The 144179-nt window shown below is 35.7% G+C and overlaps 3 protein-coding genes across 5 annotated transcripts; 1 reads left to right on the forward strand and 2 right to left on the reverse strand.

The window, feature by feature from the left end:
* Positions 1-16741: 16741 nt before the first annotated feature.
* On the reverse strand, positions 16742-75932 carry LOC144346752 (short transient receptor potential channel 5-like). The gene is made up of 10 exons (XM_078007295.2): positions 75607-75932; positions 31680-31810; positions 29584-30075; positions 24210-24582; positions 23014-23156; positions 21924-22684; positions 20537-20735; positions 19834-20001; positions 19154-19195; positions 16742-17574 (listed from the first exon to the last, which is right to left on the reverse strand). The coding sequence occupies exons 1-10, from the start codon at positions 75794-75796 to the stop codon at positions 17188-17190; spliced, it is 2886 nt and encodes a 961-aa protein (XP_077863421.1). The 5' UTR covers positions 75797-75932; the 3' UTR covers positions 16742-17187.
* A 764-nt stretch (positions 75933-76696) lies between these two features.
* LOC102808252 (NIPA-like protein 2) lies at positions 76697-91871 on the reverse strand. Of its 2 annotated transcripts, none has more exons than XM_085492663.1 (12): positions 91702-91871; positions 86994-87062; positions 86391-86565; positions 84900-84959; positions 84136-84188; positions 83954-84025; positions 83668-83764; positions 82943-83078; positions 81680-81768; positions 81357-81420; positions 80861-80964; positions 76697-78325 (listed from the first exon to the last, which is right to left on the reverse strand). In XM_085492663.1, exons 1-12 carry the CDS (start codon positions 91726-91728, stop codon positions 78159-78161), a joined length of 1113 nt encoding a protein of 370 aa, XP_085348789.1. In that variant the 5' UTR covers positions 91729-91871; the 3' UTR covers positions 76697-78158. The 2 variants fall into 2 exon arrangements, with proteins under 2 accessions (XP_085348789.1, XP_085348788.1); XM_085492662.1 differs by lacking the exon at positions 76697-78325 and adding an exon at positions 79022-79881.
* A 5804-nt stretch (positions 91872-97675) lies between these two features.
* LOC100374717 (acyl-protein thioesterase 1-like) lies at positions 97676-134851 on the forward strand. 2 transcript variants are annotated; one of them, XM_002732417.3, is made up of 7 exons: positions 97676-98017; positions 122992-123023; positions 123956-124021; positions 131715-131833; positions 132296-132471; positions 133178-133342; positions 134310-134851. In XM_002732417.3, exons 1-7 carry the CDS (start codon positions 97955-97957, stop codon positions 134358-134360), a joined length of 672 nt encoding a protein of 223 aa, XP_002732463.1. In that variant the 5' UTR covers positions 97676-97954; the 3' UTR covers positions 134361-134851. The 2 variants fall into 2 exon arrangements, with proteins under 2 accessions (XP_002732463.1, XP_085348783.1); XM_085492657.1 differs by lacking the exon at positions 97676-98017 and adding an exon at positions 106237-106380.
* Positions 134852-144179: the final 9328 nt, after the last annotated feature.

Raw genomic sequence — 144179 nt, forward strand, 5'->3', positions numbered from 1 at the left:
TATATATATATATATATATATATATATATATATACTTTATCTATTTTTATAGAAGAACCTTCCCAAATAAAAAAAAATTCTAAAATTTAAAAATATAAGAGGTAGTCACTAAACCATGTACTTTCACACTCAAGCATGAGAATAGACATGTTGGTGAACTAGCCTTCACTGTGAGTGTTTTATTGTTTACACTCCAGTTTTTTTCAAAAATTAAAAAATTAAAAAAAAGAACTGCAGACCACACTTTTTTATATTTTTTAGTGGGCAAGCCATGTTTCCACATACAAAAATACACATAATATTTCTATTTAAAAAAATATTTTAGAAGCATATAACAATACAACGACTAGATTTGGTGTCACAGTTTGCTCCCAATTCATACTGGAATATTGCCAGCAATAATTAATAAAGCTTGTTCAGAAAACCATTTATTCCCGACATCATATTCAATCGCTAGTTTTCAGGATATTGTAGCAATTGTGTTAAATTTGTTTTTAGTATAAATTTTGTTAATTGCTGAACATATATAGATTCGCCTGTTCAGTTTATCTCTGTTGTAGTGTAGCTATCAGGGGCAAAATTCTTCTCTCGGGTTTCTCCACACTTGTCAGGGGGGAAACTCGTCTCGTCTCTATATCGTCCCCTTGAGGTACGGGATCGGGAAAGTCACTTTAACTTTACAGTCAAATAAGGCACACACAACGAAATACGTTTCAGCTCTCGTCTTAGTCGGTCAATCGAGCACTCTATAAGACACAGCACCCTGGGGAAAAAATCCCCAAGACTCGCAAGGCTGACCCAAGACTAGCCCAAGACTGGACTGCCTCAAGGCTCGCCCCTGGACTCTCTCGGACTCGACTCGACTAACCAGGACTGCCTTCTCTCTCTACTGCGTCTATCGTGGAGTATTCGCCAAGACCAACTCAAACTCGCTTTATTCATTTTCAAAACTCTGACCAATTACAATGCAGTAAAAAGACTCTAGGGCGTAACCTTCAATCATAACGCCAATCACACTAAGTACTGAATACGTCATATCTTTTGATTAATCGTTCACTACATTAATAACTACGGATGTCAGAATAGCGACGGTATCTTGTAATTAGTTCCAAACCGCTGAGCCAAGTTCCGTCCAAAACTTCAAATAGACCTAAACGATGACAGACATAACACAGCAATTCGCTAATAATCAGTTAATTAAGTCGGTCAACAGATACGCAAAAACAAATTCATGACACATCCCTTCACCCAAACTGAGATATGCCTCTTGGCATAACACGTTCATAAATCAAAGATACCGTCCTCTACTCATCGTCATACGGGTTAAATACAATACTAATAAAAGGAATAAATTAAAAAGAGTAAAACACACTAATTAAGTACAATGATTATAAAGTCTAAATACAATGGTTATAAAGTTTCAAATATCAACGGTTATAAAACAAAAACAAGGGAAAGGCTACCAATCGACTCACTTTTCTCAAAACGGTTCGCTAAGATAACCCGTCGCCTCACTTTCTCCGTTACTAAGGTTACAAACTCTATATCAAAAGGTCAAAAAAACTAAGGCGTGGCGGTGTAACCAAGCGATCAGCCAATCGCTGCAGTCGACAGCATGATCACGTGATTACCAGGGATGCGTCTCTCGGTTAAAGCATTGCAAAGCGGTAACTAATAAAGAATGAATGAAAAGCTATTAATCAAACTCCTGTCATATACGCTTATAAACTTCAACTGAACTTACGAGTCGTTAATCTAAGCACAAGTCATACGGCGTGGAAACAGAATGCAAAGATAAAGCTATCATAACACATTACTCCTCTGGCAATAAAGACGGGAAAAAGACTAAAACGATAGAAACTACTAAGTCACATATAATCCTGTCAATTATGAACAAAAGCTTGCGATATCAAACAATACGTATATAAGCGCACCAAACTCTTACCTCAAAAAGACATTAAAAAACGTTACAAAGGTGCTATCAACTCAAAAAAGCGTCAGAAGTATTCCGGAAACAACACATAAACAAAAACAACTCTTAAAACGTCGATATCTCTGTACTCGACAAATCTCAAAACTCTGAAAAAACTCATTGGGGCATTACTTTCCCCATCATAATCCGTACTCATAAACTCATTAAAACACTATAAACTTCACAAAACTCAAAACACTGTGTTGCAAATACTTGTCCACTGAAGCGCGCTTAAATCGTTATAAAGGACCTCGAACATCACTAAATATCATTTCAAAACAAAAATCTGGGCGCTTACATAACATAAAATTCGACATCACTAAAAGAAACGGTAAAAACGATAGGAAAAGCAAGCAATACATTACATTACTGAGCAATAGGGTTAGGAATGTGGAAAAGAGTTCAACGTCCTGAGTTACACAGTGTCAGTTACAGTGTCCAACGAGCGGTTCTCTAAGCAATACACAGATAGCTAAAGTCAAAGTCTATAAGCGTCTCGTCTCTTGTCGCGTTATTCTGGGTCGTTCTTTCATCTTCTTCTTGTCTTTAATGTCGCTCAATTCTTAATTATACAGTCCTATCCGGTACTCATCCTTCATAAGGGGTTCAGAGGTCTTCATCTCTTCAGCATCGTTCATCGGTGCCATACGGGTAAAGTCGTTAGTCGTCAAGCGCAGTTTCTGAGTCGTCTCTGCCATGGAGCCAGTTAGTTCGGTTCACAAGAAAGACACACCTTCGCCATTTCACTTCTCTTCACAGGATGTCAATGTGTGTTAAACACCTGCCCGGGTTCATCCAAAACGTATCAGGGGTAAATCCTTCTCTCGGGTTTCTCCACACTTGTCAGGGGGGAAACTTGTCTCGTCTCTATATCGTCCCCTTGAGGTACGGGATCGGGAAAGTCACTTTAACTTTATAGTCAAATAAGGCACACACAACGAAATACGTTTCAGCTCTCGTCTTAGTCGGTCAATCGAGCACTCTATAAGACACAGCACCCTGGGGAAAAATCCCCAAGACTCGCAAGGCTGACCCAAGACTAGCCCAAGACTGGACTGCCTCAAGGCTCGCCCCTGGACTCTCTCGGACTCGACTCGACTCTCCAGGACTGCCTTCTCTCTCTACTGCGTCTATCGTGGAGTATTCGCCAAGACCAACTCAAACTCTCTTTATTCATTTTCAAAACTCTGACCAATTACAATGCAGTAAAAAGACTCTAGGGCGTAACCTTCAATCATAACGCCAATCACACTAAGTACTGAATACGTCATATCTTTTGATTAATCGTTCACTACATTAATAACTACGGATGTCAGAATAGCGACGGTATCTTGTAATTAGTTCCAAACCGCTGAGCCAAGTTCCGTCCAAAACTTCAAATAGACCTAAACGATGACAGACATAACACAGCAATTCGCTAATAATCAGTTAATTAAGTCGGTCAACAGATACGCAAAAACAAATTCATGACATAGCCACCAGTATTTATTTTTAGAAATTTGCACATGTTTACGCTGACTCATTTCACTAGTGAGAGTATTTGCTGTATTTTATCTGTGATTCACTGATTTATGAATAGCTTTGTAATTATATGTCTTCAGAAATATTGTATTTGTCGTATTCTATGGGACTATACCGATATCTAGTGGTTTCTGATTTATAGACAATATTTTATTATTTGCTTTCCCAGTATTGGAGGACAGTCATTGTAAAGCACGCCGTTGGCACATGTTGATGTTAGTCCCTTCCATTGGAGGTGTTACGAAATTGTTTCGTTGACACATGGTTCTCTATGCTATTATACTCACCGTGTATACAGTATTATATTTTATTGTATACAGTATTGTATTTTCTTATGTGACTTTTACATGGTTGCGGTCCTACTAAAAAGTGTCTGGGAGTGTCCAGGAGATATATCTGTCCGCCCGGGGCTGCACTACGCATCGAAACAACTCCAATTGTGAATATTCGAATACGCTTGATCATAAAATATGATTTTTCGCAAGAATAATAAGCGATGTACCTTCAGTTGTCGTTTTATTAAACACGATTTGCGACCCACTTTTACCGACCGGTACGTTCAGTGAGCGGCCATCTTGAATGTTTGATGTCAAGCTGGGACGACACCATTTGCGTCGCGGGGGTCGACGGCAGCATTGGTAACATTTGATGTGAGGTTTTGAGGGAATAAATGTAAATTGCTAGTATATATTGGACTATAAAAATAAAACAAAATCATGTTTACAAGGGCGACAATTTTGATGGAAAATGCATAAAGAATGAGTATGGGTAATTTGATAGGTGACACATACATTGTATACATATAATAATAATACATTGTAATAATAATTTAATTCATTACGTCACAATGAAAGTTGACAGATCATTTTAAGCTGTTAGTGTTATGAATTGTATACATCTTTACAAATATTTGCTAAAAATAGAAAATTGAAGATAATGTGATAAAATGAACACATCTGATAGAGGTCCAGCTAAGGTACCTTTTTACCAAATATCAAAGCATTCGGGTTTTGAAGTAAATGTCGAAAATAGCAATTTTGACTAAAAATTACAACAAATATTTGCTGAAAATAGAGAATTTGAGATATGGCCATGAAATGAACAAATCTGATAGAGGTCCAACCAAAAGTACCTATAAACCAAATATCAAAGCATTGGGTTACCGGTTTTGAAAAAGTTGAAAATACAATTGTTGATGGACGGACGACGACTGAGAATCACCAATATGAATAGCTCTGCTCTGTCATTTTCGATGACAGCAGAACTAAAACATAGTGTAATAATGTACAGCTTGCCCTTATGGATATAATCTATGCACAATTAAATATAGATACCATACAGTCAGTTCGCCAGTGCCTCATTTACATATAGTTACCATATTTTTTTACTTTGGACTGTGTGTCATTTGGAAGTCAGTCGTTGGATGTACTAGTTGTTCCTATACATCAAGATCGATAGCATGTTTGTAAAATATGTATTACAAACTTACTTCTGCCTAATACTTTTATTAGAATCCTTGGATTGTTTGTGTGGTCGTAACTATAGTTGTATGACTGTACTGATTTGTCCAAAGTCTGTGCATGCATTCTGAAAATTCTTAACCACGAGTGTTTCACAATTTTTTACTTGTATTGGACAATAGCATGATGAATAATATATATTAAAAAACTTCTGGGCGAATGTTGATATATGCCCGAGGATCAGAATATATCTTAACTGCATTCTAACATATACCGTCTCTCAATCTAAAAACGTGTATATTGCAGACATTGACCTTATTATAATAAATGGTGGGAGATTCAGGAGCTGTTGTTATATATATAATTTTGCTTGGTTTCAACCTTATTGATGCATCTCTAATAGTAATTTTAGGGGTCCAACAATTTAAAATATATATATATGTTCTATTTTTATAGAAGAACCTTCCCAAATAAATAAAATTCTAAAATTTAAAAATGTAAGAGGTAGTCACTAAACCATGTACTTTCACACTCAAGCACAAGAATAGACATGTTGGTGAACTAGCCTTGCACTGTGAGTGTTTTATTGTTTACACTAACGTTTTTTTCACAAATAAAGAAATTAAAAAAAAAAGAACTGCAGACCACACTTCTTTCTATTTTTTAGTGGGCAAGCCATGTTTCCACATACAAAAATACACATAATATTTCTATTTAACAATACAACGACTAGATTTGGTGTCACAGTTTGCTCCCAATTCATACTGGAATATTGCCAGCAATAATTAATAAAGCTTGTTCAGAAAACCATTTATTCCCGACATCATATTCAATGGCTAGTTCTCAGGATCTACAACAGTAAATAATTAAACAGAAATCATTTTGATGCGTGGTTTTTAGACGACACTGCCATATCGCACAGATATTCAACACCACCATATCGAATTTGGATTTGGACCATACCATTTCAAGCTGCAGGGTGTCTAAACAATGACTCAACAAACAATAAACACATCTTCCACCCACCACACAAATTCTAGCCACAATTGTACAACCAAGAAAGCAACAAATATCAGGCCGCGGCTGCATCTTGAAAACAACGAGATACCGCATTACAACCAGTCACTACAAACATGAAATCCTCCACCCCTCCCAGTACACCCTACAGCATTAATGGTTCCTATACTCATTTGCATCTATGTACAACAAGCTTAGCCAATAGATGCAGGCGAGATCACATATGCCCATATCTGTTAGCCGTGCAAGAAGGATGTCACGGTCGATCGTGTCAAAGGCAGCAGACAGGTCTAGGAGGACAAGGATAACATATTGTCCTGCATCAATACACATTGATATGTCATTGTGGACCTTGATGAGTGCTGTCTCAGTGCTGTGAAATTTCCTGTATGCAGACTGGAGAGGTTCCAGAAGAGAGTTCTTAGCAAGGTAGTCATTTAGTCTCCTGGCGACGACTTTTTCCAGAACTTTTGAAAGGAAAGGGAGGTTAGAGATAGGTCGGTAATTATTGAGTATTTGCTGATCAAGTGTTTTCTTTGTAAGCAGTGGTATGACAACTGCAAACTTCAGATTAGCTGGTACGAGTCCTTGTTGGAAAGATAGGTTGATGAGACACATGACCCAGGGTATGATCTGTGATTGAACTTTCTTGAATAAATATGTGGGAATTGGGTCGAGGCAACATGATTTAGATGGTGATTCCTTAATGATTTTCTTGAGTTCCTGTGTAGTAGTAGGCTGGAAACTTGAAAGTTGTTCAGATGTACATGTAGCATTTGAAGTATAAATGACTCGATTATTATCACCCTGTCCGTCTAAATCCAAACCATGCCGAATATTGGTGATTTTGTTTGTGAAAAATTCACTAAATGATTCTGTGAGTTGATGGAGTGAAGAATGAGTTGGCAGTGGTGATGTTTTATCAGTGGTTAGATTAGATGATAACTGAAATAGTGCTTTTTGATTGTGAGCGTTCACTTCAATTATATCTGAATAGTACTTAGATTTAGCATTCTGAATGAGCTTGTGAACTTTACTACAATGGGTACGGTAAATTTGCTTGTGAATTTCCAGTTTCGTAGTGCGCCACTTCCTTTCATGAAATCTGCGTGTTTTCTTAGCTACCATTATGTCCGTTGTATACCAATCTGCATTAGGGCGCACAGTGATAAGTTGTTTACGTTGCGGTGCATGTTTATTTAGTAGTTTCCTTAGGCACGAGTTGTAATGAAAAACAGCCAGGTTCACATCTGCTGAAGGTTGGCTGGGGATTAGAGCATCCTTAATGTCACATTCAAAATCTTCCACAACAATATCTGCAATGCGACGATATTTAATTTCCTTTTGAACTAATGGAGGTTTAGGTAGTAAGACTTGTATATAGATTGGAAAATGATCTGAAATATAAACAGTGTCAACAGTGACATTGAGGATCAGGTCAGGATTTGTCTTTGACTTAGCAGAAGCGCAACAACGACGGGTTTGAGCTCGGCTTGGAGACTAAAAAGTAGCGGTAATCTAGTGAGTCCGATGAACGGCGCCATTATCTAAAGTAAACAACACAGTTTTATAAATAAAATATTGAGGGTGACCTACACTAAATACAGACCGTCTCTACAGTGAATGAACTAGAAATGCTAATTCATTTCTGATTGATTATGTGTTCGTAAATTTTAAAATATGTTAAATAATTCCTTTTTATAGTACGTGAAGTGGGTAGTATTGACAAGAAGCGACCTCAGTGGTGAGTGTCTGTCATTCTTTCTTTTCATACCATTCTATATATCAGTGGCTTGAATGATAATGCCGATTGTTTGCCTGTATCATGTATCGTATATGTAGGTCAACGTCTTCACATTAACAAATACGTGTTCTGATACAACTGTATGTTTTAATGGAGCACTTGACATCACTGATTTAACATGTTAACATACAGTCAGTGTATACAGTCAAAATGTACAGGACTCAACAAACTATTCGAAACAACGCACACACCTCTAATGAGAAAGCTACCATGTTTTGATAAAACTCTTTCTGCCAAAATGTACCAATTCGCCAAAGTCCATGACAAGGTAAAGGCGGTAATCAAAGCAACGGGTTGGGGCTGAATAAATACAACAACTAATGTCCACGTATTTCACATAATCATAAACGAAAGTTCACATCATAGACTTTGGCAACTCATAGAGGGCAGCATAAACAAACATTGTATATATATATATATATATATATATATATATATATATATATATATATATATATATATATATATACAGTGATATATTATATTATACACAGAGTTGATTTGACAGGATTGTCACGAATGGAAAACGCAATAGCGTTCTAATCAAATTTAAAAGAATTAGACGCCCGTCCTCGGCCTTCCTCATGATTGGTCTATGTGTACACAATTATTGGAATCGCCACAATATTAACGAGGAAAACAAGTTTTAAATGATTAAAAAAATCGCACACAATAAACAACTTCAGAAACACAGGAATGTATAATAAATTACGTACTATTCTACTTCAGATCATGACGTCATTATACGGACATGATTTATACATGCACTGTTACTACTGTTGATATATATAACACAGAGAGAGAGACCAAATCGTACTGAACACGATTTACACGTTTTGTTTTTTTTTTGTTTCTCTCTCATGAAAGTCTATACATTTTTAGAAAAAATTCTAGCACGCTACTCTAAAACGTGACAGTGTCAGTAGTGATTTTTATGTTTAAAGTGTTAAACTTAATTAACTGCTTCATAATATATTGCGCGTATGTAAGGCTAGGGGCCATGATAGCTAATACGTGACTTCGTTTCCAGATCTTGTCATGATGACTTTCCCAATACTTTGGTTATTGATAGCGGATTGCTGAATGTGTATACACTCAATTAAAACAATCATTGTATTAATCCTTCGGTAGTTAAACATTGTGTTTTTTTTTGGTAATTTAACCAGGGTTAAAGTTTACAAGAATCAGAGTTATTATCATGCCCACGAGGTAATTTATGGAAGATTCGTGGAAAATATATCAACTGATAAGCAATTGGATACGCCATGTGAAGTAGAAAGTATATCAATACTAGTGCCGATAGTACAGTGCGAGAAATGCCAAGTATACGGTACATGTGAGCACAGTAATTCCACTCTATTCACAAATGACTCTCCATTGCAGTCACGTATTGCTTTAGTATTTCTGGAAACCGCGTACTATGATTAACTGCGTTGCGCTCGATGTTGAAACACTCCACAAGCATGGACCCTTCTTCACTGTTTGTCTGCGTGTGTAATTTTCAACCTTTTATAATTTCACGATGTATGTCACGTGACAATGGCTAAGAATCACGATGTAGCTTATTGCATCTCACCAGATAAGCATTTTCTCATGCCAACGTTATGAAAGTATATATCAGCAAAAAAGCAACCTTACAGTAACGTACGCTTATCTAAATAAGATATAGAGTTTGCAACAAGTTTCACGAAACACTCGCAATAATCAATCAAGCTTTTGTTCACAATACAAACCGGTAGACCAGGCGGATATTATTAAAAAAATACTGTTACGTATTCAAAGCGTCGAATCCTTACTTAATTGCGCATTATTGAATTATAAGTACCAGACAAGTGATTCGATTTATACAGCAGCCTTGCCACCGGAACCCATAGAAATGTAGAGGTGAACCATGTTTTCATTTCGTTGCGACATGGACTCGTTCTTTGAAGCGCTTGATAAATATTCAGTTGCGTACGTGTTTGTATACTCAATAAGCACGGTAAGTGATAGCAGTGATTGCAAAATCTATTTTACACGCCAAGGGAGTTCTTATATTTAAAATAGATTGATCGCGGCAATATACTTTTTGCATAACCCCCCCCCCCCCAAAGTTCACAAATCCAGGTATTTTCTTGTGTATTGTTGCCCTATAGCACATATACTAGTATACATGTTTTTCAACTTTAATGACAATACTTTTCTGAAGAGAATAATTTGACAAATAGTGAATTTTCACTACACAAAATAAAAGGTTGTATGACCTTTGACATATTCAAAAACGTATACAATTATATCGGGATACAAGAAGCATCACGAGTAGTATAGCGCGCCCCCATCTTCAGTATCATCTACAATTCCCACGATGGCTTTTAATTGTCTATATACATCCGTTTTTTCGGCCGTCTCATGCATCGTACATCCAATCTGTCACTGTTCCTCTTGTTTGTTTTCGCAGTGCGGACAAATCTGATCATCTATCATATGTTTTCTATAGATCAATAGATCAATCATGTGTGTGTATAATCTTTGCTTGTGATTACAGACGTCCGAATTACGGTCTGTAATATAGTCTGAAACCGATTGTTTCATTTGTATTAACTGTGCCATAAAACGTAAACCTTACCTGAATGCACAGTGTTTTATAACAATCCTCCATTTTATTTCTCCCAGTTGTAAAAAGACATTATTTTAAATGACATCAAAATGCTTCCACATCAATGGTACGGGTTCATTTAAAGAGCCTGATCGCAGATTAAAGGCAAATCGCTGAAATTGCTTGCTTGATGAGGCAGCACGCTAACCGAATACCATGGTAACCCCTTTAGTGACGTTGCCAATGTGTTCATTGCATAACACAGTATCGCGAGACTTACGACTATGCGAGACTTTTAGTTAGACGCACTACACATTATCAGTATTTTGATTGCTGACACTACGTAACCTTTTCTGAGTGGGAGTCTTGGGAAAAAGAACTAGTGATTACTTAACCTTTTATCTAGTTAATATGTTGCAATCTTAAATACAGATATTAATAATCACAATTCTCATGTTGAATTTCTATGATGTTTTTTTTTTCAAAATAGGTCATTAAAGAAATGTAATTCAAGGACGGTAAACCAAGTAAAGCCCATTCTGTACGTCGAATTAGACAATTGCGTTTTACTGTACAATGCATAGTATGTTAAACAACATATAAAACGGCATTTTAAAGAACGATTGTTAACAATCGGTTCGTCATCCTTTCTCGTTTCTAATGAATTCCAGTTATGTATATTAATGAAAGAAGATCGATAATGGTTTTATCTCCATTACATATGCTTACAATTATAAAGAAATAAGACACCTTCCCTAAGAATCGCGAGAGGTGGTCTGAAGGAGGAGGCAAAGGTCAAGTTAATTCCGCCTTCAACAAATAATTCTCAGTGACATTGACTCAGCATGCAGGACCACACCTTCCTTACGACTTCAATCTCACGAAATAACAACCACAAAACAAAAACATTCGAACATGCTGCTTCAAAAATTGCAGTGGAGAATTATGGCCAGTAACACCATTGTAGTATTATGTAACCACGCCCACTATAACACTATTGGTGATTGGCTATTCGTTCTGTCAATCAATTGTTTGGTGTGTAAGGTCGTTTGAAGTGTTGGTAACATTTTGATATTCAGTCGTCATTCAATAATTTGTATGTTATTGAGATATTGTAATATGTATTAGATAACAAACGACTACACAACAAAACAAAACAAAACAAAAGTCATCTATTTGAACGACATCGGCTTCACTTGTATGCGTCTTTTTGACGTCACAGAGGCGCTTCAACACTAGAGGTCGCTATTTACACAGTATTGAATGTGACACACGTTCCTAATTAGCCTTCAGCATACGAACGAGTATATCCTCAAATCCTACTAAAATGCTGAGGATTACGAGGTTTAGGTTAAAGGTCGAAGCATGTAAAACAGACATGCCTCGTCTTGACCTTTCGAAGGTACGAAACTGTTGCGGCGTTTCCCGCGACAGTATTTCAACGGCAGACGGTAAAATGACAATTTGTTGCATGACCGACATGACTTCAAATGTTACATCATACCCAAAATTACGAACATCAACTCTGACAGAAATTAAAGTATTATCCAACTCGAGGGAAATCAAATTTAATTTCTTAATTTGATGATGCATGCCAAATACTAAAATATCTGTTTTCTCAGGATTTAGTTGTAGTTTATTGCAGTACATCAAATCTTTCAATTCATTGCTCGAAACACTCTTCTATCTACTAGTTATGTTATGATCTAAACTACCCAAGACCCTCCTCCAAATACCAATACCAGCTGAATCAACAATTTTCAATTCAGATAAATAGTACCTCAATATACCGGTACTTTAATAATAATGCGCACACTACTCAGTAGATGCAAAAGGTGAATAGACCTTAGAAATAAATGGCCGCCGAGATCTCGCTGAAGGCGAGTATGCCACGATACTTTTTTTCTGTCTCTTAAATACTTCATTGTTTTCCTTCATCGCGTTTCTTGTTCCCCTGGCCTATATGTAACCATTGTAATTGGAACAGTGGATGAAATGACGGGGTGAATGCAACACTTTTTGAGGGATAAAATCAAGTCACGTGCCAATCTCGCTCTCAACGAGATTTTACATTACTAATTACTTTCAGCAGATAGTGAATATAAGTTATTAATTTATGTCTTTGCATATAGCACTCATCTGACACGCACACATGCATATGTGCATCCACTAACAAACACTGGGCTTTGAATTCTAAAGTTTCGCAGTATATATTAGACTTAGAACTCGACGCATGATAATTGTCACCACTATAAATCAACTTTGATATAACGACAATGATAATCTATGGCGTTAACGATACGCTAACTAATCACATCAATTTAACAAAAGGAAACATACGTATGTACGTGATTTATTAACGTGGCTTTGTTAAAGTACCGTATACATTTGATAACATAAACAAAACATAATATTTTTTTTTAATTTGACAAGTAATACACAAAATTAATACATATTCAAATTATGTAACAAAGACGCACACTCTAGCGTCGTTTGATTTCCAAAAAACAAAGTTTTAAATAACTAACTTATTTTTTTTCGATCTTTTTCTTTTGCTGTTCACATGTTTCATCACTATGTCTGCAGAATAGAACTATGGGTCTCATCACAGCGAGAAATTTGAACACGTTCTCTGTAACTACGTATATACAACGTAAACATGCGCCATTAATTCGAATTCATTTGGCGTCACGTCGCTCGAGGAAATTGTCTTTGAACACATTTAATTCCAATTTCATGCAGTGCGATATTGAAGCGAGGCTCGACGTGGCCCACCTGCCTGATTCAGTGCCGAATTATGCAAAAACTGAAAACCTATTTTGTACAGCATGGTGTCTAGACAGCGTGATTTCCTTAGTTGCGTAGAAGTTACTATGGCAATATCGTTAAATGTATTATTGGTTTATTTCCTGTCTCTTGGCGAGTGCATTGAAGAATGTCTCTTGAGATATCAAACACTTAGAATAAGTACAATCTACTCAGCTGCTAATGAAGGCAAGTAGGAACATGAACAAATCTATGCCGATAGTAATATTATATTATGACGGTTTGTGAAACAGTAGCTTTCATCTCTGTATAATAGCACTTCGTTCGTAATCAATAGGTGCTCTCGCCGTCAATTCCGCTTAACTGTGTAACATATAGTCAAACAAAAAGAAAACTCGTTGTACCAGCGATCCATCTTCGGATATTGAATCTCTAAAACTGACACGTTGTCGTGAAATGCAATCTTATTTCCACCAATGTGCTATAAATAAAACGGTAATGACAGTCCATCGTCAAACATTATTAATTATTATTATTAATAAATCTTTATTACAGGATATAAAGTGAAAGAGATCATATATCCCGTATTTGAAAAAGCAATTATTGAAATCATAAAAAAAATGAAATATACATTCAATACACTGGAGTAGATGTGGCGTTTACGGCACAGAGCGTAAAACATGGGACAAGAATGCGTGTCTGATGATAAAAGCACTACAACGATCCTCTTGCCACTTTTAGTAAGGCTAGTATAAAGTGATAAAAACATGTTGCTGGATAAACAATATTACTAGCACTTCAGTCCCCAGGCCGGCCCAGGAATAAACGAAACACATTATTATACTCAACGGAGATCATTACTACATTTACGCGTGTGTTAATGCCTACTCTAAGTACTAAGTAATCGGAATTCAATGAAAATCGTGTGTTATATCCGGGACTTGTCTTCAATTAGCGTTATAATGTACACAAACCACACACTATATGTAATTTGCTGTATAGAATGCGGCAGTTAAACCATTAACCAATATTACTAGTTCACAAAACTCCATCAAATATTGTCTCAAGTGTTCTAATGTATTTCATTAGATGTTGTCCAAGACGAACGTTCTAAATTTGGTTCAATTCTATCATGTACTGTAGTAAAATTATTTAAACGATTGCTTTGACACATAACGTACTCGTAGGTAGTACAACTCCGCCAGATTTATTTGAAGATAATTGCTTTAATCATTCACGTAATGGTCGTATTGGCAGCTGTCCAGTTTTTTAAATGACTGGGCTCATGATCGACAACACGACAAATACGGAATATATATTGACCAGGTGATTTAAACTATGTATTTGTTATCACTAGACATTTTAAGAAACCAGATCACGTGTTGTTTCATGTTGTTCATAAAACTGTTTACGACCTCTTTTTAGCAAACGTAAATAGTGTGCGTAAATTATTTTCTATCCGCCGTCTCAAGGTCGACTGAGAATAAGTGATCAGAGAAGAAAGGCTCTGCAGTTTGTTGGAGTTAAGATACGTAGGACGGGGCAAACTACCATGAACATATGGAAAATGATAATTGATATGCTCTTTTACTCAGACAAACCGTTAATGACGCTGGCATATCTAAACCTAAATTGACGTGCAGACAAAATCATTTTATACAAAAACAATTGCATGATCTTTCAAATTAATTCGTGACTAAATTACTTTATTGAACGTTATAACAAGTAATGGTCGAAAACATGTATTTTTTGTTTACATAACTTTGGCTAAATTGATCCACGAACTTTCGACCTCAGGAGAGCGCGTGTCTGTGTGTCGTTTATTGTACGCTGTAAATGCGCGCATCTAGTTCCGGTTTAATTGTATGTAGGTGCAAAGTCCCTATATAGAGGGTCTGTGGTATGTGTTACATTCACTGACATTGGTGACATTACACATTGCCCATGGTTCTCCACCACCCAATAAACTAAAGTATACCATCGTTGGCGGAAAGTTCACCATTGTTTAGTTATAAACTTCTTAGTTTATCTACATTTCCAAGTGAAATTTGACGTACGTACTCATGTCCTGGGACCACTTAACGTTCGATGCGTTGTGTCATTGACGTAGCTGGCGTGAATCTTGATATATACAATAGGGGTTAATTTCCATTGCATACAAATTTACACGGAAGACAGGAGCTTTCATGTCAGTTGCAATACAAATAATATCACTAAGATAGTGAATATATGAAAAATGGATCAAATGTAAGTGCGATGTAGTCGTATTTATATAACCAGTCTAAGAATAAAGAACTTAGAAATCTTTATCTGAACTTGATTGATTTATATCATTGTTATACTAGTATCTAACTCATTTTTTCAAATTATAATCGAATTAATCATCACACAAACCAGCGGATTGTATGTTATCCCAAAATAAGTCCATAATCTGCATTGGTCCATCAATAAGGCTTTAAACGACTATGATGTATTCTTCGACCGTCGTTAAAAGCTTCTATTAAGTAAATTGAATTCAACCCTCGGCATTTCTTTGAAAATTAATTACGCGTACTCATGGGAATGCACAGCGTAATTATACGAATGTATACATTCATGGGTGATATTAACACAATATATTGCATAATTGAATAGAATAGTATTGCGCAGACCATGTACCAATTGTAGAAACATAAAATGCAATTCTTATAAGCATACACATTAATGCTCATGTTGTCCCGTAAATAATCTTTTCTATCGGGGTGTTTGTACAGACCTTATTTGTACATGACCGTCGTGATCTCTCGTTGTCCCATTGCCCTCTATAACTATGGTATTAGGATTTGTGGGTGCGAAGGCCGCAGAGAATAGAGCACTATTTTCACAAACAAGTATCGTGGCTTTTTAGCTTTTCAAGTACATTTACATGGTGAATTACGTGGTGAATCAATCATTGAAATCGTGCGTGTTTTATTCGCCTGGGCCATGTACACATATCAGTCTTTGTCTTTCGGGTTCTTCCCTCCATTCTACCTGTAACAATTTAAATGAGACATTTAATCTGTAATTTTTTTTCATCTGTTTGATGTTTGTTTTTTCGGTTCCTGCTTTTCAGAGAACTTCTTCTTTGTAGGTTTACTCTAACCAAGAAATGGTAGCATTCTTCAGTCTGTAAAATCCCATCTCTGCAGCCTCAACTTTTTTCACATGTCAGGGCGGAGCTCACATATCACTTTAGAAATCCTCTTTTAGTTTCCATTGTTACCTTTCTGTTTTTTCAGTATTTTTTCTAGTTTCCCAAATACCGCCATGGTCATGCCAATTCTTCTGTTGATTTCTGTATAAGATTCACCGTCTGTTGTTATCAAAGCTCCAAGAAAATTATATTTGACTACTTGTTTGATTGTTTTAAGATCGACAGAAAACTTACATTCCGGGGTCAATTTTAAAATTAACAATTATTGGTTGTCTATTTGATTACAATTGACCCCAATGACAACCCTGTTACCATGATACCATCACCATAATATAGTGCATATGGCGCTAGTAACTGGGATAATAGGATAACTTGGAAGTATGTATACGCATTCCGGAGACCATTTCTATTTAATCCCATACAATTCTAGAACGTATAGAAAGTAAGAAGATAAGTTGTACAAATGTCTTTATTGGTTCCCCGTGGCTACAATATCTGTCACAATTATGACTCGTCCTTTTCTTTCTTTTTATGAATACTTGGCAGCATGTACATTTATCGACGCAGAGGGCGCACACGAAATGTGAACAGAATATGATAATATAATATAAAAATGTCAAATATCAGATTGTCTTCAACAAGTCAGAACAGACGCTTTGATAACAATTGGTGGTATTTAGAGCAAAGCATTATTACGTATAAGGAGTAGTTATTATTTAATTGTACGTGTATATACACATAAATATACAGTCTTTATTTCAAGACGATGGCATTCTGGCGTCTGAAAACATATCCGATTAATATCATTTCATTTATATAATTTAGCATTTTATCGTAATTAGTATTATATTGCATTTCTTTCGTAAATAGCGAGTTTCCCTGATTACAAATGACATGCTACAGTCGTCTCGTGTCTTCTAATCTGTCAAGATCTTCATCCATGTATTTCATTTCTTCTTCCAAATTCGCTAGGTTTCGGAAAATCTGTGGCCTGACCGGAAGAATTGTCGTCTCGGCTTCTTCGATTGCTCCCTCCAGTGCACGCATGACGTCGTTTCCTATCTGTTTCTCAGACTCCACGCTAGCCGAGTCGTCCACTGTATGCTGTATGTGTTTCATGCGACTGTCCATATTGCCCAGGGTTTCAAACATATCGTATTTGAATCCGGAGACGTCTTGCTTCAGTTGTATTATCCATGGGTCAGGTATAGTGGCGCTGTCGTCCTCCCCTGAAGCTCTTCTCATGCTGAAAATATAGCGCTGAACCAACTGATGCACCACGTCCTACAGGTGTGAAAAAATAACATGAAGAATTATGTGAAAACAATGTTGTGGGTGAAGATATAATAAAAAGATAAAATGGCACGACGACTACTTATAAAATGTGAAAGAACTGAAAACAGTGTGAATAAAATACATTGTTTCTAGCCATGACATAAATAAAATATATGAATAATCCAAATCCCATCACCGCAATCCCTACTTTCCGGATTTCAAATGATTGACACTTTAATGAATATGCTCTATCGTGGCGAATCATCAGAGGTAATTTGTACATGGTAGACCGTGTCCTTACATACTGCTGTGCATTTCAGTGTTGATTTGTCCCTGAAAACACAAAGCAGCACATGGTTTGACTCCACACCTTACGTCACTGTTAATGTGGAGAAGGAGGCAGCGCGGTTTCACGGATGTTTGGATATGAAAAATAAACTTCCTTTCTGTCCGTTCACATCAAAATTTGAAGTCGTCACTTGATCAAATATCTGCTTTGAATTCATATTTTAAATGTAAAGGCGTGTTACCATGGTTACGTTGCTCTCACAATCTGCGTATTGAAAGGGAGGACATGAACATGTCTAACTTGATCAAAGATGTTGTAAATATCGTATTCAACGCAATATTGAAGACGAATATAATTTTGGGTTTATTTAACTATATCCGTACCAGCAATTCAAAATTCTTATTTTGTGGTTTAGCAATAATCCCCCACCCCGCAAAAAAGGAATACAATTTGGTGTTATGTTAAGCATTGTGTTTTCTCTTTGTGTCAATGGTGTTTGTCCGTGTTGTGATAAACAAATAACAACAAATAATATAGCTGCAAGCAATGATCGGTTTGGAACAACAGACTATTGGACCCGCGTTTGGAGTATGTCACTGGTTGCTAGGAACATACCCGCCAATAACTTTTCAAGAAAATAAATGTATAATCAAAGTATAAATTGTATTGGTCAGAAACTTATGACTATATATCATTTTGAACTGGTTGATACGAATTAAAATGTCAAAATATCTTATCATTGCTTATGTACATGCAGTATTGGTTTATTACACTGATACGTTAGATAATATGAGGTTATTACGAGGATACCTCAAAGTATGCACGAAGACAGTACAGCGGAAGTCGACGCGACGGCGAATCAGTGAACAGAATCAGCGAACTTCTTTGTGTGGAGTCATGTCAACCCCTGGTGGCAACCATGTTTGTTTTTATTATTAAGAAGACGCTTAATACGCGCGTAATCATTCCACATTTGAAATTCACATTTCCTTATATGGTATGATGAAAATACCCCGTAAAATACCGCAAAATTACGGCACGCTGTAACTTATGGCGTTACGGTGACAGATATATAATAATATTAAATATCAACCTCCAACAAGTCTGGTATGGAAATCAATCGTGTACGTATCCTAGTACATATATACACATGTCGAAGGGAATTGGTGATACGGCTCCGATTGTGTCATACGATGACGCATCCTACGTATTGCACAGACTCCACTGATTAACTAATATAACATGATTACAATTATAAATGAATGATAATAATGATCGTCTTGTTGATTACTTGCTTACCTTATATTCCTTGTCTTTCTTCTCTATCATAGTTTGTTTCTTCTGGGAACGAGAAAAAAATACCGAACTTGTCATTAATAAAGAAAGTTTAACAACCAAAAGATCAATGTGTTTTATATGGAAGTCATCTGATTATGGGATTATGGTACAGATGCGTGTTGTTTGCACTAGAATTTACTTCATGGAAGATTATTTGTTAAGTCTGGGCTTAATGACCAATGATTTTTTTTCAAAGTGTTATACTAACTACAGTCTGACGGCAAATGTGAGTTAAATTTGGTGGTTGATTGTCCCTCTACGTTCAATCGAAAAATAACCCACGAAAAACAATATATTACAATATTTTAGATTATGATGCAGGTGATTCTGACTTGCCCAACGCGAAGATTTCATGTATGTGGCATTTTTCCAATATGAACTCACTGGCATGTTTAACCTTTGCCACTTTCAGAAATGTGTGACCTCTACCGACTTTCTCTCATGTGTGATCTTACCGACACCTTGACATGTGTGATGATGTATCTCCCTGACGTGTGTGAACAAAAGTGACGTTTACCATCACCTTGACATATGTGATCTTTACTATCTACCTGATGTGTGTTTGCATTATTTGCTATCTCGCTGGCATGTGATTATTTGACTGTGACTGAATGCCTATTTGAGTAATCTGCTTGTTGTACCTTTTTACGTTCTCTTCCACCACAAAGTTTACTGCCAGGTGCGAACATGGTTTTCACGCAATGTAATGTGGGAAACAGGCTGAATGGTGGAGGCAGCGTTGAATTTTCTTCGTAGAAACTCATCCAGAGACGGGAGCGAGAGTATTTCCACTGGATATCGGCGTCTTCCTGCAGAATAAACGAAATTCAGACACATTGTTATAATACCGTGGCGTATTCTGAAACGGTGCGCTCAGTCAAACCAGAATAGACGAACCAATATCTGTCTGACCCAGTTGCTCTATCCAATACGCAAACCCGCCATGATTTTCCCTAGAAAATTAAAATGAACGTGTTTCCGCAGGTAATTTTCTCGCGAACGTTCTACGCGTAAGAATATTAATACAAATGTCTTCGACGAGCTGAACGACACTGACAAATAGTGCATAATTTTATCTTGAACATTACCTAATGATCTTAGTCGAAAATAGCCGCCAAGTTCTCGTTGAGAGTGAGAGAGTCACGTATTCATACTTTCAAATTTATAGTGTTCTATTCTCTATCGCCACCGTCCGTCACCAGGGAAACACTGAACGCGATGGTGGAGAGAATTCACCAGTATTTAATGGCCAAAATACAAATCCTATGTCTGTCTCGCTTTATGCGAGATCTCGGCGGATACGAGATCTGGTCGGACATTCACATCTAAGGTTTATTTACTTGCCTCAATACGCGTATACGTGTTACTCATCATGGCTATGAGTATATTTAACAGTACTACTATTGCCAAGATGTGATATGCAGCGTACAATAGTCTACCAATGGCTTCTGTGAACCAATGGTCCAATCCGTAAACATCGAGGCTGGCCAAATCAGACATTCCGAACAAGGTCCAAAACAGTGTGCTCAGTGCGTCTGTGATACTGAAAAAAATAGAATATGTTTGTTTGTTTTTTGACATACATGAAAATAATTTATTAGGAATGGATAAAAAGGGTCTTACAAAAAGAAATTTAAAAAATATAATCTAAAAAAAAAATATTCTAAAATTATAAAACAATTCAAAAACAATTATAAATAAAAAAATAAAGACAATTTGCAACCAATGGTGAATACAGAATATAGAATGAACACAAAATGTAACCTAATACACTGATAGTTGTTGCTGTTTTGTTCCATAGCTGTTGTTTAAGAAGACAGCTAAGGCTGGTGCTAGAGTATGGTTTGCCATAATCAGTATGAATTTATTCTGACTGTTTTCTTTATCGAAATTTGGAACTTTATTTTGTGCAGTCAAGAATAATTAGTATCTATGATGACTGTAAGCTGGACATTTCATTACAAAAAGTTGCTCATCCTCAATTATATGCAAATATAACAAGTTCTTTTATCCAGTGGCACATTATTATGTCTTCTCAATTTTAATGTCATGGTTGCTTGTCCTGAATTTTGCAATTAACCTTCTAAGACCATGGTTCTGCACATTAATTAAGTAATTTTCAATTTTCAAATCTTGTTTAAAAAGTCTGTATGTTCTTAGTTTATTTTAGCCAAGGTTTGTTTTCTATTATCATTATGCATGTCTAAAATCCATTGATTCTCAAATGATTTGTTTATTTGTTTATGAATAAAGTCAATTTTTTCTTAGTTGTTATTATGTACTCATGACAAATTAGAACAAACTAGTGAAAGAAGTAGTAAATGTCGCCTATATTATTTTGTTTCGCTTTACAGTAGAACACGGGAGCCAACGTGAGTATGTATAATCCTACGATCGACATAAGGAGGAGACATAAATAGGAAATAATATTCATCCTCAACAGAAACGCTATCAAAGGAGCGCACCCGTCGCTCTCGTGAGATCCATTTATCCACTACGCTCAATACCAAGCTTGAATGATGAATTATGAGATACCTCGTTAAAAAACTGTTTATTGTCTCACATTTTACTGATTCAATGGACTGTTTTACAGCATACGTATCGGCGCATGGCTATATATACAAAGTTCTCCATACTGTAAACAACGGGCTAATAAATAAACACGTGACAAACACAGGTACACTGCATTCACCGTGCCCTGGTTTGAAGTAGAAACTACAGTGGTGCTCACCTGCCGTAAGGTTGCCAACACACTTGTTGAAACTCATCCGCCTCGCATATTGATCTGATCTTTTTAGCATAATGGAAGTAGAGCTGATTGAGTCCCACAGAAAAAGCAAACCAGACCAGACAAAAAATGACGAAGAACTTTGAAATGTCAATCATCATTCGTCCCAGCGATATTTGCATCGGTCCTATTTGAAGATGGACCACCGTCATTCGAATGAGTCGTAGGAAACTTAACACTTTAGCTATAGCAAATAATCCATCCGCGACCAGAATTGGGTGTGTAGTCGGGAGGAAATGCAATGACAAATTGTAACCCAACATGTTACGATTACCGCCAAGTGACGATCCGCCTCCTAACTGTTGGTTCGATATCCTCGTTACTGCGCGCCGAACTCTACTGTGAGTACTTTCAACAGGTGTCCTCTCATTGAAATCCTTTGCCTGCAATACCTTCAGTAAGTTCATCTCAATCTCATTCATTCGCAATTCGACTACGTCCGTTATGTTATCCCGGGTAATGTCTTGATAAAGCAGAATTCGTGCCACAGCCTCGTCCAAGTATTTCTTTATATCGTTACTCAATGTTGTATTTGCATGCCCTCTGCTGGTAATATTCCCCTGATCGAGGTTGTGTCCAGTCTGATGTATTCCATATGCCAGGTCAATGTCGTTGTGCAATGTGCTCGTGTTTAAATGAACTTCACTCACAATGTGGTTCGATGTGTTGTCGCCGTTTATATGCCCGGTCGTGTTTGACAAATCCTGGAAGAAAAGTGAAGAACAAATAGGTATAACAATGCAAAAAAATAGCATCTTCTTTTTATATAATATTTAAAATATTGCGCATGGTTTATTGTAGTCAAAACTGACTTCTCGGCAAGTGCAGAAACCAAGTTAAACAGCAAAACTAATAGATACAAATCTACACAAGAACCATCAATGTTGTCGGTAGAGACGTTCCCTCAACCAATCGGCGCAGGCGATAATTGATTACTAAAACTAGAAGACTGAAAAGTGGAGCTGTAATCACATTTCACATCAGAAAGTGTCGCCGTTTCTCTGTTAGTCAAGAGAAAAATTCACCAGCTTACCTTGAAAATTGATGTGACGTGCAACGCTAACCACATCCAAAATAAAGACAGCGTGAAATAGTCTATCATTTTCCAACTGACGTTGTCCTTGACAACGCGTGCCCCTTTAGCCCAAAGCTCTTTGAACTCAATAACTGTTGTACCTGAAATGAACATAATGATGATGTCAGTTACAATTGCTATCTTGTTTACGTCGCATCATTGGTCTATGATTACCGATTTTCCGTGCAGAGTAAACGGAGAGGATTTTCGAAAAAAAGGTTATGCTGCCCTTTAACAAATGAAAATATGTTCAACATGCTCAGAGATTTTTTCTTGAGAAGGAAACATATCTGAAAGTACTTTAATTTCGAAACTAATTTGTTAGCGCACGAATGAACAGACGTGTCTCTAGCGGTAAATTATTGTATTCCATAAACAAGACATTTGTAAAATATTTACTCCGAAGACCCCTCTCCTGGTCCAATTTTACATACGTATCTGTATAATATATAATTATATATATATATATATATATATATATATATATATATATATATATATATATATATATATATATATATATATATATATATATATATATATATATATATATAATATTCGTAAGTCAACATAAACTTAATTTATATGAAGTACATGTCACTACCGTTGGGAGTTCATAGGCATGGTTAGATCGACGTAGCTACTTTGCAATTTATTTGTACAATAAGAAAACAGAGAAAGATTGCTGGCTAACATTCATTCTTAAGAGCACTACGTCGTCGCACCAGCAATCTAGTGACCTCGCAATCTTACGATCACTATTTAATACGTGTGAGAGACATGTTTCTAGTATGTATATTTTCATTAGTATATTTCAATTTGCGGGTCTGAGAATTTAAAGCATTAATTCAGTGCACTTTCTATACATGTTTCAATTATGATAATTCTGTACTTAGATTTTTACTGGATATTGTGTTAGAGACAAGAGGAAACTCAACAAAATTTAAACAGATTGACAATGTTTTATATCTAAAATCACAATAATGAAAAAAATGGGTCTGTATAGTCGAGAAACATGAAATAGACATGCTTTAAGCATAATATATTTATTATCATCTAATTTAGTAAGAAATAAGTGGCAGCTTGTTATACCTATTTTATGTACTACCCTGGATCACCTCGCCCCCGGTTTTATGAAGACGTGTAAAACTTACTCAAAATGTAACACGTGATCAAAATCCCAGATGCACTCGTGTGTATATTGTTGAGATCCCATTCGTCATGTTGATCCGTGGCTTTAATATCAGTCCCGGACAGGAAGTGTATATCCATGGACTGGATGGCGAGAAGAAACAGGAACACGATGGACGAAGCCGTGTGGCATACAAACCGGATGTAGGGAACTCGCAGCAGCTGAGAGATTCGCGCATGAGGTGAGATGACGTAACAAACGGCCAGGAGTGGGAAACACACACCAATGACGAGAGATAATAACAACGCCCTCACGTAATTGTGCTTTCGCCAGGCCGGTAGTCCGTGGTACCATCGCTCGATTAGACGTTGCTGACAGTGAGGATGGGAAATGAACTAAAATAGAGTAGAAATAGGTACACACATTAGCATTTACGAAGAATTCTTGTATCACGATATCAACGATTGGACCACCAAATACATTGTTTAATTTTGTTATACTGATGAAAAACTGTGTTTTTATTACTGAATCAAGTTAGTGTTTTATAACAATTCATCCTAAGAAACAGCATCGCTTTTCACGTGTGACAAATATTGAGGGACGTCGGTATGCTATTAACCACGATGTGATATCGACCCTCGTTCTGTCCACTTGCACCGCCTAAATGGCGGCGTCAATATCAATACCATTTTATCCGGTGGTGAATAACAAAAATCCAAGCTGTGAAGTTGACGTCCGTTCGTGCAAAAAGAAATGCGTTCTTGAGTCCAATTATTATTGGTAATGATATTTTGTTGAGTAGCTGGGTTGTAACCAGCGTACTTTTTTTATATTCCAAATTCATACGGATCGTGACGATTGCTAAACTTTTATATTATATACAAGTTTAGTATTCAGCAATAAAGCTTTTTACAGACAACTTAACACACACTGGCGCCATACATGTGTGGGCCTTACATTGAATTGCACTTAACAAATTGTTCTCCGAGACTGTCGGCATTAAAAAGTGAGTTATTCCATAACCAGTAATTAATAGAAACACAGGGTGGCAAATATATCAAATATATAGCTGTGAATCTTTCGTAATACAGTAAAGGTAATCTTAATTAATACGTGTGGGTTAGGATGGTAAATGCTCTTTGAGCATGCGATGCTAGCAATTGACATCGAATGTGACACGACAAAATACAGCGTTGAATTAATATTAGATCCCTGAAACGAACATCAGCATTATAATTCAGATTCCCGTTCCCAATATTTGTGTGTGAAAGTATGTGATTGATATAATGTGGCGCATTATGGGTAATCGCGAACATCTCATTTGCCTCGTATGTCCCCCTCATTATGTTATCTCATAGTCGTTGATAACAATCCATCACTGTAGAAATGACCGCATATAATTGAAGTACAAGAAACCAAATTGAATGATTTAGCATGCTAGTTAAAGTTTGCATAAATCATCCGATGAAGACGGCATGTGTAAAAGAAGATTGATTGCGTATACAGAACTTTTCATTTGTAGAAGTACGTGTAGAATTGATGTTCGTGTCAGGGATCTATTATTAATTAAACGTTGTTGTACTGTATTTATTCGTGTCAAACTCGATGTTGATTGCCTACATCGCATGTGTGTGGAGCATTTCCCGTTCTAACCCACACGTATTTATTGCACAGGGTAACAGTTGCTTAGTTTTATATTCTGCCATGTTTGTGCCTTGCTAACGTATTTTGACAATATTAATCACCAAATCAAACAATAACTGATACTGAAAGCAATCATGTGGTCTTGCCATTACTTTGATCCACCAAATGTGAATTTACTTATTAGGTGAGATTGCATTTCACGTATCATACGATGAATGTCAGAAATGATAACATTCAAAAACTAGATAACACTAGAAGAGCGACGACGTCCACCAAGCAGTCCATCTTCCCGCATTTGAAACTTACACCTTAACTTAAGATTAATAACCCTACATTAATTCTATTTATTGTATTCCTTGACAACGTAAACATACATGGCTTAGCATTTGGAATTTAGTGGATAAATCTTCCAATCAATAATTCCAGACTAATGCCAATGCTAACTAACAGACTAATGCATGACATTTCTACGTTTATTTATTTATTTATTTATTTATTTATTTATTTATTTATTTATTTATTTATTTATTTATTTATTTATTTATTTATTTATTTATTTATTTATTTATTTATTTATTTATTTATTTATTTATTTATTTATTTATTTATTTATTTATTTATTTATTTATTTATTTGTGTGTGTGTGTGTGTGTGTGTGTTTGTTTGTTTGTTTGTTTGTTTGTTTGTTTATTTATTTATTTATTTATTTATTTGTCTTCGCAAAAATGAAACCCAACCCCACCACCTAACAGTCAAACCAAAAAGGGAGTATTTTTTTTTTTCATATCAAATCTCGTCTTGTATATATGCTTCGACTTAAATTGCACCCATATTCTTACCTTCAATGTCATAATTAGAAAAAAAATTCTAGGAATACATGTAATCATATTATCAATTGATTTTGGTGTGTTGCCTTGTTTTGCTACTCAAGTAAATATTATCAAGAAATTTTAAACTAAATATATCACTGTATTATGAGATTAATGCATCCAAATATGTCAACTTATCCATGACATATCCATGACTGCTACTTTAATATAACCACTAAAACAATAATTTAAATATCTGTTTGATTAATAAAACAACGATTTTCGATTAAAAAAACAGCGATTTTCCGAAAAAAAAATTACTCGCTCTGTTCAAATGTACCCCGTGTGACAAGCAGTTGACTGTACACATTGTAAACCAGTTCTAACAAGTCTGTACATTGTTTACGCAACTGTATTGAATATATCGCTAGAACAGTGCATTGCAGTCACGTACATACAAACTCAGTTCGAATGTCTAGGTGTACATTTGACAATATTGCAACAATAAATACACAATTAACAGTGTGCACGCGTACCTCTGTATTGTAGCAATAATTACAGGTACAGACGTTAGAGCAATTCCAACATCTGCTTTTACTCTCTGCTTGATCACGTTAGCATGGTATTCGAATCAGTAATTATTACTCAGAGCAGTGCACGTTTTACGTATTATTCCATCCAAGCTAACGACTCCAAGGTTACTCATTTGAGGGGACAGAAGTCTGATAGTACTTGATAGAGTTTCTTTCAAAATCATACTCTATGTTAGATAGCTTTCAATTCAGATGTAGTACAAATAATATGAACAATTTATAATATATTCAGGAAGTGTATTTACGTGGTTATTGTCATAATACATTTATATATATGACTATATCAACGCATTCGAAAATTGACCCAAGTCGCAATGTGAATTATTCTATCAATGTATTAACACATCTTAAATTTTCAATGAACAGCGTTCCAGCTCACTGCCTTCGCATATTAATGTGAAGCATGTCAAAAGCAAGAGGCGTATGGGGATTGCGCCACCACAGTTGTGATAGAGAAATGTTCAGGCAGTCAGATTGCTCTTTCCATACAAATACGTAAATCATATTTCGATTTATATGTTTGTTAGAAGGTAAAGGTAAAGTAATGAAAAACCTTTTGTTGAAAGTTTTTCTTTTGTTTATTTATGGATAGGTGACCTCGCTGCGCTGACTGCTTTGAGGACTAAAAATTACAGTAAAAATTACAACGAGGCTTGTCAACCTCGGTTGAATTTTTATGTTTAATACGAACCAATGCAACGGACTACGGTACTAGACGCAGAATGTCAGGGTTGTTTCTCCTGTCTAGGATGATGGTACTTCCATTTAGTACAGACAACCAAAATCTGCCTGAAATTATACCCCTTTTCAAGTGCAGAAACTTAAAATTATACCCTATATACATACTGTTCCCCCCCCCCCACTCAGGATCCATAGGGGGCCGCATGCGCGTTCCCATTTTCTCGGGAAAGGGGGTACTTTTTGAGGATCTGTCTCGGGAACATTTTCCCGAGAAAATCGTAGAAAAGGGGGTATTTTTTGCTTGTTTTCCCGAGATTCTCAAAATAGGGGGTGTATTTCAAAACACTTCCCGAGATATACAAAAAAGGGGGGGTTAAAAGGAGTTCTAGACTGAAAAGTTCCCTAGATAGGGGGTGAAATTCATCGGAAAAGCCCGTGAAATGGGGGTTAAATTTTCTTCTTTTCCCTAGATAGGGGGGGTCAAACAAATGAGGGAACAAGCATAGCCCCCCCCCCCCCAATATAGGGAGTGGGGCGGGACTGTTTCCAAGTTGAGGTACCATGAATTTATGAGATTCCTTTATATACACTTTATTTATATATTTTAAAATATTCGACCATAAACACGGTACACGTGTATACTCGTAAAAAAACTAAATAAATAACGTTTTTACTTCAGCTTGCGAACCATATTTTTTTCAGGGGTGGTGTAAATAGAAACGATAAAAAGAGGCGACAGACATAATTAGACGCCAAATCTTCACGCTGAAACTTTACTTAAACTGTACTCAACGAAACTGATTAGTCGATAAATTTGCTATCATGTCAAATCAGATAAGATCTGCGAACTTACATGATTAAATTTGCCGCACAAGTTCGTTGAGAGAGAAATGAACGTATACGATACCGTGCCAGAGAACGATGTGTATTACCATGTTGGTTCAAAAGAACGAGCGTGATGTGTGAACGTACGTGGCACGTGTATATTACGTGAAGGTGGCGTGACGTACACATGGCGTAGACATGGCGTGGACATGGCATACTCATGGGGTCGCGAGGCGCGTACAGGCCGTTATCTGAGTTTAGTTGCCCAAATTAAATACTGGCACCGTTTGAATAAACTACTAAACTAAATATATTGAAATGTGCACTAAAGAATCAATCAAAATACATTTAAATTTAATTAAACATGTCTGCGGTAAATCTGGAACACTGTGAGCTCATCTGTAAAAATTGCCGTGATAAAATAACTACACAAGTGAAAATGAGATTAATAAACATTGTGTCACAGAGAAAGTAAAACGGGAATATAACATGGGTACCAAAAGCCGAAAAAATAAGCTTAGAACACACAAATTATACACGTTAAAGTTTTGATTTGAAAATTATTCAGATACCGTAAATAAAAATAGGAAAAAATATTATGTAGATTTAGTTTTAGTGATCACAACCTAGAAGCATTATTCATAAAAATTAGGTTAAATAGATTGGCAATTTCTAAATACCTGAAAGCTATATTTATAGAAAAGAACCACAACATGAGAGAACGATATCATCTTGTTTTTGCGGCAGATGCTGGATCTGTGATATACATTAATTATATCTGTTCGTATTTCCACGAAATTCGACGCGCTGCATGATAGTCACCTTCCTTGAAAAGAGGTCTTACCTTTTTCTGTGAGTATCTAATAGCCTTCTTTACTTTCAATGGTTCTGTGAAGTCCCCTCCCACTGCCCACTCCTCCGGGCTGTGATTCAATACGATTATTTGCTCCTGTGTGTTTCTCACGTGGCCAAGCAAATCAGCCGCGTACTGGGCGCACTGATTCGACAATTGTTCGTACTGAAAGCGGAACTCGTAATCTCGAACACTCAACTTTTGAAGTTTGTAACTCAGCTGAAACGCCGTCTCTATGGGGTCTTCACTGGTGAGTGATATGTATGCCTGACTGGCCAGCGCCCGGTAGACGTTTATCGTACCGACTGAATGTTCTAAGGTAAACTCTTCGGTTTGGAAGTTGTACAGTTCTGGTAGTTCTATCCGAGCCCCAAGGTCCAGTAATAATTTTAAAATGTCGTATTTATTATGATGAGCAGCCAGGACAACAGGAGTTATGTCAGCATGAAAGTCGCCGTTGAGGGCGCGACAGTACAGACCTTCCTATAAGAAGATGGTACATACAATTAGCAAATCGTGCAAATGCCAAACAGATTATCAGTTAGTTAAAACATCTCAGCAACAAGTAAAACACAGTTTAATGATTGTTAACAGTCCCTTGATGTTAGATGTAGACATGCTTTATTATATAGTGGATTAATGTAGCTGGGTTCTCGACAAGATTTGTATACAAATTGTATACTTCAGAGGCAAATGGACGCCGAGATCTCTTTGAGAGCGAGAGAAGCTCGAAACTGTTTTTTGTCCCCCAAATTTTGTTTAATTGTCTTACTTCATCGCATACACTGCTCCATATACTATGGTTATATCGATTAGTGAAACAGTTAGTTGACTTGAAAGAATGAAACAGCTGAGGGCAAAAAACAAATAAGTGGCTTTCTCGCCCTCTACGAGATCTTGGCAGCCATTTACATATGCAAGTTATTTTCGTATAACTTTAATTCTAACCTCAATTAATCGATGTACAATATTGCCCATGCCTACGTGATCGAGGCATCGTTGAGGTGTCACAGACTCTCTCGCCGAGGACCAGTATTCATACAGTTTTAGTGTGGTGCCGTTGGTGCATTTATTGATATACAAGATTATATGTGTAATTGCAAGTGCATATTAATATGAGGTTATTACAAGGATACCTCAAAGTATGCAAAAAGACAGTACGGCTGGAGTATAGACCGGCGTACTATCTGAGTGTATACTTTAAGGTATTCTCGTAATAAACCTATTATTATACATCTTTTCTTTCCAAGGATACACCATGGGAATGGCGAAATCGAATCAGCGAACTTCTTTGTGTGGAGTCCGGTCAAGCCATGTTTGTTTTTATCATTTGATGACGCTTATGCGCTTAATAATTCCATATTTATAATTCGCATTTCCTAATATGGTAGGATGAAAATACCCCGAAAATAACACCCGCCCGTAAAATTACGGCACGCTGTAACTTATGGCATTACGGTGACAGATGTATAATAATTGAATTTATGAATCCTCACTATCAGGATTAGAGGTTTCTTTTACTCCATAATACGATACACGATATTTTAAAAATCTAATCACAGGTAAATTCATTTCAAAAAATATAATACAATTTTATTACAAATAATTAGTATAATAAATTACGTAATTTATTTGCATGTAATAGAATATAGTACATTAATTATTTATATACAATGTTGATCGCTGTTATAAATATAACACAACTAAATCGTATATAAATAATTATCAGCACAAAAAAACATTACATACATTCAATGTTGACGCTCTAACAGCAAATGCCATAATATCGCTTATATACGTAATAAAAACAATATTTACGAATAACGTATTTCAATATTAAATTCATACAAAATTGCGCGTTTGTTAATTATTTTTTATATACTTTTGTCCATATCACCAATTCATAGATTATATTATATTATATTATATGGGAATCAATAATAGTGCATAAATCGTGTACAGATAATTTGCATATCAATTATATAAGAAAACACCATATATCAATAAATGTATGAACGGCACCCCATGGATTTATCAGCTAAGTGACCCATTCCTTAAACCTATCCATTATCATTTTCTCCACTTACCGGTGTCTGATGTCTTTTCTGTAGACAGTTACATATAGCTTTCACCGCTGGAGTAAACTGCATATCAACTGCTCGCAATAAGGCATCGCCGAGGGATATCGACCTATGATTCAACAACAACTCTAAGATATCTGCCATAGAAAATACAGAAGCGCAAATTAATTAGAATGGTGTCTGTATGGAAAACCCGGGGATGCGGCATAATTACATTTCAGGACGAAATACAACATGTAATCAGAGTTATTTAAAAATAGGGAATGTACATACAAGTGAATATTATTCATGAAATCCAGACGTAGCAGACGATAACAAGGAAATGAATTGGGCCCAAAAATTGGCTTTCTCGCCTGCTCTAAATGAACCACAAAATTTATTTCTTGGTTATAATTAAGTTTATGTGTACTTTAGAAGAAGAAAAATGTATTACAGCAAAATTAAAACCAAAAAATGAAAAATATTATCAAGGTGAAAATATTATATTTCCCAAAAATCAAACTGGCACATTTGCCCGTCTTTGTAATCTAGCAAATGACATTAAAATGTGCCGTATCGGTTTTTTTTACATAATACAATAAATACATGTATGAAAATTGTAATACTGCTGTTGATATTTTTTTTTAAATTTAACATTATTATTTCGTGTTAGTTGACCTGTTGTACTAGAATGGCAAAATTCAATAAATTAGGTACCCTATTAACTTTTATTATTTTTATTTAGCATTCGTAAATCTTGGGGTTATTATTTATAATGTCGTCTGACAATACTTGGTGTCGTCGGCAAATAATACATGTTGTTAATTAGGTGTCGTTAGGCAATACTTGCTGTCGTTTGACAATATTATGTCGTCTGAAAGTACAATTTCGTCTAAAAATACTGTCCTTTGTCTGTGTGTCGTATGACAGCGTGCCTATACACTCATACAATTAGGGTAATCACCAAAAGACTTTTTTTTTTCATTTTCATTTTCATTTCTAAATTTAAATCGAATATGTATAAATCATCGTCACCAGTTATAAATTCTTAAGATTATATGATGTTATTTTCTTAAACCAGAAATGCAGGTAAATGGTGATAATATGGCGTCAAATTAATCAACAACGTCGAACAGTAGTCAAGTAATAAAGCGACCCAAATGTTGGTAATGGGTATCTCCATTTATGTTATATGTACCGTTCGCCTCACACCGATTACGTGGTTTACACCAATATGCAGACAAACATTCCATCATTATCAAGATTTATTTTACAGAATCTTATACACGGAACGGACGTGGTATTACTGGATGAATCACAATTAACATCAGTGTGTACACGTGGATTACATTATTCATACATCATTATGGTGCATATGTTTCATATTGTCATACATCAAGACTACGACGTGGTGTCACGTATACCACGTGCATTTCAATCTTGGTTGAATTGTTAAATTGCAATTTGGAAATATGCATTTTTTTCTATTTCATAAATCATACTTGCTTATTCCAGTTTCTGGTCATCCAGGAAAATACTACCAACACAGTTCTGAGTATTGTTACGCGACGATAAGCAAAACCCTCATTTATATTCGAATCTCAACTTTCGCTAGCGCTTGCATATTAAGTGCGCGAGTATTCGTTGATACAACAAGACCGACCGACGCCGTAACCCGTGTGGCATGCCTTGGGTCCGCTGGTGATAGAAACCCAACAGGCAGTTTTTAGCTTACTTTTTAGTGTTTTTTTTTTTTACTTTTTCACTTCATGTTCCAATATACATGAAGATATAACACATTAGAAATGAAACATATTGAAATCGACATACACAATATAGTTAAGTGGCACAATGCAGTCAAAACACAGTGCACTAATTGGTTAAGAGGAAGCTGTCATTCAGTCAAGGACTCATTGGACGCAAATACGTATACTCTTAATTGTGTTATTCTGTCCAATATGTACAAGCTAAAATAAAGGTAACTTTACTTTTAATCACATGATCTATCCACACTATTCCAGAGCTTGAATTTAATAGTATGATCATTATTTTTAAACAAAGAAAGCTTTGTATTTCGCATTTCACCAAGAGCGGCACTGACTGTTATGTAGTCCTGTATGTATGTTACGTAGTCCCATCTCCGTGTTACACAGTCCCGTATTTATGGTATGTAGTCTATGTATGCATCTCTATGTATGCAGTCCTATGCATCTATATGTATGCGGTATGCAGTCTCATTTTTATGTTATGCAGTCTCGTATATATGCTATGCAGTCCCGTATTTACGTTATGTAGTCACATGTTTATGTTATGCAGTGCCATTTTTATGTTATGTTGTCTTATTCTTATAATATGCAGTCTCGTATTTATGTTATGAATCGCAGTCTCGTATTATAAATGTTATGCAGTTCTGTATTTGTACCGGTAATATGCAGTCACGTATTAATGCTATGCAGTCTCATCTCAATGTTATGCAGTCCCATCTTTATGTTATGTATTCCTTTCTTTATGTTATAGAGCATCATTTGTATGCCATGTGGCGTACGCCTCACCGATTGTGTTATAATGCGCGTACGTCTTACAGGTCTGTAGGTAGCCACTGTGGTGTGCTGCTTTCAATCTTAATGTGTGGTCGTGTGGTGATAGACGTAAAGTACTACCGCAATGTAGTTTACGCCATTATTTTTTTTTATTTCGCTGGGTTGTGTAAATGGTACGGTTTTTGAAATGGTGCATATTTTAATAAAACTTTACTACAAAGATTCCAGGACGAAAGGGTCGAGAGATCGTATCAAGTATCAGGTATGCAGAACTAATCACAGCGGCTAATGGCGCCACGTAAAGTTTCGACTCGGGATATTTTGTGCAATTTGTGTATGGGATCAAAAACAACACGGATCAAAAGATATCGCGTGTTGTGGAACAAATACTGCAGGATATTGTCGTCACTAAAACAATAGAATATCATGAATACCTCATATTCATATCTCTACTCATATTGGAGTTGCACATTTGCACTACAGTAACGACGTTGTTCAGACCAAAAGGAAAGCTGCTGCAAAGCGTATAAAGACGGGATTGCATAACATAAAAACAGGATTGCATAACATAAATATATGACTACATAACATAAATACTGGGCTGTGTATCATAAAGACGGTACAACATAACATAAAGATTGGGTATGCAGTCTCATTTTTATTTTATGTAACATAACAACGGAACAGCATATCATAATGATTGGGCTGAATAACATCAAGACGGCTCTGCATACCAAAAGACAAAACATCACAGAAGACAGTTATGGTGTTACATAATCATGACAGTGGGAATAACATCTGAATCTATAAAATAGTATCTGTGCAGATGTGGAATGAGAATGATGAGTAAGTCTTGAGTCTAGAAACAAGTAACTGTCTAGATGTGGTATGGGAATGATGAGTAAGTCTTGAGTCTAGAAACAAGTAACTGTCTAGATGTGGTATGAGAATGATGAGTAAGTCTTGAGTCTAGAAACAAGTATCTGTCTAGATGTGGTATGGGAATGATGAGTAAGTCTTGAGTCTAGAAACAAGTAACTGTCTAGATGAGGTATGGGAATGATGAGTAAGTCTTGAGTCTAGAAACAAGTAACTGTCTAGATGTGGTATGGGAATGATGAGTAAGTCTTGAGTCTAGAAACAAGTAACTGTCTAGATGAGGTATGGGAATGATGAGTAAGTCTTGAGTCTAGAAACAAGTAACTGTCTAGATGAGATATGGGAATGATGAGTAAGTCTTGAGTCTAGAAACAAGTAACTGTCTAGATGAGGTATGGGAATGATGAGTAAGTCTTGAGTCTAGAAACAAGTAACTGTCTAGATGTGGTATGGGAATGATGAGTAAGTCTTGAGTCTAGAAACAAGTAACTGTGTAGATGTGGTATGGGAATGATGAGTAAGTCTTGAGTCTAGAAACAAGTAACTGTCTAGATGTGGTATGGGAATGATGAGTAAGTCTTGAGTCTAGAAACAAGTAACTGTCTAGATGTGGTATGGGAATGATGAGTAAGTCTTGATTCTAGAAACAAGTAAATGTCTAGATGTGGTATGGGAATGATGAGTAAGTCTTGAGTCCAGAAACAAGTAACTGTCTAGATGTGGTATGGGAATGATGAGTAAGTCTTGAGTCTAGAAACAAGTAACTGTCTAGATGTGGTATGGGAATGATGAGTAAGTCTTGAGTCTAGAAACAAGTAACTGTCTAGATGTGGTATGGGAATGATGAGTAAGTCTTGAGTCTAGAAACAAGTATCTGTCTAGATGTGGTATGGGAATGATGAGTAAGTCTTGAGTCCAGAAACAAGTAACTGTCTAGATGTGGTATGGGAATGATGAGTAAGTCTTGAGTCTAGAAACAAGTAACTGTCTAGATGTGGTATGGGAATGATGAGTAAGTCTTGAGTCTAGAAACAAGTAACTGTCTAGATGTGGTATGGGAATGATGAGTAAGTCTTGAGTCTAGAAACAAGTAACTGTCTAGATGTGGTATGGGAATGATGAGTAAGTCTTGAGTCTAGAAACAAGTAACTGTCTAGATGTGGTATGGGAATGATGAGTAAGTCTTGAGTCTAGAAACAAGTAACTGTCTAGATGTGGTATGGGAATGATGAGTAAGTCTTGAGTCTAGAAACAAGTAACTGTCTAGATGTGGTATGGGAATGATGAGTAAGTCTTGAGTCTAGAAACAAGTAACTGTCTAGATGTGGTATGGGAATGATGAGTAAGTCTTGAGTCTAGAAACAAGTAACTGTGTAGATGTGGTATGAGAATGATGAGTAAGTCTTGAGTCTAGAAACAAGTAACTGTCTAGATGTGGTATGGGAATGATGAGTAATTCTTGAGTCTAGAAACAAGTAACTGTCTAGATGTGGTATGGGAATGATGAGTAAGTCTTGAGTCTAGAAACAAGTAACTGTGTAGATGTGGTATGGGAATGATGAGTAAGTCTTGAGTCTAGAAACAAGTATCTGTCTAGATGTGGTATGGGAATGATGAGTAAGTCTTGAGTCCAGAAACAAGTAACTGTCTAGATGTGGTATGGGAATGATGAGTAAGTCTTGAGTCTAGAAACAAGTAACTGTCTAGATGTGGTATGGGAATGATGAGTAAGTCTTGAGTCTAGAAACAAGTAACTGTCTAGATGTGGTATGGGAATGATGAGTAAGTCTTGAGTCTAGAAACAAGTAACTGTGTAGATGTGGTATGGGAATGATGAGTAAGTCTTGAGTCTAGAAACAAGTAACTGTCTAGATGTGGTATGGGAATGATGAGTAATTCTTGAGTCTAGAAACAAGTAACTGTCTAGATGTGGTATGGGAATGATGAGTAAGTCTTGAGTCTAGAAACAAGTAACTGTCTAGATGTGGTATGGGAATGATGAGTAATTCTTGAGTCTAGAAACAAGTAACTGTCTAGATGAGGTATGGGAATGATGAGTAAGTCTTGAGTCTAGAAACAAGTAACTGTCTAGATGTGGTATGGGAATGATGAGTAAGTCTTGAGTCTAGAAACAAGTAACTGTCTAGATGTGGTATGGGAATGGTGAGTAAGTCTTGAGTCTAGAAACAAGTAACTGTCTAGATGTGGTATGGGAATGATGAGTAAGTCTTGAGTCTAGAAACAAGTAACTGTCTAGATGTGGTATGGGAATGATGAGTAAGTCTTGAGTCTAGAAACAAGTAACTGTCTAGATGTGGTATGGGAATGATGAGTAAGTCTTGAGTCTAGAAACAAGTAACTGTGTAGATGTGGTATGGGAATGATGAGTAAGTCTTGAGTCTAGAAACAAGTAACTGTCTAGATGTGGTATGGGAATGATGAGTAAGTCTTGAGTCTAGAAACAAGTAACTGTCTAGATGTGGTATGGGAATGATGAGTAAGTCTTGAGTCTAGAAACAAGTAACTGTCTAGATGTGGTATGGGAATGATGAGTAAGTCTTGAGTCTAGAAACAAGTAACTGTCTAGATGTGGTATGGGAATGATGAGTAAGTCTTGAGTCTAGAAACAAGTAACTGTCTAGATGTGGTATGGGAATGATGAGTAAGTCTTGAGTCTAGAAACAAGTAACTGTCTAGATGTGGTATGAGAATGATGAGTAAGTCTTGAGTCTAGAAACAAGTAACTGTCTAGATGTGGTATGGGAATGATGAGTAAGTCTTGAGTCTAGAAACAAGTAACTGTCTAGATGTGGTATGGGAATGATGAGTAAGTCTTGAGTCTAGAAACAAGTAACTGTCTAGATGTGGTAAGGGAATGATGAGTAAGTCTTGAGTCTAGAAACAAGTAACTGTCTAGATGTGGTATGGGAATGATGAGTAAGTCTTGAGTCTAGAAACAAGTAACTGTGTAGATGAGGTATGGGAATGATGAGTAAGTCTTGAGTCTAGAAACAAGTAACTGTCTAGATGTGGTATGGGAATGATGAGTAAGTCTTGAGTCTAGAAACAAGTAACTGTCTAGATGTGGTATGGGAATGATGAGTAAGTCTTGAGTCTAGAAACAAGTAACTGTCTAGATGTGGTATGGGAATGATGAGTAAGTCTTGAGTCTAGAAACAAGTAACTGTCTAGATGTGGTAAGGGAATGATGAGTAAGTCTTGAGTCTAGAAACAAGTAACTGTCTAGATGTGGTATGGGAATGATGAGTAAGTCTTGAGTCTAGAAACAAGTAACTGTCTAGATGAGGTATGGGAATGATGAGTAAGTCTTGAGTCTAGAAACAAGTAACTGTGTAGATGTGGTAAGGGAATGATGAGTAAGTCTTGAGTCTAGAAACAAGTAACTGTCTAGATGTGGTATGGGAATGATGAGTAAGTCTTGAGTCTAGAAACAAGTAACTGTCTAGATGTGGTATGGGAATGATGAGTAAGTCTTGAGTCTAGAAACAAGTAACTGTCTAGATGTGGTATGGGAATGATGAGTAAGTCTTGAGTCTAGAAACAAGTAACTGTCTAGATGTGGTAAGGGAATGATGAGTAAGTCTTGAGTCTAGAAACAAGTAACTGTGTAGATGTGGTATGGGAATGATGAGTAAGCCTTGAGTCTAGAAACAAGTAACTGTCTAGATGTGGTATGAGAATGATGAGTAAGTCTTGAGTCTAGAAACAAGTATCTGTCTAGATGTGGTATGGGAATGATGAGTAAGTCTTGAGTCTAGAAACAAGTAACTGTCTAGATGTGGTATGGGAATGATGAGTAAGTCTTGAGTCTAGAAACAAGTAACTGTGTAGATGTGGTATGGGAATGATGAGTAAGTCTTGAGTCTAGAAACAAGTAACTGTCTAGATGAGGTATGGGAATGATGAGTAAGTCTTGAGTCTAGAAACAAGTAACTGTGTAGATGTGGTATGGGAATGATGAGTAAGTCTTGAGTCTAGAAACAAGTAACTGTCTAGATGTGGTATGGGAATGATGAGTAAGTCTTGAGTCTAGAAACAAGTAACTGTCTAGATGTGGTATGAGAATGATGAGTAAGTCTTGAGTCTAGAAACAAGTAACTGTCTAGATGTGGTATGGGAATGATGAGTAAGTCTTGAGTCTAGAAACAAGTAACTGTGTAGATGTGGTATGGGAATGATGAGTAAGTCTTGAGTCTAGAAACAAGTAAATGTCTAGATGTGGTATGGGAATGATGAGTAAGTCTTGAGTCTAGAAACAAGTAACTGTGTAGATGTGGTATGGGAATGATGAGTAAGTCTTGAGTCTAGAAACAAGTAACTGTCTAGATGTGGTATGGGAATGATGAGTAAGACTTGAGTCTAGAAACAAGTAACTGTGTAGATGTGGTATGGGAATGATGAGTAAGTCTTGAGTCTAGAAACAAGTAACTGTCTAGATGTGGTATGGGAATGATGAGTAAGTCTTGAGTCTAGAAACAAGTAACTGTCTAGATGTGGTATGGGAATGATGAGTAAGTCTTGAGTCTAGAAACAAGTAACTGTGTAGATGTGGTATGGGAATGATGAGTAAGTCTTGAGTCTAGAAACAAGTAACTGTGTAGATGTGGTATGGGAATGATGAGTAAGTCTTGAGTCTAGAAACAAGTAACTGTCTAGATGTGGTATGGGAATGATGAGTAAGTCTTGAGTCTAGAAACAAGTAACTGTGTAGATGTGGTATGGGAATGATGAGTAAGTCTTGAGTCTAGAAACAAGTAACTGTGTAGATGTGGTATGAGAATGATGAGTAAGTCTTGAGTCTAGAAACAAGTAACTGTGTAGATGTGGTATGGGAATGATGAGTAAGTCTTGAGTCTAGAAACAAGTAACTGTCTAGATGTGGTATGGGAATGATGAGTAAGTCTTGAGTCTAGAAACAAGTAACTGTCTAGATGTGGTATGGGAATGATGAGTAAGTCTTGAGTCTAGAAACAAGTAACTGTCTAGATGTGGTATGGGAATGATGAGTAAGTCTTGAGTCTAGCAACAAGTAACTGTCTAGATGTGGTATGGGAATGATGAGTAATTCTTGAGTCTAGAAACAAGTAACTGTCTAGATGTGGTATGGGAATGATGAGTAAGTCTTGAGTCTAGAAACAAGTAACTGTCTAGATGTGGTATGGGAATGATGAGTAAGTCTTGAGTCTAGAAACAAGTATCTGTCTAGATGTGGTATGGGAATGATGAGTAAGTCTTGAGTCTAGAAACAAGTAACTGTCTAGATGTGGTATGGGAATGATGAGTAAGTCTTGAGTCTAGCAACAAGTAACTGTCTAGATGTGGTATGGGAATGATGAGTAATTCTTGAGTCTAGAAACAAGTAACTGTCTAGATGTGGTATGGGAATGATGAGTAAGTCTTGAGTCTAGAAACAAGTAACTGTGTAGATGTGGTATGGGAATGATGAGTAAGTCTTGAGTCTAGAAACAAGTAACTGTCTAGATGTGGTATGGGAATGATGAGTAAGTCTTGAGTCTAGAAACAAGTAACTGTGTAGATGTGGTAAGGGAATGATGAGTAAGTCTTGAGTCTAGAAACAAGTAACTGTCTAGATGTGGTATGAGAATGATGAGTAAGTCTTGAGTCTAGAAACAAGTAACTGTCTAGATGTGGTATGGGAATGATGAGTAAGTCTTGAGTCTAGAAACAAGTAACTGTGTAGATGTGGTATGGGAATGATGAGTAAGTCTTGAGTCTAGAAACAAGTAACTGTGTAGATGTGGTATGAGAATGATGAGTAAGTCTTGAGTCTAGAAACAAGTAACTGTCTAGATGTGGTATGGGAATGATGAGTAATTCTTGAGTCTAGAAACAAGTAACTGTCTAGATGTGGTAAGGGAATGATGAGTAAGTCTTGAGTCTAGAAACTAGAAACTGTGTAGACGTTGTATGGAAATGATGAGTAATTCTGCAGTCTAAGACCTAGTAACTGTTTAGGTAAAGACAATTACATATTTCGTACATTCCGATAATATGTTATCATCGGACTGACATTGGCCCAAGTCACTGAACAATGGATTGATTTATGTGCTTATGAATATTATCTTTTAAATATAATTTCCATGGCGATCGCAAATTATGTAGCAAAATTTCCCGGTAAACTGAGCACAAGTGTGTAGCTTATTGTATAAATAAATTATCTGTATCTGTTAATTTCCAAATGGTGATCGAACGCAAGCATCAAATCAATGTTGTCAATTTATATTACATCACCCTTACACTAGAACTAAAAGTTGATACAAAGTGTAGATGGGAACTGCATCCAGTTCTCTATTTTTATTCAAGTGTAATTGAAGTTCTAATAGGCGTACAAATTCTTATTTCCTTGAAAGTGTGGAGGATCGCAGATATCACCTCCCTTGAGGTTGTTGCTAAGCGACTACTCTGTTAACATTTACGTTAGGCTTTGGAAGCCTCGTTAACACTAGGCGGTACTTGTGGGTCTACGTGGTTAGCGGTTAAAAGGACATTTTTTAACTGAGTGGCGGACAGATGTGTTCAAGACAAAGTGGACCATTTTTACTTTGCACGAGTAGGCGCTGAAAATCATACTGACAAATGAATCACGTGATGTATTGGGCTGCAACATCTCTGTTATACCACGGTCTTCTAGTAACCGTGGTTATACCTGGTAATTACTCTGCATTCAACAAATGCGCGTTATTAACACGGACATTGGAAATGCAATTAACCAAGTCACTTACTGATAATGCGTTTGTTACGTAATACCTCGATTTGCATTACAATGTTAGCGTTGCATCGAAATTGAACAGGGGTCTGATGAAATATATAATTACATCTGTTAAAATACAAACAATGGCATTGCCGTGTATTCGAATGTTTCACATCTTTTTTGATTGCGTTCATGTATAAATAACGTACACTCCAAAGGTGATTTCCAATTGATTTGACATGTATTCAGCGCATACATTGCCCAAAAGCAAAACGATATACATTAGGACTGAAATAAGACGTTAATCGACTATGACATAACATTGTTGCCACTGACGTACGTGCGGTTGTGATCGTTACTGCGAGAGGTTAAAGTGCCGGAAATTAATCATACAACAGCATATAATAGGCCAAATGCAGTCTCTAGGTTGTTGTGAGGTACTGATTTCCTATGTCGTTATTTATCCAATTCAATTACTCTGGACTGAAACAAACAATGATATTTCATACATGTAATTAATTGGACAGAGTGTTGACAGAAGCTGAATCGTCACTGATAATGACAGATGAGAAAAAGGCCAAACACGGTATTTGCACAATAAAGAGAATATCATCTAATACTTGAGACATATCGCTATTATCTTCACGTCAAAACAAATTTAACTTGAGTGTCACATTCCGTAAGTATACACTAAATACGAACTAAACGTGTACACACCGCAAGTATTAGTGTCTCCATGACTTAATACAATGCCAAAGACCCCCATTTGAATTAACCGCTGCCCATCGAGCTTTCTAGGATACTACACCCCTCGCTCATTTCAAATTACCAACTTGTCTCTGAGGTGTGTCGTTTTTAAAGAGTTTTCCAACAGCTTAACTATAATTATTGTGTTTCATCCCGTTACTCTCATCTACCAAGCTGAAAATCGAATTTTTACAAAGATACTTTGCGACAACTTGAAGAGATCGTAGACGCAATTGGCCAGTGATATCTCGAGAACGAGAGAACGTGTTTGACCCCCCCTCCTTAAATAGTGTTCCGTTCTCTTCCGTCAGTGCGTCCACTGTCCCACTGACTCATGCACTATTTGGAACAGTGCACGCGATGACAGGGTAGAATGGACACACTATTTGAGGGGCCAAAATAAGTCTCGTGACTCTCTCGCTCTCAGCGAGATATCGGTTGCCATGTGTGTCTAAGGTATATTGCAATAGAAATAGCTACATGTATGAAACTAAAAAAAATTCTTCGGTACAGAGCTGGATAACACCAGGCTTAGATTTGTTTGTGGAAATAACAATCAGAAAAAAAATCGGCTTTTCAGGTGCAATTTATATCAATTTAAAAATTACAACAGTAGTTTAACTAAGCGGACATACGACGATTAGTACACAAAGTTGAATTATAATATTAAAAAGTGACCAGACGCCGCAACAAATTAATCTAGCAGATGTTCAAGAACTCTAGTATACTTTGCTGAATTAGATTGCGAGAAAAAATGGAACGGGGTCCCACATAAGAAAAACTTTGATGTCTGAAACTGCAGAAAATATTTTACAGTGATTTTATACAATTTCTCAATACATTAATTGGCTTACAAAAAAAAACGTGTAACTCTAGTTAAATAGCATGTACCTCATTAAATATGAATACAAAATAGAGATATTGCTCACAACAACACGTCACATATATGACTAAACATCTATGACTGAAAAGACAATAATAATGGTTATGCTATAGTCTATTTGTGTTTGTTCATTGAGAATAAATACATTGTTTTATCTTACATCTATATGCCTTATGTGTTTCAATTGTTTGCATCACCGAGTACGTCTTCACAATTCGCGCAGATATTTTTACTTTAAATCTAATAACCATGACGCAAAATACATTCACAATACATATCACATTGAGTGTACAATAGTACAAACGGCGAATATATGCATAAACCAACCAGCTACGTAATTCCATTCAAAGTTACATTATATGAAATGTGTTCATGCAATATATATTATGTACAACGTAGGAAGAACTGTTGCCATGGTATTAGGAATTACTACTATATGTAATCACAAAAGTAGCTAGGGGGCCCTACATGTCAGTACGTGCCCTTGTATAGCTGTGTTAATGTTGTGATGTGTGAATACACAACGTGTCTGACTGCATGGCATTTAAATCGTATTGGGTCATTCAATATGCCCATAAAACAGTCTGCAAAATTGTATTTTGAATATTGCATGATACAGGGAAAAACTAATACATAAATCCGGCAGTTATTTTGTAAAATATACATTATACACAATAGGGACACATTACACTTCGAATTAACACGTGCTGATTATTTTATTTTTTGTATGGCTTGAGGTAAAAATAATTTAAAATATAGATGCAAATAATTCACATTCACATTCAGATATACTGATGATGTACTTTTCATAAAAAGAATTGTGATTTTTGTGATTATCTTCCAATGATTCAAAGAAGCCATAGAACAACTGTTGCTTCTTCTTCTTCTCCATACCTGGTTATTTACCTTGTATTTGATTTTAATGGTCAGCATTGTACAAGATTTTCAATTTTACCATGATCGATTTTCTACATCTGTACAACACTATCCCCAACCTACGGTGTACATATTTATCAGTTTATTCGTGGTACAAGGGCGTGTAGCGCAGACTGGTGTAGAGTTTATACAAAAAGACAGTGTCATCTTTTTTTCTAATCCAACTGATTAAATTGAGAGCCTTTTGGGGAACAACTTGCCCTTCAATTTAAAAAAAAAACGGTTTGGCAAAAATAATGTGCTTGTAAGTAAATATGATAACTATGTTACACGGAAAATCTGAGCAATCAATGTCACTTGTATGATGTACATTATGAGTTTCTAACATGCACTATTTGATTATTACTCGGAATGATATATGCGGGTGTCGCGTCCGAATCCGTGGAAGCCATGTATGTTCACTTCATTTCCTGGCTGCATGCGTTGATGAATGTATCTTCCCTCCATTGATCGACCATGTACTTTCGTTTGCTTGTCAGTGTTTTTCATCTTTCATGAAATTAAAAAAACTGTTTATATAATATGAACTTGAATATCAATAGGGGTGATGTTCTGCTACTGTATGTGCCACGGCTCTCCCATATAGCAAAATACACGTGCCTATCACTACAAAATAAGTAGGATCTTCCAAATAAGGCTAATATTGGATAAAACGCATGACAAGCTAGGTAAGCAAAAACATCATCAATGCAATTACCGGAACAATAGAGGATACATAAGGTATATGGTTAGTTTTGCTTAGTATGATAATTTATTCCTCAGGGCTATTGTACTTTATTTTCTCAATGACGTCAAATATCTGCTGAGTAATAAGACTTTGAAAGAATACGTATATTATTCTATTATATTATTATTATATATTATTGACAATATTCACAATACAATTGACCTTCTAAGATACTGGGAATAAAGACACATTAGACATTACCCCCTAGATCTTTAAAACATCGCTTTCATAAATGGCCGATAGACATGTGCAAATATTGTATTATCGGTACGGTATGACATTACTTATTCAACGTCATAGATAATTTACTTTGATATATTGAGACATAGATGACCAGCTGATACAATGTAATGAAAGGAAACGCGAGATTTGTCTGTTTAGTATTGACGTATTTCCTATTTCAAAATGCCTCAACTTATTACACAACCAAAAACGTCCTTGGCATATAATATAAATATTAAGATTAATGGAGATGTTATGTTTCGGTGCTGGGTCATATATCAATAGGTTCAGCATCTCTGTACCAGCAATGTTATTATAAAATTGACTGATTCGTTATTAGTCTTATAATTCGGTCTCCGTGCGTCCATGCGTCTGTGCGTCCGTGCGTCCGTGCATCCGTCCTGAATCATATCTCAGAATCCATTGGACCGATTCCGTTCATTCTTTGCATGTGCCTAGTACATACATGTACTTTATACATGTTAGGATGCATGTCCATGACAATTTGTTTCAAAATCTGGTCAAGGATGGCCGATTGACAGCCATCTGACTTTTTGGCCTTACTACTATATTTCCACAATTCATGTACCATTTTCATTCGTATTTGGCACATACATCATACATATCAGTGTGTTTTATAATCAGATCAAAAATGGCCGAATAACGGCTGTTTTTATTTTGGCCATATTACTACGACACGAAACACGTGTTTTGATGTAAATAAACAATCTTTTGTATACTATACGCCACTTGGAACTCAAGTTCCAAGGACATGCTCGCGACAACCCCTCCGCGTTAATATGACGAGCATAAAGAGAACTTAACGGGGACTGTGTCATTTTCAATGACTTGTTTTATATAAGACGATACACATACAAAAAATAGTGTTCCTAGTAAAAAACTGTTATAGAACTGTTTTTATTGAACACATACAGAAAAGAGTGGCCTGTTTCCCCGTAATGTGATTGTAAAGTGTATGTGTAATTACGTCTTGGTAGATCACGGTTCTATCGCTGTGATCGTTAATGGTGAGTAGTCTACCGGGCAAAGGAAATACTCAAAACTAGAAATCGACTCTAAATGTCACAAGGGTGAAACGAGGGGCTAAAAATCAAAACAGTTCTAGCTTAACAAACTACCAGTAGCTATTTAATATTTCCATTAAAACATAAGCCATTATTATAGATCGTAATCATTGCCATTAGTGGACACGCAAAGACATAACAGCATAGTGTCCCTAGTAAAAAAAAACTTATGTAACTGACAGTTTCACGTAGCTTCATTAAACTTCAGTAGCTTATATCAACTTTTCAGTCCTCATTTTTTTAATACATTTACGTATTTGATTGCGAGTGCGAATACGACCTACTAGGAACGAAGCTGCCAATTCAATTGATTGGAGGCATTTAAAGCGATTCCGTTTCAAACAAAAAAACAAGCAGAAAGCAGTTCAATCTGTTCAAATTACGTAATATCCGAGTAATACTTCACGGGAATTCGATTATAATTCAAACAATACAGGCTTGCAACAAGCAAAACCGCGGGATACACGTTTTGTTTGTACAATTAACGACGTGTTTCAGTCATTAGAATATGAGGTTATTATGAGGATACGAATAAAATACAGCGGCAGTATCGACCGACACGCAGCGGAGGTGGATGCGACGGCGTACTGTCTGAGTGCATACTTTGAGGTATCCTCGTAATAACCTTGTTATTATACATTTTTTCCTTCCAAGGATACATCATGGGAATGCCGAAATCCAAACAGTTTAGAACAGAATCAGCGAACTTTTTTGTGTGGAGTCCGGTCAAACCCTATTGCGGCCATGTTTGTTTTTATTATTAGATGACGCTTACGCGCGTAATCATTCCATATTTGGAATTCGCATTTCCTTATATGGTAGGATGAAAATACCCCGTAAAATACCGCAAAATTATGGCACGCTGTAACTTACGGTGACAGATGTATAATAATAAAATGTATAACAATTTGAGTCTACTACTTTCACATCGACACACCTATACTCGTTGAACAAAATTTTATGAATTTATAGTTTGTTTTTTATGTTTTTCAAATTGTTTTAAATGTTTTTGAAAGTAAACATTCGTTTGAATACAATGCACAATATGAATTGTGGGCGTGTTTATTGACATTTTATTAATTATCCCTCCAAAAAAAACATTTGAATCCAAACAAATTAACGTCATTGTCAAAAGAAGTTCTTTGGTTTTCGACATTGTGAAATTCATTTGGGGACTTGATAACAATCAATTTTGACAAGTGAATTCAGAAATATATTTAGAATATTTTATAACAATCAAAGATAAAAAAATGTGTTATTTTTTCGATTCTTGTTGCATTTTATTTGTCTTGAATTATGTCTGAAGCAGCTAAATATATATGTTGTGTGTACAACAACTCATGTATGAACAATAACTTTAATAAATATGATTTTATTTGGTAAAAATACTGTATTTTCCTCCATAAAAATTACATAATTTCACGATGTCGAAAGCGTAAAGTCTTTATCGTTGTGTTCATTGGCCATGAATGCATGTGTGTTTCCCGACCAGTTTACGGTCGTTAAGTAAATACTATCGGCAGTATTTACATACAGTGTTCATACATATATACGATTCATAGCGTCCGTTTGCGAAACATTTCAAGTGTTAGCAATGTCTACAAATATTTGATGCAATGTCTGCAAGTCCCACGATATCAAGTTACAAATCTCGGCAGTACGATATGGCCAACACTGACGATTATGGAATACAAATGCAAACATAATTCATCCGCCAAGGCTTTGTGATTGGTCCAGACTATTACACTTAACCGTAATTCATGTTAACTATTATACCTTAAAAACATTTTTGAGTTCAAAATGAAACAATATATACCGAAGTGAATAAGAATCTTTCGCTTTGTCGAAGGAAATTATTGAATCAGTTGATTGGTATGAATTTTTTTACAACCGGAAAATAAATGTCTTTGAGTGATTTGAATTGTTTCAGCTCCTGGGAGAGCGGAATAATTTCACGAATCATTCGCTTGACAATTTCAGAGCAACGGGATGTATTTTCTTGCAAATATAAATAATAACTAGATACTTAAATAATGAGTACTGATAGATGAGATACACCAGCAGTGTGTCTTGAATGTTGAAATAACGCTCATTGTCTTATTTTCACTTAGAGGGGCAGATTTTTGCTGGGAATCGATTGGCAACAAAAGACAATATTTTGCCTTCTATCATCGTGTTTCCTCTACACGCATTCACAAAAACCCGCCGTGATTGTTGCTAATTTGATTGTTGACAGTTGATGTTCAAGTGACTGTTACTGTTTGCTAGGAACCATCATTGCAATGTACCATATTCTGCTTCATTTTCATCTACATACATTCTGATCGGATTTCACCGGTCCGCTTCGATTACAACAACTTGCTACACCCGTTCAAATTAAATAAATATGATATATCTCGTGTTTATCTGCACATATGTACAAATATACCACTAGCGAAAAACGAAAGGAAGGTTATCAATATAGCAATTCCCGCTCACTGTTAAATCCCGCGTAAAACGTGAAATCGAACAAGATAAACAAAGGTCACATCGTCGTAGTGGCGCCAGCGTCGCGTGGGATTTGCCAAATCACGCTTAATAATGAGCTATACTCATTTGATGATGAAAATTTTGATGAAGTACGTGTATCTCACGGCAATATTTTCCTCTGAGCGATCGGCACTTTGACATTGAGCTAACAAAGTTCAAAATCATTCGATTTCTGTGGCAGGCGTTCGATTCGCGCATTTCGCGCTATGCGGTCGAGAATGGCGTCTGTTGGAACTACATACACAAACAAACGTACACATATTTACTTGCACCTAACTCATAAGGAATTGAACTTTGCCCAGGGACATGTGTAAAATTTTAGTGTCAGTATCTCGTCGCGTAAAACAAAGATCTCTTGAAGGTTATCACAAGATAAGCGAGTGAACAAGCATACTATTATGAATGTCTCGACGTTCAACAGACAATAATATGACACACGCAGACTAACACACAATGAGGCTATCTAACTGCGTTCCGGTAAGCGACTATCCAGTCATTTGCGCTCCCTGAATTATGCCGGGCTTTTACATTAATGTTACTCGGCATGGCGGGGGAAGTGTGGTGCTGTGCGCTCCTGAATAAGACAGCCGGCGAAGGACGAAGTAGGGGCTTGTTTTGTCCTTGACTTCAGAAAGAGATCTATAATTATTAACATAATTTTTATTATTTATGTTCATCTTCCAGCTCGGGCTACTGAACAGGAATTACATGGGGAGAGAGTGTGACAGTTGTGTTGACTGTCCCAGCAAATTTCCTAGCTTGAGGGGCTGTGTTACAAATGACTGCCAAGTCATAGTTGATTTCGTAGACCTTAAAACGAATTTTGAAAACCATACGAGAGAAGATAGATAAGCTTAGTACACACTTCCTGTTATTACACTAGGGTTAACAGTTAGATTAGATTGTTCACGACATATACCGTTGAAAAGCTTACGCACTTCCTGTGATTATTTTTTTTTTCTTCAGTATATATCACTGCGCGCATTTTTTAGGGTTCAGCGCTAACGATTTAGTATATGTCACCAATGGTTAAATATCAAATTGAACGGATATTACAATAGCATGAATGCAATATAACTGCAATTACTTCTTAAACCGGTTCCCATTACCTTACTTGATACTGTTTTTCTACAGGCTGTGTCGTGTTGAATTAATTCCACCTACCGTAGAACACGCACAGAATAGAAAGGCCGTTGTCTGGCCTTGTACACAAAACCAGTCTTTCATTATTTCTCGCTGTGTACACTTTCATTCACACGGGATACACAAAATGTAAACGCTATTGGAGACAGTTTCTTTGCCTGGCTAAATTTTCTAATTCGTGAATTAGGTTCTCGCGATTTCAAATGTATAATGTTCCGTGATTTTCGATCTAATATGTGCCTTGGTTACCTGTGGGCTTTTTTTACCATGACTGACTTTAGTCGCATTTTTAGAATTATGTGTGGCGTTTTTCGTTCTTTTGATTTCAGTTTTTTTTCCGATTTGCTAGATCTTAAATGGATAGTTTTGAGGTTAAACTAACTTGACGAAAAATGAACCATGGTTCCCTTTACAAAAATTGTCATATTAATATGCAGAGTAATAATTCCATTTTAATGAATTTGATTGTGAGTGATACTTTTTTATAACTCTCATATCTGGCAACTTAGGCGTAATCATAATATGTAAGTCATTGTTTGTGTATATTTTATTTTATATTGAAAACGACGACGTGCAAACTGATTATATATATATACATATCGTCCTTTCCCGTGGATTTCGTTGAAAAGTTGGCGGAGGTTCATTAATCAAATCTCACAGCATAAGTGGCATTTAAATCGGCATTATCGATTTAATAGGTTGGACAACTTGGGTGTGTATGTATCCAATTATCCTTAGATATGACCATTATAAGCTAAACACTCCAACGGAATTACTGATCTAAAAGACAAGACAATGTTGTATTACCCCCAAATAGCTAAATAAAATAATAAGAATGACATCCGCCAATAGACTTTGAGAATTTTGAACCACATGATTTGTTTTCGCCCTTTCAATCGGGTTACATTATCTTCTACCACAACGTCCTCTGTTATCCCGATCTAACCGTGATATTTAGCGCAGTGCACCCAATGGCACACTATAGTAGGGGATAAAGCAATTCACGTGGCTTTTTCGCCCTCAATGGGACATTGGTGATCATTTGCATTTAAGGTCTATTGTAATGAAAATAATTAGCATAGTATTACTTTCAACAAGGGAATATTTAATTTATATTCTCTAATATAACGTAATCCACAAACCTAAGTTTGATCAATAATCACCATGATAAAAAAATAATATTATTATATCTGTAGTCAAATCTTACATGAAGTTTATCGCTATATCCGATGCTAGTGGCATCGCAACTATAAGGATAAATATCGTTGAAACGTCGAGCAGATTAGGTAACTGAATATCAAACTCCATTGAAATTCAAGTATAAAGTCCGATTAGAAACACAATTGATTTCAGTTGAGCATGTTCATCTGATGTTATGTGTGTAATCTTGCAGGTTTTTTTTTCCGTAATTACTTTATACATTATTAGTATCTGTGTATGTCCATGATATAATATAATATGAGGTCATTACGAGGATACTAAAAAGTATGCACGAAAACATTGCAGTGAGAGTATCGACCGACGCGCAGCGGGGGTCGATGCGACCTTTCGATATCATACCTTTCGATATCCTCGTAATAACCTTTTTATTATACATCTTTTTCTCCCAAGGATACATCATGGGAATGCCGAATCCAAAAAGTTTAGAACAGATTTAGCGAACTTTTTTGTGTGGAGTATGGTCGAACCTTGGGGGCTGTCATGTTTGTTTTTATTATTAGAGGACGTTGTAGTGCAAGAAATATACATGGGCTTCGCTGCATACAACCGATTCATTATATTAGCCATGGTTACGAATAACCATAAATCGACAGTGTCTGCTACCATTTGACTTATTTGACGTCACAGATACCAAGGTTACCACAAATCTTGGCAAGCAGTGTTGCATAAGACGTATTTATCACTTACGGAAAGTGCGGCATTATATCGGTCATTACAACATTTACAATTACTGAATGCGTGAGGTAAGACAAATAATCAAGTCACGCATTCTAAAAGTTTGTTTTTCCTCGACAATGTTCTAACTGATCTCCCAATCCAGTGAATCTATCTCGGAGTGCCCGGTCCTATATACCCTGGGATTGATAGAATGTATTGTGAGATACATCTACAGATTACTACGTCATTGATCAGATCAAAACATCATACATAATCCCTGTATGGGATCACGGCTTGTATAATTAATCCCGGTGTGGAGTTATAACGCACCACACATTGGTGAAAATATGTTTACGAGCGCAAAGTTGAATAATTTATTCATAACATAAATAGCATAAATATAGTGTTTCTCAAATATAGTGTTGCTTCATAGATTGTCGATAATTTCTCGTCTGTGTGTGTGGTGGCTTTTTGATATCAGTAATACTGTTGCTAATAATACGACTCAAAGTCTTGTGCAATAAGGGGGGTACTTGATTTGACTGGTATCAGTGCATGACAAACAGTCGCGCGTCAGTCTCATTGACAACAACAGTTTTGGTCGAAACAAATGCTCGTATTTATGCTTTTGCAACTAATTTCATTGTTTTTTTGAATGTATATGATTAACTGTTATAATTTTCTCAAGATGCGTTTATGCACATGTTGAACCTGAAGCGTTGGCAATGTTTTGAATTATAAAGGTGTGAAACTGGTATGATATGTGACAAAGCTCATATTTGAGAATATTAACGCCGTGCACTGCGAAAAAGTCACAAAACCTAACGCAGGAATGTGAGGGAACTGGTTACTGTACGTCTCAGGTTGTTCTCATGACCTTGTGTGTCCAATGAAATGCGACTGCGTACTGTCTGAGTGCATACCTTTCGATATCTTCGTAATAACCTTATTATTATACATCTTTCCCTCCCAAGGATACATCATGGGAATGCCAAAATCCAAAAAGTTTAGAACTGATTTAGCGAACTTCTTTGTGTGGAGTCCGGTCAAACCCTGGGGCAGTCATGTAATCGCTCCATATTTGGAATCTCCTAATATGGTAGGATGAAAGTACCCAGTGCAATACCGTAAAATTACAGCACCCTATAACTTATGGCGTTACAGTGACAGATGTATAATAATATACATTAAGTTTAAATTTGACTGCCCAAGGCGTGTATGATATGACTCCATGGACCCGTTCACACACGACAGAAGCATTCAGTCTTGGAAACCATTTAGATAGTCAGAATACCCAAAACTGGGTCACCAGCGTTAAAAACATTTTCAATCTACTTGATGTAGAAGCCAACGATGACAATATTATAAACACAGTGTCTGACAAATTAAAAAGTATGTACACTGAACTTTCTAAAAATGAAATGCATGATGACAATAAAGGAAAAAATCATCAAAACAAACTCCGTACATACCGGCTACTAAGAACTGATAATATTTTTGAAAAATATTTAGAAGTTGTTAAAAAAAAAACCATCACATAGAGCTGCAATGACAAAATTAAAAATCAGTGCGCACGTTTTACAGATAGAAAAAGGAAGACACAGCAACATTTGTAAAACTAATGAAGTAGAGGATGAAATGCACTTTCTTCTAAACTGTAAATTATACATAAATGAAAGAAACGATATATATTCAACGAATTAAAAATACAGCCTAAAAACAATACCAATAGAGAGAAATTAGAAACTCTTCTAAATAACAAAGATGAAAAACTGATTCTCAAAATATCAAAATACATTCACAAATGCTTTCTTATGAAAAAAGACAATATACAGAGATTGCCAGCTGCCCTGAAAATATAATGCATTCTTACATTTATATGTAAACTATTTATTAATTTATTATTTATTATTTACTTTGTTATAGACTTTTCTTAACAGTTATTTTTTTCCCGTTATACATTTATTTATTGTTGTTGTATTTTTTGTATTTTGAATATATATTTTCTGTATCTTTTTAATCTTTATTGTATGTTAGTCCAGATTTCAATGGAGATAGATTGACAATAAAGTTATTACATTGCACGACTGAGATCCGGTTCCGGAATAGTGAAAATGTGTTATTTTAATGCATTTAATGCACGATGGCTGTCATTTGGCCATCTTGAACCGATTCATAACACAGATACATATGTGCATATATCCGATATAATGTATGATGTAAATGTGATCAATCCAAGCATGTCTGATATACTGCTAGATACAGTCGGGCGCGCGCATGAAAGCCAATCCATAAGTCATTGTTTTCGAACACCGTTTGGAACTAAAATGTATGATCAGCGGTAACTTTATCATTATTACTCGGAGCACAAACTGTGCCCAGCGTCTAATTTGAATGCCGAAACAATTTCAATTATATATCTCAAGGGTTTCTTCACAATTGTTAATCTATTTGCGGTGTTGGTTATTTAGTCGCACACACGTCATATCCGTGAGAAATTGAAAAATTCATAAATGAACAACAAGTGCTTTCAACGATTCGAATGACTGCATAAATGCTGTGATCAATGTGCGGGCAATGTCAGATCTGGGTCGTTATTGATTACTAATAAAACAACTATTCCCCTCTAGTTTTGATCAGCACTCTTTGTACGTACTTGTGCGTGACGCTGTGTTGCTGTTCTGGGAAATGTCGATGATATTTTCCACTATATAACGGGCATTTTGTGTTGATTATATAAGGCATTTTTGTGTTTACATTGTCAAGTTGTATAATATAATTAGCAAACAATTGTGTTAATTATTCAAGCGGCAAAGAAAACTTGTTTTGAAAAATAGTTTTTAAATACAATAAAATGCTTATATGAATAGATGTATGAGTAAAAATGTAAAATTCCGTCTTATTGCTGCGCATATGCAACGCCGCACATCTACAAGGACATGTGCCGATTTGTGTCGGTTGGCTAATCACTCGGCATATCTGTCTTGGTTTGCGCATGTCACAAATTCACACTTGTGCGTTACTTGCGGTACTTCTTTCAGCGTATGTGGAAAGGGTCATTTTAAACGTCCCTACTGGTGTTATGGGGTAGAAAAGATTCTTTGTATTAATGCAATTTTGTGTAGGAATGACATAAATCCCTTCAACTTGATCGACTGAATCGAACTAAGGCAGCCACACTATCACGCGGTGTTATCTGTTCAGCCAATCACGTAGAAAGTAATTACTGAATGTACGAAATACATACAAAACCTGAGTGAGATTGTATGATCTGTGATTTAAAATTAATAACATCCATGACCAAAAGTAAGTAATAAAAATACGTTGTAACTGTGAATGTATTTGGGTTTTTTTAAACACAAAAGAAAACCTTGAAAGGAGGAACGAAACTAGTCGTCCAAGATGGTAAGGGAAAGTTGTGCTTCGAATGTTCAGTTGTTCACAATTCTTAAAGTCTTAATCAATATTTGTCGTTAATTTATTTAAGCGTATCTAGTGTTGAGGTTTCCCTGAATGAATATATTAAGAATGATATGTTAACCAATAATTTAGCTGAACATGTTAAAAAAGATTATTATTATTATACATCTGCCACCGCCATAAGTTACAGCATGCCGTGGTATTTTACGGCGTATTTTCATCCTACCATATAAGAAACTGCGAATACCAAATATGGAATCATTACGCGCGTAAGCGTCTTCTAATAATAAAAGCAAACACGGCTGCCACCAAGGTTTGACCGGGCTCAACACAAAGACGTTCGCTGATTCTGCTCTAAATATTTTGGATTTCGACTTTACCATGATGTATGATCCATGGAAGGAAAAAATGCTGCGCGTCGGTCGATACTGCCGCTGTGCTGTCTTCGTGTATACTTTGAGGTATCCTCGTAATAACCTCATATTATTGAGAAATATTGTGTTATATAAAGATGGCAAATTATGCTTATCACACGGTTAAATTTTTTGGGGCAAACGTTATGATAGAAATAGAGTTTAGGAACTCATACTTATCAAGAATTTTTTATAAACGCTATTCATGTTTATGACATAATAATTTAACGTGTATTCCTATGAAAATTGTTTCATAAATAAAACGGTTTGCTTTTCTTCAGGCATTTAAAAAAAATACTAAATCGTACTAGAAAAAAATCAGTGCAAATCAGTAAATGCGTAACACTTTTTCACTTCTAGGTCGAACGCCTGCGAACCACCCTAAATAATAATTACCTGTACATAACAATTCGTTCGTGATAAATGCGTCCTAGACTGTTGTTCAATTATTTCTGAATTACCACTTTGTTGTGAATGACATCCCTTGACATGAGACACTGAGTGATTCGTGCCAAACTCTCGCAATAATGAATTACCCAGCAGGTCTATTTCAATGGCATGCTCTTTCAAATTTTTAGTTTTAGACGACAGTCGATTAATCATTTTGTCTACTTCACACAACTGCTAATAGAAATAAAATATTATAAACTAGGAAACATGCACAAGTAATCCCAATCGAAGAACGCGAATCAATACATAACAACTAAACACACCAGTTATACGCGTGCTATATATATGTGTGTGTGTGTGTGTGTGTGTGTGTGTGTGTGTGTGTGTGTGTGTGTGTGTGTGTGTGTGTGTGTGTGTGTGTGTGTGTGTGTCATCATAAAATCGTTGCAAGAAATATACATGGGCATCGCTGCATACAACCACGTGATGCGAGTCATTATATTAGCCATGGTTACGAATACCATAAATCGGCAGTGTTTGCTACCATTTGACTTATTTGACGTCACAGATACCAAGGTTACCATAAATCTTGGCAAACAGTGTTACATAAGACCTATTTATCACTTACGTAAAGTGCGGCATTATATCGATCATTACAACATTTACAATTACTGAATGCGTGAGGTAAGACAAATAAACATGTCACGAGTTTGTTTTTTTCGAAAATGTTGTAACTGATCTTCCGTCAATCTTGAAAGTCTATCTCGGAGTGTCTAGTGACTATATGATGCTAGTGGGATTGATAGAGTGTATAACGAGCTAAGATTGTTACGTTATTGGTCATACATAATCCCTCTATGGGATCACGGCTTGTATTAGTAATCCCGATGTAGAGTCACACATTGATGGCAACATGTTTACGAGCGCGAAGTTTATCCACAACATGCTATTCTTTATTTGTTGTAACTACGTTCATTGGTTTGTTGAGTGTATGTACTCCCAAGATGTGTTTAGGCGCATGGTGACTGCGACACGTTGGAACTTAGCAATGATTTGAATGTGAAAGTGTGAAAGAACTGTCACTGTACGTCTCGGTTTTTTTTGTGTTTTTTCCACGTTTTTGAACAATTATGGCGATAACGCCGCTCAGTTTTGTATCCACGATAGAGCTTTTGCCAGCGTCCATTTCGCTCTGAAGCATTGATCAGAATTAGGTTCGTGCGCACGTACTGCCAAGCGTTGTCTTATTTATGTTTATCTCACCACGCAATGTCAATTATAATCAAATATTACCAAAACTTAATAAATTTGATGTAGCAATTCCGATGTAAACACACTGGAATAAGTTGTCAATCGGGTACGAATTTGTCATCTCAAGTAAAAATGATAGACTTTAACATTTTGTATTGCGAGCGATCTCGATCAACATTTTTGGCATCACAAAAAAGACAGTTTACACTCGAGTCTTCATTTCAAGATTAATGAATTGATATAAAACATAAAAAAAAAAAACATTTTTGCCATATTCATGGCTTTCAAATATATTGTGCTTATAAAAAGTGATTTTTCACGAAACGGGAGTAAATTATAGCATATGTCAAAAAGTCGTTCATGCTTGCTTTACATGCTCCCACGAGAATGAGATTATAGATTGTATCTTAAATTGTAATCGTTAACAAAACACCCATAAAACACAATATGCACGTACATTTATTGCTGGCTCTTCCAAATGATCAAACAAAGAGTTGTCCGAAGCGTTATAATATATATATTCAATCATTAAAGTGAGACACTGAAAGTGTAAAGTTGTTTTTTCTATGGTTTAGAAGTATCATAAGTGTAAAGAGTAAATGCTCTATTAGTTTTGTTTTTACTCAATAGACACCACGTGATAAATTGAGCTGAGGCTTGTAATAGAATAAGGTCTATCAGGAATTGCTTATTTTCGGGTTACGCCAATATAAACACATCGAACTATAAAGTCTAATCTTTAAAGCACATGTGATAAACATTCTGAATAACTTGAGCTGCAAAAAGAAATTCTAACAACAGCGATTAAATATAAAGTTTTATTTGTTGAAACAGACATCACCCGTAATTACAACAAAATTCTGAGTTGATACAATTCAGTGGGAAGGTTGTATTGAAATAAATTATAAACTGTATACGTGTTTTTAAGAACAGGGTCAGACTCCAAGCTACATTTAAGGAACAACTCATTCATACAGCTCTATGAATTGATTGCGGAAATCAATCAGTATTAACTCCAACGCCAAAGTTGATGCAACACGTTTCGAATGTATGTATGATTTCGTTTCTGGTTTTGATCAATTTAGATATCGTATCAAAGTGCATACAATTCTTGATCGAGGTTGATCAAACATCTGGAAAAAATCGTGCCAGTTTATTTGGCGAAAGGCGACAAAAGTTACAAAAGGCTTCAACTTATTTGTTATCTTTAGGGGATAGTAGAAATCATCGGAAATTTATTGGGGACTATTCCTTTTGTTCGGCCTGAATAACGACCTTTCTTTAACGGAAGCAATAATTTCACGGGTTTTCTTTTCCCGGCGAATTCGCTAGACTATAAGTGTAGACAAATCAGTGAATTAACACAGTAATGAATGGGACTTAGATAAAGATAGACGATATTGGCTGGTATTCCATACATGTGTTTTAGGCATGTAGGTGGATATGGAGATTCCTTAACTCGATTCGTCCTAGAAATATCACTTAAATGTTGTAGAACATTACTTTTTACTTGTTTTAGAACATTAATTTTATTTAACTTTTATCGGAGTGATACATGGAGGATGTCAACTCTAGTGTGGCGTGTTCACTTTTTCAAAACATCTGGCTTCAGTTCGCCCACTCGAATATTTGTCTACTTAATAAAAATGTGGATTTGTAATTTTGGTGCAATGAAATGGGATTGAGCTTTGATTTCGTTGCCTTTTCAACCTCAACCAAAAAGCTGCATCGCTGCAATGTCGTATGACTGCGTCGAACTAATCAGCGAGGTTCTAGCATATCAACAGTAATAATTCCATACTGAATTGCGAGTACTATTGGATAAACACGATTAGCTTTCTGGGAAGTTTCATAGTCACCGCCAACGTATGATGCAAACAGACGTACGGTATTATTGCATAACAATATTTGTTTTACAGTAAAGTAGTGCACATGCGCTTATTACGTGCAAATAGCACTCTTGTCCTCTCAAGGCGCAATTTTACTCTGAGTATATATTCTCACATACACGTCTCGATAATTAAACCATAATCCGTAAAATACGGTCATTATTGTGTTCGTTTCCCGCGGGGATGTTAAGAAGAGGAAATTACGACTGAACATAAATTCCCAGCCCTGGACGGATCAATAACTCGATATAGTGTGAATTATTGCAAGGTCGTTTTCGAAGCCGTGGTGAGACAGACGACAACATGTAGTAGAACACCTAGATACACAGTGTATGCAAAAGTCTCGCGAGACTAGGCAAACTCATCAACGAATTATGTCACCCGTAATGTTGTACTCGTAACTTTTAATGCCGCCAGTGAGTACGCACTAGCTCTCCGATTTTATTATTATTATTTATTATTGTTATTATTTTATGTATTCTACGCTTGACTAGTTATTTCAATAATTGTAAGATTGTGTCTGTAACCATAATTATGTACCAGTGGTACTTTTTTTATCAAGGCGGTGCCAACATTCGACCCTTAAATCCATATACAATCCTGTTTATGTTGATAGTGTTTTTTTTAAATAACCATGGTACAGGTATACATTGTGAACGACATCGACCGTATTCCATGTCTGCCACGTGTATACCCCATTCCTTAATAAATCAAATGTTTAATAAAACTGATAGCGATGATTTACAGTGCAATAAACACAACTATATTTTGTGATAAAATCCATAATATTAATAGTAATACAGAGGACAGACTAACGACCCCAGTCCTTTGTTGCAATAGGCTGCGTGTTACGGGCACAGTTTAATTGCCAGTATCAAGCTAAATTTACATATGCAGTATTGTAGCACTCGTAGTTATTATACAAACTTTAGAAACACAATGTACACAGTTTGACGTTGGAAATATGTATCGATATCTCACACTATTATTTTAATGGGCTAATGTGAATACTCTTGATTATATTTGAGTGTGTATACATAAATTCATTAGATATTTATATTGATACAATATTCGGGACGATTTATGGTCAAATTAAAGAGTTGTCTTTACACCAAACATAACGGTATTCGTAAGGTGAGTTAGACGGGTGGAATAAAGGTTCCCTTGCACTTCGAAATAGCTGTAAGTATGGGTTGAAATGCCATTATTGCATTTAACAAATACTGCTATATTTTGTTTTTGACTTGAAAACAACGCTTTTATGGAAAGTCTTGCCCTGAAAACTATATCTGGATATCACCGCGATGATGTTTGCTCGTTACTGTTCCCGCCATATTGCTCCTAACGCCAAAATAGCAACATGGCCAGATACGGTTATTGTCTGGTTTGCAATGCGCGCTTCGAGATCGAACCATATTTGAAGCAGTGAAGTAAAGCAGATGTGGTTCTGTCTTTTGAGTAGTCAGTATCAACAGATGATGGAAATTAGTCAATAGGTTGGAGATTATGTTGGCATTGCATAGTGCTTTAAATTAATTAAAATAAAACGGCTAACACAACGGGACGTCGTGGAGTTGTTTTGGGTCTCGCTCTAACAACATTTCTCTGTCCCGTGGTGTTTCCTATACTACTAAGTATACTAAGGATTTGGAAGAAACACATTGAAAGGTAATTGCATCATTTATTTATGTTCAACGTGTCCTTCACTATATTACTAGTAGTTTGACCTATCCTGTTGAGGTTGGTTTGAACCAACTTGTTCAAATCACGTAACAATCTCCAGACGCGTATACCAAATCCGTCAGCAACTTAGCTGGAAATGTTGTTTTAGTTTTGGGAACAATATATAGCACTGTCTTCAAAATACGTCCACAGGATTCACCGGATAAATCGTGAAAGTATCCCCTTTCCTTCCCCCCACAAACGTCAGACCAAGGACATGTCGTTCTGTCATAGAACATCTCAAATATTACTAAAACTAAGAACTTTCAATTATTATGAAAAATATAAATGCAAGACACAATTAGGAATACATTTTAAAATATATTCAGAGAAATAAGTAACATCAATTTAAAAATAAACTGAAAATACGAGGGGAAAAACTGGAGAAATCTCCATGGAAATATATAGAGCAATTGCGTTGTAATTTTATCCTGAAGATTCGGTATTTTCAATGATATTAGACACCAAAGTAGAAAATGTAAAGATGAGATGGCAATTTAGAATGAAAACACGTACATTGTTGTATATACAATGTGACCTTTGACCTGAAACAGCGCAATGCATCTAGTTTTGAAAACCTATGTTGATTAATGTATTGCCCTTCATCCATATTTACACTATATTCGTGTCTACAGATTCTTGGCTATTTCGGTGCCATTTTTACCTATATTTATTACTTAGTTTTATTTATTGAGTTGAGGGTACTCGCCAAGTCTACTATTGTTTCATTAGTCTTACCGTAAGCTACACGGTAACTGCCAATATTAACTCAGTTGTCGTCAACGGCTCACTAGGTTGAGGGTCCTTTATCTGAGCACGAATCTACTAATGTTACGTTACATTTACGCTAAACAAGCACCAACACGACAACGGCCCAAATTCACTGAGTTTGTGGCTCAATCCCTTCGTTTCAGCAGTACTAATATAAACGATATAGTAGGTACCGGGAATGAATGTTAACATACTAGTATTCGATTATGGGTCAATTACATGTACGCACCGCCGCGTATCTGTCGTTCTACCACCAAAAGTAACCGAGGTCGCGAAACAGTCGATTGGCATCAACATTAATCCATACAGCATGCAGCCTATGCAGGAGGAAAGTCACAGCTAATGTCGGTAATGAACAGCCCAGATGAGCGAACAAGTAAATTGGCGGCAGTACGTCAACAATTTAAATTTTCCCATCATTATTCTCCCGAAATCTATTCTAGATCATTGTCGGCGCATTTTTTATTATTTGGCAGTGAGTAGGATTGCGTGCAACGAATGGCTGACATGGAGTGATCAATAAAACGTGTGTATATACGTACAATACATATTCGTATCGCGTTTCGCTCGTGAATTATGTTTTTGCAGATAATTAACTTAGTTAATCGGTACGTATCAATGTGTTTAATAATCACAGAATAAACCGTAAACGAGTTTACTTTCAACTGGTCTCAGTATCACCGAACGATGAGAGAAACTATCCATGCTTGAACTCTACGAGTAGTTGATGTTTTCGCTTCGCGTTGTTCGATGGAGACAGTTGGCGAGATATGTCAATTAGTCGATCTGTAGTTTCTAAATACTACAGTGACGCAATATGTGTAATGTGGTCGTGATTGGCTATGATGTTACAGCGGATTCTTGGAGAATGATGTAATAACTACAGGAATGTGTTATGTTATAGGTACATTATACAGTATTGCACTCACTAATATCTATAGAAAAATCGCTTAACTGCCAGTGAAAACAACTTTCATTTTTTTTCAAGAAACTAGTATAAAATACTGTCAATTATGGCCTAAGCTATGCTGACATAAATGATAAAGTAATCTAGTATATAATATATAGATATATGAGGTTTTCCTAAAGTGCGGTTCTAACTTAATTTCAGCTCAGCGGTCGCGTGTGTAAGCAGAATGTTTTTTTATATGGTTCGGTCAAAAAGTCGTCACTTGTTATTCGGTTACTCTTGATACCGTGGGCGCGACCACTACGTCTCCTCTTGCATTGTGACACAGTGGGACAAAGAATCCAACTGTTTAAGGAGTGTGTTGTCCACACGAACTGAACTCACCGGAACCAAATTACGCAAAAACAATAACACCTGGTTGATGTTAGGCATTTGACGCATTGTTGAAAATATGATTTTTTATGATTCGCCTCAAAGAATAAGACGTCATTTAGCGATATTTATGTTGCTAAAATGTCAATAACCTGAGGAGAATGTCAAAACAAACGGTTGTAACAATTTCATTGTTAGGTGAAATTCGTTAAATTGTCTTTTAAAATTATTACCTGTTGTCACGGACTCAAATCCAGCGTGAATTACAATATATGCAAATAACGTCCATGGTGTTATGGCTGGTACGAGTAAGTCCTGTGGCTGACAACAGAATTTACTGAGAATATCGCCGATTGTCTAGCGTTCAATTACTTGTGAATCGTATTAAATACGGAAGCTACTCAATTACAGTGACAGTCCTGGATGTAGTTTGCAGTGTACGGGTGTAATAATAAACTATGGCTATCAGACATCACACGCCAGAACGTGTAACTGTAATAGGAATCGATTTGTTATCCCATGCTCCCAATTAATTGAGGCTATCAGTCAATAGCTGCCGTGATGCGAGATACGAGACTTGCGTTAAAAAGTCAGTACTGATAAGCAATAAAACCGCCGCTCCGCGACGTTTCCAATATGGGTCTCGTTTGAAATTTTTAACGCTTGGAAATAAATTGTATGTTTACATGACTGGGGCGCTTCAAGTCCGAGAATTTTTTTAATATGTAGGGTATGTTGTATCGTAAAATATAAGCATAGTTTTTGCACCAAGCATAGAAGTGTTCGTTAAATGAAATAACGTAACTGCTAGTGTACGTGCGTCTCGTATTTACCTATAAACGTTTTATTGACACGAGTGGAATCCAGATCGCATTAGATTTTATTTTTTGGAGATTAGTTTAGGTCAACAAATGCCGAACAGTTAAAGTCGCAGTGTTATATAATACGTGTGTGATACTTCTGGAGACGGTCATTTTTTGATTTTGTTAAAAATATGGCCCATTCTTTGCGCCGGTTTATTTATTGGTAAAGACATGACGAAAATGATAAGAATTATTGTTAATTAAGCACCACAAACGTTTTTCCTAACGAATGTTTTGCATTAGTGGTATTCAACCAAACCATTGCCGTCTATGGGAAAACAATTGCAAATGGATGCCTCGATCTCGTTGTGAGCGAGAAAATACGAGACTTGCAATTGTGTGTTTTTTTCTCAAATAGTGTTCTATTCTCTCCCGTTATCACACACACACTGCTTCAAAAATTATGGTTACATGGAACAGAATAAAACTTAAGTGGCAAAAATCGAGTACCGTCAAGATGACTCGCTCGCTTTCCTATATTTGAGTACTGGGCCTATTAATGTATTAATAATCACCTTTATTAGTACTAAACTGAGATATGTGTATTTTTTGGATTATCAATTTCTCGTTGAGGCACATGTCCCCGTCGAATAAATGCTCCACCCCGGTTCAATAAATGCCCCACCGCGATCGAATTAATTCCCCATCACACATATAGGGCATATAGACGAGAAACAAACTGAATGTCCATGCCGCGATTAATTATAATAGGTGGAAGTCTGTCACATTGAAGTGGGCAAAGTGGTTATGAGTAAGGCACACACAAAAAAGACTGTTCTTTGAAAAAAAAATGAGAGAGATTCTATTCACTGTGGTTAAATGGATTGCTTTTGGGATATTCACGCTGGATTGTCATAGCAACGCATCATGCGAACGACTGCCTCTAATGCAGTATCGTGACTCTTCTGCGTATTTACTTTAAACACAATAGGCGGTGTGACACCAGCTGGATAAAGCGACTGACGACAAATCGTAAGGAGAGCCCAACTTCAAATAGGTAGTTTTCTAATTGGGGTTTAATGACGAAAAGTGCCAGCGGACACAGATCAATCTATTCAGTGAATTTATTTTTTGTTCAACTTGAAATCGCAGCAACAAGATACGTATGATAATATAGTTCATATCATTAAGGGATAAGTCAACGATACAATGGTTTCAGCTTATGTTGACTTCCTTAGCCTTTTATTCAATGATGATTCGTTCCACAATGTTTGCTTTTGGAAAGAGCAAACAATTAATTCCTACAACTCCATGGAATGATTGTACTTTGTAGTGTTTTAGTGTGATGTCAGAATAACCAAATCTTAGTTAACTGTTTTTTTTTGAAATAGCGGACTGACACATTTAAAAAGTGCATGTGCTGCTTCGAACTAATTCACATGCACGATATAATACGGCAACATTATTTATATTTAAATTCTTGTATAGACAAACGCGTCGAGCCTTCCCCGAAAGTGCAGTCCAATCTATCAACGTAAACATATTTATGTCTACATTTAAAATGCGTTATCATCCGGGTCATTTGACGGACCAATAGGCTTTGATATTCGCTTCCTTTTTGAACGTTTCTATTTTATTTTTTTATTTTTATTTTTTGTATTCGTGGTATGTTTTATTTTATTTGAATGTAACCATGCTTGATTATAATATTTTGCAATATTTCCAGATCACTCGACTGTCTCGTAATACATGTTAACTGTGTTTTTGTTCTTTGGGGCGTTGCTATTCTGTGAGGATTGTTTATAGCACTATTGTGTTAATGTTGACTAGGTTGCCGTACTGTATTTCCGCGTTTCTGACGCGAGCGTAACGAACGCAACGCAGACACAAACGTACGTTACGTCACCAAAAATAGTACCGGCGTTAGATAAGGCATATTTATTCTTATAATAAACTCAACATTTGAAATTAGTCTAGTTTAAATCCAGACTAAACGAGTGGGTTGTCCAGAAAGACGCCATTCGGCGAAGTGCCCGTGCATAAATTATATCCTGCGTTATAGCATAGAGGTAAACCTCCATGGTTATAGTGCTTTTTATGAAGGTAGGAATTTGTTTGAAATAAAATATCAAAAATATTTTATCATGAATTCAAAAAAAATTAGACCAATCAAAACACGTTTGGAGAAGCATGCAATAGATCGGCCAGTCTGAGTGGGTCACAACTTCTACAAAAAATTAACATCTTTGTGAAATATATTTTTATTGCGCTCGCCTACAATGCGTATGAACTATTTTCGGTGTTACAGTAGTGCGGGCCATTGAACTTAACAGGCATCGAAACACAGTTATCCAGTTAAAGTTTGCTAATAACGAATGTATATAGGCTAATATCTATTAATTTTATAACTTTCTGGAAAAAACGCATTTTAATAATAACATATACGTAACTAGTCACGTAGGACAATATGACACTATGACACTGACCGTTGAATGCGGTATTATATACGACAGTGATGCTTAATAACGGAATCCTATTGGAATACAATTGCGAACTTGCGCTCACAAATGCCAGGAAATCTTCCCTAAAACTGCGGTTCAACAAATCAATCGGTTTTTAACATTGTTTTAATAAAAACCTAATTCAGTCGGCCAGTTTTACATTCTGATTTTTCCGAATAACTTAACAGTGACAACTGATATATGGAGCAAGAAACAAAAGTGGTTTACAACATTCATTCATTCATTCGTTCTTTCGTTCGTTTTGTCGTTCTTTCATTCATTCATTCGTTCATTCATTTATTCATTCATTCATTAATTCGTTCTTTCGTTCGTTTTATCGTTCTTTCATCCATCCATTCATTCATTCATTCTTTCGTTCGTTCGTTTTTTCGTTCGTTCGTTCATTCATTCATTCGTTCATTCAATCAATCAATCATTCATACATTTGTTTGTTTGTTTTGTTTTTGTTTTTCAATGCGAACAGCATAAGTTATGAAATGTAAAACATTAACACTTGAACTTGGAACATGCACCAAACTCGCCTTTCTATAAATCTATGTAGATTAAGTGCTACACATGTGACGTGCACCGGGGACTTCAGATGAGCAAACAGATAAAAGATATAATTCTTAAAGTACATCATGGGATAACGATGAGAGCCGTTCCTTTGATCTTTATCTTCCCGGTGTCCATACGAGTTACTTTGATGGCACAAGTGATAGAAACTGGATAAGGTGTTCTGTTTTATCTTCGCGAAGAATGACGCACGTTCACGGTATGACCCCGGTGTTTATATAAAAGTAACTTGGCATCGGCCTGACGTTTGTGGGGTATGTAAGTTATTCCCGTGAGTGATGCGGTGTTTTCTGTGCCCGTATTTTCACGTGCAAAGCTAGGGCAAATACATAATGAATACATGTATTGCTTATTTGCATATCGGTAGTGGAAATACCGATTATATTTTCAGAGGTACAACAATGTAAACTGTAGTATATGTGTTACAATATGCTACATAAGTTCTTTTTTCCAAGCTGTGATAACAAATTAATTCATGTGACTCGATGTATGCAGCGTAAAATAACAAATACGATACGATCTCTATCTCCCAGCCACATTGTGTGTAAATGTATAAGCATTGTATATAGTCGTGTTGTGTTTGTGTTGATAAACATTGATTTTTTCCCACAATCCAATGCGCTTTTCTAATGAAAATCACAAGTATGAGGTTTGACCTGGGTGCGACTTGCATTAATTACCGCCGGTCACTCCTTCGATACCTTCCAATCACCTAAAATACCTAATTAAAGCTGGGTATTGTGTCAGTTTTAACGGGTGGCTGGTAGCATAGTGGTTATCGCATCATGATCGGTAGCTATAGACTCAAGTTCTAGTCCTACCTTAGGCTGAACTTCAAAATGGTCGACCCCTACCCCTGGGTGAGTGTGCCACAGACTCAATAGGAAGGCCAATTCCACTGGCCGAGATAGAGATAGAGAGATGGCCACACAGCCCTGCCATGTAGTCCCAAACATGAATACGACTTCTGTGGCAAAATGCACTATGTGCCAGCACTAGCAATTTGCACAATCTGCACAAAAAAAGTCAGGAGAGACAACAGTGACAATCAATGTCCAGAACTGTCGCCTGGCACAAAAACATTTAAAAAAAACGTTTCAGTTTGAACTCGTTGATCTGTGCAGCAGTCAAAGTCGCCATCTTTGTTTATATGAGACCCATATATCTCGCGCATGCGTCACAGTCACCTATCCGCGTCGTGTTTGGCGCGATATCCTACGCGACGTGTCAAATACACGACGCCATGTCTGATTAAAAATTCAACCATGGAAACCAGTGTATATTAATATAATTTATGACCCTTGCTTCAGTAAAAATTGCTCTGTTGCTGGAACCGTTTGTTTCTCCCGTTATAATAAAAGTATAGCAACATGACCTATAATCCTGAATTCAGCTCGAATCTCCTTCTTAAGTTTATGAATTGATATATTAAATAACGGAGTGAAATCAAAATTTATCATTTAAAATTGTCGCGGGGTCATAGTTGGTTAAAACGAGTACGTCATTGTTTCAATTTGAACCCAAACTTGTTTTTAAGTAATCTATTTCCTACAATCGTTAATTAGAAACATAACCTGATTGACCGTCCACGTGTTTGCTGATAACAATGTCTAATTATCATTGAAACATCAAGTGACCAATCAGAATAGTTAAAGTGGAGGGATCGTCATCAGCGCACGCACGGGGATCGAGTCCGAAGCGACGATAAAAACGCACGTCCAAAACACAAAGGCTCGTGGGTAGACGCTTGTTTGTAAGAAACGTTACGCTATGACCATTTGCCGCTTACGCAGGTGACTTCCCTACTTTAAAACCGCAGGGTTAATAAGTGGATTCTATAACAATTGCTCATAGTTTCAATTGTTGATACTAGTCTAAAAACCAAGACGTTCTTTAAAGTTCATAGGTAACAAATTAGAACAGACAGAGAAATGTTATAATAAACAAAATGACAATTTAATTTAGTGTAAATGCTAATACTAATGCATCTTCGTTTGGTAGAACAGCAGCTATAAAAGTACTAGTTTGGGATATTCGCAAAGTAAATTAAGTTCTTTGTGCGCAATTCATAAGATATTTCAGGTAAATGTCGAGGAGCAGACAACTGAAGAGTAACCAATAATGTATGAACGCCTTCACCTCACTGGTAATGATGATTTGTACGCACGATGGAAGTAATTGATTGGAATGACATTCTAACTAGGTGTGTGTGTGTGTGTTGTGGAGTGAACTGAAAAGATTACGTTATATTGATGTAATCAGCAAGAGCGTTAACAGTTGACAGACTCTTGATTGGATGCGTATCTCGCCCGTACGTGTCATTAATTATGGTAATCCTTCTTACAACAGAAGATAAAGTTACATCTCGCGTGATTGAGTTGTTCGTGATTTTTAGCGACACATTAGATATATCCGAGTAAACTAAACGCAGTTCGATTTTCGTGTGTTTTACAAATGTTGCCCATATCCCAAAAGACCTATATTGAAACGACGCGGTGAGACAACTGAAAAAAAATAGCATGATTCAGTCAAAGAGATCGAGATCCTAGAATTCATGTATATGTTTAAAGGGCGGTGGTCGTCGCGCAGCACATCTTCGAATTTCATGTAAATAAACAATGTATTTTTTATGCGTTGTGTACGTCACTATGAGTCCCATATCGAACAGGACGCGGCACGACGACTGTCGCCCTTTAAAGTGCACTTATTCGTCGCGCTGCGCATGTGCGACATTTGTGTTGATAAACATTGATTTTCCCACAATCCAATGCGCTCATGTATATGTTTAAAGGGCGGTGGTCGTCGCGCAGCGCATCTTCGAATTTCATGTAAATAAACAATGTATTTTACACGTGTTGCATACGTCGCTATGTGTCATGACCACCGCCCATTAATAAAGCGCCATAGTAGTCTCGACGTGTTGTGTTCGATGTGACGTATACAACGTGTGTAAAATCGACATCGACGTTTACACGCAATTCTAATGCATAAGACCTCAACACAAGTAATTCAGCAATTAGCATATTATTTACATACATTGTTATGAAATATTTTTTTTGACAACTGACCTTCGTTAGATCATAGAAAAGGACGGCTCAGTGGCGATGGCACTGGTGGGTTAATGACCCATCACCACGATAAACCGGTTATTATGTTTGTTTTGATACACATCTTTAATTTTGACAGTGAAATAAAGGTATTCACCGAATGACTATGCAAATTTGCGTTGATCTCATTTTTAATTTCCGGTTCTAGAATTGAAACTCGAGGTGAATTGATCTTGACACCACATGATGAATGGACGCGTGGCTAAAATGATCACGGTGCCTGAATAGGCCCGTGGTGAAAATATAATTTGATGTTAAAGGGCGGTAGTCGTCATGCCACGCATGCGCGAGATTTATGGGTCTCATATAAACAAAGATGGCGACTGTGTTTGTTGCGCAGATCAACGAGTACAAACTAAGACGTTGCCAAGCTTTAATTATGCATTTTTAGGCGATTGGAAGGTATCGATGGAGTCACCGGCTGCAATTAGTAAAAGTCGCGCCCAAGTCAAACCTCTTACTTGTGATTTCCATAAAAAAAATCAATGTTTATCAACACAAATGTCGCACATGCGCAGCGCGACGACTACCGCCCTTTAAACTGTTCAAAATTTATTTTTAAATAATACAATGCTTGGTCTAATGTTTTGGAATATTGAAAAATTATATACATTCAAACGTATATGATTGCACGTTTATACCCATTTCTATCAACACGAAAAGCCTCAAAATATAATGGCTAAATCTAGGTTTTGTTATTTTCCTTTATTTATGACGGATGAGCATAAATTACGGCATATTGAATTATTTTGAACACCGTTTTTTGATTAAAAATATTTGTTATATTATTTATTCGTTGAGTGTGAACTAAACGGGCACAATTTCCCAGTGGCCTTGAATCTTAGTCGATTTCAAAAAATATATATTGAAAAACTCATGGCAGTGTGATGGGCGATGAAGTTTAGTAATATGGAACATTCTTGAAAAAAAAAGGTTTGTTTATTTTTATAAATAATTTTAAAAACCTGGTTTGATATATATGTGTCTGACTGTGTTGAAATCAATACAATAACAACCAGTCGATAATTTGCCCACACTCTCTGACTCCGTAATTGGAGTCTCGTTGGATACGCGTAATCACACAACTTATTTAAAGGTTAAGCTAGTTGATAGCAATTGTACAGAAACGATGTATTGGAAAACCGTCCACGTAAATCACAATAAGCTAATTATCAGACGAATTGTATGCAATTGACAAATGTTGGACGTTGCAGATATTTTATGAGCGAAACCCCAAATGATTACGCAATGTCTTGTAATACATGACCGCCTAGGATTAACTATAATACTAGAAAAAGAATATTATTTAATTAGTTTTATGGTCGCATTAATACTGATAATTCTGTATGATACAGGTCTACAATTAATTAGTAGTACACAGGGAAAATTGGTAATAAATAACCAGTGTATTAAGGGGGTTAGTGAAGATTAACCAGAGCGTTTCGGGGAGTTAGTAATAAATAACCATGTGCTGAGGGCTGTAATCAATAAACCAGTGTGCTGAGGGGCTAGTAATAATTAACCAGTGTGCTGAGGGGCTAGTAATAATTAACCAACTTGCTAAGGGGCTAGTAATAATTAACCAGTGTAGTGAGGGGCTAGTAACAATTAACCAATGTGCTGAGGGGCTAGTAATAATTAACCAGTGTGCTGAGGGACTAGTAATAATTAACCAGTGTGCTGAGGGGCTAGTAACAATTAACCAATGTGCTGAGGGGCTAGTAATAATTAACCAGTGTGCTGAGGGACTAGTAATAATTAACCAGTGTGCTGAGGGGCTAGTAATAATTAACCAACTTGCTAAGGGGCTAGTAATAATTAACCAGTGTAGTGAGGGGCTAGTAACAATTAACCAATGTGCTGAGGGGCTAGTAATAATTAACCAGTGTGCTGAGGGACTAGTAATAATTAACCAGTGTGCTGAGGGGCTCGTAATAATTAACCAGTGCACTGAGGGACTAGTAATAATTAACCAGTGTGCTGAGGGGCTCATAATAATTAACCAATGTGCTGAGGAGCTAGTGCTAATTAACCAACGTGCTGAGGGGCTAGTAATAATTAACCAGTGTGCTGAGGGGCTCGTAATAATAAACCAATGTGCTGAGGGGCTAGTAATAATTAACCAGTGTGTTGAAGGGCTAGTAATAACTAACCAGTGTACTGAGGGGCTAGTAATAATTAACCAACGTGCTGAGGGGCTAGTGATAATTAACCAACGTGCTGAGGGGCTAGTAATAATTAACCAGTGCACTGAGGGGCTAGTGATAATTAACCAACGTGCTGAGGGGCTAGTAATGATTAACCAGTGCACTGAGGGGCTAGTGATAATTAACCAACGTGCTGAGGGGCTAGTAATAATTAACCAACGTGCTGAGGGGCTAGTGATAATTAACCAACGTGCTGAGGGGCTAGTAATAATTAACCAGTGCACTGAGGGGCTAGTGATAATTAACCAACGTGCTGAGGGGCTAGTAATAATTAACCAACGTGCTGAGGGGCTAGTGATAATTAACCAACGTGCTGAGGGGCTAGTAATAATTAACCAGTGCACTGAGGCGCTAGTGATAATTAACCAACGTGCTGAGGGGCTAGTAATGATTAACCAGTGTGCTGAGGGGCTAGTAATAATTAACCAGTGTGTTGATGGGGTTAGTAATAATTAACCAGTGTGCTGAGGGACTTGTATTAATTAACCAGTGTGCTGAGGGATTAGTAATAATTAACCAGTGTGCTGAGGGGCTAGTAATAATTAACCAGTGTGCTGAGGGGCTAGTAATAATTAACCAACTTGCTAAGGGGCTAGTGATAATTAACCAACGTGCTGAGGGGCTAGTAATGATTAACCAGTGTGCTGAGGGGCTAGTAATAATTAACCAGTGTGTTGATGGGGTTAGTAATAATTAACCAGTGTGCTGAGGGACTTGTATTAATTAACCAATGTGCTGAGGGGCTAGTAACAATTAACCAGTGTGCTGAGGGGCTAGTAATAATTAACCAACTTGCTAAGGGGCTAGTAATAATTAACCAGTGTGTTGATGGGGTTAGTAATAATTAACCAGTGTGCTGAGGGACTTGTATTAATTAACCAATGTGCTGAGGGGCTAGTAATAATTAACCAGTGTGCTGAGGGGCTAGTAATAATTAACCAGTGCACTGAGGGGCTAGTGATAATTAACCAACGTGCTGAGGGGCTAGTAATGATTAACCAGTGTGCTGAGGGGCTAGTAATAATTAACCAGTGTGTTGATGGGGTTAATAATAATTAACCAGTGTGCTGAGGGACTTGTATTAATTAACCAATGTGCTGAGGGGCTAGTAATAATTAACCAGTGTGCTGAGGGGCTAGTAATAATTAACCAGTGTGTTGAGGGGCTAGTAATAATTAACCAGTGTGCTGAGGGGCTAGTAATAATTAACCAGTGTGCTGAAGGGCTAGTAATAATTAACCAGTGTCCTGAGAGGCTAGTAATAATTAACCAGTGTGTTGAGGAGCTAGTAATAATTAACCAATGTGTTGAGGAGCTAGTAATAATTAACCAGTGCACTGAAGAGCTAGTGATAATTAACCAGTGTGCTGAGGGGCTAGTAATAATTAACCAGTGTGTTGAGGAGCTAGTAATAATTAACCAATGTGTTGAGGAGCTAGTAATAATTAACCAGTGTGCTGAGGGGCTAGTAATAATTAACCAGTGTCCTGAGAGGCTAGTAATAATTAACCAGTGTGTTGAGGAGCTAGTAATAATTAACCAATGTGTCGAGGAGCTAGTAATAATTAACCAGTGCACTGAGGAGCTAGTGATAATTAACCAATGTGTTGAGGAGCTAGTAATAATTAACCAGTGTGCTGAGGGACTAGTAATAATTAACCAGTTTGCGGAGGGGCTAGTAATAATTAACCAGTGTGCTGAGGGGCTAGTAATAATTAACCAGTGTGCTGAGGGGCTAGTAATAATTAACCAGTGTGCTGAGGGGCTAGTAATAATTAACCAGTGTCCTGAGAGGCTAGTAATAATTAACCAGTGTGTTGAGGAGCTAGTAATAATTAACCAATGTGTCGAGGAGCTAGTAATAATTAACCAGTGCACTGAGGAGCTAGTGATAATTAACCAATGTGTTAAGGAGCTAGTAATAATTAACCAGTGTGTTGAGGAGCTAGTAATAATTAACCAATGTGTTGAGGAGCTAGTAATAATTAACCAGTGCACTGAGGAGCTAGTGATAATTAACCAATGTGTTGAGGAGCTAGTAATAATTAACCAGTGTGCCGAGGGGATTAGTGAAGATGTGTGAGTGCGTTGATGGGGCTAGTAATAATTAACCAGTGTGCTGAGGGGCTAGTAATAATTAACCAGTGTGCTGAGGGACTAGTAATAATTAACCAGTGTGCTGAGGGGCTAGTAATAATTAACCAGTGTGCTGAGGGGCTAGTAATAATTAACCAATGTGCTGAGGGGATTAGTGAAGATTAGTCAGTGCGTTGATGGGGCTAGTAATATTTAAACTTTGTTCTGAGCGGATGGGTAACGATTATTAGCCAGTGTTCTAAGGGGGTGTTACTAATAATTAACCAGTGTTTTCATAGGATTATTGCCGAGGAGGATTAGCGATATACTGGATAAAATTAATGTTGTTGTTGTTATATATACAAACTATAACTGAAAATTTAGCAATTAGATAACAGATAAAACTGTAAGCTCAGTACGTTTGTATGTGTGAGTTTGTCGCACTACTGCAGCAAATAATCTGTGACCGTGACTGAATGAAGAGTGGAAATTTTCTCGTTTGAAAACAGGACTAACTAATCGCCAGTGACAATGCATAACATCGATATTGACATGTGGGTCCCATGCGACATACACAACGCGTGTAAAATGCATAGCTTGTTTTCCCGAAATTGTGAGTCAGACGCGCACTGCTTGACAACGGCAGCTCTTTGAACTGCGTGCACAAGATATATATATAATGGTCAGGCAATTCCAACAGTTTCGAAAATATAAAATTGATAGGTCGTGTTTTACTTAACATGAATTTTGAAGGAGATTTAATATTTCCGACATTTAGTCTGACTACTTTTAATTTTGAGTGTTCAAATGCAGATACACAGATACAACGCGCGTCTGAATTAACACATGTTTATGGAGCATTTCAAAAATTTAAGAGTAAAACATTTAACCAATCGATATAGTTTTGACGAAGGTTGTTTTCAATCGCATGTGTGATTCCATTGATTAGTCCACTTTAGTCCACATGACTATTTATTCAATGGTTTCGCAATAAAAATAATGTAAAAAATAAAATTGTTAGCAACCAAATTTCAATGAAGTTATGTAATGTTGAATTATTTTTGCTTTTTTGTTTTCCTTTACAAATCAACTTTGACGTCGCGTGTATGCTAAGTTACATGAATATACACTTGCGTCAAGTTACAATTACCGCGGAAGTAGTGGCAGACGAATGGAGAATTACTACCAACTGAATCAATTAGCGCGCACTGACATATGTAATTCATTTTTGACAATAAACTTACCAATATTGCCGTTCTGTACAGCTATCACCAACGCTGTGCGTCCCTTCGCATCTTCACAGTTGACGTTGAAATAATCCGCGTGTTCCAGAGCCACAATCGCCGCCCTTTTCTCTCCCTTCTCGACGGCAGACAGGAATATTCTCTCCAGTTCCGGATCCTGGCGATGGATAAACGAGGTCTCCGAAGTCATTTTGTGTTTTCTCAGAAAATCTGTCTGGTGATCTTGCTGTTTAATTAAATAACGAATATACGAAGTGCGTACGTATCCCCCTTAGCGATCAATCTTAACCAAATCACAGCGTATACTTCGAACTACGCTACCACCTGCTGACAGCCACCCACGTGATTTGGACTCGACCATTCTGTATCTGGGTAATCAGCATACCCCCCCCCCCTCCACACACACACACACACACATACATACACAAGCTACTAGTATCCTACGGTAAAGTATGAGAGGACTTATTTATAGCTGGGGTAGTCTGAAAAATGCAGTAACACGAGTATCGCAAAAATGTGTCATTGTTTTGTTTTGTTTTTTGTCACTAGAACTACTGCAGACACCTCTTCTTCAGGACGACAGAAATTGCCAGCTTTGATACCAACCTCAATTATCAGACAGAATGGTGGTCCGTAGAATGGAAATCTAATTGAATGTTGAAAGTATATGACTGATACAAACCAACAGCATTCATGGTCGTCGGTGGTGAGCCACAGCGTCCTCGCCGACGGACACAACGGCAATTGGCTTTTCGGGATCTTTCGTTTATGTTATTTGCATGTGTTTGCATAATGCATTTCGAACTGAATTGGGCAGTTAAAGTGGAGGAATCGTCACCTGCGCATGCGTCAGATGTCCATAGCGTGTTTAGCGTGCGTTGTAATCGTCGCTTGGGACTCAATTCCCGCTTTAACTGTGTAACTTGAAACCGTTCTGCAGTTCACTTTTCAGATATGGACACAGTTTTCTCGCCAAATAAACTGTGATAAAAAATGCTATGGCAACAATAAACTACTAGTTACAAATAAGTCATCTGAAGATATAGGAATCATAAACACTCTACATACGCATTAATAAATTCAGACATAATTCAGTCTTGCATTACTATTTCTTTTTCTTAAAAAAAAAACTTTACAGTTCATGTTGGTTGCCATATTAGCTGACGATAGAGGGCGCAACAGGCACGTTTTTTTAGAGCTGCCATGCTGCATATTTAATATGTCCGAGATGTCCGAATTCCGTATAAATACTGATATAGTATAGTCTGAATAGAATTACTAATAAGGTTGCGTCGATTACAAATAATGTTCATAATGCATAATACCTGGGATATTAATGAATAAAAGAATCGAGCCTGCTATGATTTAAATAGAAGAAATTCACAGTCTTTTTTATATTGTATGGCTCACATATTATAATGTGACCTCCTATCTGGATACTTGATCAATGAGGGCGCAATACAGAAAGTTGGCCTGAATGACGCTAAAAGCTAAAATTCTAGTAGTCTCTCCAGCATATTCTTTGCTATCACCTTGCGAATTCACCTATTTACTAACTGTTTGCTGCAATGTACTAGTTAACTATCCTCGGGGGCGGACCTACGTCACAGAACGTTCTACGTTCAGGCGCGCTCCACTGAAACCAATCTCTCGGGCAGAGTTCTATTTCTACGAATATATTTTCGGTGAGTTAACCGCAAGGAACTCTGGGAAGGAGAATGCACTGAAACATGTACTACTATGGGCTCTGCGCGAGCTGCTGTAGAACCCCGGTCGAAGAGCAAGCCTGAGATCAGCTAAAGCCGCGAAAACAGCACAAACTCAACTTCGAAGTAATCCTGAGCTACCGATTGTTGATATGTTGCACATGTAGGGGTAATATTGTTACACTGTTCAGTAGAGTCTCAACAACCATCCCAAAGTACAGTTTTCTTGGAGTTTTCGGCCTTTGTTTTCACCGTGATGGTTGCAAGGCGGTGAAAATGCCCGGATGCACGCCCCCGAGAATCATCAATGCTACTACATACTTGTTTTCCAAATCGATTTTACAACATACTAGTACTGTGCATTAACTCATTGTTTTTTGTTTCTTCTCACTGCAGTCGTTGCTGGAACCACAGTCTTTCCACACCGTAGGGACTGTGCTACAACTTACTGATTACAAATGTTCTATGTAACATAGTCACGGGTGTTATCTACCCAAGCTGCAACACATGTCTTCTAAATCGTTGCTATAACATATTGTTCACTAAACATTGCTGTAAACACACTAGCCACTAAATTCATTCGGCAACACACAGTTTCCCAATCTTTGCTCGCATCAACGATGAAACTAACGACTTCTTCGTACGATTTTCTATTCAGGCTTTTCTGTGACGTTTCGATGTTTTTACGAGCAGCTTAGAGGGTCTATAATCTCGTTTTTATCATTTAGAGTGGGACTTTGCTATAGCTTACGCCCGAACCTGGACACAATCCACTGTGATGACGAAAGAGCCCGGCATTGTACTTGATTGACAATTGCCTAGCTCTTCGTTGATTCTAGGTCTAATTTAATACTGGCCAAGTACCGTTCTCGTTGTCACTGGATGACGCGCACTCAGCTTCGTTTCGTCCTCATCGTCCACAATAGTACTAACACTTCTCATGCTCCCCCTCTCTGACATTGCGTGTATATTGTCTGGTTGTACCTCCTTGGTCTCGATACGTTTAATTATTTCTATAGTGAAGATGAAAATATTTATAGTTATAATTAAGACAATCGGTCGTTCAATCAATCAAACTCACTCACTCACAAACTCCGAGTCAATCAATCAATTAATCAATCAATCAATCAGTCAGTCAATCAATCAATCAATCTATCAATCTATCTATCAATCAATAATGTTACATTAAACATACAGCAGAATGAATAACTAACTAACTAACTGAGTAACTAACCAAGTAACTAAATAAATAACTGAATAAATAAATAAATAAATAAATAAATAAATAAATAAATAAATATATAAATAAATAAATAAATAAATAAATAAATAAATAAATAAATAAATAAATAAATAAATAAATAAATAAATAAATATATAAATAAATAAATAAATAAATAAATAAATAGCCTTGCTAATATAGGTAAATGCGTGTGTGAATAGGTGAGTGAGTGAATGAATTTGTTGCTTAAATTATTTATTTATTTATTTGTTCATTAGTTCCTGTGCACATACTGCTATATATTGTATAAGTGTATTACTAGGAAATATGAACACACTGCATTGTGGGAGCGTTTGTGAGAGACACGCTGGTGTTCAAAGTAATGAACTGACAAGTTGTTTTTTAATAGTTTATCCCTGCACAAACCATATCAAACATAACTTTTGTCAACAGAGAAACATAGTCAAGGAAGAGGTGTACATTGTCGTAATATTGTCTTTCAGTTTTCTGCCAGTATGGGTGACACTGATATTATTATTATTTCGTTTTCAAGAACTTCCGGGGTGATACACTAGAACTAAATTAAATTGGTTCGATCCACAAATTTCTCGGAAGTTTATAATTTGGTACAAACAGTCCTGAAACAAAATTATTTAGTCCGACAGCCGAGAAACAAATATTTCTAAAAGGCCAAAGTATCAGTGGGCATATATAATACATGTGTCTTTTCTAAGAAATCCTATCAAGTGAAATGGATTATCTGGCTGCTTAATAATATATGACAGGGCATGTACATGGTAAGATGCGGAAACAAAGCAAGTATCCATACCATAAGAATATGCACGCACATACGTTGTTAATGTCAACTACTGAAATGCCATACCCACCCACCCTTATTGTCGTCTTGTGCCAAATATTTGTATATTTCATCATTCTCAACAAATTAAATTTATATCCACTTTATTTATTTACCCGTTTATTTGACATTTGTAACTTGAAATTAGTGGTTTCTAGCACTTTCTTTTGGTATGATATCACTCGCGTTTTCTTAAAGCGTTGCAGTCGTCACGCTGCGTCGCGTTCGACGTCGGTCCCATGTTAAGTATACAACGCGCGTCAAATTCATTGTTTGTTTACATGAAATTCGAACGCGCCTTGCGTGACGACTGTCGCGCTTTGAATGTGTATGCAAAGAGTAAAATATGTTATGTACTTTGTCCGATGAACCATAACTGCTGATTGTTTTGTCTTCCATGAGTGTCAGTAAAGGCAACAACAGATCGTCGCTTTTACCGCCGTTTGGTGCGTGTGGCTGTACTGAGCGGATATCAAGACAGGGCATCGAATCTGTTAGGAGAAAGTAGGCGAGCATCTCACGCTATCATTTAAAATGCAAAAACACGTTGCAGATAATACACGGATTCATGACTTATCAAAGAATTCTAACAAGCAGAGGAAACAACAAACGATGAAATGCAACATTGGGTTATTGCGAACCCGTGACGTTAAACCATGACTCAGTGCAAGCAATAGAAGTGAGGAACGTGCGTGCGTGGAATATTAAATTGGGTGGTATCATATGCAACAGTTTCATGCATTACAATTTGCGTTATTCTACGCATGCGTACTATTAAAGGATTATGATCATTATATAGGTGCATACATGCAAGGCAAATCACTAAACAATGAGATTTCCAAGTTTCCGTTTAGGAATATTGCATGAAAGGATTTCCGACAAGCATTCCATGTAATATATTTAGAGTGAATATAAGTGAGTTGAGAAAAATAGGCGACAGTGCATGAAAATGTGCAGTTGTTGTTAATATACATTGCATATTTAGATGAGTTTGTCATAAACTAAAACATTTGTTTGGTCACTGACATACAATGCTTTGAAATATGGGTTTTGAATTTCTGGTACGTACTATTAACTATTCAATTACATACAAATCATTAGATGTTCCGTCGGTATGTATTGTGATACCAAAATAACATGTTTAGTTTATGATAACTCACACTCAAAATTATGGACAAAAACTTTTAACCATTTGAGCGCCAACTAGTGTCACCTTTCATAAAATAAAAACGCATTTGTTTGTTTTTTGTTTTTTGTGTTTTTTTTCATGTTTTTTTCCATAAATATTGAACAAGATCTTCATGAATTTCAATAGAAGTTATATTCATTTGGTCCAACTTCGGTAAAGTATTTCAGAAAAAAAAACACATAAAAATAACAATTAAGACGCTCAACGGGTCAAAGCGAACGCGAAACTATGAGTGGTCACAGTACAGAGATGTGTAAACGTTTACGTGTGGCTTTACGAACCCTGAACGTTTGGATTGGTTACTGTACAAGACATTCTGTTTTTAGTGCCATGCTCCTCCCGGTTCGCCGATATGAAATATACAGCCACGAACGACAGGAAACAACTGAGAAATTAAAATGGCAAACAATTAAAATTTATACCGGCCTGCATATACCTGTGACGCAAATGGACGTCGAGATCTCGTAAAGAGTAAGATATCCTCGAGACTTATTTTTTTTGATCTTCAAATAGTGTTTCAATCTACGACAAATGTTCCATTAATCCAGGTAACTTTGGTATTTGGAACAGCGGGCGAGACGACGCGAGATCTTGTCATGTGGTTCTCACGCTCTCAACGAGATCTCAGCGGCCATAAACGTCTTCGGTCTATTTATACCAAAAATTGGTAATATAACTATATCGATGATTGATCTACACGGTTTTCCCAACGACAACATCATTAATCTTCAATTTTAAATTGAACAAATGGCAGACAATGTTTTTTTCCAGACTTACCCGAATAAAAACATAAATATATTCACCGAGGACAAACCAGTAAATTCGTGATAAAACAGAACACCTACAGATGAATGACAACGATTGATATTTAGAGTTAGCAAAGTGAAATTTTTACACTCTAACTTCGATTCACTCTTCTACCAGTAGCAAACCACCATGTGACCCGATAGATCATTGGCAAAAATCAATATAGTCTAGTTTCCTGCACAACGCAGATGCTGTAACGAAAACATGCAAGCGCCACCAGAGTTGACAAATTGTGTAAATCATCAACTCGTACTATTTTTTTTCCTGTTTAATAATTTAAAAAGTATTCTTACCTGATACTATGGCACTAATGGTAAATAATACGTAGTTGATCGGTACCACTACATTAGAATCGTGGTGCTGCATTGCTAAAGTTAAAAATCTACAATAGAAAACTTAAGTACATAAATTCACATTTAATTGGGTTATGTAATATTACAGAAATGAATGTGATTGGGAATATTATCAGTAGACACGTTGTTTCATATTCTCTTAAAGCGCGGTGGTCGTCGCGCTGCGCATGTGCGACATTTGTGTTGGTAAACATTGATTTCCCCATAATACAATGCGCTCTTCAAATGGAAATCACAAGTATGAGGTTTGACCTGAGCGCGACTTGCACTGAGTACCGCCGGTGACTCCTTTGATACCTTCCAATCACCTGAAAATACCTAATTAAAGCTTGGAAACGTCTCAGTTAGTACTCGTTGATCTGCACAACGGTCAAAGTTGCCATCTTTGTTTATATGAGACCCATATATCTCGCGCATGCGTGGAGCGACGACTGTCGCCCTTTAAATATGGGTAAAGTGTGCGCGTGCCACAAATGGCAGCTGTCGACCAGGCTCCGTGAGACCGAGAGAGTTACGAAACTTGATTTAAGTGAACAGTGGGCGTAAAAGTATACAATAAATTAGTCCCAAAAGACGTCACAGTAATAAGAAAGTTTACAATCTGATCAATGCACTTGAGATATTACTTCAGCGTCATAGCAGTTATAAATACGCCTGTAGCTACTTTAGTTTTTGTTGGCAATCCGCTCTCAGCTAGGGTTAATTTTGTTTAAAATATTCAGGCACGTCACACCTGCAGATAGGTGGGAAAAATGTATAAAAAAATATTCTGTCCTATTGTTGCTCATAAACCTGAATTTGTAGTCATGGCTTTGCGCAAAGTAAATGTACGAAATATCTGTTTCACTTTGAGTGTGTACCAAATAATACTGTTTTGCCTACTATTTTGAGTCACTGCTTCCACTGGGTCGACACTATGCATTACATCAAATTTCAGAATGACAAAACATTTCAAGTGTTCAAATATTCAAATCTATCAAGCATTCAACTTACTGAGTTCGGTCCATTCCACGATCTATTGAAAATAAGCCTCCAAGAGCCGTTGGTTTTTTGTTTGTTTTTTCTCCTTTTTTAGGACTGGGGGAGCAGTGTGAACCACCGGCAATAAGCGAAAAAATACGCACTTTCTTGTTATTGAAAAAAAGACTAAGTCTACGCAAAATGACGTCACCCAGTCTATATGTACACGTGCTAACCACTTACTTTATTTGCGAAACTGCTGTAACAACCATCAGTATGATAGCTATATAGAACACAGGCTCGCCTAGCTGTGAGTCTCCTTCAAACGTAACAGTCAGCATCCCACTCGCTGCCTTGGCCGTGATTACTGTAAATGATGCTGCGAACAAAAGTACAGTGTACAATAATATTTCATATATTTCTTTCGTTTTGCGGATTGAATTTGTGGAAACAATATGAAAAACGTTATTGCCTTGTATCATACATATATCACCTTCGAAACATTTAAAATATTAAATCAAAACACCTTTGCTGCAAATCGCGCCCTCTAGTGACGCATCTTTTTGATATGTAACCGTTCATCAATGAAGAATACGTTTTCTGTAGGTTTACTATATTCTAGATGAAGAACAAATATACAACCAAACACAGTGGGGGATTTGAATGACAGTGCATCACCTATGTACGTTATTTTGACGTCACAGAAGCGCCCACCGCTAGAGGGCGCAATTTACAGGAACTTTGGTTAACTGTCGCGCGTTGTTAAACGACGAAGCGAATTGATGCACTTTTTGGAAGGAAGAAAGCAATACTTCACAACAATGGGGCATGTTAATTGTGCGCATGATCTGTGAATTACAGGTACGTTCTCTCTATACAAACCATATCATGTTTTGAAAGCGGTTAAGCGGTACTGACGAATGCAGATGACTGCAGTGTACAATGCAAAAGACAGAACAGGGACTTACCAAGTGACGAACACACTAATAGTATAATTACGACGTGTAGCTGGTCGTATACAAATATTGCAATAAGTAAACCTATTATAAGTAAAATTTCTAGAACCTGAAAAATAAAAAATAAAAACATAAGACTCACATAATGTGTTGCGTTGCGCTGCTTTACAATGCATTGCATTACATTATAGTTTAATACGATGACAAATACCAAGCCTACAATGCTCCAGCAGGATTCATAATCATGTGACGTCTTATTTTTGCAATCAATCAATGTGAGGAAAAAAGTTGATCTTACTGCATAGACAATGAATTCCCAGTTCTTGAGAAGCTCTATAATCATCCTGGCATTAAGAGCAACCTCTGACCCCTATGAAAAAAATAGAATCGACCAATATTAGTAACGTTTCACTTAGGTTGTCAGTGTTGTGTTTGCTCTATATTTAAAGTTGTTGCTTAGCAAAATTGAAATTAACTTACTGATGATGAAAACGAAATGATGAGAAAGGCTCCGGCAATCGCTATAAGGATACCTACAAATACAAATATTTTATCGTAAGACAAGTCGTTTTTATGCTACGAAAAAGTGAAGACCTTGAACGTACTTTATGTACAACGTCATTTTTGTTCGATTACCTAACGCTTTTAGGTTCATGTGCTGCAAGTTACAGAGCACATACCTAAGCGGCCGTCCCTTAGCTAAACTCTCCGTTTTTACGCAATCTGGGAAGTTCGAATTACTAAACGAAGTACAGGACGGCGAAGCTGAAATAACCAAGAACCAACACATACCAAAAATTATATCTGAAAAGTGAATATTTGTGGTGTATTTTAAGTCAAACCGGACCGGGAATTTGTTACTACTCTAAATATCCAAACATATTTTAGGATAAGGTAGTAACTATAAGAAGTTAATGACACATATATAGCCGATGAACTGAAGCATAACTGCCCTTCCTCATATAGAGTAGATGATGTCTATAATCGCGTGACTTCGACAAATTTACGAATGATAGAGGTTATACTTGTAATGGCTGGAGTTACGCCAACCCTACTGCCTCGATGCCGCCAAAAGTGGATATATGTTTATGTAGCGTGTTATTTTATTGCTCGGCTCAGGAAAAATAGCGGAATACACAAAAACAGAGAAGCGCAGTACGTCGTACGTGTTGAGGCAGAATGCGAGTGTTCACCGTGACGTAGCGAGTGTTTATATTGTTATAATAACGAAACAATACACTTACCAAACAGGTCCTGTGCTCGTACACGTTCTTTTAAAAATAAAGTGGCTATAACAGCGTTCGCTGGAGAAAAAACATCAATATAATACAATATTAAGTACAGATGTACTAGTCACCCATAATGCATTTCGCTATATTGAAGAATGTCGCTTCCGGTTCTGGTTCCGGGTACAAACAATGTGTCCAATATGCATCTATGTAAATCACTGATTCGACAGTTTCAAATTAAAAAAAAACGGATAAAAAACATATAATGCCAGACTTAACAAAAGCTTGCACACAGTCTCTTGTTAAAACTAAACAAGAGACTTGTGTGCAATTCTAATATGATGACAGAATATTGTTGAAAATAGAAACGTGCGAAGTTACGTGCCATGATTATAGGTCTCACATGTTGTTTTTCTTGAACTAATTTCAAAAAAGTTATTGCCATGACACAGTTACCATATATCGTGCAATAGTAAACAAACCTGAAATCAATCGGCAATTTTGAATCGGAATTTAACTTATGTAGAACTTCTGGTTGGTTTTGAACATGGACTGGAATAGTGGAAATCTCGATGTTGATGATTAATTTAACTTTAATTTGAATTTGAATTGAATTTGGTTGTTAACATGTGCATGATCTAGAAGCATGTGTGAGTTTGAATGGTCAAGATATGTCACAGATATAGCTCTAGAAAATCATCCATTAAAACGAAATGGCCGCCGTTAGCCATATTGAATCCGGTCTAGTAAACAATGTCCGCCGTAAACGCTGTAGGCATTCCCATAACAACATTACCTATGATGGTCGTTATACCGAGAGGCGCCACCGTGGAGGCAGGAGCATACCCATGCCCATAATAACCTTACCTATGGTGGTCGTTATACCAAGAGGCGCCATCGTAGAGGCAGGAGCACATCCATACCCATAATAACCTTACCTATGATGGTCGTTATACCGAGAGACGCAACCGTGGAGGCAGTAGCACACCCATACCCATAATAACATTAGCTATGCTGGTCGTTATACCGAGAGACGCCACCGTGGAGGATGGAGCACACCCATACCCATAATAACCTTACATATGACGGTCGTTATACCGAGAGGCGCCACCGTGGAGGCAGGAGCACATCCATACCCATAATAACCTTACCTATGATGGTCGTTATACCAAGGGGCGCCATCGTAGAGGCAGGAGCATACCCATGCCCATAATAACCTTACCTATGATGGTCGTTATACCAAGGGGCGCCATCGTAGAGGCAGGAGCATACCCATGCCCATAATAACCTTACCTATGATGGTCGTTATACCAAGGGGCGCCATCGTAGAGGCAGGAGCATACCCATGCCCATAATAACCTTACCTATGATGGTCGTTATACCAAGGGGTGCCATCGTAGAGGCAGGAGCACATCCATACCCATAATAACCTTACCTATGATGGTCGTTATACCGAGAGGCGCCACCGTGGAAGTAGGAGCACACCCATACCCATAATAATCTTACCTATGATGGTCGTTATACCGAGAGGCGCCACCGTGGAGGCTGGAGCATAGCCATAAGCCATGAAGTTTCCAATCTCGCCCACTCCCATCAGTATGATAGCAAACCACCATATTTTTTTTCTGAGGTATTTCTCTGGCGCGAGGCCTTGTTTCAGAATCTTCATATGTACAAATTTCTAAGCAATAATAACCAAAGTACTATGAGGTCAGGGGTCAAAGTTTTCTGAGATGTTTCGTTATTCAACAATAATTATGATCAAATGTTTAATGTCCCTATTGTGCAATACTAGGCGATGTTGTTGTGTGATATCATCTGTTGTGTTATAATCGATGTTATTGTTGTGTGATACCAGACTCTGTGGGACAATAAACGATATTGTAAAATAATAAACGATATTGTTGTATAATATCAGATGTGTAATATCATAGATATTGTACGACATACTAGTATACAATATTGTGGCGTAATAATGTCATTTGAGATATTATGCAAAAATGCCGATGTAATAACTAATGAATAGTGTCGTGTGATAACAGATATTCTGTTATGTGATTGGTTGATGCAGTCAGGTGTTAGAGCGGATATTGTCATTCTTATACGTACCTGTAAATTAAGTGAGCAGCTGATCACGAAATTACCAAAGATTGCAAGGGCACAACCAATACCTATAAGCTATAATTAAAAAAAAAATAACCATGAATATAAAGATGAAACTATAATCCAATATTCGGTTATTCGGTTTCTTTCAAAAAAGTGAAAAAAACATTAAAATATCGGAGATACCAGAATTTGTTTCAATGGAAATGGTGGTTTTGCAATTCCATCATAACGGTAAACATTTTGGCGGCCGTTTTGAAATAGAAAATGGGCATATTGAAAAGAATAATAAGTCTACCGAGTTACTCCCAATTGTGAAGAAATGCTTGTCCTTCATTTTTTTCTTGATATCACAGAGATACAAATTATATATTAATAGAACCTCGGCATACATAAACCCTCAAATAAAAAAAAATATTATTGTCAAGAAAATTTACGGGCCACCTAACTAATTTCTGAGAAAATATTGGTTAAAATACTGCATTGACGGCCATTTTGTTTTGAAACCATTGGTTGCTATGATAGTGAATACACCTTTCCATTTATCACCTATTTGCGTGGTGAAATTATTTATTTATCATGGTAGATGTTGTTGTCTTAAATTATCTGTTGGACGCTGTCCTAAAAATATAATATTTGTATAGCATAGTACTGTACGTGCGACTAGTAAGTTTTAACATGTTTAAACCTTTCAGCGGCAAAGTCAACTTTTGTCAACATTCACATATTTCAAAGCGCGGTGGTCGTCGCGTAGCGCGTGTTCGAATTTCATGTAAGTAAACAAAGTATTTGTATGCGTTGTGTACGTCACTGTGAGTCCCATATCGAACAGGACGCGGCACGACGACTGTCACACTTTAAAGCGCTGTAGTCGTCGCGCTGCGCATGTGCGACATTTGTGTTGATAAACATTGATTTTCCCACAATCCAATGCGCTCTTCAAATGGAAATCACAAGTATGAGGCGGGTTTGACCTGGGCGTGACTTGCACTGATTACTGCCGGTGACTCCTTCGATACCTTCCAATAGTATGAAAATTACTTAATTAAAGCTTGTAAACGTCTTAGTTCGTACTCGTTGAACTGCGTAACAGTCAAAGTCGCCATCTTTGTTTATATGAGACCCATACATCTCGCACATGCGCAGCGAGACGACTACCGCCTTTTAAACCTACATCATGTTTTCATAATGTTTCCTACATTTTGATCAAGAGTTGTAATCAATAGACCATTTTCCGTTCACTGCGAGAATCACGCGTTATGCGTGAAATCGAACGTAAAAACAGGACAAACAAAGGTCATAGCGTCGTAGTCGCGTCAAACATTGCGTGGGATTCGACAAACGCGAAAGTATTTCGGGGACATTTCCATGCTTAATAATGTGCTGTCCACATTTGATGATAGGCAATTTCGATTAAGTAAGGGTATTCGGAAGCAATATTCCTCTGTCGAAGATCGGCCGGTCAATATAAGCTGCGAAATAAAGAAATTCTAGTTCAAAATCAAATCGTTCGATTTTTGCAGCAGACGTTCGACGCGCGTCTTTCATGCATCTCGCGAGATCTCGCAATTGTTCGGAAAATCACCTATTGGAAATTATGACCATTTGGTTCAAAAATATAAAATCACTATAATAAAATACATTAAGCAGGCAAAATTGTAACACTCAAATGATTAACGTCGTTTGCAGGCATGCGATCTATTACATAGGACACGAGAAAACAATTTATAACAATTTCAAAAGTGATTATTGATCTGAACACGTGATAAGAGTCCGTGTTAAGACATTGTTTCATGGCACTTTCTGTTTTCGACATTGTGAAAAAACTGAAAACAAAATGATATCGACAAGTGAATTCAGAAATATATTTAGAATATTCTATACCGGAATGTACTTCATATGCATACTAATAATAATTGTCTTAATTGCCGATTACGGGTGAATATTAAATAAAAAAACATAATTTGTCATATTCTCTATATTTTTTAATTTCATCTTGAATTATGACTGAAAAGAGCTAAATGAAATTACAAAATATGTAGCGTGTTTAACCGTAACAACTTATGCAATAAACAATAACTTTAATAGATTTGATTTTATTTGATAAAATTACTGTATTTTCCTTCATAAAAATAAACGAATTTCACAAAGTTGAAAACGTAAAGTCTGCATCGTAGTATTCATGAAATAAAAATTACCATTAATCAGATTTTCCTTGTAATTCACGACAACCATAAGTAACCATTTTATAACTACATATAATTTGTTTACTTTGTTATGTTACCGGGCGATTTTTAGATATATATTGATACTTTTTACCAGGGAAGGGTTTCAAGTTTGCCCATATGCTTCCGGTCACCACGTGCCCCGGATCTTAAAACTCGTCAACGGTGAGCGTTACAGTTTTTTAATGCGTGTTGTTTTTTATGACAGAATTTTAGAAAAAAAATTAAAGGCAATGCAGTTCACGTTATGTGATAAATCGGGAATTTAAATTTCAGAATAAAAATAAAATAGTTTTTTTTTTTAGAAAACCTATAATAATTTAGTCTTAATAATTTGAAAAGTCGGTCAAATGTTGGAATTATTGAAATAAGTATGTGGTATTGTGCATTGACAACACTTCCGTGGGTTTTCAAGGAAAGTAATCTATTCTATCATCTATTTAGCAATATAGTATTTGTTTAAGACTCAGTGGTAAGTGAATATATGCTAACTACTTTGACGGAGATCACGAATTCGACAACTCCGACGCCGAGGGGACAATCTTGTCAAAAATGTGATCAAAACAATTGGAACTTGAAAAAAAGGAATAGAAAAGTTTGCTATCTGAATATTTTGGTTCGCTAAAATAAACGCATAAACATACACGTACAAATTAGTAATAAATACATATTATGAAACATATAAATAATTTTATAAATGACTTTTTCAATCAAACTGAGTTTTCGACATTCGCTGACATATTATGTATAACGATTATACAATTGATTGCGATTTAATTTGACTAATTTAAATTTACTGCCCTGTGATACGGAATAGCAATGCTTGAATAATCATTTTCACTTTACATTTGTCAGCTTAACAGAATGAGCGTATATACAGTCTATGATTTCAGTAGACCAAATCCTTGCTAAAACGCGGATAAAACATGTAGAAATTCGCTGAAACGTTTTTCCTTTTGATTGGATGTTTGAAATTTCAAAGAAAAACTAGTTCTGAATTATGAACCTCAGTGTTACGTGTTTTGATATATTTTCAATTCAAAATATTAACCTGAGCCGGATTTAAAGCTGTAGTAAAAATTATCACAAAGTCATTATTCCCATGGAAACATGTTTAACTGCTCTTTGTCTTTTATTTCGATCAGTAGAATTTGTAGTGATTTAAATTTACGCATATCACGATTCACTAGTTAGCTGCGTTCGATCCTAAAAATAAAACTTCGTACTAGACGAATTTCAAATATAAAATCGTCTAGCATTTTGGTAAAAATTGGATTCCTGATTTAATAGCCAAACTTCGATTTTCTCCATTTGTAGAAAAATGTGCAGATCTGCTCCGTCGGTCACTTTCTATAGTGTTTTAAAATTAGTGGAAATACATTCTATGTAGACTGCATACTATGTTTATATAAATTCTAAACCTGTCTTTTTAAAGAGCCACTCGTAGAGGTTTTGCCATTCCACAAATAAAAAAATAAATCACGCGGTAGTTGTTTTCTATAGTAACAGTAAATATGGGATACTGCTATTGGGTAAAAGAATGTTAGTTAGCGAATCATGACTGTTAAGTCATTATAACCGGTCCACCTCCAAGTAAACAAGAAATCGTGTTATGGCGTCAGTTTTAATGCAGCTGAGAGTGAATGTTTCATTTATTTGATGCTAAATAAGCCTTAATTGGTTCTGTTTTGGCGAGGTTGTAAATATGTTCACCAGTCTTGTAGTTTTAAATTAAAGGGCGGCAATCTTCGTGCCGCGTCCTGTTCGATACGGGACTCATAGCGACGTATACAACGCATGTAAAATACATTGTTTATTTACATGAAATTCGAACACGCGCTGCGCGACGACCACCGCGTTTTAAGCTGCTTCGTTCTAAATTTATTTGCATCGAAACGAATATGACAAAAAAAAAAAAAAAAAAACACAACAATGACTAAAACAAGATACGTGACACCATTTTGTCGTGGCTGTAACATGCAGCGAACACTACGTCATATTTTAGTATATATTGAGTAGCACGTCTATATATAGTACGTATATGATATGTGCTAGTAGTACGTGCATTGGAGCTTTCAAATGAGGATGCGGACCAAAATAAACATTGAAATGGAATCTCTGGTTCATAATTTGATGTTTTGATCTGCAAAACAGCGATTTCACAGCGATGTATGTTTCGAATACAGCGGGTCGAATGTTTTTTTTGTGCGTACTTTACATAGGGGCATTTTAATAAATAGTTTGTTTATAGAGTGATTTTCTTAAAATCGGTGTTTTTTTTAACTTAGTTAATTGCTGGATTTCGAGTTGTAATCGTAATACCAGCAAGGAATGTATGTGATTGAATCATTCGTGGGATCATTCAGCACAATAATATTACATAAATGAAAGGCGTGTAGCGATATATTGACGGATTAAGCTAGCATATCTCCTACGCACTCTCGGGCACACATATCCGTCATCGGGTCGCTTACATTTTCTGCGCTTACCTCATTTTCTGTCAAATGAACCGTCATTCTGTCGTTCTTTCATAAAACGGCCGAAAAAAGCACGTTTCTGAGCTCATGTCCATATTGATTTCAAAATATCCATTCGCTGAAATGTGATTTCCCAGTGCAAACTTAAGCTTGGTGAATGAAAGGGAGAACGAACCAGCAGAAAATAACTCCTATCAGGGGTGAATAGAAACGTCATTCATAGGGGCGTATTGACCCCTTAGCTTATCAATAATAAACATGGCTGCAATAGGTCATACTAGTAGTTTAATTTGTTATATAGCAAACGTGCCTTATATTGGGGGGGGCAAGGGGGGTAGCTGGTACAGTTTTACGGGAAATAAAAGGGCTTTTTACAATTTACAAAGAAACAAAAGACGTTTTTACAGTTTACATTGAAAATTGAATTTTGCAGTGAATTGTGTCATCTAGTCGTTTTACAGTTTCGAAAATGTAATTTCCCTGGATTACTCTTTACGACTTTTTTTATTTCGATGTAAATTCTTGTACGTACCGAGACAAATGACACATTTTTAAAGTGTACGAAAAAAATATTTTTTCAATTTACGTTGTACGCACAAAAAAATATTACAATTACGTTGAACGAAAATAACCCTTGCCCCCCTCTATATTGTATTTCCTGTGTTGTCGGGGGAGGGCGAGCGCATTACGACTGATAATTGTCATACCATTACAACAAAACCCGGCAACAAACTTGAAGTCAACGATATTCTGAGTGACGCAGTGCCTATCCAGGATAAATGTAGTCTGCCACGCGTGTTTGAGTTTCCACGCCCGACTTCTACGCAATCCTCGCGTGACAGTTAGAGACATGTAACCGTATGCGGGTGGTTATTCATACAGGTGGTTGTCTGTTGTTGTTGTTGTTGTTGTTGTTAGACCGGTGTTTGAATGAGAAAGTGATGATAAAAATTAGTTTCTCCATCTACAGTGGGACAGTTACAAAGTGAAGTTTTAATTATGTTGTCGGTCGTCGTGGCACGATCAGAGATTTACTAGTACATTGTCACAGATGCGAGCAAAAGTGATTAGCGACTAATTTAAACAAAAGCCGTGATTTTATAAGATGTTTAGGGACGTCATTGTCGTCATATTCATTGTCTTCAACAGCCACCCGCGAACTTGATTAAATGGGGGTAGAAATTAAAAAAAAATCAACGTGGACCCATTAAATTAGTAGATGCGACATATCCTTATTCTTTATAATGTTTAAAGTCAGCAACAGGGAATGTAAGTCTTTTGGAATAACAATTGCTTTACCGCTTTTTTTTCTAGGAACTTTGAATTGTAGAAGAAAATACCGGGAAGTTAACGAATTGCCTAATTAGTGGGAAAGGCCATTGAAAGTCGCGGTGGATACTTCGTACAATGTTTATTTTTTCTGCAACTATTTTCTTACTATTAGATCGAATTATGTCACACGAAACCAAGGACATGCGACCTCGAACTAAAAGTTGCAAGTGTCAATGAGTGACGTCACCCAATAATTAATTTTAACTGATACCATAATCTTGTAATGCAGTTTTGAAATGTCGATTATCGTTATTTACAATTACACACATTTATGTAAGGTGAGAATATAGAACATTTGCACCATACTCACCGTAAAGGGCGCTAATCACGCGTCCATTGAGCGACAACATTGTGAACACGCCAACTTTAGAGTCATAAAAGAAAACTATCTAGTAGTATCCTCGGGGCAGACATCCTGGCATTTTCACCGCTTCGCAACCTTCGCGGTGAAAACAAAGGCCGAAAACTCGCAGAAAACGGTACTTAGGGATGGTTGTTGAGACTCCCCTGAACAGTGTAACAAGATTAACCCTACGTGTGTAACATATAGATTTGGTTGTTCAGGATTACTTCAAAGTTGAGTTTGTGTTGTTTTCTCGAATTTTCACCGGCTCGACCGGCGTTCCACAGCAGCGCGCACAGAGCCCATAGAAATGCATGTACAGTGGTGCGCGTCTTAGCAACGTGGAACGTCTTGTGACGTATCTCCGCCCCCGAGGATGCCTTAAATATCTCGGCTAAACTTTGCTTGTTTCTGGATGCAGTCTAGGGCCCTCTTGCATGATGTGCACAATTCTTTTGTTTTTAATGGAAATTGATTGGAAATGTGGACAACGTTGCATACTTTGTAAGATTGTTTTATATAATCCTCTTTGATAAATGAATCTTGATAATGCCTTAGGACGTCATGATTCACTATAAAATTAAAATGTTTCCCTGTAAGCATGCGATTCTTTGTAGAAATTCTAGGGCATAATCAAGTTTTGTATTTTCTGGCAGAATTGTTTATTACCTTTATTTTTTGAATAGATATTCAATGCAATTTTTCTGTAAAATGTGTTCACTTTCCTGAGTTCATTCATGTCGTGGTAATATGGTGTAAGTTGCGCTACTTCATTAACAATGAAAATGCTCACTGGTAAAGTCAGAAGATTCAATAGCATTTCCAAATAAAAACAATGCAATATTTCATGTGATTAATTTAATACATATTTTCCCATCAATATCAAAGAATAAATGATTCGGGATGTCGTTGCCATGGATAATCATCTTTCGACTTTGAATGGCTAATCTTCTCGGATCATTCAATTTTGATCTAGTTGTTTGAAGCTTTTTAAGTTTCACAAAGTTAATTCCTTTATTCATATCAATTTGTAAATGCCAACATATCTTTTGGAATAGATATGACTTTGTGCAGAATAGGTCATTTCCCGTTCACTGCGAGATCCCGCGTTGTGCGTGAAATCGAACGTAAAAAAGACAAGCAAAGGTCATAGCGTCGTAGTGGCGTCAAGACATCGCGTAGGATTCGACAAACGCGAAAGCATTTTGTATGTTTTTTTCACGCTTGATAATGAACTATACAGAATTGATGATGGTTGATTTTGATGAATTTATTGTATCTGAACGCCATATTCACCTTCTGAAAAATCGAAATTTGGACTTTGGACTATACTATAAAATGAAATACAAGTTCAAAATCAAATCGTTTGTTTTTTTACGCTAAACGTGTCACCTTTATTTATGACTCTTCAAAATAAAAGCTAGTTTCTTTTCTACAAAATATTATTGTTCAAGACATCGGGTAGATCGTGACACCATGGAAGATACCTATATTGCAAACGCCTTTTCCAGTGGAAATCCAGGGTTGTTTATGATAAATTTCCCAATCTATCAAATACACGCACGCGCATTAAATTAATAGTACGTACCTATATATCAATGCTCATGCGCACTGCGTAGTTTGCGAGCCGTAGTTCATTCTCTCAGAGATGATGGTTATTTCGTGGTAGACAAAAACAACTATTTTAGTTTATGGTGTGTATTTTAACATGCAATACGGTCTAAAATATATTAATTTATGATAATCCATGTCTACTACATGTTGATGCCCAAAGTGGATTATAATTTATCGTAATTTTAAAATGTCAGTCAGCAAAATATGGCAATCATTAATATGCATGTATAGTAATTGTTATTTTACAATGTACGTACTAAAACCATCAGCGCACATGCGTATTAAAAAGGTGCAATGAATAGTTGAATGAATATTTGCTATGTACTACAATAGTACTCGCCTCTAAATTTCATAATTAGGCTCGGCCCCAGTCTCGTGTCTCTGTACTATTTCACTCTGTTATTGTCCTGAAATTTAATAACGATATCGTTGAGGGCAGCATAACAAACACTAACAGCTACTCGCGGTCGTGGGACAGTCATATACTAGTAATACATCATAATATACAGTGTCATCGGCGGTATTACAAATTACGTGTTCTTATTTATATTTCATCTTTAATATTCAGGATTTAGCATATATATTATTATCCATATCTAAAAAGATATTCGACTGTCAGATTTCATAGTGCTTCAATTAACCAGGCGACACAATTTGGAATTTGAATGAGTGAAAAATATATGTAAGATTACGCCTCAAAATGGACCTCCCTCTGCACAGCTCCACCAGCGGCGGGGCCAAGTACAACTTTTGTTTTTCTTTGCTCTTTTTGCGAGAGTTCAAGTGGAAAGGCGTCGGTTGTAACTTGTCCTCAAGGCTAATTACCTTAAGCTATGTTGATGATAAAATTGAAAAAGAAAGTCTTAAACTTGGCAAAATGACGTGAATATTGATTTAGCTGGGCATTTCGTTGTGATCACGATGGAATGTGCTGCATCACAGTCTAACAAAACCATACAGCAAGCGGCTCACAACATATGCACACATGCAATATGAACGAACGCATGTAATATGTAATAATGTTGTTTGACACTGTATGTCGATGAATTAGTATGATTCATCGTAAAACTAAATCGTTGTTCAAACAAACCACTAAATCCATCCTGTGTTTGTGAAAAACTTCAAATAAAGACCTCCTGTTTATATTAAAGCGGAGGAGTCGTCACCTGCGCATGCGTTAGGTGGCCATAGCGTGTCATTGTTTACAAACAAGCTTCTACTCATAAGCCTTTGCGTTTTTAGCGTGTGTTGTTATCGTCGGTTGGAACTCAATTCCCGCGCGTGCGCAGGTGACGACCCTCTCGCTTTAACTACCTTCTGGCAGTCCCAATTCAGTTTAACTGTAACGTGATCATAGTATAAAGACCGCCTTTGCCAGTCAGATGAGTGACACCTTCTTTGTCATGTGTTGGTCCCATATAGCCAAATTGTTTGAGTAAAAACTGAAAGTTGACGCAAATTGTGTCTGTTGGCTTCAAAATTAGGGTTCATTTTCAGAAATATTGAAGAATATGGAAAAAAAGTGCGGAAACATTTGGGAGAAGGTCTGGTAGTGAAAAGGTGAAAACTCATTTGTACTGCAAGTATGTACATGTACATTTTATGGGGGAGGAAAGAATCTCCAACTCGATACTGAAAAATGTTATCGAAAATTTGGTTAGAAATAAATTTTGCCAAAAAATGTTGCTTAAACCTAATATAAGTTGGAGATTTGTTTTCCTACCAAATTAATTTAATCATTTTTACGTTCAAAAATAAATAAATGGCTACTATCAACTCATATCAATAATAAATAAACAATATATCGTGTGATATAAACACCTCATGTCCAAGCATTTGTTGTTGGCAAGTTGAAGAGTCAATATTCTTACTTGATACATTCAACTATTATTAAACTGCACAGGGGGTATTAAAAGGCGGCGGTCGTCGCGCTGTTCGATATGGGTCTCATAACCGTGTACAATCACTAATTCATTTGGCAAAATATATCTTTGAGTGCTTCAATTTAAGAAGTGACACTCATAAACAAAAATACCAGCTGCCTTATAATATTTATAATTGAAATATATATCATTAGGATACTTTTTCTGTTTTGTTTTTCTAAGCAGTCCTTTTTATTTATTTATTTTATCTTATTATGCTTTCATTTTGTCTTTAAACTCCCAAATATTTTGTCTTGCCATTTTATATGTATCTGAAACTTTATAGAATTTTACAAATTCAGACTCTGAACAGGATATGATTTCAATAAAGGCATTATTATTATTATTATTATTATTATTATTATTATTATTATTATTATTATTATTATTATTATTATTTTATCGCCATATTTATCCTTTGTATCATATTTAGATAAATATTTATAATGATTTATTGTATCTAGAATGGTGGAAAAAAATAATTTCTGCGGATTTTGGCATGCAGTATCAAACAATACAATACAGCTCATGATAGTTTATTCGATACTGGATACGTCTATCCCCCCCCCCCTAAATTTTCAATTCCTCATTTTTCTATTGGTAAAATGACGCATGAATTCCATAATACATAACTACTGAAGCTTTGTTGGATTTAGCCTGTGACCCTGATTCAAATCCATCAAAATAACGTGCCCAGTTCTCGATAATCTCGTGTATCGCGAGTTCACCTGTACTATTATCAATGCGCTTGCGCAGAACTATTAGTTGCCGGTCTCTTGATCCGTTTTGGTGTCATGTCACCTGCAAGAACGTGAAAGCTGAGTGAATCCCTATCAAAAATACTACGTGTATTCGGATCAGTCAATAGCTATTTTATTTACGTTGACCCGATAACATCACTAATTTGTGGTGACTTCTTTGACGAGGTTTGGACACATTTATTGGATAAATTGTAAAAAAAAAACCCAGCTGAGCTCGGAATTGTCTGTCTGAACTTGTAGGAATTCTGATAAGCGAGTAAAGCGGACAATTTTGGTTTTCTTGTTAACATTTTATGTGCGGGAACACCATGTCTAGTCCTGTTGTTATACCGGCAGCTTCCAAACACTCCGCCACGGTAAGTTACCATAACTTGTTTTGCAAAACGCCTACAGACAGTCTGTATAAAATGTCACAGTGTGAGACATCTAGAAGATACGGCGTCGGCGTCGATGTTGCTGTTCCTGGCGATAAACGCTCAGCATCCTTCAACCGCTCATCTTACATCGAGATGGACCGGTGTGGGGTGCAATCGATAAATTTATAGAATATTTGAAGCAGAACGGAAAATGTATTTAAATGTACCACTAACAAAAATTAGAAACAAAAATGAGCACATTAAATCATTCAAATATTGTTATGCTATGATTCACGTACATGCGAGTCATTCATATTTAAGGTTTTACGGAGAAAGAAGGATATGTTTTCAAGAAAACAGATATAAAATTATCTAAAAAAACATTTTTCATAGGATTCCATGTAAACAGATTATTCTATGGATATTTTATACGATATTCTAAATTGTCTAATTTTTCTCAACAGCCATATGTGACCCTTATAACTACATAGCACATTTTTTGACCATAGGACACCAAACAAAATTTTGGGATATGATGGAATGTTTCTGTTGTGGGAACCAATTATAAACTACTCAAAACACGTGCGTATTTTTGATACCAGTAAATGTATTTTCATCTCGGAGCACTGTAATAATCCATCCCTTCTTGCTGAATTTCAAGGATTCCTGTTTTTTCAATTGTAGCAAACTACCTTAATATCAATGTATCAGGAATGCTCACATTTTTGGTGAAAGTGCAAACTATCACATATTAATTAAATTTAAACAAATTTATGTTGAACATTTTGTTAATTATTTTTTTTGGGGGGGGGGGGGGGGGCAGTTCCTCACCCATAGCCTGAACCCTCACCCTAACTAACACCCCAGTCCACCAATGTAATTCAATATACCCCTCCAAAAGCTACAAATGACCCGATAAGAGCTATATAAAATTGAAATGGGCAGGGCAGAGTGTGGGTGGCACTTACCCTTTTTTGTATATCATTTGTTAAATTTGGACCCCAAAAATTAGCCAAAACAAAATTTGTGTGTTTTCGGTGACTGTCCAAAAAAATTAAAATTTTCATGTTTTATTCAGTAAATTACTGCTTTAAGGCACTCATGTGTGCATTGTCTCTGGGGTTGGGATTCTAGCTGATTTTATTTCCTGAACTTCATTTTTCATCCTTGTCGATATTATGTACGAAAATGTACAAAGGAAAATACACAGCAAAACACACTGAATGATCATAGTACTGTAAGCACACTAATTATTAACTGGTTTTTAATTTTGCTATTTTTTCTGATAAGTAAAATCCGCTATTAAAATTAAATTAAATTGAACATGTAAATATAACAATAGAACTTATTGTTTCCATGCCAAGTTTGTGAAATTCAAAACCCTGTGAAATTGCTCAAAATATCAAAATAGTAAACTTTTATGCTAGTAAAAATAAATTGTTTTACAGTATTAAACCTCATCGTTGATTCATGAAAGCCTCATCGTAAAGTTGTTTGTTTATTTATGTATCACTGAACATCCATTGGGATTGGATGGAAATAGATACCTTAGTAGAAAGTAATACAAACTACATAAAACAAAAATGCTGAAAAGAAATGGTTATAAATCACTACATTCTCAGAACTTACAGCATGGTTTTCACGCAACTTGATGTGCACATTTACTACATTACCGGTAATATCGCATTTACTGCATATTGTATTCTCATCACATATTCCGATCGTGTATTTTAGCACAGTTGATTGGGCATCGTATACACTGGTTCAGCTAAAGTTATATTATTTTTTATTAGATTATTTCTTTAAAAGAAAGGTCTCAATAGACATTGGTGACCTTGGAAGTCAGATGGTGATGTTTGTTATTTCACAGTTAAAGTTTAGATCACCTTTCATGGTGATTAAAATGTAGGACTTAAAAATGTGATGCAAGTAATTAAAAGGCAATACTAGAGTCAATGCCAAGCTACTTGCAAGACTGTACCTGATTGGCTATCCAACCATAACACCTAACAGATGGACCAATCAGAGAACAGCTTGTATGTTGATAGGTTTTTTTGATGTATCAAATTTAGCCAAGCATATATGTTTTGACTCAACTTAATTTTGAGGTATATGATGGATGTCATTTGTTTAGATAATAAAGACTTTCAGAAGGGGTTTTAAATTAAAATTTTTCAATGATGTCAACATTGCCGATGTGACTGTTTTTTTTCCATGATCCTTCCAATTGATGTGCTTCTTTGGAGATGTGCTTCTATTGGAGATGTGCTTCTAATAGAGCAAATACGGTACCTGTACATGTACAGCTGGAAAGTCTGCTAAGATAAGATAAAAATGGGATTACAATAAAATCTCTAATGCATTCAGCGGCTAACAGAACTAAATCAATTTGCTTAAGAGCATTTCTTCTATTTTGTATATTCATGTTTTCATTACCATTTTCACATTTTTTTTTTATGCCTGAGGCGAATTTTCTGGCGATAAACAAAAACTTGTAGCAGTCGGTAATCTTATTGTTGCTGTCACAAGAGCTTGGATGCATACCTCTGTTGCCCTCAAATCTGGAGACAATAAATTAGCATATTACAATGATGCAACATGAGTGTTTAAAAGTACTTATATATTGCTTTTATGTGTAACAATTGATGATCATATTTATGATATATGGTATGCGTACTTTGCATGCACATGTTCTCTCCAGGGTTTTGTGAGCAAGGGGCAATGAGAAACTACATTATTCAAACGTATAAATTTCCACAGAGGAATTAAAAATGTTTACACAACAAATAAAATACATGTAGCTGTCAAAGAATTTAAAAAAATAATGTACGTTAATTTATATGTAAATTATGCAATTAAAAACATACGAGAAATAATAATAATGAAGGGGATGCATTTGCTGATTCTTGTGATACGAAAGTATATAGCATTACGGTTACAATATTTCATGAAATGCAACGATTTTATGACTTTCCTAAGTTTATTTTGGTTTCTGCAGCACTTATTCTGCCAAGTTATAATTGCAAGTCAAGAGCTAATAACAAATAATTATAAATTAATTAATTAATTATTTATAAATTATTTAATGCTCCTCGTGTAGTATTTGTTACCACAAAGGGGCCACTGCACCATGTTAAGGGAGAAAACTGCACGCATGCATGAAGTACTGTATACCATGTTATTCCAGAAGAGAGCAAAAGTCGGTGAAAATCGTGAATTGCCATAGCAATTAAAGTTTCTTAGGTGTCCTTATTGTCAGCATCTTTCATGAAAATTGGTCTTTATGAATGCCATAAACTCATTAAATAAACAAAATTCGCAGCAATTGAAAAATTCAGAGGTTTACACTACAGATGGAGAACCTGAAAAGTCATACTGTTGATGCACTGTTGCCATGCAACCAATTTTCCACAAATTATTAAAAAGAAAGCACTGTCACTCATATGCACACTATTCTTCAGGGAGTTCAGTATGTATCAGTTACTTATTACTTGAATCCCATTGGAATATGGCAACAACTGTTGCTATTGAATGGTTGGATAACGTTGATTTGAAACCAATACGTGTTTCTGGTAAGACTGAGAAAAAAAATTATTGTTTCCAATAACCATAGCTACAAATACATGTTTTTGTGTTTTGTTTTTTTTCAAATTAGTCATGTTTCACTCATAATGGTAAATGCGTAGTCTAAAATAAAACCCTACAAAAAAAAAACTCAGCTGTCGTCTCGGTATTTTCTAAGCCCTGTTACTGGAAACTCTTTGTTGTCTTCACGAAGCCAACCTTGAAATACTTATCCGATGATTCAATGAAATATGTACATATAATAATAATAATAATAATTTTATTAATACATACACATTCCCCGGAGGCAGTGGTTAAAAATGTTTAAGAAAGAATAAAAGGTTAAAAAAAATAAAAATAATTTATAATGGAAAAATAAAAAAAATCTAAGCTAATACATAACAGAGAAAAAATATTAAGACTAAATTATTATACATGTACTACATGTATAAAAAGATAGAAAACAAAATGCAAAACTTAACTGTGAAAAAAAATTATCACTGGGGTTGCCGTCTTATTTCAAAACACTTGTTTAGGTACCTTGCTACAGGGAGTGTTAGACCACTGTTGTTTAGCAAGGCTATGAATTGTCTTTTGTGACAAACTTTTTAAAATTTTGGTTTTTGCTATTTCATATGATGGCAGCCATCACATCCCATAATATTTACTGATGCGGTTGCTTTGTATGCTGTAATTTTTCCGACAAATGTTTATGGTGCTTTCATTTTTCATGAATTTTTATTTATTTATTTTTTCCACTTTCCCCATTCACAATTTTTGGAAAAAATGAAAAAAAATTGTTTTTTTATGAAAGGTTGACAAAACTTGGCTTTGACATTTATTGATTAAAATGAACATGGAGGTACAAAAAAAAGATTGGAAAAAGATATTTCCTGAGAACAACTCAATTTTGTTTAGCCCCAAAGGCTACATTTATTAAATATTGAGAGTTGTTTAAATTATTAATATCATTGAATAAACTAAGAGATAAAATCTTGGTTATGGTATGCTGGAATTATTTAACACACGATCATACAATTTTATTATTCTATCATTATAGATCTACTCTCTCAAGTGTCAGACAGTTATTAATTGTAGTATAAGGTAGTAACCATGAAGATTTCCATGATTAAAGATATTTAATTAAATTTGTTTATATCTCATATGCTTCAGGATATAGGAGAGACTAGATCAATATATTGGATACTTTGTTTGCTTTAACCCAAGAATGCCATAATTTTCCCGCAAACACTTTTGTACAATAGTTTGTTGGTTTTTATGTATTTGTCTATAATTTCTTCATTAATTTTCAACCAAATAGAGATAATTCCTCGTCAGCTACAGATCATAATCAAAACTTTTGGAAAAAATAAATAAAAAATTAAAAAAATTATGCATGTTAATCTTTTGAGAGGTGGAAAATGTTGACTAACAGAATCTTTGGTTTACAATTTGGTATAATTTTCGAGAATATCACAAAAGTAAGTATGCACGTAGGCAGTACGGTGCATATAGTTTTGATACATGGTGGTGGTTGATGTGATCCTGTGCTGCCTGAGTGCATACTTTGCAGTATCCTTGGGATAACTTCATTATCATACATCCATTCTTGCATGTAGTCATAATTTAGTGAGAGATAACAGCTCCAAATGTCAGCAAAAACTATTCATATTGTTGCTGTGTCGGATGTAAATATTTAAGTGTTTGAATGTGACGTAAATATAACATATTCCAAATAAGAAAGACATTCAAATATGTCCATAACATTTTTAAACCCCATCTATGCACCGTTATACAGACAAATGAATTCTGTTTTTACTACCCAGGTATATACAAAGCAAGATTACATATTTGTATCCTGCCTTATTATCAGCATGAAGATTAGTTTGCCGCTTTTACCGCGATAGTATTTCTCATTACATGTGTATATATACCAATTATCATCAATTTATTATACCGTATAACTTTGTTTTTTGATGAATATCCTATTCTTTGCGAGTTCCGCGTGTCAATCATACTGATTTTTTTTCACAAGATGGCATCACAGTACACAATATACACTTTAAGGATTTCCACTTTATGTTCAATGGTTCGTATCTGCCTATTTAAAAAAAAATCGAAACCAAGCGAAGACGCATACTGTGAGTTTATTACACAGTTCTAAAAACATCCTGAGACAATTGCATTTACCATTTTTGTTTACATATTCACTAAAATTTGCATAGTATTTATAAAAATGTATGTTAATTGTCTTGCGATTTTGTAATCTTCTTACCTTTTGTGTGACTTCACATTTGATCATCGTTTTATGTTGCACATGTAGGGATAGTCGTATTACACTGTTCAGGAGAGTTTTAACAACTATCCCAAAGTACATTTTCTCAGAGTTTTCGGCCTTTGATTTCACTGCCATTATAATGCCAGGCTGTGAAAATACCCGGAAGTCCACCCATGAGAATACTGAAACAAAACCTGTTAAACAATAATAAGGATTAATTGGGCTTATGCAACTAAGGATTATTTGAGTTGAGTTTGTGCTGTTCCCGTAACTTAAATTAACTATTTTCACCTGCTCTTCGACCAGCGTTACACAGTAGCTCATTCAGAGCTCATAGAAATACATGGTGTAGTGGTGCACGTCTTAGCAACATAGAACGATCTGTGACGTAGCTCGCCTCCTAGAATACATATACATATACTTTCTACTCTATGTGTATGTAATATCTATGTTTATATAATATAGTACATCTCATAAAATGAGTCTGTGTGATGATGGGCTTGAGTTATACTGCCCTTAAAAACATACGACTATATATAAACATGTTGTTCGGTACTTCTTATACTGTATACCAAATTCGATTATTCGTAGAGTATAATACATACAACAGTGATCGATAGATGGAAAATCAAAAATACTAATATGTGCGTTATTGATTGTTATTGCATGTACAAATGTACATGTACATCTACCGGTATATACCAAAAGAACTGGTGATATGCATGTTTCATCAAATGAATACTCAGATGTGTACATACTGTCACTGCCATATTATTTTTAACATCAATAACAGCAACATTGCCAGCTAAATTGCTGACTAGTTTACTATGCATGTTTTGAGACTGTTATATGGTTAATTACTGTAAAAAGGGTTAATTATTCACTGGGTTTTAATTTTGCTTATTTCGCTGACTGGAAAATGCGCTAAATTAAAACCCAGTGAATATGTCAATTTTTGAATAGAACACATTATCTAAATGATAAAACCGTGAATTTAAAACCCACTGAATATGCCAGAAATGGTAAATCAGAGAAATTTAAACCCAGTGAAAAGTAATCATTTTATAGTAGTTCAAACCAGTTTTATGAAGGTGCGCTATTCGGCTAAACATGCTCATTCATGAGTGTTATGACACACACCAGATAAACTATTGACTGTACATGTACTGACATTTCATACAGTGTCAGTAAATTCAGTTTTATATCTCCGGTTGAGGTTGATTATTTGGTTTGACCCAAACAGGCACGCATAGCAAACCAGTCGGAAACTTAGTTGGCAATGTTGCTGTATTGGCCGGCGTTCGGAACAATGTGACGGTGATAGTGAGAACAGCATTTTCATGTCATCATAAATTTCATATATAGGTCAATGTATTCATCAACATTAAACAACAATATTGAAAATTACATGTCCTTGTATTGCATTTTTAATTGGATTTGAAGAGTCAATTGGAGGTTGGGCATTTGAATAGAAATCTCTTCCCTTGGCCTCACAAATGCAGAAAGTGTATAATGAGTATAATAAGTAGGAGATTATTTTTATTGTCAAATTTTATTTAATTAAAATTTCAAGTTTAATTAACAACATGTTTAATTTAATTTAATATTTTATAACATTTATAACAAATTTGGCATAAGTATTTTCATAGTTCAGTTTTGTTTTGAAAATATTTATTTGTATGTTTTCAGAAGTGTGTGGCTAAATTCTTTATAGCACCAAGTAGATAGTATTCTTGATCGCTGATCTTGGGTTGTACAATGAGCAACAAAGTGCAAAATTTGAGTGATGAAGCACTTTCAGATCATAACATTTATAAAAATGAAAATAACTGTTAAAGTAAGGCTCAGTTAGTCTGTGGTCGAGAATACTTGCAGTCAGTATATTGATACTGAAAACGATTGGCCAGTTTGTTTTTCTGGGGGTGGGGTGGGGGGTGTTAGGTAAAACAAATTTAGTAATTTTATTAATTTGCAATCCTGAATTTTGAATATAAATATTTAGACAAAATCAAGATTATATCCTTAAATTTAGAATATTGTGTATTTGAAGAAATATTTGGAATTAATGAAATCGCCAATATCAAAGGTCAACCAGAATGAATCAATCCTATTGGTGGAATTGTGTCACGTGATATCAGGCTATTGACAAATATCATTCCGTTAGCTAATGGAAGCATTATGTTTTGCGAAAATATAGAAACTAGAGATTTGAGAGCAGATGTGATGTACATGTAGTAGAATGATCATTTAACCACACAAATATTTATATCTTAATTATTTGACTTTTATTTTGAGCATCTATCGCTGAACGAAAATTTATTTTTTAGCTTTAATCCGCTTCCATCTGGCACCATGTTTAACTGTTGGTATATTTACATTGTACGCAGTACCATATTTTGATGTAGGAAGCCAAAATATGAGACAGATTACTGTATCTTTGATTTTGTTACTGTATTATAGCAAAGTGGTTCTTTCATGGGAAACCATAGTCATTGATTCTCTAGTTGAACACACAGCTACGGTGGGTATCATATTTTTTTCATTAATCATCTATTATGTCCAGGTTTTTTTGTTTTTTTTTGTGGCAGGTGACATATGAGTCGATGGGTGTTCTGTTGTTACAGATGGAATTATGTCTTTGGCAATAAAAATGTTAAATTATTCTCTGATTTGTGGCTGTCTTTAATACCGTAAAATCGCATTATAGTATTTACTCTTACACTATTACCGGTAGTAGCACCCATATGCTCATTAATAATATGCAAATGATAATGGTTTGTCTATAAGGTCAAAATAGGTCATATTTTGAAAATATATTATTTATCAAATATGGTATGTATTGGAGACTTATTTTCAACTATCAAATATGGTATGTATTGGAGACTTATTTTCAACTATCAAATATGGTATGTATTGGAGACTTATTTTCAAATATCAAATATGGTATGTATTGGAGACTTATTTTCAAATATCAAATATGGTATGTATTGGAGACTTATTTTCAAATAACAAATATGGTATGTATTGGAGACTTATTTTCAAATATCAAATATGGTATGTATTAGAGACTTATTTTCAAATAACAAATATGGTATGTATTGGAGACTTATTTTCAAATATCAAATATGGTATGTATTGGAGACTTATTTTCAAATATGGTATGTATTGGAGACTTATTTTCAAATATCAAATATGGTATGTATTGGAGACTTATTTTCAAATATGGTATGTATTGGAGACTTATTTTCAAATATCAAATATGGTATGTATTGGAGACTTATTTTCAAATATCAAATATGGTATGTATTGGAGACTTATTTTCAAATATCAAATATGATATGTATTGGAGACTTATTTTCAAATATCAAATATGGTATTATTGGAGACTTATTTTCAAATATCAAATATGGTATTATTGGAGACTTATTTTCAAATATCAAATATGGTATTATTGGAGACTTATTTTCAAATATCAAATATGGTATGTATTGGAGACTTATTTTCAAATAACAAATATGGTATGTATTGGAGACTTATTTTCAAATATCAAATAGAGTATGTATTGGAGACTTATTTTCAAATATCAAATATGGTATGTATTGGAGATTTATTTTCAAATATCAAATATGGTATGTATTGGAGATTTATTTTCAAATATCAAATATGGTATGTATTGGAGATTTATTTTCAAATATCAAATATGGTATGTATTGGAGACTTATTTTCAAATATCAAATATGGTATGTATTGGAGACTTATTTTCAAATATCAAATATGGTATGTATTGGAGACTTATTTTCAAATAACAAATATGGTATGTATTGGAGACTTATTTTCAAATATCAAATATGGTATGTATTGGAGACTTATTTTCAAATATCAAATATGGTATGTATTGGAGACTTGTTTTCAAATAACAAATATGGTATGTATTAGAGACTTATTTTCAAATAACATATATGGTATATATTGGAGACTTATTGTCAAATATCAAATATGGTATGTATTGGAGACTTATTTTCAAATATCAAATATGGTATGTATTGGAGACTTATTTTCAACTATCAAATATGGTATGTATTGGAGACTTGTTTTCAAATTTCAAATATGGTATGTATTGAAGACTTATTTTCAACTATCAAATGTGGTATGTATTGGAGACTTATTTTCAAATATCAAATATGGTATGTATTGGAGACTTATTTTCAAATATCAAATATGGTATGTATTGGAGACTTATTTTCAAATATCAAATATGGTATGTATTGGAGACTTATTTTCAAATATCAAATATGGTATGTATTGGAGACTTATTTTCAAATATCAAATATGGTATGTAATGGAGACTTATTTTCAAATATCAAATGTGGTATGTATTGGAGACTTATTTTCAAATATCAAATATGGTATGTATTGGAGACTTATTTTCAATAGATTAATGCAGAGCAAATATAATTATATAATATGTGCACTTCTATCACTAATGCGAATATGTAACAAATACTGTAAAATACTTTATTTTTCCTTGAAATTAATTTTTGCTATTTTCACTGAAGGGGTGAATCAAAAATTCAGCGATATACCTTTTTTCCTATATTTTACATTCAACATTTCAAAAATCAGTGAAAATAAATTCGATACAAAACACCCAAAAAGTCCTTTCAGCAAAAATTAATTCCAGCTAAAATAAATTGTACAGTATATAAATAAGCAGACATCGGCTACTAGTTTATAATGGTTTAAACCTTTTTTGTCCTGTAATACCGAAATGAGATAGCCATTTTGAATGTACAAGCTTTGTGCCTGTAAACGATACTATCAGCATGAAAATGAATTTCAATTCATCTATTTACATACAATTACTTGTCATGAATACATTACAGTTCTAGTGTGACTTAACTCCCTAGTTGGTTATCAGCTGATTTTGCCTTTTCTTAGAAACTAGCAATTTTGCATCATATCAATTGAGAAATATCATTGTTATGAATAATATCAACTTATTCTGTGTAGGGTATTTATGTAATAAATACTGTTAAATGACTAATTTTCACTGGGTTTAAATTCACTGATTTACCATTTCAGGCATATTCAGTGGCTTTTCAATTCAGTTTTATCATTTAGATAATGTGTTCTATGCTCAATTTTACATATTCGCTGGGTTTTAATTTAGCGCATTTTCCAGTCAGCGAAATGAGCAAAATTAAAACCCAGTGAATAATTAACCCTTTTACAGTAGTTAACCTTGTTAGCGTACATGGTTTTATGATCTATTAAGCTGTGGACAAATACAGATTTCGAACGTGAACTGAACGTGTAATGTGAAAGATGCATAGACATGTACAGGGGTTTTTCTAGAAAAAAACTGCAAGAGGGAGCACTGCAGTTCCGCGACGCCACCAAGTGGGGGAGATAGTAAGGATTCTTCCTTCCAGGGTGTGTTGTTTTTGATAATTCTAAGTTAAAATGGAGCATTCTATGGCTTCCTTGGGCCCAAAATTACTATCAGACAGGTCACGGTTGAAGACTGTGGCCACATGTGATCCCTGGTCAATCAGAATTTTATAATGGTTGCCCGAGGATCTGCTCCCCAGGGTAAGGGGGTGCATGGTCATGGCATGAGGGCGCTGCACTCCTCTTCCCTAGTCTAAAAAAATCCCTGATGTACATGTACATGCACTCAAAGTTCATGGAACTCTTCATAGTTGATTGGGGAACGATTATATTGCATTACATTGTATGCTTATGTCTAGCAATGCAATTTTGTTGATCATGACTGCTCATGACATTTACATTTGTCAATTAGCGATCGTTAACAGTTGTAAGAACTGGAACCTGCTCTAGTCAGGTTTTAACATTCATACATGTAGTGAAAACAAATAAATAATTCAGGTCACGTAGTAAAAAAAAAAAAATTCTGTATTTGATGAATCGTCAAATATGAGTTCATATTTTACTCCAGGATCAAAGGGACAGCACGCTCCATGTATGATAATTACGTAAGTTAGTAATATGAGACATGTATAGTCAGATTTACTTTGCAAAATTGAGATATATGGTTGTTTTAAAAGCTAACTAAGCTTTAGTCTAAGCCAGCTGAAAGCTTACTAAATGATAAAATATGCTATGAATGTACTATACATTTTTTTATATGACATGTTACATGATATTTCAATTGAAGAGTAATCTGACTGTAGTTTGTAATTTTTGGCTGGACAGGTACGTGTTAGGCTGAAAAAAAAAATATCTGTTTGTTTCCGCACGCATCATTTTGAACTATGCGCCTCGGACATTTTTTTCCTTCTAAAGCATTCTAAAATGCGCTTGTACTTGCAATTGTCTCAAGTTTTCCAACAAAAAAAAAAAATCGCCTTGCCTTTTAAAATTTTTATGAAACTAGAAACAGAAAAAAAATTTTCCTGGCCTTATTGTAATTAATTTTGTATATAATTAATTTTCATAATTAGTTCCAGCCCGTGGTTAAATTTGTAGATAGACTATCCAATCAGCATTCACTATACATATATAATTCTGCTAAAAATGTCATTTTGGTAGTTTACAAATCCTTCCTCCCATATACATTTAGTTATACAGTTAGGATTATTTAATGCTAACTTGGAATACAGAATGAAAGATTGTTGCCATGGCAATGTACAATGTAGGTCTATATCCTAAAGTGTGGAGAGCTGAGATTTGAGTAGAGTTAATGGTGTCTGATCTATATGAATTATCAAACTCTGTTGACTTGCATCTCTGAAAATTAATGATTTTATCCATCAACGCATCGTTTTAATCTCTTTAGGTCACTTCTGAGATATTGAATGCCATTTTTCCATCATATGAAATGTTGTTAGTTACATCACTATTGAACTCTATTACAGTCATGTTAGATCCTATGGAAACAAATGTTTGACCTATTTTAGGGATTCTGCAATTTTCTTTTTATAAATACATGAAATCTATTTGACCAAAACAGTGATGAAAAATGATTTGTGGTTTCTGTATTAAAAACAAAATATAAGTTTGTTGATCCCGTCGCGTCCTCGGGCATAGCTTTTAAACTATCAAGACTTTCAGGGCCAAAACCAAATTTGCATCTGAAATACAAAATGTAGTATACTATCAATCAAAGCCATGAAAACACGGGCTAGATTACCATCTATCAAATTTAAGATATCGGAATTATAAAATGAGTTTCATAACTTTTCAGGCTTAGAATACCTGCAATTAAGGAATTTGTTTTTATTTTTGTATTTGTTAGTCCCCGTTCGGACGCAGTCCGAAAACGGGGACTTATGTTTTGCCCTGTGTGCGTCCGTGCGTCTGTGATCACCTGTATCTCGAACATGCATGAACCGATTAAGTTCAAACTTCACTCATACATCACACATTATATGGGACATATGCACATGCATTTTTTTCATGATCCGATTAACGATAGCCGAATAGCGGCCATTTTAAGGCCGAAAATGCATCAAAATCGCACATTTTCACCATTCCGGACCCGGATCTCAGTTATGCATGGACGGATTTTGTTCAAATTTGGTACATACATTAAACATAATAGGACCTTGATGCACGTCATTTTTTTTTTTGGATCGGGTTCGAAATGGCCGACTGGCGGCCATTTTGTTTTAAAGAATTCAGTTCTGGATCCGTATCTGAGACATGCTTGGATTGATCGACTTCAAACTTCACACACACAAGGTACATCATGTCACAAATATGTATATGCATTTGTTTCATGATCTCATTAACGATAGCCAAATGGCGACCGCTTTAAGGCCGAAAATGCATTGAAATCGCACATTTTCACCATTCCGGACCCGGATCTCAGTTATGCATGGACGGATTTCATTCAAATTTGGTACATACATTAAACATAATAGGACCTTGATGCACGTCATTTTTTTTTTCGGATCAAGTTCGAAATAGCCGACTGGCGGCCATTTTGTTTTAAAGAATTCAGTTCTGGATCCGTATCCGAGACATGTCTGGATTGATCAAGTTCAAACTTCACACACACAATGTACATCATGTCACAAATATGTATGTGCATTTGTTTCATGATCTCATTAACGATAGCCAAATGGGGGCCGCTTTAAGGCCGAAAATGCATTGAAATCGCACATTTTCACCATTCCGGACCCGTATCTCAGTTATGCATGGATGGATTTTGTTCAAATTTGGTACATACATTAAACATAATAGGACCTTGATGCACGTCTTTTTTTTTTTTCGGATCAAGTTCGAAATGGCCGACTGGCGGCCATTTTGTTAAAGAATTCGGTTCTGGATCCGTATCCAAGACATGTCTGGATTGATCAAGTTCAAACTTCACACACACATGGTACATCATGTCACAAATAGATATGTGCATTTGTTTCATGATCTGCTTAACAATAGCGGAATGATGGCCATTTTAAGGCCGAAAATGCATCAAAATCACGTATTTTCACAATTCCAGAACCGGATCTCAGTCATGCATGGATAGATTTTGTTCAGATTTAGCACAATGTGTTGTACATATGCAGGTGCATTTCGGTCATGATCTGCTTTGAATGTATATGTCACTCAAATATGAACGGAACGGGGACGTGTCATTGACAATGACTTGTTTATTTTTGTAAATATTAAGACACATTTGTATTTGTAACATTTTAATTGTATTATAACCGTATTTTCTTTATTAGAATTGCATATTTAAAACAAAAATCGCATTTGTTGACAGTTGTATACTAGATCATTATAATATAACTGATTACCGTAAAATCTGTATTAGAAGCCGCATCCCCAATAGAAGCCGCACCCATTCTTTTTGAACAATCGAGACCCAAAAATTCACCAGGTCGCATATGTGTAGATGCTCTTATAGAAGCCGCATCTCCTCTGTTGCATTGTACCATTTTAATAGAAGCCGCGGCTTTTAATACAGATTTTACAGTATTTTATTTGATTTCATCAAATCATAGCATATAGGTAATACACAATACATTACATATATTGATAAACACAATTTCACAATCAAAGTGTATGAAAAAGCGTCTTTTGGAGTATTAATAAATAAATATGAGAAATCAAATATTCACTTTAAAAAACTCCACAATTTACAAAGGTTTGGATTCAAACGGATATCAATTACTAGGAAGTTGTTTGAAAAATAACAAATTATGCCTACAACTGTGTATAAGTGTTGTAAACTTTGATACTGTAACCCATTAACAGTACAATCAGAGCGTAACTTAACTATAAAACTTCCTTTCAGTGGGCTTTGCCTTTTCATGCATTTTTAAAGTGAATTTCATTGTCATCAATAATTTCAACTTATTCCTCATAGTATTTACTTAATTACAAGATATATTTGGGTAGATTATATGTACTCTGCATAATTTTGATATATAGTGATTTTGAAAGCAAGCAAGTTAAATCTTGAGTTACGCTCAGAATTTACTGTATCAGGTCTGTTCATGTGATTAGATGTTTCTGATATCCCGCCCGATATCCAGTGATCTGATGGCGAAAGTTGTGATAAATCTAATATTAACATTTTCACCACGTGTTCCCACTTTTTATTTGAAATTCACAAAATAGTCTTGTTTATAGTCTACACTTTCCTTCAGAAGATTTAGAAAACATAGCTAAATTTTTTTGAGTGAAACCTGAAAATTAACTCAAATCTTGTATTTTGGCTCCAAAATTAGGGTTTTTTTACCAGAAATATGGAAGAATATAAGAAAAAAAGTGCAGAAAAATTTTAAAAACATAGCCAAATTTTTTAAGTGAAACCTGAAAATTAACTCAAATTTTGTATGTTGGCTCCAAAATTAGGGTTTATTTCCAGAAATATTGAAGAATATAAGAAAAAAGTGCAGAAAAATCTCTGGAGATGAAAAGGTTAAGCAGTCACTCATTAGTGTTCCTCTGTAATACATGTACCAATCAAAAGATCATCATTCTACATGTATGTGAATAATATGAGGTTATTACGAGGATACCTCAAAGTATGCACAAAGACAGTACTGCGGCAGTATCGACCGACACACAGCAGAGGTCGATGCGGCAGTGTACTGTCTGAGTGCATACTTTGAGGTATCCTCGTAATAATTAACATTATTATTATACATCTTTTCCTTCCAAGGATACATCATGGGAATGCCGAAATCCAAAATGTTTAGAACAGAATCAGTGAATTTCTCTGTGTGGAGTCCGCTCAAACCCTGGTGGCAGCCATGTTTGTTTTTATTATTAGAGGACGGTTACACGCGTAATAATACGTCCCTAAAAAATATAATACATTGTTTAACAGTCTGAAAAAAAATAATCAGGAATTTGTCTTACCACGGTTACTAGAAGAATTAGTAACCATGGTCTTCCAATATAAAACTACTAAAAAATTGAAAATATTTTTAGTGGGTTTTTACTGAGGAAAAGTGTTTTTATTGTGGTCTATAGAAACCTCTGCTAAAATTGGATTTTATGTATATAATTGTTGTTTTTCTCAAAAAACTGATTGACAGTGAACCAAAAAGTCACGTACTGTTGACTAATATGAAAGTGATTAATTCTAAACAGATTTTGACAGGAGGTACTGTGACTGCTATATGAACTAAAATATGCACAGGTAAAAGAAAAAAAATCACGAGTAACGTATTTTTAAGATTTTGATCAACAACTTATTAAAGCTGTGACTCACACAGTTTTTATGCAAATGTATATGATGACCAGAAAAATATGTTTTAGCAGGGCTTGAGGCAAGTTCAATAATTGTAATTGTAATTGCAATAAAATGAATCTTGGCTTTTAAATATCAATGTACAGTTGTATGATGTATTAGTATATAGGGATCTGCCCTCAAGCAAAATATAGTCATTTGATGTACTATCTATTAAAGATACGGTATGTACATTATGAAATTAATTATCTGTAGGTCATCTTAATTCTCTGAGGCGAACATCCAGGCATTTTCACTACCTAGCAACTACAGACGGTGAAAACATTGGTCAAAAGCTCTCAAGAAACTGTACTTTGTTAATAAGACACTTCTGAACAGTGTAACAAGATTTACATGTGCAACATATATAGATTTGGTGGTTTGGGATTGTCTCGTATTTGAGTTTAGGATGTTTTCTCGACTTGAGCTGTCTTTAACCAGCGTTCCACGGCAAATTGCGCAGAGCCAATAGAAATGCGTGGTACGGTGATATGCGTCATAGCAACGTAGAACGTTCTGTGACGTAGATCCGCGAGAGTCAGGTTCCCGAAGTTTCCTGGTTACATGTACTTTAACTACCATGTGCATGAAAAAAATTAAGGGAGTCAAATCAAAATAAATTTACTTCTCTGCAGCAGGAATACACAGTTTTGAATATTTAAACATACAATGTTCATCTTAATTGTCCATCATCAATAAAATATAGAAAATATGTTTTATATTCGTGCACACAAAATAAATATGGATGAAATATCATTTTATTATCTGTTCGTATCTTTGTAAAATATTTCTTGGGGAAGACGTACAGCATGTACATTCAACTATAAACTGATCGATGCAAATGAACTCAGATGACTAATTGTAATAACACCCCTCTTTTTTTTTTTGTCGCAAACGCATTCAATAACATGGCAACCATGGAACAAGGACCCTGAAACTACCGGTAGATACTCACTGATTAGCATGCAAATACTGTATATTACTCCAGGCCAGCAATGACCTCTGAAGTTGTGTACATACACATATACGATATAGTATTTTGAAATGAATACCCTTGGCGTAACTTTTCTTATATAGGTCATTTCATAATTTAATTAATTAATATAAAATCAATACAAAATACCACACAGAAATAGTACTATAATAATAAATCGTTATTTGACCGTGACCGCTTCTAGAATTATATTTTTAACATTTTTTTTTTATATTTTTGTGCCAGGTTGCATTTCTAGACAACAAATTCAATGCTGTCTCTTCTGACAATTTTTGTTTGTTTTGAATATACTGTACATTGGCAGGTAGGGCAAACTATAATTGTGTATCTTGATTTCATATACAATCTCCCTAACTATGGTATCATCACTCAGGTAATATTCTTATATTCTGCAGTATGTGTGAAATTTTTTTTTTTTTTTTTTTTTTGCATATTTTCAAAGGTTGTCTTCACACTAGTAAAAAAACAAAATACAGTGTAGTTAAATTTGAACTTAGAAAAGTTCTAAACATTAAATATAAAAATGCGACAATAAACAGTTATGCATCATTGTTTTTTTGCGACAAGACTGATTATTAAACATAGATTAGCAGGGGATTATTCAAATGTACAAATCACTGCCTCCTTCTTGTTGACAAGTTCTGAGCGTGCTCCACTCAGACATAACATCAACAACATTACGTTGAATATAATTCCTATATTTAATTATTTATAGTGCTGATGTAAATGACAGCCACAAGTCAATGGTCAAATTACCGTACATGTTATATAATAATGATTTATTGCACAATATATACAAATGTTGGCTTATACATGTATGCTCGTCTGTTTGGAGATTTTCTTCTAAGCCACAGAAATGTTACATCCGTTAACAAAGTGTGTACATGTAATTCACTTTGTACTGATCAGATTTCAGGATCTTAATTCATACAGGATATGAGGTTATCATTTTACGGTAAACACTCAGTGTATTCATTTATAAAATAATAATTGATATGATTATTACTCTCTGGAATGCAAATACAGTGAAATAGAAAGGCTAATCCATAACTGAATATTTCCACACAAACCACCATTGGCCAATAATTTATTTATTAATTCGTTTCTTTAATAGATCAAAAGGCAGATAACCCCTGCTTTAACAGATCTGGAAACCCCATTTCTGACATATAAGAAAGGAGCCATATTTCAAACTGTTCTTCCATTGCTGTATGTATTTCATGTTTTAATTCAACTGTTTTACAGCCACCTGGAAATGTTAACAGTGATGCTTTTGACGAAAGATATATTTCTGAAATTTTAATAAATAGTTTAGTGTGAAATTTGAAAAAAAAAATATGGGGTATATAAGACCAGATGATTTTTTGAATTATGAATCAAAGTTGTATATATTTTGTCCAATGGGAAACACTATGGGAAAAACAATTGTTTCCATGGAAACACATTTGGGTACTTCTTTGAGTACATTTATGTAGTTAAACATTCCACTGTGCAAAATAGGAAAATATTCTAGCTGTGTTTTTTAACATTCTTCATTTTTATTAATTATCATTAAATCCTTCTTAAAAGATGCAATACGGAGAAAAATTTAAATTTTTTAATATTATTGTTTGATACTCCACTGTAGACCAAATCAAGCTTTGAATTACGATAAAAAAAATGTCACTTTAATACAGGGCAGTATTGAATGGACAAATAAACACTTATAAGCCAACATATATGCAGTGATTGTTATTTGTATGTACAATGTACCAAAACAAATACTCAGATGTCACTATATCTAATCAAACATCAATATTAAAAATTATATGTTTGTGTTCATCTTAATTTCATGAATCACGCTTCAATGAATATTTCGCAGATGAAGTTATTAGTTACCGGTATGTTTATTCATGTCATACTAATAATGAGTATATTTATTTTTAGAATATCAAAATAGCATTTTACTCTCAGTGATATAAATCTATTGTGTACAACTTGTATCGAATGATATTGGATAGGTTATGTATATCGATAGTGAATTTGCAAATGGGAAAACAGACAGTGAGTGAATAGTTGAATGTATGAATTAGTAAGCAGTAATTAAGTGAATGTATCAGTGAGCAGTGAGTGAATTAGTGAGTAGTGAATGAGGCAGTGTATGAATGTGTCAGTGAGCAGTGAGTGAATTAGTGAGTAGTAAATGAGGCAGTGTGTGAATGTGTCAGTGAGCAGTGAGTGAATTAGTGAGTAGTGAATGATGCAGTGTGTGAATGTGTCAGTGAGCAGTGAGTGAATTAGTGAGTAGTAAATGAGGCAGTGTGTGAATGTGTCAGTGAGCAGTGAGTGAATTAGTGAGTAGTAAATGATGCAGTGTGTGAATGTGTCAGTGAGCAGTGAGTGAATTAGTGAGTAGTAAATGAGGCAGTGTGTGAATGTATCAGTGAGCAGTGAGTGAATTAGTGAGTAGTAAATGAGGCAGTGTGTGAATGTGTCAGTGAGCAGTGAGTGAATTAGTGAGTAGTAAATGAGGCAGTGTGTGAATGTGTCAGTGAGCAGTGAGTGAATTAGTGAGTAGTGAATGAGGCAGTGTGTGAATGTATCAGTGAGCAGTGAGTGAATTAGTGAGTAGTAAATGAGGCAGTGTGTGAATGTGTCAGTGAGCAGTGAGTGAATTAGTGAGTAGTGAATGAGGCAGTGTGTGAATGTATCAGTGAGCAGTGAGTGAATTAGTGAGTAGTGAATGATGCAGTATGTGAATGTGTCAGTGAGCAGTGAGTGAATTAGTGAGTAGTAAATGAGGCAGTGTGTGAATGTATCAGTGAGCAGTGAGTGAATTAGTGAGTAGTAAATGAGGCAGTGTGTGAATGTGTCAGTGAGCAGTGAGTAGTGAATGAGGCAGTGTGTGAATGTATCAGTGAGCAGTGAGTGAATTAGTGAGTAGTGAATGATGCAGTGTGTGAATGTGTCAGTGAGCAGTGAGTGAATTAGTGAGTAGTAAATGAGGCAGTGTGTGAATGTATCAGTGAGCAGTGAGTGAATTAGTGAGTAGTAAATGAGGCAGTGTGTGAATGTATCAGTGAGCAGTGAGTGAATTAGTGAGTAGTGAATGAGGCAGTGTGTGAATGTGTCAGTGAGCAGTGAGTGAATTAGTGAGTAGTGAATGATGCAGTGTGTGAATGTGTCAGTGAGCAGTGAGTGAATTAGTGTAGTAAATGAGGCAGTGTGTGAATGTGTCAGTGAGCAGTGAGTGAATTAGTGAGTAGTGAATGAGGCAGTGTGTGAATGTATCAGTGAGCAGTGAGTGAATTAGTGAGTAGTAAATGAGGCAGTGTGTGAATGTGTCAGTGAGCAGTGAGTGAATTAGTGAGTAGTGAATGAGGCAGTGTGTGAATGTATCAGTGAGCAGTGAGTGAATTAGTGAGTAGTGAATGATGCAGTATGTGAATGTGTCAGTGAGCAGTGAGTGAATTAGTGAGTAGTAAATGAGGCAGTGTGTGAATGTATCAGTGAGCAGTGAGTGAATTAGTGAGTAGTAAATGAGGCAGTGTGTGAATGTGTCAGTGAGCAGTGAGTAGTGAATGAGGCAGTGTGTGAATGTATCAGTGAGCAGTGAGTGAATTAGTGAGTAGTGAATGATGCAGTGTGTGAATGTGTCAGTGAGCAGTGAGTGAATTAGTGAGTAGTAAATGAGGCAGTGTGTGAATGTATCAGTGAGCAGTGAGTGAATTAGTGAGTAGTAAATGAGGCAGTGTGTGAATGTATCAGTGAGCAGTGAGTGAATTAGTGAGTAGTGAATGAGGCAGTGTGTGAATGTGTCAGTGAGCAGTGAGTGAATTAGTGAGTAGTGAATGATGCAGTGTGTGAATGTGTCAGTGAGCAGTGAGTGAATTAGTGTAGTAAATGAGGCAGTGTGTGAATGTGTCAGTGAGCAGTGAGTGAATTAGTGAGTAGTGAATGAGGCAGTGTGTGAATGTATCAGTGAGCAGTGAGTGAATTAGTGAGTAGTAAATGATGCAGTGTGTTAATGTGTCAGTGAGCAGTGAGTGAATTAGTGAGTAGTAAATGAGCAGTGAGTGAATTAGTGAGTAGTAAATGAGGCAGTGTGTGAATGTGTCAGTGAGCAGTGAGTGAATTAGTGAGTAGTAAATGAGCAGTGAGTGAATTAGTGAGTAGTGAATGAGGCAGTGTGTGAATGTATCAGTGAGCAGTGAGTGAATTAGTGAGTAGTAAATGATGCAGTGTGTTAATGTGTCAGTGAGCAGTGAGTGAATTAGTGAGTAGTAAATGAGCAGTGAGTGAATTAGTGAGTAGTAAATGAGGCAGTGAGTGAATGTGTCAGTGAGCTGTGAGTGAATTAGTGAGTAGTGAATGATGCAGTGTGTGAATGTTTCGGTGAGGGAGTGAGGGAGGGAGGGAGGAAGTGAGAATTTAGTGAATGAGTCAGTGAGCAGTGATTGTGTGAATGAGTCAGTGATGCAGTGAGTAATTGGTTGGTTGTGTGAAAAAATTCATGAATGCGTCTGAGCTGTGTGTAAATGAAAGTGTTGGTCGGTTGGTTGGTGAATGAGCAATGAGTAAATCAATTTGAGAAGGAATGACTGAGGTGCTCAGTGAGCAAATGAATAAATGTTAGCTGGAGAAAGAGTGTATTTATAATAACAGTCTTCATTCCAAAAGTGTGTGAGTGTATAAGGGTAGCTATTTTACTGCCTGAAACAAACGTTTTGAAATGAAGTTTTCTGATACACACGCAAGACTATTCTTTACAAGGATTTCATGAACGCATGCAATGTAAAGATTTATACTATCCGGGTGAAAAAAAAAACGTCAGGTGTACTGATTTTAGTTAATCATTGTAAAATCGGTGATTCCTGTGCAAGTAATCCTGTGATATTTGCTTTTAATGCTTACAATGCATGTTAATGCACATCCTATAACCCCATCATCTATCATACTTCCTCTGCTGCACATGTAAATATTACTCATATAAGAAATACATGTACATGTATGGTGTAAACCATTTATAAGTTTCACTACTAGAAATGTTCGTGATTTTATGGCTTTCATGAAGACAAAATTTCGCAAATCTCACTGACATACTTTTTGTCATAGGACCCTGGTAAAATTTTTACTACTAAAACATTTTGCGATTTTCATCAGACTCTAATAACTCACAGAAATTTGCAGTTTTATTGCCCTATAAATTATTCGTTCATATGATGTCATTGCTACTCATGATTCTGAGTTGTATTGCACTTCATCCTGTTTCAGAAATATGATTTACAGGCAAAACGGTTCTGTGAGCATGTCGTTTTTACCATTGCTTGGTCCTGTTTGAATTTTCAAGAAGCATTACAAGTTATAGAAATGTTAATTAATTCTATTATAACAAACTCATATGCAAATTAGATATTATGCAAATTAGATATTATGCAAATTAGATATTATGCAAATTAGATATTATGCAAATTAGTCATCTCGTAAAACAATGCAGAACATTCGTCCTTCTATGATATAACATTTATTGAGTTTGATTAATACAATATCATTTAAACAATGAAAGAAAAAAAATCATAAAGCAGTTGAAGTTTGTATCATTCGTCATTTCCATGAAGCAGTACATGTGTATGTGTGAGCCCAGATGATTCAAGTTTCTCTGTAAGCTGATTGGGCCAAAGAAAAAAAAAAATTGTCTTTTCAGTTACAAGCTAATACTGTAAAATGTAAAACATGTCTTTTTAGCTAGCATATTATTTTAGCTAATCCACAATTCTGCTAAATTAAGATGTCGCTAATTAGAATAGAGTATATTCTCACAGTTAGATTATTTGCACTTTAGCTAAATTAAGATTCAGTTAATTCATACATTGATTCAGGTTCGGTAAAATTGTATGTAGCTATTTCGAAGTGTACGTTTTACAGTAACTCCCAGTAGGATTTTTTTATTTTACCTTTTATCCTATAGGTCATGTTCTGGTCATCCACTACATCAAAAGAAATGAACTTGATGAACAAATTCGTTTTTACAACAGGGATATGGCAAATTTGTATAAAAATAAATTAAGTTGCAAGTTTCATCAAATTTTGATACATGTAGATAGTTATCAAAAACGCAGTTATTTTTTTTTTCGTTGCCTTATTAAAGGTAGATTTGGCAAGTGATTGATTGTTTGCATAGATCCACAGCATGGTCAAATAGCACTCAATGACAGTATTCTATATTACACATTAAATCAGCATGATATCTTCCATGTAACTGTCACACTGTGTCAATGTACACTTTGATGGATTGTTAATTCATTCTACCACACTGCTGTGTACTCTACACAACCACTTCTTGAACTGATTTATTTTTCTTTGCTAAATTTGTTTGAAAATTAAATTATGAGCTTGCATGAAAGATATGAATTGTGCGCTAATAAATAATGGTGGTGACTTCAGTTAAATTTCTTAATTAAACCAGAACCTGAGGTGAAATGATTTAAATTATATTGAATTGCAGCTGATAACTACATTCAGTGTTAACATGAATATTAATAATATATAATAAAAGTGATAGATAGAAGTCTACTCATGATTTCAAATAACCACCATTTATTCATTTTCTAATTAATTGTACTTTCGGACAACAGAAAAATATTGACTTAAAAAAAGTTGGGGAGTCACCAGCTTAATTTTTGAGAAAATGCTGGTTGTATTTTAAGTTGATAGTGGCCATTTTGTCACTATAACACTTTTACTATATAACATTGGTAAAATAATTCATAATTAACAGAAGTATTAACATAACACTTGGGTCAACACAACAGTGGTACATGTTGTAGTGTTAACAGTGACTGATATGTAAACAAAATGTCAATGTTCACTTAAAGTTAACATAATATTATTAACGGGGATGTGTGCATAATAATGGGGGGGGGGGCATAGTCGAGCTCAATAATTAAGTGAGCATCCCCATCCGTGCACTGTCATCACACAAAACTGGGCAGTGCAGAGTTCTTTTATTCAATCATAATACTATGGACTGTCACAAAATTGAATGTACGTGGAGTAGTAGTACAAAGAAAATGAAATTGAAAAGTGTGGTTAGCATGTCATAGATGCTTGTATTTACTAGGTAATAGTGCTTTAGAAGTATACAAGTATTAAAATGACATGAACATATACTTGTACGCATGTAAAAATGACATGAACATATACTTGTACACATGTAAAAATGACCAGGATTTGTTAACAAAACAAGTAATGGTGGTCTTGTTGTTTAAACTATTCATACAAGCGAGAGGAAACATTGAATGTTGATGAGTTGCACACACACAATCTTGTTTGTATGCTTGTACATTGACCTCGATCACTGCTATAGATAGCTGTATTAAATTCCTGCTGGTTGTGTTCGAGTTTGTTAGTAGTATTCTGTAATTATACTTTATCTTTTTGTTTTGTTCTAGGTTATTTTTCTCCATGGTCTGGGAGATACTGGGTAAGTTCATTTAAATGTAATTGTTTTAACCTTTAATTAATAATTTGATACATTTAATTTTTTAATTAATACATTCAATTTAATTTTGGGTCCAACAAACAAAATTTGACTCAATTTTCACTCAAACTATTTGTCAATTTTTGTCCCAATCTTTTAAAGGAAAGTGTGTTTCTGGTAAATCTATCTACTTGGTATGCATATTATTAAGCATATCAAAAAGTTTATTTCATGCAAATGAGCTCATAATTAATTATTTCTATGCAAATATTAGTCATATTTCACCAATTTTTTAATTTTTGATTTCATTTACCGGTACTTCCCTTTATGAAGTGAGTAATTTACACTTAAAGCGAGGGAGCATGTCAATGTTTACAAACATGCGGACATGGAACCGGGTGCGCCCGACTGATGATGTTGTGACAACTCCCTCAGCTTTAATTGTATAAAAAAAAATATAGTTTGTTTCATGAAAACCATGATTACATATTATTAGGAAAAGTTAAACGAAAAAACTTGCCTTAATCATAATTCAATATTTTTTTTACTCTGTTACACATAAAATTTCTTTTATTTGCATGTGGTCTCATATCTGCCACAGTTGTTATTATTGTTGACATTGTCTGTGGCACAATAAGGATGTAAGGATATTCAATGTACATGTAATTGCCAAACTTCACATGTACATGGTGTGCATATATGTAAATAAATCTGATCATGTGACCAACAACAATTTTAAAGTCAGAAAATGGTTGCTACTTATACTTGTCTGTATATTATAAATGGCTCAAGTTAAAAAATAAGACATTCTTTCTCATTGGCTAGCCAGTCCTAATAACTAACCAGCCAGCCAATCAGGGAACACCTTGTTTTCCAGGATGTCATTTGACCTGCATATGATGCCATGATAAATTTCTCTTTCAATTTTTTTCTAGACATGGCTGGGCAGCGGCTTTTGCATCGATCAAATCACCGCATATAAAATATGTCTGCCCAACCGCGTAAGTATTGCAACATATTTTTTCCATTCTACAATGCAATATTAAAATGGTATTAATTCTCTAAAACTGCATAACCAGATTGGATTTATTTTAATGTATCTGTACAATTAAATTCACAGTTGTCTTAAGTACCATAGTTGAGTTTAAACATGGATGGTGTTCATTTCACCATGCGTGCGTGAGATATAGGTCCCAAATGAACAAAGATGGAAATATTGTTTGTTGCAGACCAGATTCTTTGTTCCTTTGAGTTGTTTCTGTATAAGCATTTCATCCTTTCCTTTCACAATGACCATTTTTCATGTTACCACTGCACCTGAGCAAACTGTGAACACTCAATATTACATAGTAGCGTAATTCGAACAGTAATGCATAACAGAATTTATTGTAGTGAAGATATTATAATAATAAATTAGTGCCATACATCATCTTTCAATGTAACTGTATACTGTACATGTACCTTTCAGATTTGTTTTGTGGCCAAGTTACTCAACATTGGAAGTGTTTTCAAATAAATTTAGCCGACACTAGAACTTCAGTTTACTAAAATTCTTGGGATGGTCGGAATGCATTGATAAAATTCAGTATTTACTGATAGGATAAGATAGGATAGGATAGGATAGTAACACAACTAATCTAAAATAATTTTAGAATCTGAAATACAAAATTAGTTAAAATACTACAAACATATTTGTCTACACTTGAGAAAATATTGATAAACTATTCTTCATTTGGTAAGGTTTGATAATCAGGTGAGTATAATAATAATAATAATAATAATAATAATAATAATAATAATAATAATAATAATGAATTTATTGCATCTTTGAAATAATTTCCATTGGTTGAACAGCAATAAAATGTTAGTAATAAAGTACAATACATATAAAATTAAAGTAAAAGTAAAATGTCAGTTATTGATATTTCTTATTTCAAATATTTTGTATAAGTATTCACCAACTTGTCTTATTAGTACGTCTTCTCTTGAACTCATAATATATTTAAATATCTGGTTATCACTTTTCAATTCTTCTGGAATACTGATATTATTAAATAGCTTTTGTCGTTCCGTTTGGTACCTAAGACATTCCATGAAGAAATGTTCTTCATTTTCAATTTTGATCTGGGAACATTGCTTACAGATTCTGTCTATAAATAGTGCATAGAGGAATTTTATTCCTGTGTTCTGAAAAAAAAAGTAATGTTTTTCATCGCCCACAGCATTAGAGACACACTTGTTACATACCCTGTCAATTTTATTTATTCCCCTGAGACGGCCTGTTTCAATTGGCAAGAATTTGTCACCATGTTTTTGAGGTGATGAATATGCTAATGAGTAGAAGAATGCCAACCAATAAGAAAGGCAGCATTTGATCTGACCTGTTCTATGCAACTATAATTTAACGCACATGTGACATGCTGCGTACAATTATTTGCTCATCTACCTTCCTTTTCTGGAAGTGTTCCACTCCCTGGTTCTATAACATCACTGCATATCATGAATAATTAATAAATATGAATACACCTCAGAATAGACCAGTCATGATAATTTTACATTAGACCATGATTTGAAAAAAAAAAATCATAAAATTGCCACAGCTGGTTTATCTAAGATTATGATTTTGCTGGATCTGCATTTTATTGGTTCTATAATGGCTGAAATGTAAAGTATTACTGTAGATTTTCACAAAATAAATATTTATTTGATGGTACCGGTATTGTTGTTGGACGAAATTTTTTTATTGTCGTTGTTTCTCACCGTCTCAAGGACACAAGAGAAATATTCTCTGCAATGAAATGTTGTAATTTTCCATTATACTTGTGAAATCAGGAAAAATAGTTTTTGTACAAAAACAAAATTGCTTTAAACAAAATAAGATAAATTTAAAAAATTGATTTGAGAATAATAGACCCGTTAAGGTTTCTTTTACATATTAAAACAGTGTTTGTCAATCAGTGTGTTGATAGACTGTAATCCCATGTTCACCAAGATGGCTATCTTTCTAACATTATAAAAAATAGAATATTTGATTAATGGCGACAGCATTTTGTAAATTATGTATTGGGATGAGCCACTACCAATGGGACACAATCTGTCATAGTAGATTAAATTAATAAACTACTGTTATTATATTAATTTGTATGACATATTTTGTATCTCGTCTTTAGATCATTAATTATTTATGTTTGATTAGATGTCTGTCATATTATAATTTCAATATATTTTGTCTCTGATGTAAATCGAGTGTACTATACCAAAATTATTTTTTTTAATTATGTCAATTCCAAGGTCAACTTTTGTCATCTATCTAATATACAGGGCTTGAGAACTTGGAAGTTGAGATTTCAAGGTCAAAATTCATAAAATGGCTTTAGCAAAAAGAAATAGCATTGAGAATATCATAACACAGATGGAAACTCATCAAGGCAATGGCCTTTGATGCCTTTATGATGTTCAAGCCCTGAATGTATATGATATATAATATTAAGTAATTAGGCCATGTTTCGATATTCATCTGACAACAGGGTTTTAATTTCACCACATGTGTCATCCGTGCATCCATTCGCACCTGTATCTCAGACATGCCTGGGCCTATTTCATTCAAACTTCACGCATCATATCATGTGCATTTGTTTCATGATCAAATTCAAGATCGCAAAATGATGGCCAATGTAGTGCTAAAAATTATTACACATGTACTGCAGTTTATTTTGATTCGTCCCTGAAATCAAAATCGGTATTTCCACAATCCGTATGCAAATGGGGTCTGAGAGCAAACAAAGTAGTCCCTTCAGGAGTACAGTTTTTCGGCATAAACAATATTTAGAAGTACGATATTTTCCCCTTGGGGTACATGAATATACTTGTCGAGTGAAATTAAATTTGAACAACAGTAATGGTACTTTTAGGCAGTCACTTATTTTGGCCCAAACTAATTTGCATATCACCCATGCAATAATGTTTTCGGTATTTTCACGGTCGATATGCAAATGAACATGGTATTTTCATTGGCTACCGAACTATTTTTAGTCCCCGTTCGGACGCAGTCCGAAAACGGGGACTTATGTTTTGCCCTGTGTGCGTCCGTCCGTGCGTCCGTGATCACCTGTATCTCGAACATGCATGGACCGATTAAGTTTAAACTTCACTCATACATCACACATTATATGGGACATATGCACATGCATTTTTTTCATGATCCGATTAACGATAGCCGAATAGCGGCCATTTTAAGGTCAAAAATGCATCAAAATCGCACATTTTCACTATTCCGGACCCGGATCTCAGTTATGCATGGACGGATTTTGTTCAAATTTGGTACATACATTAAACATAATAGGACCTTGATGCACGTCATTTTTTTTTTTGGATCAGGTTCGAAATGGCCGACTGGCGGCCATTTTGTTTTAAAGAATTCAGCTTTGGATCCGTATCTGAGACATGCTTGGATTGATCGAGTTCAAACTTCACACACACAAGGTACATCATGTCACAAATATGTATGTGCATTTGTTTCATGATCTCATTAACGATAGCCAAATGGCGGCCGCTTTAAGGCCGAAAATGCATTGTAATCGCACATTTTCACCATTCCGGACCCGGATCTCAGTTATGCATGGACGGAGTTCATTCAAATTTGGTACATACATTAAACATAATAGAACCTTGATGCACGTCATTTTTTTTTTCGGATCAAGTTCGAAATGGCCGACTGGCGGCCATTTTGTTAAAGAATTCAGTCCTGGATCTGTATCCAAGACATGTCTGGATTGATCAAGTTCAAACTTCACACACACATGGTACATCATGTCACAAATAGATATGTGCATTCGTTTCATGATCTGCTTAACAATAGCGGAATGATGGCCATTTTAAGGCCGAAAATGCATCAAAATCACGTATTTTCACAATTCCAGAACCGGATCTCAGTCATGCATGGATGGATTTTATTCAGATTTAGCACAATGTGTTGTACATATGCAAGTGCATTTCGGTCATGATCTGCTTTGAATGTATATGTCACTCAAATATGAACGGAACGGGGACGTGTCATTGACAATGACTTTTGTAAACACATTTTCGTCTGCTATTTTTATCCAGTTCAAATCATTCCATAACATTTTTGGCATGTCAGGTGTACATCACATTGGGAATACTACGATTGGGAGAACTTAATGTATGTTGACCACCTGATAACTGAGTTTTATAAACCTTGAAGGGCTCTCAGAAGATCCACCAGCAGTAAAATCAGCGATTACTATGCAGCCGCAACCATCAGCATCGAGATACCAGGTTTCTGCTGGCGACGTTGCGGCGTTACTCAGTTTCAAATAAAAATTACCAACGCCAAAAGAGCAACATTTTAACCGGTAATCAAGACTCAGTCAATCCACGACCAGCAAGCAACATCACACACGAAGTTGTAGCGTGCAGCTAAGCGACAACCGCTGTCGACGAAAGTCATCCCGTCTGTGGAGTACCGCAGTTGCACGGCTTGTTTGCCAATGCACAATTCGGTGGCGAAACTTTTAACTTCAACATAAACTGTGTATCATAGTTGTCCAGTTCAAGTTCTGGTTCTGCCGTGGTCCCAACTAAACGTCAACGAGTTATTTATTCGGACAGTGACTCAGATTAGACGTCTGATTATTTTAATTTCAAACAAACAGTGACACGTGTTCTCCGGGCGCGTTTTACACTGACACGCGCTGCTAAGGCGTAACACTTATATTGGAACATATTAATGGTCAATGGGGTTCCCCGACCTAAATTCCATCCCGGTTTGCACGTTCTTTCTTTAATACGAAATAATCAAGTATGGAACATGTGTAATAATAACAGAACCCCACACCCTCCTCCTCATATCATCAAAATCAAGCATTTCTGTCCAGTCTGGAACCAGATCTCAGTCATGTATAGACATACATTTGTATATTTAATTCAAACGTACTACCGTATATCCAGTTATTACATAATTGGTTCTTAATTGATGTATGTCATTTTTGTTCAGATCGGCATTTAAATGCTTGACTGGCTTTGACTGATTTAAACTTGTAAATACATCACACATCAGATACATGTAATGCATAAAAACATTCATTTGTTTCATAATTAAATTCAATATGGCCATGTAAATAATTATTTGGCACTTATTTTGACAGTCACTGAAAACTGCACAAGAACTTGTCATTGCCAATGACTGTTTTTTTTTTTAATATCTTTTCAAAGATACTGATTGAGACATGTAGCCAATGGGAGGTTATCTCAATTTCCAGAAATTATTATTACAGTAAAAATACATAGAAATTGTGAATAGTAATGCAATTATTACTCGTTTATATTACCATTTTTTATATTCATCAAAATCTATCGAAATATACATGCAAATAGTCGTCAAAACCTTGTTGAAAGTTAGAAGGCGCCACAAAACTGGTTTTTACCCCATTCTCACTCCTATCATTCATTCACTGTTCCAAATATATTATACCGGTATATACTATTGGATGTGTTGACAGAATCAAATAGAACACTAGAGTAGTCTACGGCTCTTGTGCTCTCTGCAAGATCTCAGCAACCATTTGTCACTTGGGTGAATTGACAGAATCTATAGACAATAAAACTGGTTGCCATGAAAGTAGTGTTTATATGAGAAATTTTCGAAAATTTAAATGTTTAAAAGGGCAATAACCCCGGTAGTCATTACGCCACACATGCACGAGATATATGCGTCTCGTATAAACAAAGATGATGATTTGACTGTTGCGCAGATCAACGAGTACAAACTGAGACATTTCCAAGCTTTAATTAGGTAATTTCTTTGGTGATTGGAAGGTAATGAATGAGTCACCGGGGGTAATTAGTACAAGTCGCGTCCAGGTTAAACATCATACTTGTGATTTCCATTAGAAGAGCAGAGCTCATTGGATTGTGGGAAAATCAATGATTATCAACACAAATATCGCACATACGCAGCACAACGATCACTGCTCTTTAATAAATTACATGTATATCATGAGGTCCTGTCAAAAACTCAATCACGAGGTTCATGCATGATATACATGTAATTTATTAAAGGGCAGTGGTCGTCGCACTGCACATGTGCGATATTTGCGTTGATAATCATTGATTTTCCCACAATCCAATGCGCTCTGCTCTTCTAATGGGAAAAAAATTTCATGTATTACATGGAGGTTGGTGCAATTCTATGACATATTCACCATAAATATATGTATCTAAACAAGAGATTACATAATATAAGATATAACATAACCTTTTGAAAAAAGCTCAACAAATAAGTATGGGTGTTCAACACATTTTTTTTGCAAAAGTAGTTCAATGACCATATCTTGATTCTGTGATCAACGGCATAAAATGAAGCCAATATAGTAAAAATGATAGATTTGAATCGTAGCGATGCAACTACCTAAATGACTACAAGTTTTGGAAATTTTGCCAAGTGAATGGTTCTCTAAAATAAATTACCAAAAACAAATAAACATGGAAACAATTATTTTGCGATTTCCCTATTTGCTCTGAACACTATTTAGGCAGCTATTTTGGATTGGAAAATGAACAAAACACACTCAGTTTATAATTAAAAAACTAGTTTGGATATTCCAAGTTTTTCTTTGTGATTTAAAACAGGCAATATATATTTTTTCAATATATATCATTAAAAGCGACAACAATGATTGAAAATAACTTTGTCGTGCACTTATTCTCCTGTTGTGATCTATTTTTAGCAAATCAAACCAATCACGAACACCCTATTACCCATAATTAGATTATGTGTCATTGTCATCAAGAAATTTTCACCATTGTGTTCATATTACCATGGAGACAGATGAGTATAATCTGTCTTGCCCTTCATATTAATGCATTTTTTATGTGGTAAAATATTCTTTCAATATTTGACTCGGGATCCTCTTATAATTACTCTGATAGCAGCATGTGCATACTTGTGCTAGGCGTTATTTCCTCGGTAGGTAGCCCAGATTAACAACTTACATGATGTAATGTCTTTTAATAGCAATCATATGTTCTAAATAATATTTTTAAATTGTATTGAAGAGTCTGAAAAAAGCCTTGAAAAGTTTTTTAAAAAAAATTGAAAAAACAACTCTCAAAAAATCTTTTAAAAAGTTCTGAAATTGTAGTGATTCATGATAACATTCTTACAATTAAAGTGAGGGAGTCGTTAAGCGCCTGTGCACTATATCAATAGTTATTCATTATGCTGCACTAGAAGTTAATATCTTCTCAATTAAAACACAAATTTATCATAAAAATAATATGAAATTCGATTAGCTCAAACTCAAAGAAATGTAAACCCAGGGGATACAAAATCTTGAAACTGTCTGTATAGTCCAAAATTATGATGAATTTTCACAAAATATAAAAATATTTGCACTGAATTTTGGCTGGGAAAATTACGTGCAAAAAATGGCCGCCAGTCGTTCATTTTTAAGCTACTCTGGAGGGAATGATATTGATCAAGAACTGAAGCACTTGTATGCACAACGTAAATCAAGTTTTGAAATGAAAAAAAATTATTTGAATGCACAGCTATTCATACAGCTATCTTGAGTTCCAATATCAAACAAGTGCATATGCATGACACACAGAGGAGAAAAGTTAACTTTGATAAAATGTGAAAAGTTTCTTATATAGGATGTTTGTTTTTCATTGCAGAGATGCTATACCTGTGTCGTTAAATGCTGGTTTTCGAATGCCTTCTTGGTTTGATATAGAAAGTCTATCATTTGACAGTAAACAAGATGAAGCTGGTATTAAAGCATCAACAGAAAAACGTGAGTGGACATTGAGGGCAGTATGCATCTTTATCTGAAAGTGAGGCTTGTTTATGTAAGATTTGGGATAATGCTCTAATTCATGTATTGGGGCGGGGCTACATCACCATGTATTTCTACAGGCTCTGTGTGAGGTACCGTTGAACCTTGGTTAAAGAGCCAGTGAAAGCAGGGGATAATCATATTACACTGTTCAGGGGAGTCTCAACAACCATCCCAAAGTACCATTTTCTGAAAGTTTACTGTAAAATATATACCACATGACCTGGGTTTGACCAATCACAGAGCAGTAAAATATATACCACATGACCTGGTTTTCACCAATCACAGAGTAGTAAATATATACCACCTGACCTGGTCTTGACCAATCAGGGAGCAGTATCAGCTGTGAATCTTCCGCAGTATTGTCTTTCTTGTGGTCCGGCCAGGTATTAATAATGAAATTTCTCATTTTCTCTGCAGTACAACAGATGGTTGCAGATGAGGAGAGTGCTGGTATTGCAAGTAATCGTATAATAATTGGTGGGTTTTCACAGGGAGGTGCCGTAGCTTTACATTCTGCATTAACCCTTGCCAAACCATTGGCTGGAGTGATTGGACTGAGCACATGGCTGCCACTTCATGACCAATTCCCTGGGGTAAGATACATGGAAAGTCTGCATCAGATTACTATGGGGAAAGGGTTGTGAAAACTGCATAAACTAATCCATATGAACAAATTTGTGTTTACAAACAGGATATGGATTATAACATGATCAAAATTCATGATGATAATTTGGAGTACAGTTTTTAGCCGGAGCGAGGCTAATTGTGTAGCAACCAACATACATGTAGTGAGATGATTTCATATACATGTCCCTGCAGTACGCATTGTATGTTCATATACTATAACATATAAATGAGTTGGAATCACTAGTATTATCATGATTTTAAAGCGGAGCAGCCGTAGCGTGTCATTGTTTACAAACATGCGTCTACCCATAAGCCTTTGTGTTTTTAGCGTGTGTTGTTATCATCGCTTGGAACTCAATTCCCGCTTTAAGCTGATAAACTTTCCTTTGTGTTTAGTGCTAAGCTCCTTTGTTATGTCAACAACAAATATTCTGCTGGCAGCGAGGAAAACCAGAAAACTTTTCCACATTCATACATGTAATATTTAGGTTTTTTTTAGTCCAAAAAAGTAAATGAACTATGAATCCACACTTGTATTGTATTGTATTGTATTGTATTGTATTGTATTGTATTGTATTGTAATGTATTGTAATGTATTGTATTGTATTGTATTGTATTGTATACTTTTGTATACTTTGTAATTTTTTATTATTTTTTAAATATTTTTGTTAGGCAATCAAAGGCAATACAAACACTCCTATACTACAGTGTCATGGTACAGCAGATCCTATGGTACAGTTTCAGTTTGGTGAAATGACTTATCAAAATCTAAAAGCCATGAATTGCAGAGTTGAATTCAAACAGTACAAAGGCATGTCACATTCTTCATGTGATGAGGTAGGTTTTGACGACATTGTTTTTTCAAACTTTGATGTAACTCTGATTTTCTTTGTGTATACTGTTGTAGCCCATGTGATTCATTCTGTATTTATATATATATATATATATATATATATATATGGAAGTCTGGAAAAAAAATGTAGCTGTAATTTCTCAACTATTTTGGCAAATAATTCATGTAAACATCATTTCATGACAGACGGCATTTGAATCTATAACAATGGAATGGTACGACAGTGGTCATAGCACCATGCATGTTTTAAATTTCGTATGAATAAACTATGCATTCTACATGTATTGATCGTGTAGATGTTGCTATGGGAACCCTATCAAATGTAACATGGCAACAATTGCCTTTTAACGAGTTATACCCTGTATAATATATGATTCAATTTTAATGCTACCGCTAATTCATGTATTCAACAACAACACCTGTTTAAATTGCAATTATTTTTTTATTAAAGCTTGTATAATTCTATCAATAATTATCAATCAGAATTATTTTTCTGTATTCTTGAATGGATACATTTGATCATATTTGACTGATCTTCTTTATTATGAACAATAAAATTATAATAAACCTGCATAATTTGTTCAATCTTTCTGAATAAGACCTGTATTTAATATTTAATCTATTTGCTTCAAAGTTTACTAGATTCCCTAGATGTGCTCAGGCTTGCTTCGTTGTCATTACAGAAATGGCATATCGAAAGGAATAGTAAATCTTCCAAATGAACATAGACCACAATTGTGTTTTGGGTGCTTAGCCCGAGCTAAGCGTACACTTCATTAGCCCAGGCTGAGGATCTACTCTGGGTCTAAAAGACGGATCAGGTTTAACCCGTAATTAGCGCTTCTTAGCCCATGTTAAACTTTGATGCTCAATGGGTTTAAATGTACACATGTAAACACATTTTTTGTTGTTCTTTCCTAACAGATTGTTTTGTTTTGTTTTGTTTTGCAGGAAATGAAAGATGTACAGGAATTTATCGATAAACATCTTCCGGCCGTGTAATCTGTCAAATTATTTTTAACTAAATGCTTGTGATATACTAGATTCCAGTTTTGTTTTTGGGTGGTTAACAGTATGGTAGTTTCTATAATAGCTCAATTGATTTTTTCGTCATTAGGAAAATAATAACATGTACCTATTTTAAAACTGCCACAAGTGCAAAGCAGGCAAGGTTTATTAGAAGGCCTAATTACTGTACTCGTCCAACTCGTCAAGGGTATTCAGCTCCAAAATCAACAGTATTTAAAGGGCGGCAGTCGTCGCGTCGTGTCCTGTTCGATATGGGATTCATAGCGACGTACTAGTATACATTGCGTCTAAAATACATTGTTTATTTACATGAAATTCGAACACGTGCTGCACGACGAATACGCGCTTTAAGTATTGGGCTGTTAGTCAAGCACCCTAACAAATAATTATCCAAATGACATTTTTGTTTACCATGTAACAGTCAGTCTCTTAGGGGGAAAATAAACATTATCTTACAACATGAATTTCATTGTCATTGATTCCCAGAACACCTTTACAAATAACACAAATTTTTACAAAAAATGTGCACATTTTATTACAATATATTATATACGTATCATCAGAATTTTGTGATGTAAAGATTTGGGTCTGTAGGGAATGGTCAAGATCTTGGTCAATATCTTCGTTGTTAAATAGGTAGAAGTCATATTTTAACCAATCAGACTCCTGCACATGTTGTTACAATTTACCAGGAATTCTTGAATATTGGTGTAGAAATTTTTTCCATATCAATGGGAGAGTAAAATTTTGGTGAAAAAAATTTGCAAGATTTTTTAAAAGCTGGTGATAAATAATTTTTGAAAGGTCATTCATAGTCTTAAGCAGGCCTTAGTAATAGCATATTTTTACCCGTCCATACCATGTATTAATGGTAGTCAATAGAGTCTGTAATTTGATTATTCAGATGAGACCACGTTTCTTTACTTGACAGTAATATTTGCATGCTTCTGAAGAAATGGGGGCCAAGATAAACTTGCAAACTATTCCCCAAAAGTTTAACGTGGGTCGAGTACGAGAGTCATGCAGCATTCTGTTATTGTTTCCTGTATGTTCTAATACAGAAATGTAAACATTTTGACCACAGCATGGAATAAACTGCATCATTCAATGTTAAGCAATCGCCAATTAAAGTTAAAAATTATAGAAATTATAATTTTCTCATTTCTAGTTATGCTCCAGCACCATGAATAAATAATCTTGGTTCGGTTGAAATTATTACCGTAAAATCTGTATTATAAGTCGCATCCCTGATAGGAGCCGCACCCATTCTTTTCAAACAATCGAGAACCGAAACTTCACCATTTCTCGTATGTGTAGATGCTCCTCTGTTGTATTGCACCATTTTTATAGCAGCCGCAGCTTCTAATACAGATTGTACAGTAAATTTGCAACTGCTACAGTTTAGGAAACTTTAGGATTTTAAAAAATGATTCCTACATGTAAAATGTTAATGGCATGGGACACTGACATTTTTACTCACTGAATTCATGCCATAAAATGCAATATGCACATCACAAAAGCTTTTGGAAGGGAAAATCACTTTCACAATCTCAGTATTTTGTTACAACGGAGACTGAATTTTCAAAGGCGCTGAGTTTGATTGGTTGTGATTAGACTATGCACACATACGCAGGTTCATACTCGCTTCTAATTTCTAATCCTCGGAAGTGGAGCCACGTCATAAAACCATCTATTTTGCTAAGGTGTGCAGCACTGTAACATGTATTTCTATGGGCTCTGCACGAGCTGCTGTGGAACCCGATGAAAAAGGCTGAAGTTGAGAAATCAGCACAAACTCAACTTCAAAGTAATCCTGAGCATCAGAATGTTTATATGATTCACATATAGGAGCAATCTTGTTACACTGTTCAGTAGAGTCCCATCAACTATTCCAAAGTACAGTTTTCTGAGAGTTTTTTATCTTCTTTTCACCGTGATGGTTGGCAGGCGGTGAAAATGCCCGAATGTCTGCCCCGAGAATACAAATATGCTGGAGAATACATCAACATGCAACTGAATGATGAATTGTGCAATGCGTCGTGTATAATACATGAGTAGGTGCATGCAACATGTCTACTTCCACCATATCACACTTTTTCCATTAGTTTATGTAACCTTTTTTTTTTTTGAAAACAGTCTGTATTTAATATGTTCAAAACAGAATAAATTAGGTAATACTGTTCATATGATGTGATGTAGACTTATTTTTGTTCATCAAATAAAGATATTCTATTATCTTCCACTTCTATTGATTCACTCTCCACCTCCAAGCCATTTGTGTATCCCATTTTTGAAATAAGATTTGTTTTAAATTCATTCAAAACTTACTACGTGTATGTGTTGTAAAGAAATGGTTTTGTTTCGAATTTCAACAACTGAAAAATGTGATTAATATATTCTTGGTTTTTGAATGTTTCTGATGTAGCTGGTCTTGAAATAACTCAAATCCCAAGAGTCCTTACATCTGAGAAAAGACAGTTGCCTGCATTCTCTAGTACCTTTGTATTGGTATTACTAATGCATTTAATAAACAAAATTGCTTAACATGAGAATGAAAACTTTCCCCAGCATGCTTTACCATGATTCTTGTCCAATACAACTTGTCACTTTCTTCACATTTGTATGGCTGCTCACCAGTAAGCAATTGTGTGTAATTCCAGGTGACTGACTGCCTGGGTAAAACACTTGTCACTTTCTTCACATTGATATGTTATGTGTCCAGGCTATGTGGCAAGGTAAAATATTGTGACGTTAAATGCGGGGGGGGGGGCCTTTATGGGGCTACACCGTATTCAGGATCGGGGAGCTTGTCTTTAATACCGGTCTAATAGTCTTTGTCTTTGGTAGCGTGCTTATCTTATAAGTCTCCTCCCTCTCAGCTCGTCCGCTGTCACAGGGTGGGGATCGTTTGGTGAATGTATATCACCACAACTGAGACTGTGCAGAGAAAGAAATATACCAGTAACGATTATAACAAATCAACACAACACAATATATACGGTTTCCTGTACTTTAATAAACAAATAACAGGGATGCTGGTCACTGGAACCAGCAAGGAGGGGGATACACTGTAAAATAAAATAAATTAGAGACTTGATCGATGCTGCAGGGAACACTCCACTCTCCATTGGACAGCAATGTGTAATGTTGCGTTCCTTCGTATCTGGCACACTGTCGAAGCAGCTGCACTACAATTTAAACTTGTGCTCTGTGTCCAGGGAGTATCGGCAACTGCACTGCTATCTGCTGCTACTGGTACAACGGGAGTAGTTCAGGCAGTGAGCTTCAGTGGTTCCTGTTGATCAGCAGGGATTACTGCACAGCACGTCTGCATATGTACCCCTGTATAGGGTACAGCTCACTGGAGTCAGGAATCAGCATCACAAGATGTTACAGGATCAAGTCAGGTCACCTTCCTGACTAAAGATTTTCCCTTATGGCTCAACTTAAATACCCTAGCTAATTTATGGCCATGCAAATAATAAAATGTATATAACGAAATGATTGGTTATCTCGAAATAGCCGACAAATCAGTGTACAGAGGATGCCAATTTTGGTAGTGGAATAAACCACTCTTAATCCAAGCTCTACCAATTTAAAGTAGGAGACTCGGGTCAATGATGTCATATCTATTTTCATTGCCAACAACACTGGGTTCAGCACATTCCAAGGTATTTCACAATCACCATGTCACTGTCTGAGCCATACCATTATGCCACAGGGAGAGACAGGATGTATGTATCTCAACTTCTGCTGACAACACAATCCAGTGACTGTATCAGCAGTCTTAAAAATAAACATGTGCAATGGGTTGTTGCAAAGTATCCAAACATGTGCGCTTTTATTTCACACAGCCAGGGCTCTGTACTTTTCACTTACAATTTATGTCACAATATCAATATAAGCACTCCTATGAACTGGGTGCCAATTTTTGATCAAGATCTGAAGCTAATAGAAAATCTGTTTAGTTCAAAGTTATCAAATCAAAAACAATACATAAAAAAATACATAAAAAGCAAAACTGCATCCACATTTTGAAAAGAAGATTGTTTTAAAATATGTGTATTCTGTATTTGAAAACAGTTCATTCGACAAATGAAAATTCACAGGAATTTGTTCAGCTAATAGAACAGAATGATAGAGCTTTTATATTACTAATTTAAAAACTCCTTCAAAAGATTGCAGTGTTTGAAGATGTAGATTCTCAGGAGACAACAGTACTATTGACTTCTCGCTCCACTGGACACCAATTAACTATTTAAGTTGATTTGCATACAAAGCAGAGCTTACAATATGATAGCTATTCATAGAGGGCGTTTTTTTAATCTTCATATAATACAGTAGTCACACAATGAATATAATAAAGCAGTTCATATTTGTCTCGGTGAATCATCAATTTTTGACAGACACCTTTACAAAATACTTGGACAAAAGCCAGCTAAGATTTTCTGGTATCTTGCATGTTTTATGAATCTATTCACGTCTAAATGCAGCACTTTTTTCAGGGATGAGGCATATGTTTTATACTAAAATATCTGAATTACTTTGAATAAAGCTGGAAATTATGTCCCTTACAATAATTAAACAAATTAGGCACCAATTAATGTTTTTGTAAGATATTTACATCTACCAGGGATATTCGGTAGACTCCCCACTGTTGTTTCAACCCCAAAACGTGTATTCAAAATTAATTATGACAATGCATATTCATATTGAAACAAACTACGATAAGGGGAATAATATTATATAACAAAAGGCAAGGTCACCAAAGTTCAACTATGTTTTTTCGCTTTTCACATTCTTTACATTGATATGGTTGCTTGACGTATTCATTCAGTTTAAGTCGCTTTTTCTTGTCACAAAGTTAAGAAATTTGGCGTTGCTGATTAGATATGTTAGCCTTTGAATGAATTTCTCCAAAAAAAACAGGTTACAAAGATCAAAATTTGGTTTTAATTTTGTTGAAACCAGATGTATGTATTATAATTCTGGCCAGCAAACACATTGGCCAGCTCAAACTCCTACAAAATTGATGTGAACAAAACATGCATGTTTTTCAGGTATTCTTTCGCTATAAAGAAGAAATTCTTGGAAAGGACTACCAACAGACGGGTATGACACAGCGCATTCCATTTTCATCGGTGCACGCCGCATACCAGAATTCTCGCACGTGAGAATTTAATTTAATTATTTATGGTAATCATAGAGATCGATCAAACACCAAATAACCAAATCTCCATGTAAAATGGTATGCAATTGGACAGTACCTGTTTAACAAAAAAATATTTATGAAACACAGAAATAAACAAATTGTCATACATACTTAGAAAGATTCTATTCTCCAAGTGTTCACACCCTGGCGCCGGCGGTACAAACCACAGTCAGCTGGCATCGGTGTCGCTGGGTGTATATCAGCATAGAGGTAACAAGAATTACCTCCATGATATCAGCGACACCGATGCCAGCTGACTGTGATACAAACATATTCTATGACATGTATTTTTAAACAATTTGCATGGACAGCCCGACGTGGATTAAATCAAAATAGATTTTTCAGTGGTGAAATACGAGTGCGTACAGAAAATGTGACACTGGGGTTATTGTTATGTTTTAAATTAATTTAATTTAATTTAACAGACAACACTAAGTTTAGTTGGTTCTGTAGTTTTAGAAATTAGTTTCTGTACTTTAGTACACATTCCGTCGTAATCTGATTCCTGAAATTCAACTTATCGTTTAATTCTCTATTGTTTGGTGATTTTGTTAGATCGAAATTGATATTTTCTACTTCACAATTATATTTCGGAATAATTTCAAAATTGAAATTCGTGTAATTGTAATTTTTGGCCAAAATAGATATACAGATTTTTTTTCAAAACCGGATGTGTCAAAATATCAAACTCTTCATTTTTTTATGAATATGTTTTTTTTGTGTGTATTTTTGGTCAAAATTGATATTTTTGACTTATCCCACAAAAGTAATAATGCGTTCTAATTTGCAATGCCGTTTGTGATTGAGTGCTACATTGTTTATTTTGAGTCTTAATCTCAAAATCTATTTATCTATTTTTTCAGAATTTTTCCGCATTGCAGACACCAACTCAGAAAATAAATCAACAAGGCTGTAATTCGGTGGTAGCTCGATGTTCGGGTGTAATTCGGTGGTAGCTCGATGTAGTACGGATGTAATTCGGTGGTAGCTCGATGTAGTTCGGATGTAATTCGGTGGTAGCTCGATGTTCGGGTGTAATTCGGTGGTAGCTCGATGTAGTTCGGGTGTAATTCGGTGGTAGCTCGATGTAGTTCGGGTGTAATTCGGTGGTAGCTCGATGTAGTTCGAGTGTAATTCGGTGGTAGCTCGATGTAGTTCGGGTGTAATTCGGTGGTAGCTCGATGTAGTTCGGGTGTAATTCGGTGGTAGCTCGATGTAGTTCGAGTGTAATTCGGTGGTAGCTCGATGTAGTTCGGGTGTAATTCGGTGGTAGCTCGATGTAGTTCGGGATAGCATTCCATCTGCTGCCTCATATTACCTTGAAGTATCTATAGTATATAAGAAAGTAGCGTATGTTAGTTGCGCCGTCACTGTTAGTGTAGAAAATGTTCAGCCAATCGTATAGCTCGTTCTATTTAGCATAAGGGATATATAAATTAAATTTGGTATCCGTGTGTGACGGTATCGGGCATAAGACTTTGAGGTTGTTTTATCATTTTTACGTGAATAGGCGGCCTTACAAATTAATATATGAAATGACATAACCATTGCCTGGCAATTTTCAGCCAGTGTTGAATTTTCTCTTCCATGTTTAGTACGAATCAATGTAATTTTATATATAGGTGTGTGTACCAGGCTACAGTTCCTGTCGATGAATATTAACGATGTCTCGTGCCAGTATATGATGTATATATCCAGGTCCAGATTTAATGCAGTAAATCAAAAATCGGCTATCACTAATCGCGATTTTCGATTTATTAGTATCTAATCCAAGTTTGCATAGCTTAGGGTTATAGGACGGGGTGAGGTGTGGTAACGTATACAACACCATACAATAAAGTTACAATTTATATGATGTAATTTATACTACAAATAACACTTTTGAGAATGTTGAAAGTATAGGCTGTAAAACTAACCTGTCTCACGACAGTCTAAACCCAATTAACGTTCCCTGAACAATCCAATGCCCCACGGCCGAGAACACGTAGAAGCAACACTTTTGCTAGAGCGTCCTCTAGCGACGAAGCGCTTCTACGACGCGATGGTTGACATCAATGAATATTTTGTTGAGAAATGTCCCATATTGTAGATGATGAACGACAATACTGTTTTCAACTTTGAATTTTACGACATCGCCTTCACCTGTCTACGTCATTTGACGTCACAAAACTGTTTTGTTATTGGATGGCGCAACTTATAAAATGGTGTATTTTTCATCTTGGAGTGACTCACGTGAAGCAAGGTCACTGGCCGAGATTATGTTTGAGCTTAACTCCATCCAATGTACTTTTTGTTACAAATCCACAAACATATTATCATGCCCGTATATGTGTCGAATTATATGTTAATGTTTTCAAAGAAGTGAATGTTTGAAAACAATGTTGTCATTAATCCTTTATCATGTGAGATTTGTATTTGGTGAGCTTAGTACTCTTCAATCTATGCATAAATTACGTCAAGTGTTTTTATTTGCCTTGAATAAAAGACACATTGTCACTAATGTCATTATACATATGAGATGGTTTTATTCGAGAAAAGGTAATACAGTGCTAGAAGAAAATATATTAACATCCAGATGATAAAATGCCATCTTCAAACATAAATATTGTTGTAAATATCTCAGCGCATCGCGCTTCGCACTTTCACCAGATCCCAGCCCCAGGGTAGCCGTTATTTTCCGTGTACTCACGTAGGGGCACGATAACTATCATAATATTTGACGTTGCAACCAAAACATATAAATCATAATGTCTTTATCAAGATGCAATCTTACACAAATAATATATTAAAATCAACACAAACAATTCAAAGTTACCCGCATGTACTATAAGTTATATTGTTATTACCAAACGCTTCAGCGTGGTATTAAGAGTTTGTTTTCAGGGGTGGATGATACCAAGGTGGGAAATGGATGCACATATGGGGTTAATTCCTTGAATTGCAATATAGAGGGTTCAGGCTGAAATACAATATATAGTGTTTTCATGTTTCGTCTGATATTTCTGTGGTATTCTGCTGCTGTAAGTAATGCACGATTTGTTCCGAAATTCAGTATATTGTGTGTATTCCAGGGTTATTCGTTTTTTGCTGAAAACACCCCTATTTTTTAGTGGCAGAGTTTGAATAGTCTCACTCCCACTGGAAAATCTGCATTGTTGCTTGAATGTGAGTTAATTAAACACATTTTCCAGACCGGCGAAAGAGTATGCAACAGCCAATTTTAACAGCCTGTCACGTGATTTTAGTCTGAATGTCAACAAGAAGAGGCTAGTCCATTTTACGCAGGAGTAATTGGGAGTACAATATGTGAGGGATAGTATCAACAGAGATGTGTATAGTGAAAAGTAATATCTATCCTTCATTTACATCTCTGAGCATTTCTGTTTTAGTATATTGGTTTGAAAATGTTGAACTTGCATGATTTGCAATGTGTTTTTTTTAATGGGACTCTCCTATTGATCGAATCCCGGGTTTGAACGAGAACGGCACACCACGTGATTCGTTTGAATACAATGCTGATGGCAAACATGCCGTGTTACTGCGGTACTCCGCTGACGGGATGACTTACTGCATGCTACAACTTCGCTTGTGATGTTGCTTGTTAGCCATGGATTACATGAATCTTGATTACCAGTCAAATGTTGCTCATTTGACGTTGGTAATCTTTATTTGGAACTGAGTAACTTCCTGGTACTTCGTACTATGATAAAAATCAGTCAACATACATCAAGTTCTCTCAATCGTAGTATTCCATGTGATGTACACCTAATATGCCAAAAATGTTGCTGAACGATTTGAACTGAATAAAAATAGCAGACGAAAATTTGTTTACAAAATAAAAATACTTCGGTTGCCAATGAAAACCGGTAAAAAACAAGCAATATGTTTTCGGCTGTTATCATGGAAGGGACATGAACGTGAAGCTAACGTCTGTTTATAACTAAAACCGGGCACCTGATACGAGGTTTGCAAAATAACATGGCAGTCATTAGAAGTCACTTTATTTTATTGTTAGGACGTATTCAACCGTTAAATGTATAATTTCCAATCGTTTTGCGATAGTATTTTCTAGATTGGAAGCAGCATTTACATTTTATTCAAAGTTCAAAGCTGCGTTGGGATTCCGTTGACAGTGGTAACAATGTCGGCGCCGGTGATCTCTTACCAGTGCGCAACGTAGCCAAAATAAAAGGCATGATCATTTGGGCACTGCTATTACAAGACTTTGGCTGTTGCCATGGTAGCGGTGGGTCAGGATTGTTTTTCCAATTAGTGATGGTACGACCTGCCTGTCAAGTATGAACCGTGACAAAATCAGCCAAGCCAAAAAAAAATCACAGAAGAGTTAAAAAGCCATTCCTGCTGAACAGTTACTTTAACTTCGGGGTCAACTTTCTCATTAATGAAAAAAGATATCAAAAATTCAAATAGTAACTTTTTGCCCACACTCCAGCCGAGGACAATGAGCTATGTCTGAGGTGTTGTATCACAGGGAGTTGTACAAACTTGTGTATTTTAATAAATTATTGAATAATAAAATGTTATATAACTTTCCTTTTACCCCCCCTCCCCTTCCTGGT

This window comes from Saccoglossus kowalevskii, chromosome 18 (genome assembly GCF_978046115.1).
Source record: "Saccoglossus kowalevskii chromosome 18, keSacKowa6.1, whole genome shotgun sequence".
Taxonomy (NCBI): domain Eukaryota; kingdom Metazoa; phylum Hemichordata; class Enteropneusta; family Harrimaniidae; genus Saccoglossus; species Saccoglossus kowalevskii.

What these genes read in the sequence shown, in the direction of transcription:
- LOC144346752 (XM_078007295.2), bottom strand. Translation starts at nt 75,796, where the DNA reads ATGACTTCGGAGACCTCGTTTATCCATCGCCAGGATCCGGAACTGGAG. An exon ending in AGAAAAGACATCAGACACCG is followed by an intron (nt 30,076 to 31,679) that starts GTAAGTGGAGAA and finishes ATCTTCTTATAG; the next exon opens with GAAGGTCTGTACTGTCGCGC. An exon ending in GATCACGTGTTACATTTTGA is followed by an intron (nt 23,157 to 24,209) that starts GTAAGTTTTACA and finishes TGTTCATTTCAG; the next exon opens with GTACAACAGTTATTGAGTTC.
- LOC102808252 (XM_085492662.1), bottom strand. Translation starts at nt 91,728, where the DNA reads ATGACGGTTCATTTGACAGAAAATGAG. An exon ending in GCTGCTCACTTAATTTACAG is followed by an intron (nt 86,566 to 86,993) that starts GTACGTATAAGA and finishes ATTATTGCTTAG; the next exon opens with AAATTTGTACATATGAAGAT. An exon ending in ACGAGCACAGGACCTGTTTG is followed by an intron (nt 84,189 to 84,899) that starts GTAAGTGTATTG and finishes TTGTATTTGTAG; the next exon opens with GTATCCTTATAGCGATTGCC.
- LOC100374717 (XM_085492657.1), top strand. Translation starts at nt 106,276, where the DNA reads ATGAGACAGATTACTGTATCTTTGATTTTGTTACTGTATTATAGCAAA. An exon ending in TAAAGCATCAACAGAAAAAC is followed by an intron (nt 131,834 to 132,295) that starts GTGAGTGGACAT and finishes TTTTCTCTGCAG; the next exon opens with TACAACAGATGGTTGCAGAT. An exon ending in TTCATGACCAATTCCCTGGG is followed by an intron (nt 132,472 to 133,177) that starts GTAAGATACATG and finishes TATTTTTGTTAG; the next exon opens with GCAATCAAAGGCAATACAAA.